Source organism: Epinephelus lanceolatus, chromosome 11, assembly GCF_041903045.1.
Source record: "Epinephelus lanceolatus isolate andai-2023 chromosome 11, ASM4190304v1, whole genome shotgun sequence".
In the NCBI taxonomy this organism is placed as follows: domain Eukaryota; kingdom Metazoa; phylum Chordata; class Actinopteri; order Perciformes; family Serranidae; genus Epinephelus; species Epinephelus lanceolatus.
Genome location: NC_135744.1, coordinates 39,470,363 through 39,614,541, shown reverse-complemented (window position 1 = coordinate 39,614,541; position 144,179 = coordinate 39,470,363). Strand labels below are relative to the sequence as shown.

General features: G+C 40.8%; 1 protein-coding gene across 1 annotated transcript; it reads left to right on the top strand.

Moving 5' to 3' along the window:
* The first annotated feature begins 45,581 nt into the window (after positions 1 to 45,581).
* Positions 45,582 to 135,683, top strand: LOC117262831 (polypeptide N-acetylgalactosaminyltransferase 10-like). The gene is made up of 14 exons (XM_078172629.1): positions 45,582 to 45,867; positions 67,563 to 67,665; positions 73,105 to 73,243; positions 77,971 to 78,137; positions 113,105 to 113,290; positions 116,561 to 116,744; positions 120,030 to 120,147; positions 126,236 to 126,343; positions 130,022 to 130,243; positions 133,315 to 133,431; positions 133,577 to 133,726; positions 134,553 to 134,787; positions 134,987 to 135,145; positions 135,255 to 135,683. The coding sequence occupies exons 1-12, from the start codon at positions 45,709 to 45,711 to the stop codon at positions 134,715 to 134,717; spliced, it is 1,818 nt and encodes a 605-aa protein (XP_078028755.1). The 5' UTR covers positions 45,582 to 45,708; the 3' UTR covers positions 134,718 to 134,787; positions 134,987 to 135,145; positions 135,255 to 135,683.
* The last annotated feature ends 8,496 nt before the right edge of the window (positions 135,684 to 144,179 follow it).

The window sequence follows — 144,179 nt, the reverse complement described above, 5'->3', positions numbered from 1 at the left end:
AAAGGGTCTGGTGAGCGAGACTACTTACTCATTGGCTTCACTTTTCAGCCTTGGAGGTTGCCACTTGGCAGGGACATGCAGAGGTCATCACCACCTCTCCTACATAGGAGCAAGACACACAAATTTTATAGTTGTTTAGCCTCTTTTTGTTGTTGTTTTGTGTCTCCATAGTTGCAACACACCTCTCTGTGGTTTTGTGTGTACTTGTAGTCATTTTGCATCTCTTTGTAGTCATGTTAAGTCTCTCTATAGTTGCTTTGCCCTTTTATGTATTGTTTGTGAGTCTCTTTGTGTCTCTTCGCAGCATGGACATATTTCTTTGTGGCCATTCTTAGGCTCAATCCCAATTCTCATTTTTACCCCTTCCCCTTCGTCTAGCCCTTGCCCCTCAAAACGGAGTGCCAAGGGCTAGGGGTGAAGATATTCTCCTAAGAAATGGGACAGCACTCGATTACCACTACATCATCAAATGTTGTTGCCAGCTGGCTGCTACGTCAACAGAGGCGACAAGTGTTTATCACAAACATTCAAAATGCCGTCTGCAAATGTTGTAATGCCCATTGCTTGGGTTTTAGTGTTATTTCTGCGGCTGTCCACAAGTCGCAGAAATCAAAGGAGGAGAAGATATCTTTGATGCATACAAGTGCTGATGGACCAGTTTTTGGTATGTATGGATTGGCTGTAAATAGACATTTTGTTGTATTTAACATTACCCGAGCTAATCAACGCTAACATTAGCTAACGAGCTTACCTAAACGTGTAAACATTCGTGTATACATTTATAGCTCGCTTTGGCTGCTCGTTGCGCCATTTTGCCGGTGTTCGCACTTAATTGTGGGAAAATTCCATGTACCCCTTGGTTACTAGTGTGGTCTGGGAAAATCTTCGTTTTAAGGGCTATTTGGCCCTAGCCCTTGGCACTCGCCCTCGATCCACAGGAGAATTGGGATACCCCTTCCCCTCACGTGAACGCCCCAAACAAAAAAACTGCCTATAGAAAGGTATGTAAATAGGGACATCATGTGGTGTGGACAAATATGCACTGCTGCTGGTAGATGCGTTGAGTTTTGAAGTAAGTTTATGGCTAAGATAGTGATAGCTAGCGATATTAAAATGGGTATGTGCTTCATGTTCAATTAAAAAGAATTCTGAGATATGTCCCGTACATAGGCAGCATCAGTTTAACTTTCAGTGTGTTCCCATAATGTTTCTCTGCTGCTTTAGAAAAACTTCCGCTCACCTACAAAAATCACGTATGAAGTCTCATTTCTCGCACCTGCACTCAGACATACAGTCAGTCACACTCCACTACAATCACCGCTCACATCTCTGCCAATTTTCACTTCTGCTCTTTTCACTTTCCTCCCCCTCAAGAACTGTCTGTCCGTCTTTCTGTCTCACTGAAAGCAGCTCCATCACAAGCTCTGGCTTCCCCCAAATCCGTTGTGATGGTGCACTTTATCATCCCACACACACTAATGAGGGGAGAGAGAAAGAGATAGACAGGGGCCAATTAGCATCTCTGTGCCAGACTTAAACCCCAGAGAGTCTCAGGTCGTCTCTGGGTTTTCATTATGCAGAGGAACTTGTTCTTTTCATGGAACTTGATTTAGCCCAATTCATGAAAACCCAAAACTTCCTCAAAGAAAAGAAAAATACTGGAAAACTGTAAATTCATACTTTTTTTTAGGAGTGAAAAAGCTTCACCTGTCAATCAATGCCAATAGAATATTTAACTAGCTAACTAATTATACTGACTTACGTGACACTATTGCTGAATTCAACTGTGGTGGCAGCTGCCTTTTAATTGTTTTTTTGCCTGTGATGACATTAAAATCTTTTAAATAAATAGCTAACTTATATATATAAATATTCCAAACAACATGAATTTTCTTAATTTATTTTCAACTCATGTTCTCTACATAGGTCTCCCATTGAAAGATATGTGATGCATAATTAGAACACATAAGCTATACTGTTAAAATATCTACAGTAACAACAGTAAAAGTGTGCCCACTTGATTGTTTCCACATGATGAGAATAATTTCATTAAACATACAAAGCAAGGCACGTTAACCAGCTGAGACACAGCTGCTCACACTGCTGTTGAAAAAGATTATAGGGTTGTTTATCAGACCCCCACTGACTAAAAAATAATCCAGCGTACAGTGCAGTGAGAGAGGAGACTGAAACTCCCATGGTGGTATCCATTCCAGGGACACACAGAATCTAAAGGTGAGCAGTGAACAAAGCTACATGGAGTGGTGAGCACCTGCTGTAAGATTAGAGGGGTGTCCCATTTCAGTCTGTCTGCACTGTGCTACAAACACCTGGTGAAAAAAGCTAACTTCATCTTGGCCAGCCTATCCTACTACTTGCACTAGGAGTCCTACCTTCTCCCATGTGGGTGGGGGTTTAAGGTTACATGGCTCAGGAGCTCCAGAGCTCAAGGCTCCTTGATTGCAGCCATTAACCATAATCTGTAGTCCACCTCTTGTTGTTGCACTTTGCACAGTCTGCTACTCGCACTCTTTTACTCATTGCACTCTACAGACCTGGTATTTTTACTATTGATTGTTGTTCATCAAGTCTTTGGTTGTTACCATGTTGCTGCTGATAGTGTTATTATTGTAGTTGTACGGTATGTTTCTTCGATGTTTGTTGTTTTCTTTTTTGCTGCACCAGAATTGCCCTTCAGGGACAGTAAAGATATATGGAACTAAACTGAACTAAAATATTGTCAGTGCATGTGTATTTAACATCACCCAATTAAATGCATCCATTTAAGGTCTCAGGGCCCTATTTAGATGGTCTAAAGCGGACGGCGGAGGGCACATAATCCATGTTGCAAGTGTCATTGCTATTTAGATGCAGGCGCAGTTGTCATTTTCACGCCCTGCGCCCTCGTCGTCTAACTAGCAAATGAACTTGAGCTTCTCTGGGTGTGTTGGTCTAAAAATGAGTGGTCAGGCGCAGTCATGGCACGTTGCTAGTTAGATGACGTAAAAAGCAAATGCGCCACTGACCAACAAAAACCTGGTCTAAAGTCAACGGCGCAGTATTTCGCTGTTAAACAAGTTAGTAATATGCGTCTCTAGGCGGGTGCACAACGCGCGTGCACTCTGCTCAGACACACACGGAGCAGCCACACATATGCAAAAGATAACAAATAAAAATATGATTACAATGTGAAAGGTTATTATTGTGCACATTAAAATATTTATCAGAAACACGTCTTAATGGTCAGTCATTAATCAGAATGATCTAATCGCAGTAATAATGATCATCATAATTTGTAATAATGACAAATGAAGTTGTGAAATTATCTGACCAATCAATCATTTTTTTGATTGAAAACCAAAGCCCACACATTGCATTTATTTTAACATGTTATACTAGGCTACATTATATTATATTATTATATTGTAATCTGAGTGTAGAGAGGACACACATGCAAATAAGAGGCAGAACACAGCTCTAGGAAACATGTGAAAACAATTAACAAACGTGGGTGGGGGAGAAAACGCTGAGCAGGTCCTAGCTGCAGGATCAGCACCTTGGGGAGCTCCGTGGCAGTCCTGACAGCTGTGCTCTGTTATATGATGTAAACAGAATAATATTCCACAGATATTTAGTAAGGTCTTTCTTGTATTAGTGATCCCATGCCTGCTTTACCTCGGGGAGCTTGGGTGCCTGTCTGCTGTCCCCGTAGATCTGGTTCTGACGGGCCTTCACCTCCCGCACGAGGAGATCCGTCTCCTCAGCTGTAAAACACTCACTCTTTCCAGTTGGTAGGTCCGCCATCTAACTAGCTCTCCGCCATGCGCTCCGATCGCACCCCTTTTAAAGGGAATGAGAGGTGACACTCTGATTGGCTTATTGAATGATATGCCCAAAACACACCCATGACTAATTCACAGAGTAAGTCCAACCCTTTTAGACTCTCCGCCATGGCGCACAGTCTAAAAACGCGCTGTCTAACTAGCAAGTGACTGGGACACGCCCATGTGCCGCATGCCTGGCGCTTCGCGTTTTAGATCATCTAAATAGGGCCCTCAATGTTATAAGACACCCTACTTCATAATGAATTTCTTCTTATTGCTGTACTCTTTACCCATCTTGGATTACTAAAGCAGAGCACCTGAAGGTGTCAAAAAAAAGACATCAGGATTTACAAATGAAAACTTGATATTGTGAAGAATAAGTGGCAACTAATTGTGTAGAAATATTCTGCTATCTTGTTGCAATCTAATTTTCATTTATTTGATGGACTTGCATTGTTTCAGCCTCAAAATGTCAGCGACTTGCTGTGTGTGTGTGTGTGTGTGTGTGTGTGTGTGTGTGTGTGTGTGTGAAGTTAGAACAGAACAGATTACAGTTGCAACAAGATAGAGAATCCTCTCAGAGAACTTCATTTCAGTCCAGGTATCTGAACTGTGAACATTTCAGCCAGAGAGAGAAAAGACTTTCACTTTCAAGTGAAGACAGAACAGTGAATACAAAGAAATACAACGAAAGACATGAAATGCAAAAACGAGAAGAAAAAGCGACTGAAGATGTTTTTGAGAATTTAAGGCCACTTCATACCTCTACTTCTAAATTTCAGAGATAAATGTTGCACTTTTTTTGCAGTAAATTATTTTAGTTACGAGTACTAGTTACTTTTCAGTTTATGCGTTTACATAAAAACATGTGACCAGTTCATAAATATGATGCATTGTTCACTACCCATTAATATGGACAATAATAAGACACACTTCCATACAACATGAAGCAGTTAAAATTAGCTTAACCAGCGACAACAGTTTGCTCACGTTACTCACGTTACTCATTTTGTTGCTAAGACTTTGTTTCTTTTACTTAAATTTTGAATGAAGGATTCTTACTTTCTTTTATAGTGTGAAAATAACTTTGTGCCATATTTGCTGAAAATGTCTCTATATTCTGAAGGAACTATGTGGAACAGATAGCCTGTGAAAAGAAATCATGTACCTCCTCATCCATTTGCTAAAATCAGACTGTAGGGTGGTTAGAAACAACCAATCAGAGCTGAGGAGTCTCTAACACAGCTGTCAGTCTTGTCAATCGCTCTATGAACTGCAGTCAAACTGCCAAACATTGACATGACGGACAGCTGAGGCTCCTCGGCTCTGATTGGTTGTTTTCTTTCACATGTAGTAAGTAGTAGTGGCGCTACAAGGCAATAGAGTAAGCAGAGGAGTATGATTTTTTTCCACAGATTATCTGTCTCATTTAGTGCTGTGTGAATATAGAGATAATTTCTGCTTATATTGAAAAAAAAAAAGTTTTGCTTTGTTTTAAATAAAAGTTACCTGTGGCGTAACGGAATAGAAAGTGACAAAAGTAGGAACGTTTTATTTTGAAGTTGAGAGTTCCTGTAAATGGGGACTTCCTGCAGCACAGCCATTTTGTTGCTGGAGGCACATGGTGGCACGTGCTGGTGAAATCGCTATCCATCCTTCTTCTGTTCCTTTCTGATGGCATTGCCAGTAAGTACATTTTAATTTAAGAACCTGAGAAGTGAATATGTTATTATTAGACAAGATTACATCATTTAATTTTATATTTATTTGATTAATTCATACAGATACTTAACCGTGGCTAGCTTAATTTACCTGTTAGGGAAACTTAGGGAAACATATTTTCATGGTTTGTAGCCAAATGCTTGTGATATTTAGCTGGAGTAAGTTATTACTTGTTTGTTTGTTTATTTGCCTGTGTAATTTTGTATTTCAGTTTTACCTTTTCTTCATTAAAAATCCTGCCAAGTACAACACATGGCCTGTTCATTGGAGGAACTTTTTGGAGGAATGAGTTAAGCTAGCTGTTTCATACATATGAGAACAGTATATTACCAATTGTAGCTTTAAGTAGGTAATTTAAATACTCCTTTAACCACTGGAGAGTCCCATTAGCCAAAACACTTGTTTGATGTTTGGGACTCAGGGAACCACTTATTGTCGTTCCAAAAAACAACATATAATATAATATAACTATATCCAAAAAAAACATTTTAGGAACACAGCATGAAAACACCTTTGTAAGATTTTACTCCACCTCTTAAAACATGTCATGTAACAAGTTTGAGCAGGCGAGGTTTTAACGATTGTGTAGATGAGCATAATTGATAAAAAAAAATGTCTAAAAATATCAAACAGAAGGTGCTAGATTTTCTCTGTCATGTGGATGAACATACACATTTCAGTGGTGATGGGTCGTAATTTCTGTCTTCTCTGGAACCAGGAAGTACACAGAGTAAAACTCCTTCTGTCTGTCGTGAGTGGGGATGACAGACACAGCCTGTTTCTGTAACAGGTCCTGGATCTCTGCTGAGAGGTAATCTATCTCCTCCTGGGTGGATAGATTCACCTCCTTGATGCCTGTGAATGGAGGAGGGTTGCGACAGAACTGGAGAGAATAGCCCAGTCTCAGCGTCTTGTCCATCCATTCTGTTAATGCGCAGTGGCAATGGCACTCCTTGTAAAACAAGGTCAGTTGATAAGTAACCAGCTGCAGGGTGGCAGCTAAAAAGCTGTAAAAGCCTATCTGGGCCCTCTCCACCACCAGACCCTCCATAAACAGAAGGCTAGCCCATGGGGGACTGACAGTTTGTTTTAATAGGCATGTATGGGTGTACATTTTGACACTAGACAATGCCCAGTTCGATTCATTATAATGCTAGTGATAACAACTGATAATGACCATTTAATAAGCTGATAACATAGGAAAGGGGTGAAAACAAAGATCTTTATGGTCAAAATATGTTTTTTTTAATGATGTAAAGACCATATTTTCTTGTTAGTTTGACTGGTTGACATAAAGTATATGTATATGCTGCATGTGCTATATGTATTGTTAAACAAAGTGCAGTATTCACGCAGATCAGCAGGCCTCATCCAGGCCTTCATCAGTACAAATTTTTTGATTGACTGAAGGCAGTGCAGGGCAGAATTAGCTCTGCAGGCAGAAAAATAATAACTGTACAGAGAATTGGTATCAAACCTGTTGAACTCTCTGCTGCTTAACGGCACATGAATAATTGACAGATTGTATCTATAACAGCATCCGACATCCATCAGAAACATAACACCACACTGCCTGCAAACACAGTCCCGAAGCGTTTCATTATTCTCTGATTCTCTCTGTGGTTGTGAAGACAAGAGTTGAATTAATCAAAAACAGCAGCTAAAAATGGAACATGACTGACGCACATGTGCATATAGTAAGACAAGATGTAACCTTAACAACGTAGTAAACAGGAATCAAAAGGATCAAAATGTTCTGTGCTGCAGCTGAGCAGATGTTTCTCACAGGCCCACTATCCCCTTTTACTTTTAGAAATCTTCCTTTCCTCTCACTTTTTTGTTGTTTTTCTAACTTCTCTCCTCTTCCCCGCCCTTCTCTCTCTCCTTCATTCCTCTACATCTTTTTCCCACTGAATTCCCTACCTTTGTGCACATAGCATAAAGTTTTAATACATCATTGTATATACACTAATGTGTGATTAATGTGTTCACACAAATCGTAAAAATGAAAGTGAACAAAATGTATATTGTACACTTGAATCAAAGAAAACAAGAGCACAAGCTATCTCTTGTGCACACAAACCATCTCGTATAATACATCATGGCTTTGAATTATTTATAGCTCGGAAGGAACCATCCATTTAGCACTTCTGAACTATGTTTGTGGCTGGATTTCTGCTCTTGTTGAAGCTTCTCTAGTTGAGTATAAACCAAACAGTAAATGTCCCTTAAAACCAAAACTACAACAGGCTAAAACTAGAATTACTCCCTTGCGGTTTTATGCCTCAGCAAACCAGTCAAGTTGCAGTTACAGTTCACATCGATGTTTGTCCAGACTCATATATAGCTATCAGATGACAATGCTTTCAATATGGACGTGCTGCAAAGAAGCTATGCTAAAATGTGGATGCTTCACACACATCCTCAACTTGGCAGCACAGAAGATCTATACAGTCAACACAGTATCAAGACAGGCAGCCATGATTAATGCCACCAGTACAATATTGAACCAAATGCCTCCCTGTCTGCGTTACAGTGTTGAATAGGGAACTGCCCATTGGTCCGACAGCCCATTGGTTCGACATCCCATTGTTCCGACCATATTAAACTCATTTTTCCGAAGTCCTTTCCGAAATCATCATGATGCCCTGTGGTTAAGGTCTGGTTACATCATGGTGTGGGTTAAAATGAAAAAGAAAGTGACAAACACATAAGCCGTGAGCCTGCTCCGCCTCAAGCCGTTCGTGGCACACCATACGCCCGCCGCGAGCCGTTCAGCACCGCGGACAGTCAGACTAATGGGATGTCGAACCAATGACATGGACCCGTTGAATAATGGCCGGAAAAGTATTTCTGCAGAACACTGAGGTATCACAGTGAGGCTGACCTTTGACCTCCTGGATATTAGGCGACATCAATTCATCACTGTATCCTATCAGACATTTGTGTGGGATTTTGTCGTGATTAGTTTATCAATTCTTGAGTTATAGCCAAAAACATATAATTTTTTCTGTGCCAAAATTGAGGAAATTTCCTCCAGGTCTTCATGAGATTGAGACGTTCATGAGAGTAAGACAGACGCAAGGTCACAGTGACCTTGACCGTTGACTATTGACCACCAAAATCTAAGCAGTCAGTTGTTCAGTCTCTAAATTTGACATTTGTGCCACATTTGAAGTAGTCTGAGTGGGCGGAAGTTTGCTGCATAGATCAGCCTCTCAGTGGGCGAAACGAGCCACCCGCTGAAGTCCCGCCCTACCACCTCCGGTTGTGTAGCAGTTTTCAACACGTCCTTTACTAACTTTTACGGTGTTTGATCTTGCGGGGATGTAGCCATTTTTCTGCCATGGTTCGTGTCCTGTAGGCGATATTTTTGTGGGCGTGTTACACCAAAACCTGTTCCCCCCAGCAATATTTTTGCAAGCGCACCGTTGCTGGCACCGCCAAGAACGATTGTGATTGGTTGAAAGAAGTACAAGCAGCTGGGGCGTTTTTTTCTCCAATCTTAAAGTGAGAGTCGGCCCAGCCAGACCTTTCTTTTCTTGAGAAAGGTCTGGTGAGCGAGACTACATTTGAAGGGATTCCTTCAAGGTGTTCTTGACATATGGACGGACGGACAACCCAAACACATAACACCTCTGGCCACAGTTATGGCTGGTGTGGACGCATAGAAATGTAGAGTTGCAGAAATTAGGATAATTCCCTCTCTGTTTATCACTGAAAAATATTCTGGTGTTTCGTGCTCATTACGAACAGCTACACCCTGAGACATCTACATTCTAAAAAAACAGAGTCAACGCCTCCTGACTTTTCCCAAATGTCTGACTTGAAAAAAGGCAACTGAGTTGTTTCTCAGTTTCTCCACAAAACTCTGTTGCAGACTGTCTCCACATATGATGATGGGGACTTCTAAGAAATCTTTTCTCACTGGGACTCTCTGTCATCCTGACGCCTTCCCTCCCTGAATGCAACTCAATTATTTGTATGCAGACTTGAAGGTGACAGTGAAGGTCACACTGTACTTCCACAGTAGCTTCTCTTGCCTCTCATCCAAACCTTATTCTACCTTTAAAAGAGTCATATATACACATTTGGGAAGAGGACGGAACACACTGAGGATGTTCTATAACTCTTTCCTGTCGGCTCTGTTCATTGTGTTTTCCCATCAGTGGATGCACATCCACACTGTGTTGACACGCTCACGTCAGTGAACCCAAGGCCCCCTTCCCTCCCACTCTGTAACCGACCCTTTGCTGTTGAGTATGATACATGCTGGATGAGCTCCAGTGCCCTCTATTTCTATTCTTTCCACCCCCAATCCTCCTCTTTCTCTTTCCCTCTCTCTGCCCCCACGTCCCCCCTCTCCATCTGTTAGTCAGATGAAAAATTGGAGAAACATTGTTCTCACCATTTCCCATAACCCAAAATAGACCTGGCCTACTAAAATGGCCCCTTCTTCACCTTCCCATCGGAATTGAGACGAGAATATCTCTTTGGAAAAAAAGTGAATCTCCTTTCTTTTATTAAAATCCCATAATTACATGAGTTTTACTAACTGGGAAATGTTTAACATTGTTGGTAGGCACACTTTGAAAATGGCCCATCAGAAATTCTCAAACAGTAGAAAATGTTGCTGTATAAAACCAGCAGGAAAACATCATCGTCAAAGTAACCACTGCATCAGGAAAAACAGTGCGTGATATTTTTTTTTTTTTAAAATCTAAATAAAATCTTTGCACTTATTTTCAAATGCTCAATAAAAAGTTCCATTAAATTATTCAATAAATGCTCCTTAAAGTCAGAACAAGGGGGCAGAATGCCCTTTTAATAAATTAATTCCCGGTTCTGACGGACACAAATTGACACACACACATGCTCACTCTGGCATACACTCATACATATTCACCACCTGCAGTCTTTGTATAGAAGCAGCGGACCTAATCTCTGCCACATACTGTTGAGTGTAACACGGCATGAAAGATGCATGCACGACATTTTGGAAAGAGGTTACACCCCACGAGGGAATGACTTTCATTCTGTTTCGTTTGGACTGGTTTGTCGTTCTTTTTTTAAAGTAGCAGATTTCTCTCTGCAGGGCTGCAGAGTTTGAATGTGAAGTGAAGGTTGCACCGTCGGTCCAGAAGTGAGACTTGTGTCGTTTTAAAAGAACTGAGCTCTATCAGCCGAGCTCTGATGGGTTTTACTGTAGAGGGAAGGTTATTTTGTAGTTTCTAACTAGGTTTTGCTGAGTAATGAAGGTCATTGTGTATCTTCTCTGTGAAAAGGCATGGAGCTTTATCTCTGAATTGCAAATGGGAATGACTGCGGAATTAAGGTAACCCGGTGGGTCCATAATAATGTGCTGTAATGTTAAAATGAATTGAGTGCTTTTCCCCAGGACCTAAATCTACTTGGTGGCTGAATTGAATCCATTGTTTATTTTTTTTAACAGGAAATACCTAAATCAGTCCACTGTATATTTTTCTCTGCTAATGAGAACTATTGCTGACAGGAAGAAAACAGTTTTTAGCTGTATTTTTGCATCACAGCTCAGATAAAATGGTCTCACAACTGTAAAAAATGTATGATGTGAAGCACTTAAGGCACTGGAGCCTGCTTTACAAATGCAAATTGCAAACACTTTTTATACCCAGAGTGCCAATGATAGTGTTACATTTTACAAATAACACATTTGATGCATTTGCTTGTCTTATGACTTCACTGCACTTCACTCGTGCATGGGGTGCAAGCATGGCAGTAGTTTTGATATGAAAAATATTTTAAATGAAAATAATATCCTGCTCCACACTGCAGCTTGCATGTTGCAAATTTAATGCAATGGGTCCTTGGTTCCCAAACTTTTTGGCTTGTGACCCATAAATGAGAAACGATGTCTTCTCATGACACCTTGTCACAGGTTGCAGATCTATAAATTGAGAGCAGTTTGGCCAAAGAGTGTGGTCCTATCTGAGATTGTTTTTCTGAGATCTGAGGCCTGAAAAGGTCAAAGCATCCAATATGCTACAAATAAAAAGTTAATATCGGAGCAGTGCCAGACCTAACACATTCGGCGCCCTTCACAGGCTTCCCCTGGCGCCCCACAGAACCAAAGAACTGTGGCATCACACTGCTCCAATGTGTGATTTAGACACTACCCTGACACCCTGGACGCAATAGAGGTGTGACGGATATGACGTTCAACACAACAGCGTTGGCCTCTAGTGTGACATATAACATATGTGTCAACAGGGCATAACATGCGTTTGGTTTACTGCCTCTGTTACATGGCAGCTGCTGTTAGAGGGTATGGAGCTCTCGGACCTTATTGTTTTTTCCCAATTTAAAGACATTTTCGGCCACTGTTTTTCTTCATTGCCACCAACTGCTGCTAGCTGCTGCTTCAGTCTGCCATAGTGGGTGGCACGTTGTTACCCACGTCGTCAAAACATCACATCCGCCCCAACCATGGTTCCATGCTGCAGGCTGATGACTTAAATGCAAGACAACTTTGTCCCCACACTGTAGCAAGTGCGTCTTTTATACAGAATGGCGAGATGGCATAATGTCGTGATATTACCATCTTGAACAGGCAGTGTAAAAAGTGCTAATGTGTTAGTCTGAATTGGGTTATTAGTCTGCTCCAATATGCGCTGGGAATTTTCTTTCTTTATAAACAAAACAAATTTGCGATTTGAGAATAATCTGAAAATTGTCATAACGTGAACTTTCTACACACAGGGGCTTTAATAAATGAAAACACAACAGTGTTATTGCCCAGCTCTTTAAACCATACAAATAAAATGGAAGATGGAAGACGTTTAAGGTTATTTGTTGTTATTGTAGAGTGACGCAGTGGCCTGTTGGGTGGGGTGCATGCCATTTAAAGGAGCTATATGTAAAAAATCTAAAGCAAATAGTCGTAAAATCCTCCTAATATGTCACAGAGACTAAGGAATAATGTTCATATAACATACTGATCTCACCGACAACAATAGTACAGCCAGAATATTCGCATTTAAAAAATGTTTTTACGGTCTGCAAATCATGTTTATGTTTTGAATTTGTGTTTTGGCCTGTTGCGCCACCCACCGCCGTCTACCAGTCACACACTCAGTAGAGTCTCAGCATCAGTTACAGTTATGACTGAACTACAATGGCTGACGGTGCGACTAAACCCAAATGATCTCGTTATGATTCCCAAAAACGCCAAGACAAAACTCGAGGCAAAGCGGGGGTCTATATAGGAGATGCTTTTGAACGGTGGAGACGGTTGAAAGCGGAGAAGAATTTGAAATCAGATGTCGAAGTGGCTACTCTTCTCCTCGACAGGTAAGCTTTAGCCAAAGTTGGCTAACTAGCATCATAGCTAGACGGGGATGGACATTTCGAATACTTTAAACTGTTATTCATTTTCGATCATACATTGTAGCCCATGTGCAGGTGGGTCATCGACCCGACTGATTTTTTTGAGAAACAAACATTAGCAGCACGGCAAGCAGCGTTAGCAGTGTCCCGGTACATAGCATTAGCAGCTGGCTGGTCCTCAGCTGTATCCCGGCAGCAGCGATAGCAGCAGAGAAGCCAGACTTGCTCGAATGGGGGGCGGACACGACTCGCGGCAGTATTTTGAATTTGAGTGCAGTAACCGTTTTGGCCACATTCTTACATACAGCGCCTTTAACTTTAACTTTTTGCAAATTCCTGTGAGATTGTACATCATAGACACGTGATACCAATTGAACGCATGGGGGCGCTATAATCAAGGCCCAAAAATTCAGTTTTGGAAAAGCCACTCCTCTCAAACCCCAAGTCGGATTGACTTAAAATTTGACACACAAGTCACACTCAATGTTTTGAGTGCCAGCTTCTTGCCCAAATATGGTCACTTCTGGCTCCAAAAAACTGCGTTGGCAATGGTCGAAATGCCGAACTTGAGACTTCAAAAAAGATGTCCACCAACCAATAAGTATCACATTATACTGGCATGTTACTGTGGATCCACCAATCAAAGGCAAAGCTCAGGAGGAAATCTGAGGACACTGAATGCTCAGCAGTACATCGCTTTTGTGTCAATCAGTTAAACAAACCTTTTTACATTGTAGCTAATATGAGCCAGAATATAGCAGCCACTTAAATCCTGCAATCTGTTGACTCTGAAAAGATGTGTTCATTCCATTATAGCAATGACCAAGAGACATACACGCCCACTCATACATCTCTCTATGATGGTCCAATTAAAGTAATGCTTTCTGGCGTAATGTGCTGCCCCCACTATATTGCAAAATGAAACAATAAAACAAGAATAATGTTTCTTTTTTTTTTTGGTCTCAGACAAACAAATCTCTTGTTTGGCTCTAAACCACCAAGCCTCAGCCAAGCACTTGTTGACTGCCATGTGAATCTGTAGCTTGAAGGCCAATGTAAACATAAAACTTGAAAAACAGAACCCACCAGCTTGTAACATTTACAGGCCAGTACCCTGGCTCCAAAAATGTAGTGAATAATAAATCGTTGGACAGATCTAGCCTTTGCCCTGCCACAGTCCCGCATTTTTACTGCGAGTCTGCAGAGCTGCAGCTGAACCCTCAGAGGCGATTGGAAAAGACTGGCCTTCTTTAAGATGCCATAAAGTTGATTTGGTCACTACCGAGCTGGGAAAGATTAGTTTTTCTCTTACAGTGTACTTGTTTAATCATACTGTATGGACTTCATAAAAATGACTTGAAACACTGTTGCTAAGACACAGCTTGGGTCCAGGTTTATTCCCTTTCAGCTGCGTTCAATATTAGCAAACACTTAAGATACATAAGTGTTGTCATAAAGTGTTTACTTTTATCCACAAGTATCCTCATATGAAGAAAAGAGGAACTACTAAAATAATGACAGGCTTTTGGAAATGTTGGAAATAATGACACAGCCAAACACACGTTCAAGAACTCTGCTCTATTTATTTCAACACTATTGAGTCTTTTAGTGGATCATTATTCCCAGGACCTTGTTTTTGTAATTGCAGACTGCAAAAACCATTTAGGATGTTCAAAATCATATAAACACGCTGAAACTTTCAGTGAAGGAGCGACAATTTAAATAAAATGGGTAGAACAGAAACTGCAGATCAGCTTTCTCCTCCTATAATAATCACAGCATAAGTAGAAATAAACACACAGGGACCTCTGTGACTAATGTTTTTTTTGCTATTCAAATATAGCCTGTACACAAATATGACCATAGCCGGCTCCACATAACTTGTACAGTACAACTAATGTCAAGATATACTGTACCACAGAGAGCCGCATGGGGCTAATGATATGTGTTATAGAAGTGAACAGTATCCATAGCAATAAGTGTCACCATGCTCCCATTAATAGGACACTAATGACTCCTGTATAGCTTTATATATGTTACAGGGTGGAAGCATGGAAGAGGATAGGCTGCTAGATTCGCCAGTGCAGCAGAACACAGTTTGGAAAACAGGAGCTAAATAAGAATTAAGATTTAAAGCTGAAACTTTAAAAAAAAATTGATATTCTTCATTTTTGTTGTCCCAGAGACCCATGGTATGGGTGTGAGTACATCCATAGAAATACATTTCATAGAGCAGAAATTGATTTTCACAGCATCTATTTCCATGTCAACTTCAGTTGCTTGAAAAAAAGTTTGAGTTGATTTTGGCGACCCTGTGGACAAAAGCGGTAGTGTTTTGCCGGAATGAAGCCTACATTTCCCATGAGCTCTAGCGTGTACTGTCGTAAAGACGCTTACCTGGCTCGCGCGTGTGTTTGTTTTGGGGATGAATGAAACAACAAGACGGGAAAACTTTGCCCTCGCTCCTATCGGGGATCCCAGCTCACCTCTGCCGCGCCCCAGCTCCACCTCTCTGGCGTAAGTGCCACCGCCGCCGGGGTAAATGCAGCAGTTGGCTGGTAAGGCTGAAGGACTGTTTGGCGAGCACTTCCACGGCTTCTTAGACTGAGTATGGAGCGGTGCCTCGTCTCTTTATTTCTTGGCACTCGCTGGACCCTGTCGACGCCTGGCTGGTACCTGTCGTCGGCCCGGATGAGGTGTTCCAGCCCCGCGGCCCCTGCTCTCCTCATCCCCGCTGGCGCGGGGTGAATCTGCGCAACCTGCGGCCTCTGTGTGTGACTCCCCGGACAGCTAACGCCGTGGACGCGCCGGCTCCTGCCAGGATTGAGCTGGTAAATGCTAGATCGCTAGCGAACAAAACGTTTATCCTGAAGGATTTCCTGACTTCCCGAGGATTGGATTTTCTCTGTGTGACTGAGACGTGGCTGACTGTTGCTGAGTCCAGTGCTTTCACAGAACTTTTACCCGATGATTGCTGCTATTTTAACTCCCCGCAGACGTCGGGTCGAGGAGGAGGAATAGCGACTATTTATAAGAGTCACTATAAATGTAAGCAGCTAGGTAAGATGACGTGTGCCGTCTGAGTGCCGTTAATCGTTTCGTCCTGGAAGCGACCTGGGGCGGACCCGGAGACAGGTTCCTAAAGGTATGGATATACACTATATAGAAATAGCTTATCTTCACACCGATGGTCTCATTTGCTGTTGTAGGTCACGCACAGACATCAGCAGAAACGAGAGACTTTTGCATATCCAGTTAAAAGTTCCTTGTAGTTTAAGTCATGCCACTAAAGCCCTGTTTCCACCGAGCAGTACGGTTCAGTTCAGTTCGGTATGCCCTTTTTCTGTTTCCACTGTGAAAAGTTGTGGATGGTTGTGGATGTTCCGTACCGTTCACATTTTTGGTCCCCCCTCTGTTGGGGTACCTAGCACACAGATCTGGTACTAAAAGGTGGAGCTGTGAACACTGCAGTCTGTTGATTGGTCAGTAGAGGACGGTCACTCTGCTCAGGGCTGAGTTGTGTCTGGTTTTGAGGCTCATGTAACCACTGTTCATACTGTGATGAGTTTTATTAGTAAACTGTAACTATAAAATGAAAGGATGTTTTGCTGCCTCTCACAGCAGCTGGAGTCTGAGAAAAAATAACTTCATTCACTGGGCCGACTGCCGGCAACTTTTAAGGTGGAACGTTAGCTTGTAATGTTACTCATTATGTTGACAACGTGAATCCATCAGCACACCTTAAATTCACTAACAACTTTACCATTACTTTAGTTTTTATATGACAGACACTTTTAGTAATGAGTGGATCTTCAAGCATTTATATATATATCAATTTTGACCGGAAAATATGAACTGCCTAAATCCCAATCCTCACTCAGAGACAAAAAAAAAAAAAAAAAAAAAAGGAAAGGGTCGTGGAGCATCGTTCCTGTGGGCTCCGGCAACACTAAGCCCCTGAGCTTATCTGAGAAGGACTAAATGTGCACAAACCTGCTTATTTTAAATGTCTCATCGAGAGAGACTCTCACTGCAGCCTGTTTTATTTTGTTTAGAAAATGTCGGCATGTAACCCCATCCTGTGGACGCTAAACGAGGTGCAGACTTCCATCTGTGTCACTGGTAATGAGGAAATACAGTGAGTGCTGGACAGAGTAATGAGTGACAACAACCCCACCCACATTTAAGGGTACTGTTTGCGGTAGAAATGCTAGGGTCTAGGTACCATGTCTGAAGGGTACTTTGGTTCCAAATGTTCCATACTGGATGTGTTAGGTGGAAACTGGGCTTAAATCGTGCGGTTTATGGATAATATAAAGATGCTGAATTGGTTAATGCTTCATCAGTAGCATTTGCTAGCATTTCCACTGTAGCTGCGGGTTGAGAAGAAGAATTCCCACATTCATTCTTCACGCACAATCATTTGCACATGTCCTCGACTTGTGTAAAACGTGTCTTTATTGACCTTAACGGTGTCAGTAGCTTTAACAGCCTTGATGACCTACCAGCAAAGTTGGTAGCTGTGCAGGCCATGAAAGGCCATGCAGTTTGTCAGCACATGAACATGTTTGCAAAGCTTTAACATTAGCTTCTGCATCAGTCACACTGTAACATCAAAGGTTTCTTTTGCTTAACTGTAGATGGTTACAGTCACGGGCTGCATTTGTCTCAATAAATCCTTTACCTCAGCCATTTTAAACAGCTTCAAATTCACTGTTTACCTGCAGTCTACATGTGGGGATTCATAAACACTCAAAATGAACCCATTTCCTCTGTGTGTGTTTTTTTTTTTTTTTTACAGCCAGTGTATTATGGTATCAAAATTAATTAGACAACGTTGCTTTGACATGTTACAGTTTTTAATGTATCAAATAAACATTTGCATAAATCCAGGACTCCAGAGAGAAGCTTGTTATTCACAGCCTCCATATCAATGCATAATTATATACTCACAATGCAGTTTTGCTGATGCAACACAGACCCAATCGCTGTCTGTCAATTACCTCTCCACTTTTACTTATTCCTCTCTTTAGTTGCTGTAGGCTGTGATTCGTCTCTCTGCTCTCAGAGCCTCTCTGGCTCCCGGTTATCAGTCATTTATTCTCTAATCTCTCTGTCCAGGAGCAGCCTTGGTCTGGCTCCATATGGCAGAGAGCTGCGGTGGCAGCTGGCCCTTTATCACAGCACAGAACCCGGCCAGGTTACACATAACACACACCAGGAAAACACACACATGCACACAGAGACGGTGCAGACTGCATCAGCACCTGGACTCCTGCAGAGCCCAGCCAGATTACACATTGTGTGACAAACACACACATGCAATATAAAGTGTACATGGAGACTAACATGCAGTGGAACAAAAACACAAGTGTGTACAGAGCAAACACGAGCATTAGTGCACACACATATTTTCAGAAAACTGGCCCAAACAGCTGCGGTATGAGACAAGTGCACAAAACAAATAAGAAAACAACATAGCAGACTGTGGTATCAACACAGTTTGGTGACAAATCTTGCTAAATTCATTATTAAAGAAAAAATGTGTGAAGAGAGCACAAATAAATCCAAGTGTAATCAAGATGTAAGCCTGTATATGAGAGAGCACAAGGGATGGAGTTGTACATTTTGACCACAGAATCCTAATTTCATGCACAGTCAGTGCAGAATCTCACTCAATCGCTCTCCCCTTCCACAAAGGTTTGCATTTTGTTGAAGTGAATAGCTTTTGAAAACCAAGTGCCTCTGTCATTTTGTACAGCTCCACAATGTTCTTCTAAAGTGATGCAGTAGTCTTTTTGTCTCGGATAGGCATTGAATTCTTTGTCAGCGCTGCATAGTTTGCTGGAAACCCTATTTGGCCCATATCATTTTGAGGCTGTCTTTACCATAAGACTGTTGTTTATGAAGCTCAGAATTACCTAATTACAAAACCTGCCTTATATAACCCCAGTCCACACTAATTAACATGACATATCTTGATTCTTTAATCTTTACAATAACTGAATTGGAAAGAAATGAAAACTTGCTGTTTTATTGGGAGTTGTGTGCAGGACTATTTCTCGGCTGGGAGCAGTTGCCAGGCAACCAGCGGAGGCTCCAGAAAACTGAGAAAAAAGTATATAGAATTGAATAGAAAATCCCACCTGCTCTTGAGCAGTTTTTTTTTTTGTTACTTTTATTATAATTAACTTTTTTTATGATCTTGAACGTGACGCTTCATGACAGCAGGTAAAAGGCATCAAAGCAGAACTGTTACTGCCACACCCTCCTTGTTAATACCAGGAGGCTGACATGAATATTTCCTCCAAGGCGTTGGCTTGTATTTATAATCAATCTACTCATGAACCTCGCCTGGTCCGGTCTTGTCACAACAACTGCTTTTGTGTAATGGATGGAGCAGAAGCTGAATCATCCAGCAGTCTAATGTATTATCAATTACTTGATTTCTGCCCGCTCTTGGTCAGATGCATTGATACAGTGTGGGCTGACAGTGGACGGTCCATTGTAGACCGTCAATAGAGCTCAGCTAGAGGCCAAACTGGCATCACTAATCTATGTAATGTATGTGGTGAGTTAGGACCAAAGACACACTGTGTAAGGGCAGCTCATTAATCAGGTCCAATAATCTACTGTATTATCAATAAGTTGACTGCTGACTGGCCTGAGCCAAATCTATTGATACAGCAGTGGGTTTCTTATCTAATGTGTAATGAATGCCGAGAGTGTGTGTGTCTGAGGGAAGTGCGCTGTAACATGAGGAGTCCATACGAGCCTCATCTGTTACTCTCTTCTGGATTTATGCTTAAAGGTGATAATGAGAGCATGTCCAGCTGCAGAGGTACTATATGTTATTGGAAGAAAAAAAATCTTGGGGGGGAAACAGTGGTGTAAGCTTGTTTAAAGATGCATTAATTGATTTTCTTTTTTGCCGACTTGGGGGCAGCGGAACAAGTTGTAAACATAGCATTCAATATAAAGTTGTTGGGCTTTCAAGTAACTCCAATGTAAACCCATCCATGGCATTACTTGATGCTGAGAGCAACTGATGCAGTGTAAAGAACAAGAAAGTCCATGTCGAGTGGGAAGGAGGGGAGGTGGGTGTATCGGACAAGACCAGACTTTCATCCAGTGAAGCACAGTTCATTTCGAGTTTGAAACTACAGTAATAGTCAATTTGTTCTACTGTGTTTCGCAATTTACATAATTATGGTCGTCATGCACTTACGTCAGTCATGTGACATTTTCATGTCATGATACATTAAATAACAAACTGTTGCATGGAAGCTTTAATGTGGAAAAAAAGATGACATTTTCATTGACTGAACCATTTGTGTGTCTTTTTTATTAATGGTATTCATTATCACTGTGTTTTATTAATCAACACGAATACTGAGACAAGAAAAATATTAAAATTTTCTCTTTTTTAAACAGCAACACAAACTTGCTGGTTTCCTCTACGTCACTGCACAGTTGGCAGCACTGATGCTCACTTTAATGTGCAAACACAGATGTACACACAAGGATGCATACACACTTCACCATTACACAAATATATCCATTTATATCAGAGGGAAATACAGAACATTACAAATACAGACGGACGTGTTCACTGATATCTCTGAAAGCTGAAAGGATTCTTGTGTTTGCAGAATGAGATGCATAAACCATAATTTCAGCCTATTCTCTACTCGCACATGAAAGTCACTGGAATAAGAAGTTAAAAGAGCAAACTGTATATCTTTCTCTGACAATCAATATGGAAACGATCGCTTTGCTCAGCTTGCATGAAGGAGAAATCGCAAGGGAGACGGCATAAAGAAAAAGACGGAATGGGTGAAAATCTCTCATTTATGAATTCATTTTGACCGTATCTCCCTGTGCCTGAGTGGCTCATATCTCTCCTTAATGTGGTTTCATGCAGACGAGGATCTGAGGCTGTTAAATGCAAACGAGGCTGCACAACGGCAGATGCCGTGAGAGTCATTCACAGCCTCAATCAGGAGGAGAGAGAGGGAAATCTCAAAACTGGAAATGGTATCAGATTTGACCAAAGTGAATAAATAAATGTGAGGAATTGAATGGCCAACCAATTAAAATTGGCATACTGTAGTCCTGTTATTAGTTATAATGCATTACACCAATGTTACTGAGAAAATCAATTTGTGAGTTTGTTTGATCTAAATGTTTTAATATCTAAGAAATAGCAGCACGGATTCAAACAGCTTGAGCGTAGCTGCAGGAATCACAGCTGAAGCTCATATTTATTTGACTGTCTAAAAATGTCATCTAATCTCCTTCTCTCTGAGACTGTGAGCTCACTGTCAGTTTCATCCGCCCACCGAGGGCTCGCATCATGTGCACAGCTGCCTGTCATTTAAAAGCTCTCGCTGCCCGATGTCCCAGTCGTTTTGTCAAAACTGTTGACAGCCGGAGAGCAAACACAGCCTCACAACAAACACCTCCAATGTAAATCAAAATCACTTTGGGGTTTAAAATGAAGTTGGGAACTTGGAGATCTTGTTTAAAGTGTGACATTAAGTCAAACTTTATGAGCAGCAGTAGAAGTACAGGCACCCTTGTATTATCTTTATTACATTACATAGCAGACTCACTGCTGGAGAAAGAGTCGATTTGACCTTTTTTTTATTAACAGTGGGTTCCCCTGCTCTCCCTCCTCCCAGCAGCCACAGGTGGGAATGATTAAAGGTTTAATGATGTTCTTCCATTCAGCAGCAGCTCTGAACCCTCATGATCTGTCTCTGAAGCAAAGTACAGGCCTATAAGCTGACTAAGCGTAAAGATAATTTTGAGTTTATTAACCAATTCATATTGAAACTGAAGAAGAAGAAGAAGCAGGAGTTATACTTTGTTAATATCCCCAAGGCGAAACTGAATTCTTTTCACTTTGTTGTCATGTACACACAGGCCTGAAATACAAACACATGCACAAACAGGACCTATACATGCATTAATGGAAGAAATGTCAGAGCTACCAGTCCACACTCAACATTTAGTATGGATTGGGACTTAAGCCAGCGACCCCCTGGTTCCCAACCCAAGTCCCTATGAGCTAAGCTACTGCTGCCCATAAGGCCTATATGAAAAAACGGGGCACTCAGTCTATTTTACACTCCATAAATCAGTTTACTCATGACAGTTTCCAACCCATTCCCAGGGTACCACTCCTCTGCATCTGATACTGACGCACAAGGTAGCATCTGTATCTGTATGTGAACCCATCCGCAGCAATATTAGAGGCTCAGAGCAACTGACATGGCATTAAGAGCAAAAAAATCCATATATAGTGGAGGTTGGGGTGAATGGATGCGTCAAACACACACAGGACTTTCAGGACTGCTGCTCGTATATCCAATGTGTAACCAAAAGGTCAGCTTCTTTTCAATCAAAAGCATTATCTTTTTTCTAAACCAAACCAAGTGGGTGCCTAAGCCTAAGGAAGTTTATTTTGAAAAGAAAAGAGGAGTGAGAACATGAGCCTGACCCATAGGGACCAAAAGTAGACCTCTGCTTGACCAGTGTCTCATGCAAGAGTTCATGGAAATGCAATGGTAAACTTTAAATTGGTATCAACACTTTTGCTGTGTCTCAAATGGCGTACATACATTAGTACACTTCTATGTAGTATTCAATGTGCACTATGTACTTACTGGCGTAGTGCGCGAATTTCGACACGGTAGTGTTGTCTCAAACCAAACACAGCCATTGTGCACTTACCAGAAATGACGACCGCAGCTGTTAGCTTGTTAGCAAACTAGCATTAGCATTCGCATTATCGTTTGCGGTACCAAATCATTACAGACTGCTAAATTAACCCAATAAACATACTGCTGGCTTATACCCGACAACAGTATAGTGGTGCTTAGTGCAAAAAACACATGTATATTTGTATAATGCAGCGACGCTCACGGTCGCACAGTCCTCGGCCGCCATTTCCAGTTTGAAAAGAGGTTCCTCCCCTTCCGCTACGTAGCAAGATGGCGACCATTGAGGGCGAGAAGTGTCAATAGTTCCACACTCAACGTCTTGACCGTTTTGTGTGCACCATCCAGGTACTCATAGTGCACTGCATTTTTCCATACTTCTCAGTGTGAACGCACTGATGAAGTACGCCATTTGAGACACAGCATTTGTGACTTGGCAGATTCTTAATTTAGTTACATTTCTTCATTAGAAAGCCATTACCTGTATTAGATTACATTTGTTACTAAAAGTATATGCTGTGGCAATTTAGCAGTATAGAAATATAATGATCAGGAAATAGGGTGTCACAGCTAAGGTTTCTTAGGTTATGTTTTTTATTTCATTCATTCATGTTTCCTGTTTTACTTTGAAACTCATCTTGTTTCAGGTCACTTCCTGCCTCCTGCTTCATCCCTATTGGATTTGTTTGCCTGCACTGATAGTCCTTCTGTGTACCAAACCTAACTTTTGACCAGTAAAGACTGTTATTTTACCCAAACTGCCTCTAGAGTTGTGCGTTTGGGTCCACTCTGACTTGGTTCACCAGTTGTCACGTAGGGTTGAGGGAAAAGCACTACATATGACCATAGACTGTAAAAATAATGGACAAAGCTACCGTGACGTCACCCTTTAGTTTTTGAATACCCATTCTCAAGCCTCAATTCTAGCATTTTAAACATCGTCATCGTGGTTTTTTGGAGCCAGAAGTGACCATATTTGGGTGAGAGGATGGTGCTGTGGAGGAGTGATCGGCCTCAAATGGCCGATAGAGGAAAAGCCTTGGTATAAAAGAAAAGTATGAAGACAAAGCACACTCAAATACACTGACATTGAGATTAATCTCAGAGACATCAAACTGTTGATTCTAAACCAAAATGTGTAATCAGCATCCAAAGCAAAGATAAACACAAACAAAAAGACTCAATCTCAGTCTGATCAGACTGACAACTGGCTTCAATTTACTGCACAGCATTTTAAAAGCAACTTTTGGCATTCTGAAATGTTTTTTCTGTAAGAAGCTGCCAAGTTTTCAAATATAACCACATCTCTGTAATGAGTGAGACAGCCTGTGCGTATCATATGGATGCATTCATTTGTGTTATCTTGATTAATGCCTGAAAGTAAAGCAGCAGCAGCAGCAGCATTCAGATAAGCTCACAGAAACACATTTAATTAACATTCACGTTCAGTTCCTGTTTTACAACTTTTCTAAAGATGGCTAAGAATTTGCTTGATATCTGGATGAAAACGTAGCTGCTGTCCCAGTATTCCACCCCATGGGCATCCTGAGTGTTTGATGAGGTCCTGCATTATTTGACTTTAATGAATAATAGATGGAAGCTCAAGCTGATAACACCCCATTCTCTTTGACTTGAAATATCTAGTATGTCTTTTCAATTACAAAGACAAGGCACTTGTTGGAAGGCTGGAGCATGAAGGCACTGAAGCGTAGCTGTATGATCTTATTCTTCATCTTTTTATTCTCTCAGTCTGCTCCGTCTCTTGCATTTAAACTTTAGAACTGGGCACACTCTTGTTTCCTGGCTTCGCCTCTTGACTAGGGATAAAAATACATCAGGTAATCCTCCTTCTAAAGGTCTGTTGGAGAGGAAAATGTACACTACTGTTTGAAAATATTAACAATAATGCATACTAGTCCATACCCATTAGTAGCTTTGTCACCTTCTACCTATGCCAATCCTCAATGCCTATGTGCAGTTTCACATAGATTGACCACGTCAGTGAGTAGAAAAACGTGGGACAGACAGAATGACTGACTGACAGAATGACACACTGACAGTTTCCGTGATTATGTACAGCATACCATACCATGACTTAGTCATACCAAAAATTAGAAAACAACAACATTGGTCCACAGGGGGAGCCACAGCAATCTGTCGCATTTTAGCCATTTTTAAGCATTTTTCTGTTGTTGCCAATTAGAGTTAAATTTCTCCAGTCACCTTGAGGCGTCCTGTTCTACATATCTACCAAGTTTAGTAAAAATCCATATGGCGGTTAGGCCTAGATAAGAAATGAGCTCTCTAGCGCCCCCATTTTGTTTGATGGGGTCAATAATGGAGGGGTCCCCTCAGATTATGTGTGGTCATATGCCTACAAAGTTGCGTGGTGATGGGTGAAACCCTTGAGATGTTATACACCTTTATGTGATGAGCCACGCCCTCCGCAATATTCATTGCCTTATAGAAGCTCAGTTTTAGTAAGTTTTCCAACTTTTGCCAAGAGGGAACTTTAGATATTGGTCCCTAGATTATGTTCACCCAGTTTCATGCAGATCGCTCAAACTTCCTAGGAAGAGATCCATTTGAAGTGTTTTTCAAAAAATTCAAAATGGTGGAAAATCTATATAACCGGAAGTTATGGGTTCTTGAGGCAAATGTGTTCCTCATGAGGAGAGGCATCTCTGTGCAAAGTTTCATGTCTCTACGACATACGGGGCATGAGATATGCCCATTCAAAGTTTGCAATTTCAATCAGTTGTTATAGCGCCCCCCTTTGGCCAATTGATGTAATATTGCTTCATTGGCATCCTCCCATGACCCTCTACCACTGTGCCAAATTTCACATGGATTGACCAAGTCAGTGAGGAGAAAAATGTGGAACAGACACACACACACACACACACACACACACACACACACACACACACACAGAGTTTTCATCATTATATAGTAAGATATGTAACCGTATATGTAACCTCTGTCTCTCCTGTGTGTAAGTATGTAAGCTAACTAGCTAAATAATTTCTGTTATCATACACTAGGAAAAACCTGCTCCAAACTATAATGTATACTATAAGTAATCAACAGGTGAAGATACAACATCATGTATGTAGCCATGTGCATAACTGACACTTTCTCAGGTTTCTCAATTTAGAACAAGTCAGCTGGAAAGACTTAGAAGTCCGACGGTGACAGTGTTTTCAACAAGCACATGAAGCAATCCTCAGCTTACTAAGCTAGCTAGCTAATTAAATCTGATGGAGACTGTTTTCATGAGAGCTGCCAAAATGAATGGTCACAAGGTAGAAATTAGAAGTCTCTTTTTGTACATCTGTCTGAAATCAACTGTTGCCAGACAGGCATTTTGAATTTCTTCTTCCGAATATTGGTTGGCACCCATTTTTCTTGAAAATGAGAATATGATATGTACCCTACAGTTTAATAAACTTGTTTCGCCTTATAGCAGGAGAGTTCCTGGGGAGGAAGGATCAAATCCCAGGGTGGGGAGTTTACATGTTCTCCCCGTGTCAGCGTAGGTTTTCTCCGTGTGCTCCAGCTTCCTCCCACAGTCCATAGACATGCTAGTGAGGTTAGGTTAATTGGTGACAGTATGTTTCTGTCAGCCCTGTGATAGTCTGGCACCCTGTCCAGTGTGTACCCCGCCTCTCACACAATGTCAGCTGGGATAGGCTCCAGCCCCTCCACAACCCCTAACAAGGTAAGTGGTTGTAGAGAATGAATGAATGAATGTTAGTCTGTGTCGTGCATTGGTGTCACTTTCAGTTAAGTCACTTCCTGTTTAGCTGCACAAAAGTGACACAGATGTGTTGTTAATGTTCACACCTTTTCACCTTGTCACACCCTACTGTGCTGTAATTGGCTAGTACTAACCCTGAATATTTTTTCATTGTTTCAGTTTACAGTTTTTATCTGCATGTTAATGATATGTTCAAATGCTCAAACTTACTGCAACTCACTGGCTATGATTTAACGTGATGTTTACTCAGTGTTTCGACACACTGCATCAGACGTTGCGCTAGACTTTTTCGTTGCCGGTCATTTTGACCGACAGGGTCATAAAAATCCGGTCATAATCTATTTTTATCGGTCATTTTAATTTTCGTTTTTAAATGATAATAAAGATATTCAAAGACATTTAGTTTTCATTCATTCATTTTTAATAAATCCAACAAGCAAGTTATAAAGTGTGCATTAATAAGGACATGAACGAAAAGATGAACAGACATCCACACACCACAGCGCTTCAGTTCAGCGTCTGGTCTATTTTTCATGCGAGCCGCGAGCGCTTCTGTCAAACTGGATCGAGCGGATCGTACCAAACAGGAAGTTGGACACAGAAAAGACGAGAGAATCCGGCCAATTTTCAAAATAAAATAACAACAGCATGCACTGAGGAACGTGAGGAGATAATACCGTGTTTATAATTTAAAATAACACAACAGTGTATAACCAAACACATTTTTCAATACCATAATCACTTCATTACAACTTTAATTTTGTGTCACCGAGCCTACAGGCATAACTACATGAATTAAATGATCAGAACAATATGCCCTATTCATTCAGTGTTTATCCAACATGCTCAGTCAATACATGGACATGCAATGACAAATTGTCATTAACTTATTACGTTATAAAAAATGATTAAAATATGGACTTACCCATGTTTAAAATGACCTGTTGATGTGAAAAAATGAGTACTGACGGGAACAGACGAGTGGAGTCGATGTTTAACCAGCGCGGAGAGCGCAGGAGAAATGCGCTGCCTGTGTGCCGGTTAACGCGACCCCTGGACTGCATGAATACACTGCACTATTGTGCCATGCAGAAATTCAAGCTCGACAGGCATAGCAACAGTTACTAAGGGGAGCACATGGACAATTTATATACAAATGTATGCTCTGGAAAATTGTTGGCAATATAAAAGGGCTGGCACGGTCTCTAGTGATTTGGATAAAATGCGCAAACCACTTATTTGGTCCCATATATTAGGCTTTCATCATATTTGAAAGTCACCTTGCTAAGAACTATTATTCCTATTTTCATCTCTCCATCTCAGGAAATTCACTGTCCTCGAGCAGATACAATGGCAGCGCCATCTGCCAAACTCATTAAGGCCACTGTTTGTAAGAGGCTGATGAAGGTATCAAGGCAGCAGTGGAAAGAAAATAAGTTAGGAAATGAGAGGAAAAGTGGATGGGATGGCTATGTTGATGGTGTTTGGATTGCAGGGGAATGAATATATTTGGCTGCCTGTGAATGATCACTGCTCAGAGTGGTTGATGAAGCATGAGGAGGAGACAAACAGAGGAGACAGGGATGGACAAACAGTGGCAGAGAGAGAGACCGACAAACAGACAAAGTTCAACTGGGTTGCAGGGTAGGAAATGCTGTATTTTTATTTTTATTTTTTCCTGGTTTTAACTTTGATAATGGAGATGGATGGCTGGAGGTAAATTCACCTGGGTGGGAGCTTGGTTGTTTTCTGACCTATTCACTTCCCCCTCCTCCCATTCCTACTATGCCGACTATCTTTTATATTACATCAGCTGCTCTCAGTGTAGTATTGCCATGCATGGGTTTACACTGGCGTTAATTTAAAGTCTGGTCTTATGAAGATGCTTAAGGGGACTCTGGGAATGAGAACCAGCTGGGAATTCAATTAATGACTATTGTATTTAATTAGCTATGCTCATTTTCAAAATTTATATGTGTTATTTTTATGGTCCAAGACAGTCCAAAAATATAAGTAAATGTGAAAAACTCTCTCAAATCCAAAAACTGAAGTGCTAAAACTCATCTTTGTGATGTCATAGGGAATAAAGTGAGCACTTTTCAGTGTTACACTGCACTTCAGTACAGGCAGCTGCCGAGGAGATGCAGCCGCCTCTAGGAGTCAAGGCTAGAGGCAGAGCACCGTAAAGCTATGAGATAATGTAATCTTAGAAGTGTGGAATTAGCGCTCACAGCAACTTCATATAATGCAGTCTTTGGCTTTTGCTTGATATCTAGTGTCGGCAAAAAAAATGCCATAAGCGTAATTACCTTGTTTACTATATTATGTGAATCAAGGGCGACTGCTCTGAGACAACAAGGGAGGCTGAACTTCCCCTAAAATTTCATAGAAGAAATGGTCAAATATGCACTGTTGAATCTACATTACAATAGTAATTTACATTGCGTTAAGCGTGTCATACATTCTCGTGTCAGCACGGTGGACGCGGAGCCTCCAAGCATTCCTATGAGACAGCGCTGAGCAGGATTTTTTCATGCAGCAAAGCGAGACGGTCATTGGATAAATGAGACAAAATCGTCACTTCCAGGGAGGCTCAGCTTCCCTGGGATCTAATGGAGCGGCAGGCGGGAGAGGACGCTCGGTGTCTGCATGATGATTGGAGGAACTGTCTAAAAGGCTGAACCCCTTTGTGATTGACAGCACTTTGCATTTCAAGCTCAGTCCCATGCAGATATTTGCGAGCAGAGTCTTCTGACAGAGTGCCGTCCAGAGCTCCTTATTTCCAGTACAATAGTTTGTACAGTACAGTTCAGGTGTTTAAACCCATCTGAAAATCTTTGAGGTGTGTTTTGCTGTGGCTCTATGGCATGAGTGTGGTTGAAAAACGGCTTCACTTAAATGTTCCTTTTATAAGTTACTGCCTCGCTACAATATGACAGATCTTATGATGTAACCTTAAAGTGAGCTTCCTCTGTTTGAAAGACCAGCAGCCACCACTGACGTGAATGTCACAGTCACCCTGTTCAAACTTCATAACTCTACATAAGTAGACGTAAAGAAATGAAAGGAAACAAAATGAAATGAAACAAGAATAAGTGAATATTAGTATTCCCAAGCCAAATCTGATTTGACTGACACAATTCTGAGTCAGGTACAGCCCTATATTTAAAGATTTTAAGCCCGTCATCCCAAAAAATGAACAAACGTAGTGAGCAAACGTACACATAATATCAATAACAAAGCTACTGTATGGCCACTAGTCATTGTCCTGAGATAAAGAGAAAAATACTGGATATCTTGAGATAATAAGATACATATGAAATAAGAAAATAAATTAATAAATAAATACAGCACCACAAAAATGCTCATTACAAGAGCTGATGAATGTATTAGATCATCTGCAATTTGCATACAGGAACAAAAGAGGGGTGGATGATGTTGCTCTCACCCTAACTAACCTCATTCTTACACACCTCGCAGGCCTCGAAGTGCACAAGCTCGTCTGGTGTTTTCACTGTTCTCTGCCTTTAGCACAATCCAGCCTCACATTTTAGTTGAGAAATTACTGTCAGATTTTAGCATGAGCCCAGGCATTATTGGGTAGCTTTTGAATTTTCTGGTAAATAGATCCCAGAGTGTCGGGGTGAACGACATCGTGTCTGATTTGCAGAAATCTTCCACCACAGGGCTGTGTCCAATCATCTTCTGTACATGGATGACTATAGAAGGTCTCATTCTGACAGACATTTTGAAAAGTTTGCAGATGATTTAGCCGCTGTGAGCCTGCAGGGGAGTGATTCTGGTCACGGTCCAGTGGTTCATGAGTTCGTTCTGTGGCGTGATGACTGTTTTTTTTCTAAACTGTGCAGTTTTATCTTGGAAAAAAAAGACATTCATTAGGCACTCTGAACTATGACGGCTACAGATAAGCCTTTTGTGTCACACAGGATTTATCTGTGAGAAGAACACTGAAGGTGAGCATTTTTCCACTCAAGTTGGTTCCAGTGACAAACTGGAGTCAGGTGAAGACATTGCTAAAGACGACAAGCCTGCAGATGAGCTTCTCTGAGACGATTTCTGATGGCTTGCATAAAAATTCTTCCGTTGTGCAAACCGATAGTTGTATTAGCTGCTCAGGTGTCTGGGCTGCTGGTGTTGTCACAAATGGTCTGTGATTGTGAGGCTGGTTGGATGTACTGCCAAATTCTCAGATGGCATATGGTAGTGAAATGAACGTTTAACCCATGAGCAACAGCTCTGGACATTTTAAATAGTTAATGGACAGCAGGGCTGCTGTGGCTCAGAGGTAGAGCGGGTCGTCCACTAACTGGAAGGTCAGCGTTTCAATCCCTGGCTCATTCAGTCTGCATGTCGTTGTACCCTTGGGTGAGATACTGAACCCCAAATTGCTCCTGATGGCTGCTCCAATCGGTGTGTGAGAGCATGTCACTGGTTACTGAGTAGCAGGTGGCACCATGTATGCTAGCCTCGGGCCACCAGTGGGTGACTGTGTGTGTGAATGGGTGCATGTGACATGTAGTGTAAAAGCGCTTTGCGTGGTTGGAAGACTAGAAGAGCGCTACATAAGTGCAGTCCATTTACCATCTGGACATTTTAGGGTGACCTTTTATTGTGACCAGCCCAAGACACACCTGTGGAGTAATCATGCTGTTCATCAGCATCTTGAGACATCAATTTTCCACATGACACAGACCCCTCTTGCTTTACTATTTTTTTTTTACTGTCCAATATAATTTCTGAATCTCTTGGCCAAAAAAATCACCAAACCTACCAATAACAGAACCACAGTGACGCACATCAAACTTCTATAGGTCTATCCTCAAAAGAAAACTGGCATAATTATGGGATCGGTGTGCATCTTGTGCGTTAGAACATGCATCTGTGAGACTGGCTGAGCCTTCTGTGCACAGAGGAAAGAACAAAATAAAGCAAAAGTTTACTTCTGAAATGCACATTCAAGCAAGCAAACAACAAACCTTCCAAAAAACCTGAGGTCGACAATTTCACATCCCTGCAAGAAAAAGAGGCACATTACAACCTTCTTGGGGGCCAGAACTGATACATCAGAGAGCAACAAAAACCAACAAGAGGCAACAGAGGTCTGAAAATGGGCACAGCAGACAGTAAAGTGTCCCACAACTGGGATTCTGTCTGAGACAGGCTTCTAGGCAATGACAGAAATTACTTTGGGGAAGATGTAACCGCATGGCAGTGGCTGCGATATTTCTAAGAAGGTAGCAAAACTACGACCAAAGCTGTCAGAGTAAATAAACAAATACAGACTTAATGCAATGTAAGGGATGTAGAAAGTACTGAGGGACCAGCGAGAGACAGATTTACAGAGGGCACTGGTCCAGGAACAGCTCTGGGAATGTAACAGCCTAATCATTCTTTCTCTGCCAGATATACCACGAGTCTAAGGGAATACTGATGTCCCATAATTAATTTATACACAAAGAGAGCAGACTGCATTATTGTCAACACAGAAGGACCCTTGCATGGAAAATGTTTGATTTGGCCAGCACACAGCACAAAATGGAGTGATGAGGTTTTTATAATAAAGTAAAGCTGGAAGACTTTTAGTTGGGAACATGGATACATAAATGAATTCAAGTGACAAATGTGATTTTAATCTCTGACATTTGGTGCAATCCAGGAGTCATTACGTGATACTGTGTTGTCATTGGCATTGTTGTGTCTTCCCTCAGTCTGCCTTGTCTAGTAATTTCCTACACTTCCCACAATGCTAACTGACAACCCTCAAAGAAAATGAGTGATCTTTGTGTTCTGGTACCACTTACGTCATATATTATGTTATAATGTCCTATAATTTAAGATGTTAAAGGTCCAGTGTAGGATTTAGAGGCATCTATCGGGAGAAATGGTATGTAATATTCATAGCTATGTTTTTTTTTTCAGTTTATATTCACCTAAAAATAAAAATTGTTTTTGTTACCTCAGAATGAGAGGTTTATATCTACATAGGGAGTGGGTCCCCTTCCACGGTAGTCTCGTTCACCAGACCTTTCTCAAGAAAAGAAAGGTCTGGCTGGGCCGACTCTCACTTTAAGATTGGAGAAAAAAACGCCCCGGCTGCTTGTATTTCTTTCAACCAATCACAATCGTTCTTGGCGGTGCCACAGCAATGGTGCGCTTGCAAAAATATTGCCGGGGGGAAACAGGTTTTGGTGTAACATGCCCACAAAAATATCGCCTACAGGACGCGAACCATGGCAGAAAAATGGCTACATCCCCGCAAGATCAAACACTGCAAAAGTTAGTAAAGGACGTGTTGAAAACTGCTACACAACTGGAGGTGGTAGGGCGGGACTTCAGCAGGTGGCTCATTCCGCCCAATGAGAGGCTGATCTATGCAGCAAACTTCCACCCACTCAGACTACTTCCACGGAGTCTGCCGTGTTGTTCTACCATAACCCAGAATGGACAAACCAAACACTGGTTCCAGATAGGGCCAATTTCGTATTTGTGTCGACCATCATAGTTCTCCTACATGCTTGGCAGATGGGGGAGTTTGATTTGGTTGCAATCTGCAACCCAGAGGTCTTGACTTGACTTGAGTCCGACTCAAGACGCAAATTTGAGGACTTGCTTGACTAACACTAAAGAAAGACTTGCCTTGACTTTGACTTGGTATTCATGACATGAGACTTGACTTTGACCTGAGTCAGATGACCTGAAAGGACTTGACTTTTTTATTAAATATTTGTGTTTTTCAAGATATTGAGATGTTACGTTTTGTTTTTAAAATATGATGACGCATGTGACTTGTGACTTGCTTGCTCTAAGTAATGACTTGACTTGACATGCTTGACAAATAGCTAGGACTTGACTGGAAGATTATGACTTGAGACTTGTTTATGACTTGCTCATGTGTGACTAAAGCACTATTCGGACGGGATTAATTTTACATGGGCACGTGGGGTAATGTCACTTTACCACAGGACGGTGGTAATATTAATGGCCAATTCGATAAGAAATATCAGTAAAACTACAACAAGTGGGAGGGGTAAATCCATTCACACACCGCCGTCCCCTCCTGTCGTCATGTGCGTATGACGTTGCTTCCTGTGCGTACCACACTCGAACACACTTGAATCGTGTTCGTCGTAGGCCCACAGTACCTGAGGTTTCACACAGAGTTGTCCGACTGTGAAGTGCAAAACTGAGTGCTTCTTCAAGAGCCTCCATGCTTGAAAATCCATGACAAACCACTTGTAAACAGGATTTGACGAAATATCTACACACATATTTACTGCTGGTCTATTCGCACGGGATTAGTATTACCTGAGGTAATTTTCCGGGACCCTTTTACAGAAGGTAAAAGTCGCGGTAATCTTTACTGACATGGCACATTTGGACGGGACTAAAATCTCTGGTAATTATTACTTTACCCCACGAACCTATGTAAAATGAATCCCGTCCAAATAGGGCTTTACTCCCACCTCTGCTGCAACCTCTCTGCTATGCCACTAAATCCTACATGCTGGACCTTTAATTTATCCACTGTAAATGCAGAATTTATTAATTTCTTTGCTCTTTTGTAGCGGTAAGAATCGTCACCCAGTATTGTTGTAGTGCAATGACAGTAAATGTCTATCTATCTAAACTGTATGATCCATATTAAAAGCCTGTAGAGTAGTTTGTTCCCTTGTCTAGTTGATTCCAGATATATATGGCACATAATACCCGGGGCTGCTCTTGAAAAGCGTCATTTTTGGCTGACTTTCAACGAACAACTGAAATAGGTATGAAGCCAGTTTCACACTAAGTACTCTGTTTATAGCATGTAAAGGTTTTATAGCTTCCTCTTTGGGATGTGTCTCCTTCCAAAACTCTCCTGTGCCACATGACAGATTGCTCCGTTACAGATTTAGCCAGAAAAGCTGAGCAATTATACAGAAAGCATCAGATGAGAATGGTAAAGTGGAACCATAAAACAATTCTGCTTCAGTTCAACTCTCCAGCATACCAATCACGCCTGATATTATTTCATTCAGTTTTTGCATGTGCAACTGTAATTTCTCTGCTGAATTACCACTTCTTGACCTTTCATGGCATTAAGAAAGGCCACTTTTGCACATAAATTGCGCATGTACTGTTCCTCCAGCCTCTTTATCACCGACAGAAAGAAAGCAACGGCAGCACAGGAGTTTGATTATGGGCTGTTTTTCTCCAGCCATATAGCCTATATTAGTGATGAAAGCACTTTTTTTCCTCCCTTGAATGTGCTTACCACCAACAGTAATACAGCATTCATTAAAACATAACAGTGTGTGCTAGAAGACGTACACAAATCCCAGGCTTCAAGCAAACATTAACCTGTAGCACATCCTGCTGACTCAGCAGGTGTTGTTGCATATTAATTCCTTTCTATATAATTTTTCAGGTGCGTGGTATATATACATTATTAATGTACTGTTCTTGGCTTGACTCTTATACATTTTCTAACTTTGCCATCTTACATAGGATTTGAAAATAAGGTTTAATTAATTGGCCAGAAATCTCAAATGTTGTGTTATAGAGTTATACTTAAATCACTTATTATACAAAGTGTAGCCCTCTTACATTTTCATGGGTGTGGACTGATGGAGCAACTGAAAATCTTGGGATGGCACACCGAAACCACAATTCTATTATGTTGTTATAGTAAAGTATAGGTTACTTGAAAACTACATCAACATGGGCGCTCAGGAAATGCATACTGATATACTTTAGTTTCTTATTTTACTGTTAATCTGACTAATTATCTGATTTGCACTGATAAATACTGGTACAGCACAGATTTTGAGTTTCACAGCAGTCCTGTTTGTTACATATCTATGCAGGTTAGGCGATTCATTGTTTTTTAAATAAGCAGGTTGTCCTTTCCCTTACAAAGACAAATATACAGCTTTAATTTAAAGGAGGATGTCGGGGAAACTCTTAATCACTATAGAACCAATTTTTATTCAGGTATCTTTAGGTGAGAGTTCAAGGGATCCTTTAAAAATCGCCAGGTCAGTTTTTCACTTGAGCACTCTCGACGAAGGTCCAATGGACCAAAACATTATTGTTACTGATAAATTGTGAAGCAGAGCAAGAGCAGCGTGTGGGATTTTCTGTTCAAAGACAAAATTTAGCTTAACTTTGCTGCATCATTTAGCCCTGTTCCAAGCACACGACTGGTACCAATGGATTGATTAGGTTCATTTTGTCTTCTTTTTAGAATTGTTCAATATTTTCTTATCTTCAGACAAAAAAGTGTAGGTGATGTTTCTTTTTACCTGCTTGACAGTTCTGACTGTGACTCCGACATGTTGCTGACATGTCATTTATCAGCTGGCCAACCAAATAGACCTATCAGAATCTGTCGGGCCGGCCACGCCCCCTGCTGTTGGATGGTCTCTGGAGGAGGGAAACCCAGGTGTGATAGAGGGTGTACGCTCCCTCGTCCCGGTTGATGGTGCCACTTTTATCCAACGTTTGGATTTATTGGTCTCTGATGTGATTATTTTGCCCTTGTCCCAGTCCGTAATGTGGTTATTTCTCCTGCAGTGATCTGTGATGGCTGATTTTAAGTTTTCCTGTTCTGCTTTGTCTTGCTGTGTCCTTGTGAATCACCCCGCTGTCTCTTTCTCGCATTCTTTTTGATGTTCTTTTTTCCTTGAATTGAAAGATCTTCCTGTTTCTCCGGTGTATGTTTTCTTGCATGATTCTGCCAACGGCGGGGGGCGTGGCTGGCCTGACAGATTCTGATAGGTCTGTCAGGTCGGCCAGCTGATAAATGACACGTCAGCAACACATCGGATGACGCTTCTGAGGAAGACTGGAGTTCACAGTCGAAACTGCCAAGCAAGTAAAAGAAACATCTACACTTTTATGTCTGAAGATAAGAAAACATGGTACCAATGATGTCTTCGGGTGTGTACTTTCCCTAGATACAACTATCTTCGCTCTAGCTAAAAGATGAGCGTGCCACAGCAGCCTCTAAAAGACAGTTTTGTTGGCGACTCATTATTTTTGCCAGGGTCGGTCAGTGGGGTGGCCAGCAATTGCCATGCCACTGATCATACTGACGTCAGAGAGTCACACTTTACTTACTGTGTTGATTACTGTAGCTGAGGACATCCAGCAAGAATGCCTAATGAATACTATTGCTGCTTTAAGGGCTGCAGTAGTTATTTCCCCTGATTGTTTGACAGATGTTTTTAATTAACTGCTAAAATAGTAAAAAAAAAAATGTCCATCACAATTTCAATCAGTTTACAATCATGTCTTCACAAATCTGGGAAATGTTTGTCACTTTTTCTTGAAAAAAAAAAAAGACTTAATTTATTGATTTTCATACTAGTTAACAATTCATTTTCCATCCTGGATGTGGATCTGCATCCTCCTGTCTCCCTCCCCTCTGTGTGATTGGTGTTTTGCCTTCTGTGTGTATGTGTGGTCCATCCTCTTTCCAAGTCTTTGTGGTCGTCGTTTCATTAGATGCAGCCCTACCTCATAGATTTCTTCTGGACAGCGTGAAATGGGACAGGCTTTGCAGGCTGAACAGTGAGGTAGAGGAGCAGATGACTCATCACCCGCAGAATCAGTTTTTAAGTCCTGGTATTGATCAACACCCTCGTCAAATCCCCACAGATACTTTATATTACATTATTCATTTTATGCTAAGAGGTGGAAAGAATCTCCCTTAATTCTCCACAGGGAGAATTTCAGTTTCTCACTTACATGAAGGTGAGATAGTCTGGCTGAAGCTGCTGGGGCAGAAATAATTGCCCACATTTATCTGTTTTGTCTCCAGGAAAACAGTGCCAGCAGTAATGCTCAGCTAATCACAGTTCAGCTCAATTAAAAACACATTGTCACGTTAAGCGGGAGCAGAAATAGTATGTACGCGGCACAGGTTAAGAACAATATTCTGTTAATAAGGTGTTACAATGATCTCACACACACAGCTACTACAGAAAAAATGTCTTTACATGCTTGTTCTGATGATGTAAACAGTACCTAAAATTATTTTTGTGGTTTATATTTTCGCTGTGACTCTGCCAGTAAACACCTCTCAGTGTTTGTAGTCACGCTAATACAAAAAGGAGCTTCTTCACTCTCTAATTACATGCCAGCTTTCAGTCTCAGACCTTCAATCATGCAGAGCAAACAGAATGAAAGAACACTAAGGTGTATATATAGACATTCCAGTAATTAGCCCCAGTGCAAAACACCTTTGTATTCCTGAGACAAGACCATACACGAGTGCCAAAACCAATGTAATCTTATAAGATTATAAGGGTATTGAAATGTCATGGGATGTATGGACCACAAAAAAATGTAAAATAATGTCTACAATGAGCACAACAAAGATGCCAGACACACATTTTTAAATTTAGAGACAGTTGCAATACTTACTTTTTTGTAATATTTTATATTTCATTTAGTAGTGACAGAAGACTGAAGTTAGGATATGAGGCTGATGAATCCATAAAGACTAGGTGGTGAGGGGAAGGTGGAGGGCACATTTGACTACAGCAGAGAAAGAACCAACACGAGGAGCAGTAAGATGATAGGCTGACAGAGAAGGTGTGTCACTGTGCTGGTTGATTGTGAAGCAGCTGACGACTCAATTGACCTACCCAGACAATAGTGGGGTTTCCATCCACCTATTTTTATTGGCATTTTCAAAAATTGCGGAAAAAAACCTTGGATGGAAACGCCAGAAATTCGAAAAAAGGCCGAAAATTTGTAAAAAAGTTTTTACGCTTGGAGGGGCGGGATTTGTCAGCGTATTGATAAAAGGAAAATGCGACTTTTTGCTATGGAAACAGGTTTTGCGAATAAACGATGACGTACCGGCACACAGATCCTCAAATGTGGCCCCTGACATACGGAAATGTTTCAGCCAGAGTTCGTGAGTGAAATGCTGCTGGACAACTACTTCCCAAAAGTCCTTCACACGCCTACGCTCCCATACACACGGAGAACGACGCGGTGGTCTCCGTCCAGCTATTTCCGACAGTACTCTTAACATGAAACTTCTTCTTTGTCGTCTCTTCTTCAAGATGGTTAGGTACGCTGTGAACGCTGACAAAATGCTAACCAGAGTTCTCCCAAGAGCCGACAGGTTTATCAGGATCTGTCCATGGTCAGTTGTTGAGTGTCAGTTGAGTGTGTTGTTGTTTACAGTGGGCATAAGACGCTCTCTTATGACGTCATCTCATGGCACACTCTTCTTCTACGGGGTGTTTTTATTTTGTTCATTTTTCACAAGAAGCGCCACCTACTGTTCTTCCTGTTGACTCCCAATAATCGCAAAACAATAACGAATGGAAACGGGCATAAATTTGCATTTTCTTTTGCGCATTTTCACAAAATTCGCTCAAAAATTTCGATACGTTTGGATGGAAACCCCACTACTGACACCTAGAGACAGTGAGTGAGCATGTGTGCGAGGAGTGAATGGCAGGGTGAGAAATAAACTTAAAGCCTGAGCATGAAAAGTATGTCTTCCTGACTGAACTTTAGCTAGAGTTTCATTTGTGATAAATCCCTTTAGACCACAACACCCCAAGTCACAAATCCAGACTCTGATTCTGGAAACCTGCCTGTGAGGTTTTGGTGACGTGTGTGCACTGTCCGCCGGTCAGCCAAACTTCCACTACACCAGCTGTGCTCTGCCTGCGCTGACAGTAGACCTGGTTTCAGCTGGCGAGCTTTTAGCGCACCTTTGGCGAAGCCTTTTGGCACAAAACTGTCACTGCGCCAAGCTGGATCTGTCGACACCTCCCCCTGCTGCGCCGCCACACTCAGTGGTGTGCACAGGGGAGGGGCAAGGGGGGTGGTCGCCCCCCCTCGTGGCCCAATTGTTGAAAAACGCTTGCTAAAGTGCCCTCTTGGGAGCCAAAACGTGCGCTAAAGTGCCCTCTTGGGAGCCAAAACGTGCGCTAAAGTGACTCAAAAGTCATCGAATTGCATACTCCGGCTTCCTCCCACAGTCCACAGACATGCAGGTTTGGGTTAATTAATGACTCTTAATTGTCAGTAGGTGTGAATGTGAGTGAATGGTTGTCTGTCTCTATGTGTCAGCCCTGTGATAGTCTGGTGACCTGTCCAGGGTGAACCCCACCTCTCGCCCAGTGTCAGCTGGGATAGGCTCCAGCACACCCATGATCCCTGACAGGATAAGCAGCTATGTAAAATGAACAAAAAAAAGAAAAAGTGTGGAAACACCTTGCGCTGTTATTGATCTAATTTGTTCCAGTATAACAGCAGCGTAAGAAATGGCTGCCCAGTGGGAACAAAGTACTTGAATTACATACTCATCAGAAGCGTGTCTGCAAGCTTCTGTCAAGGATGCACAGATCTTCGCGCTGAGGATAATCACTCTAATATCAACATGTACACCTCAAGTGTTCTTTTACACTCTGTTTGCCCTGCGTGTGTAGTTTGTATTCATATGTGATGGTCCTTCAGCCTCTCAGCCAGGTGAGTGCCGGACACTTAACTGTGTAGTCATCATGACCAAAGCATTACTCAGTTTTGCTTGCTCAGTTCATTATAGCTTTTTCAGTTGACACAAGTGAAACTTTGAAAGTAATTTTCACTCACTTTGCCTCATAGTCTGACTGTCACTGATAGCACAGAGGAAATGCTGACCTCCTCCTCTTGACCTCATACTGCCCTGTGATTCATTATTGTTTCAAGTGGCAGCCGCTTTGCCTCTTTCCTTGTAACCTCTGACACACACGATGAACAAATCCCCATTTCTAAACCAGTCAAGCATCTCCCTAATCTCTTCTAACCCTTGTATTTGACAAGCATGCATATCCAGAGTAGAAAGAATGAGTGCGGGTTAACTGAAGATTAGCCAAAATGTTTAACAGAGTGGACTTGAACCTAGGATGTGTTGGAGTCTCTCCCCCTGCTAATCCTGCTGTTTCTATTCCTGCTCTGGACACTCAGAGAGAGAGAGAGAGAGAGAGAGAGAGAGAGAGCAGCTCATTCCTCTCTCGTTCCCTCCATCTGTACCAGTTGTGACAATTCAATCTGTTCAGCGTCTTCCCGCATGAATTATGGATGAACCCCACAACCTCTGAATGTGGTGGGGATTTACGCTTTATAACTCCTCCTGCTCGTGTCACAGGCTCAGTGTGGATTTGAAAGAGGTTGGAGGGGGGGGGATCCAGGTAATTCGCAGAGCATCAAAGCAGAGGAAATGCCAGTATTAATGTCCTCTGATGGCAGATCACTGATTGACTCCTCTGTGTTGAAAGCCATTAGCAGAGCTCATTCAGAAAGGGCCGTGCCGTGACTTCGCTGATAAGCAATTACTGAAGCATTCTGTGGCAATGAACTGAGCTGTAAAATCGTCTCCTACAGGTCAAATAAACAGAAAGATTTCCTCCAGAGAACATCAGAAATACAGACATGAGAACTCATTTTCTGAGCTACATTGTAATGTACACTATGTGTGTAAGAGAGTTTGATTGTGAGTAAATGTAATGCTCTTCTTAATGGAACACTAAAATGGTGCACTTAATGTAAATACCAGTTTACACAGTAGGTTATCATATACATACATTTGAACTATATAGAGCAATACATTGTGAAACAATTCAATATATTACAAAGCTCATTTGGTGATGTCTTTGAGAAGGAACAAAGCAAACCACTGTTACGTACTGTAGTCCAGTAGGTGATGGTAAGGCACCTGTTACTGGTCAATACATTTTGACATTGTACGTTTCAGACCACAGATATGTTACATTTGTATGTTTCATATGCAGTGAATATGCTGAAACTACATTTCTTCACAATTTAATTTTCAATTTTACAATGTGACAAAGCTGTGGTTAGCTTAACAGTGTGTCATTAAAAATACCCAGTTTTGTTGCCACAAACACAGCTGGAGATGTCCTGACATGTCGTTTAAAATTACCAGATTTTGTGCCACAAATACGCTGGAAATGTCCTGACAGTTCTTTAAAAGATACCTAGTTTTGATGCCACAAACACGACTAAAAATGTCCCAATGTGTGTTTACATAATACCCACTTTTGTCACCACAAACATAGCTGGAGATGTCCCGACAGGTCATTAAAAAATACCTGGTTTTGTTACCACAATAGGCTTAAAATGACCCAATGTGTCATTAAAAAAAAAAAGTAGGGTCCTGATGTATCATTAAAAAATGTTCTATTCAACACAAACACGACTGGAAATGTCCCAACATGTCGTTAAAAAATATCTGGACTTATTGCCACAAATGCAAGCTAGAAATGTCCTGACATGTCATTAAAATATACCCAGGTTTGATGTCACAAACATGGTTGCAAATGTGCCACAAACATAGCTGGAAGTGTCTCAAAAACTATTAAAAAATACCTGTTTTTGTCACTACAAACATGGCTGGAAATGTCCCAACATGTTAAAAAATACCTGGTTTTGTCGCCACAAATAAGCTGGAAATATCCTGACATGTCATTAAAAAATACCTGGTTTTGTTGCCACAAATATGGCTTGAAATGTCCTGACATAATACTAAAAAATACTCGTCTTTGTTGCCACAAGCATGGCTGCAAATGTCCCAACATGTTGTTAGAAAATACCCAGTTTTTGGCTGGAAATGTCCCAGCGTGTCGTTACAAACTACCTGATTTTGTCACCACCAACACTAACTAGAAATGTTCTGACATGTCATTAAAAAATACCCAGTTTTATCATCACAGATAGACTGGAAATGTCCCAGTGTGTCAATGAAAAACATCCTCTGTTTTGTTGCCACAAACAAAGCTGAAAGTGTCTCGAGAACTATTAAAAATACCTGTTTTTGTTACTACAAACATGGCTGGAAATGTCCCAACATGTTAAAAAATACCTGGTTTTGTCATCACAAACAAAAGCTGGAAATGTCCTGACATGTTGTTAAAAATATCCGCTTTTGTTGCCACAAATTGGATGGAGATGTCCCAACATGTCATAAACAATACCTTTTTTTGCAACGAACATGGCTGGAAATGTCCAGACTTTTGTCACCACAAAGAAGCTGGAAATATCCTGACATGTCATTTAAAAAAACTGTTTTGTTGCCACAGATCAGCTAGAGATGTCCCAACGTATCATTAAAAATTGATTTTTTTGCCACAAACATGGCTGGAAATGTCCTGACAAGTCGTTGAAAATATCCAGTTTTGTTGCCACAGATAGACTGGAAATGTTCTAGTGTGTCAATGAAAAACATCCTCTGTTTTGTTGCCACAATCATAGCTGGAAGTGTCTCAAAAACTATTAAAAAATACCTGTTTTGTTGCTACAAACATGGCTGGAAATGTCTTGATATGTTAAAAATACCCGCTTTTGTCGCCACAAATAAGCTGGAAATATCCTGACATGTCATTAAAAATACCCCGTTTTGTTGCCACAAATATGGCTGGAAATGTCCTGACATAATATTGAAAATTACCCGTCTTTGTCGCCACAAACACAACTGCAAATGTCTATGTGTGTCTTTAAAAAAATACCTGTATTTGTCACCACTAACATGGCTGGAGATGTCCCAACATGATGTCGAAATCATCTGCTTTTGTCATTTGATCACAAACAGTGTGTGCTGCTGTCTGCTACTTGGCAGTCATCTCGCCCAGGTGTCATGGATGTACTGAGAGGGGCAGGGGCCCACTGTGACTATGATATGATATCTCCTTCGTGATCAGGAATCAATTTTCCTACTCAGGGGCCCCGCGGGATGCATGTATGAATTTGGTGGAAGAATATTCTCTCTGTTGAGCTGTCACCTGCTCTGCCTGCACAGTTTCCAGCTGGAATAATATCAGACGGAAGCTCTGATTCAGAGTCTAAAGTCAAGCATGGCTGGTGTTAATTAAGAAGTGAGGAGTGCAGTGACAATGCACTTTATAATGCGGTAATTGTATTCACTGTCTCTGTCTGCAAGTGTAGCCTTAAGAAAAATTGCATAAGAGAGGAAAATCGGGAGGCGGTGGAGGAGGATTGAGAGAAATTTAACCGCATGGATGCATCTAGTGTTATCTGAGAAAGTGTTCAGATGCACTTTGGCTTTGCAATGAGTCTGTAGGATTGAGGACAGTGACACATACTGGAAAGCAGCAGCAACACAGTGACACATTACAGCTGCCACCACTGGTTTGTTTTAGTTTCTTTTTAAAGAGTCATTTAACATCATAATTTACATTTAGTTAACTGTCACGAAGAGCTCCAAATCTACACAAGTAAAACTTACAGTACATTCTGGCTTTGAATGCAGTTGTAATTGCTGATTGATTTGAGATGTCTGGATAAAAGTCATGAGTGATAATCCCAAAGGTATTATTGGGCCACACTGAAGGAGTTTTGTTGAGATGATCAGATACACAACTGTCCAAGCAGAAAGTACATCTTGTCATCAGACCCACAATGTCGTTCATATTTTCATTTTTTCCGTCTCCACCTAACAGGTATCTCAGCATGTTTGTAGTTTTGCTGCCACCGCAGGACAAAAGAGAGTTTATATTTTCAGTCTGAGAAAGCATTGCATGTAGAGAACTAAATGTATCAAACGTGTGATCCACTGATTATCCCTCCAAGTCTTCTTTCAGAATGATAAACTGCGTCAAGCTTCACGGAGAGACTCAGAAAACCACAGGAAGTCAGGGTAAGTTACCCTTCAAAACAAAAGCATCAATTCAGTCATTTGCAAGAGAGTGGGGATAGAAAGTGGGTGTGCAGGACAAAATCAAAGTACTTGAAGATATTACAGTGACACAAGTGGTTTAGTAAAGAAATATAAAACCTATATAGATATGTGATGACTAAATAAACAGTAAAATATATTCATAAGAAAATCAGTCTCAGAGCCAAAGTTGCTGAAAACTGGGAGCTGTGCAGAACCTGAACTAACTGTATGGGTGCTTTCAGATTGCACGGTAGAAAGACTTCCCACAGACTAATTACACACAGTGTGCAGGAGTGTGTTCGCACTGTGTAATTTGGTAGATTGTTCTGGCACCAGCTAAGCTCCAATTTTGCAGCACTTTGCCTCAGCTTTGGATATAAATAGACAGTTTTTTTCTTAGACATGATCACAAACTGATGTGCGTTATTTCATTACCATACTGTATGATGTCTGTCTATCTCTGGACCACATGATATGATTTGTTTAAAATTTTATATTAAATTTACATTAGTGATTGGGGATGGTGTGAGTAGATAATGTAAGTTTTAACATACATACGACTAAGTCTATTTATAATTACATTTTGGATTTTGAAAGCTGAATCAGCTTTGATTTTGCAGTGTTGTTTCATAAACTTTAAACATTGTTTCAATATTTTTTTCAACAGTGAAACAGATATTTCTGAGATTTCAGTGTTGATTTAGGAGAATTTTGTTCACTTTTTTTTACAACCATCAGAATTAAAATGTTGTAATGATGTTGTTCTAATGTTGAAACAACAACACATAATTTCAATGTTGAGGTTTGGTCGTGTGCCAGCTGGGAAAGCGTAGCTGTGTACACTGAGTGTACATATACTGCAGGGAGGATGCATTTTCCTGCCTCTTTTGATCTGATATTTAGAGCCAATTAAGTTGTTTTCTTTCTTTGTAATCTCTTCTTTTATGTTTTATTGGACTTGTCTTGCCTGCTTCTTATTACGCTGATACACACTGGGGAACTGTGAAAACACCAGGACTATTTGCTGTGCATGCAGGCAATACCAAACTCAATTACTGAGATTCATTTAATTTCAGAATGTGAAACTTTTATATGACATTGTAATTGCAAGGAAAATAAATAAATTAATGTTTGGGGGAATATTTTTGCATGTATATGCAAGTCATTTTATGGGCATGCCATGTTTTTTTGATTGTGAATCTGGAATCTGCATATCACATTTTCCTGGCATTATAAAGATATCTTGACTAAATATAGCATTGGTTTAACTACAACAGACGCTGTTTATAGAGGGAGAATTAAAGTATTTGTTTTATTTTATTTTATTCTAATTCTTTTTCTATCTTATTTTATTTTAGTCTATTTTATCTTTTTTTTAATTTATTTATTTATCACTGAGGATCGTCAAGGCAACATATTAGGCTGAGGTGTTTTATTGTGAAAGTCACGACGGGACGTGGCGTCCGTCGGGGGTATTTCAAGTAGCTTGAAAGCAGCTCCGTCCCCTCAGTCAGCCAGAGTGAAAGTTGTCTCCAGCTGGCAGAGCAGGCAGCCAGGACTCGCTAGTTTCCACCGCCGCTGCTTCACACGCTTTCTCCCGGAGAGATGAGGCGGAAGGAGAAGAGGCTGCTGCAGTTCGCCGGGCTGCTCATAGCGGCTCTTCTTTTCCTCCCCAACGTCGGGCTGTGGTCTTTGTACAGGGACCGAGTCTTCGACAACTCACCCGGCACAGTGGACGGACCAGGCGGCATCCTCCGGATACAGGTCAGAGAATGTCGGTTATAACACTCCTCGTGTATTGCTTCCTAAACTGTAGTCCTGGCATGTTCAGGGAGTCTTAAAATAAATGGATTTTTTCGTGTCTCCTCGGTTTCTACTCAATTTAAGGAAGTCTGCTCTGCTGAGGACTCGACAATCTGACATCAAGAACACACAGCACGTAGGTGACTTCAGAAGTGTCAGTAATCATAACAGAAATGAGGAGCATGGAGAGAATCAAATAAAGTGTCAGGGTGCAGAGTCAGGACCATGGAGAGCGCTTCACTTCCAGCGCTGCTCCGGTTCAGCACCATGGAGAGCGCAGAGACTTCAGGCATCAGACGAGACGGGCTCTGTGGTTCAAGCATGAGGATGTCCAAACAATGGACACAGACTTTATTGGTTTATTTAGCTCATAGTGTGTTTCTGGACTCAAATAAAGCAGTGATTGTGAGGTTTCCAACAGCCCTCAAAACAGCTGTAGGCGCAGAGGATAGGCACGAGGTTTGGTTTCCATCTCTTGTAGAGTCATAGTTTTGCTGTTCGTTGCTGTTAATCTCAGCTCCAGATCACTGTGTTAGATGTCCTGCATTCAGCAATAACATGTCTGATCTTCGTTTAGAAGCAGCTGCAGATGATTTCATTCAGTGATCACGTTTTAATTGATGTCTCTGCCCTTCAACATGTAGTCTGTAGCCATTGCCATGGGGAACAACCAAGCTTCCCAGAGGTTATTTGCGCGATTGATGAAAGTGAGGATTAACTGATCATTTATGAAAAATCAAGGATTAGAGAAACAGCCACAGAATCGTGATTCATACCTCAGTATTTCATGAAACAAGTTTGTTGCTCTGCCTTTTTTCTCCAGCGAAGGATTTGTGGAAACATCACTGTGAAAATCAGCAATTTCAATTGGATTTAATTCAATTTTCCAGTATGATAGGCCTCAGTCATTTATCCCTAAGAATGCCGCTGTGGTACGGTGTTATATATACAGTTAAGATTTATTGTATTGCTGGTGTAAACTCTCAGACACTCTGCGATGTGGAACAAATTTCATTTGATATCATCCATAGAGGACATTTAGCAGAGATTGCCTCTAATTTCCCTCATGAACTCAACATCATAAAGGCTAATTATATATCTTCATTTCTGAGTGGTATTGGAACAGTGTCTCATGCTACATACCCTGATAGAGTCAGAGCATATTTATATTTATTCTGTTTAAATGGTGCTTCTAGACCGGGTTTATAAAGTTGTAAAAAGAAAGTGAACCTGATTTGCTTCTGTCAGTGGTTTTTAGACATGTAATGGATGAATACGAGGCACACTGTTAAGTGCCACCCTGCCACTGAAGGCATTAGATCTAAAAAATCTATACCATACTGAAGGGAAATTACAAATAACAAATGAAAACAATGTCATTTAGTGCAGAGGGTTGTTCAGTAATTGGTTTACACAGGACTTGTTACAGAGGGCTGGTGAGTATAACACAGTCACACTGGGTGTGGCTCATGTGAGGCATCCAGATATGTTTGCTTTTAAGTTATAAAGTCATATATATTGGAGTGGCTGTTGTTGTGAGGTAGGCAACTGCTTTAACTCCCACATGCCATTTATGTGCCGTTATTTTAGTGTCATGTGGTCACTGAGGGCTCTTCCAGCATGCGTTTGGCACAAAGCAGGGGAACACACGGGCCAGTCTGCCAGACTCACATCAGGCAGTGCTAACATTTGTCTTATTCTAGGCTCTAATAAAACTGCCAGAGACTGGCTGCAAGCATTCCTCCTCTGTCTTTTTTTTCTTGCAAACTTTTAATAGCAAAAGACAAATGAAACCAAGGATAAATGAGGAAGAAGGAAGGAACAATATGTGTGTTTGTGTGGTGTGTTTGAGTGCTCCCTGTGGGCTGTTATGGCTTCACTGAAGTACATAAAAATCAATACCCTTATCCCATCCAGCCTTTTCCCACATAAGTCTTGTTAGAGACATTTGTAGCGGATATTTCCTTCCTCCCCCTTGTTGGTTTTTGTCTGCTTCACTTGTAGACGACACAGCGCTTAAACCATCAGAATAAGATCACAGCCGATTAAACAGAAACAGAATGAGCTGCAGTCTCATTCATACGCAGTCTCCGTCTCATTGATGTCTTAGATAAAATAGAATATAAATGAACAGCATTCACATATTGTTTTTTTTAAGATGTGTTTACACAGAGAGGAGGAGGAGACTTTTTGCACAACTAGTTTTTTTGCTGTTTGCCCCGGGCAAGTTTCACTCAAGGAATTTGCAGTTTACTTTCACAATGTTTTTAGCTCCTTCAAGGAGGACTACAGAGCAGTGGTCAGCTTGGATTCACAGCCTGTAGAGTGGATTCCAACAGTGACACCCAGTCATGCCAAACAAGTGTCAAAAATTATCCAAGCATCCATTGAATCCTCTCAGATCACTCATGCAGCTTTGTCCACTTCTCCACTATTGTCAATATGCTCATTATGTTTCTCCATCATTGTTACGAACATAATTTCCCAATAGCTCTAAAATGCAACCAAAAGTAAAGTATTGGGAAATATATTAAAGGAAGCAACAATTGTTTGCCTGCAGCTCTCCTTTTTAAGTCTACACTGGGTCTTATACTGAAGAGATATATTTTTGGTGTAGGGCATCGTAGCAGCAGCAGCAGAGGTTGGACAGAGCATGACCGCCTGACATGAAGCTGCTCTGTGGAGATTGAAAGTGCAGTTGCAACAGATTTCATTGGAAGTACTGGCTATAGAAATGTGTTCTGTGGATTATCCAGAGTAACACACTTTCTTGAGGTTGCTGATGAAGTTTTACAATGCCATTTCAATACTTTGAGGAAAAATATAACCTACATTTCATTTGGGGACCACATGTTTTTTTTTTTTACCCTCTCACCCATTCAAGAGCACTACCACACTGGCTTACATAGGGAGGTGAACTACTGCTATATTTTCTCTCTATATGTTGAAAATCGGTGTTCTCATAACTTCGCTCCTTCCTCCCTCAGTCACGTCTCTTTCTCAGGTCTTAACTCAGACAGGAATGTAGAGTGCAGAAAATGAAACGACGCGTCCTCACGTTGGAGCCATAATGTATTTCTTGTTTATTTCATCCTTATCTAAACAAGGTAAATATAAATATACACATGTAGTTATGACACTGAACACAGGGTGGCGCATTCATGTGTGAAGTGCGTATAGGCAAGCTCCAGGTAATGGGAATCCAACACATTCACTCACTCCGACCTTGTCACATATGGACGTTTGGATTCCACGTCCACATACGATGTGTAAGGCGTTTGTCTTCTTTCAAGATATACTTCCGTTTTCACAGGAAATTTGACCGCGAATTGACGGGTTTTTTTTCCCTTCAACTACAAACACATGGTTGGATTTAGGCAACAAAAACAAGTCGTTAGGTTAAGGAAAAAAGAACAGGGTTTGGCTTTAGAATCTTACGGGATGCCCGCCCCAGTCAGACTTTTGCCGCCTTAACTTTCATTTTTGTCCTGCCGCGTTTCCCCCTGATGCCGCTGGGCACCGTTAAACTATTTCTATTTCTGACTTTTTCGTTGATTTCTGACGCTGAAAGTCACTGCCTGAGCGCTGGATTTTCGACAACTTCTGAGTGAGACTGGGCTTGGGAATCAGGCACACAGTTTTTGACCATGTTATGTAAGCGTGTCGTGAGTATTGACTTGGAAAACTTAATTTGCTGAATGGAATAATGATTGAATATTGACAATGCTGTTGCCTTCTATGTTATGGTGAGCATCAGTACATTGTATTGAGAATAAATGGATCGCCAAAACCAAAGAGATAACGTGCACTGGACATTAGTTTACTCTTTGTCCAGAACATGCGTCCAGACCAGGATCACCTGTTCGCCCCTCAGTGGCTTGTTTAGACATTTTGTTTTGTTAAACGTCACTATGCTTGTTCAGTCCAGCATCATTTTGAGGAGACTGCAAATAATCCTGAGGCACACCATCTCTATGGTCTTATAATGTGTAGAAAGAATTAAGTACTCACTGCCATTCCAGTACTGATTATAGATCTATTCAGTCTTTTGGAACAGTTGGCTGTATTTCTTTTGCTGTCCCATTAAATCAGACCAATCACTAAACAGATTCACTTTGAAGGGACATTGGCATCTGGTAAAAGAACAAACAAACAATCAAAAAATGTAATGGCTCCCCTGAAGCGTTCTCTCTCTTTGTTCCTCATCCCCTGCAAGAAGCATTCAAGGAGTTGTTGTATCGGACCTCAGTTGATTTGTGAGTCGGGCTGGAGGACAAAGAAACGAGGACGGGAGGAAGAATAATTACCTGAAAGAAAAGCACTCGTTGTAGAGCATGTTGAACACAAACTATCTGTGATTAAGTTGTGGCCAGAAGCGTGAAATCTTTAAATGTTTTAGCCTAAACAAAGCTGAGCAGCAGCAGCACTGTATGTATTCAGTATGTGAGCCAAGTTTCCATTTTATCAAAAGATTTTAAATGTTTGATTTTTCCAGATTTTGCTGCTAAACAACACACAAAAAAGCTGGCTTTGCTCACCCCTATTTAAAAATAAACTGGCCTTGAGGTGACTTGCCTACAGTGTACACACCAGTGTGACTAAATGCTTTCAGCAGCACGCTGGCAGCTCTTTGTGTTGAGCCGATTTATTTGTGCCTCTTAACCATACTAAGCATTGATCAGTGTAGTAGAGCGAAGGAACGACATGTCTCAGGCCCAGCTGAGCAGAGTGCTTTAGATGGGGGAATGTGGAGTGATGCTGGGGGGAGGGTTAGGTGAGTTAGTATTAGTCACATCTGTCCGTTTAGTAGCCTCACGCTGAACAGAGCAAAGCTCAGAAGCAACAAGCAGAGACAAGTCACTCATCTGTGGTCTTGAGTTCTGCTGACTGAGAGACATTCACACAGAGGGGGAGAGAGGACTGCAGGGCTGCCGCTGCTACTGCCTGTCTTGTGTCTTAGACTTTTGTTTGTAGCTCTTCAAACATGACACTGATGGACAGATACAGTTTGTGGTAGCTTTCATCCCTAAAACAAGGCACTGCCTCTAATGACAATCACCACTGCGTATTCTGTTGTGTATCCAGCTGGTGTGCTTGCAATCAATGGCGCTGCTCGCGATTTGTCGGATGGGTGTATGGGGAGGAACTCAATACTGCGGAGATCACTTCTGCACAGACTCTGGCTCCAAATGATGTCACCAGTGCAAGGTGGCAGCATCCGTTTCTGGGATGTTTTGGCTTCATTTTTGTACATTGGGAGGAAGAAGAGATGTGTTGTCCATCCATATATAATATCTTTATTTATTTATAAAACGATTTTCAAAAACAAGTTACAAAGTGCTTTACATATTAAAAGACAATAAGTAGGCAGTTAGTGAAATAAAACAAATAATAAAATAAAACACAAAATGAGAGACAATAAAAGCAAACAGATAATTCAAATTAGTTAAAAGCAAGTCTGAAGTAGTGAGTTTCTAAAAGGGACTTAAAAGAAGACAACGTGTTCGCTTCCCTGATCTCCTCCGGCAGGTCACTCCATAGACGAGGGGCTCGAACAGAAATGGCCTGGTCACCCTTGGTCTTCAAGTTGGACTAAGGGATGGCCAGGAATGACCTACCAGAGGATCTCAGGTTGCGTTCGGGCTCGTATGGGGTCAGGAGGTCAGCTATATATTCAGGGGCTATATGTATGTACTTCTTTTCTTTGTTTAAATGTAAAGCGTCTTTGAGAGCTGTAAAAGTGCTATATAAATAAAATGTATTATTATTTATGATTATAGATAAGCCCCATACGAGCCTTGAAAGTAATAATTAAAATTTTAAAATCCACTCTAAAACGGACTGGGAGCCAGTGAAGGGATTTTAAAATCGGTGTGATGTGTTCTCTCCTGTTGGACCTGGTAATGAGTCTGGCTGCAGCATTCTGAATCTACTGCAATTTGTTTAAAATATATATATAGTTTGTTATATATATGGTCTATAATGCCCACCAAAAGAACCCATATGACTTCTTCTTCTTCTAGCGTATGTCCTTAGACCTTCAGCTCTGTTGAGACAAACCAGTCCAGTGTTTCAGCATCCAGGTCAATTAGACCATGATCGCCAATCAGTGGCCAGTGTTTGGGGCAGCTGGTTATTATGTGTTCTCCGTAGCGATCTTGTGGAGAAGGTGGGATTCACTAGTTTGTGTTTTAAGCGAGGGCCAGTGTGGCTGCTGGGTTGTTGGGGTGACTCATAGACATCCGCAGACAGGGCGGCATTGAGTGCGGTGTCCAGATCCTGAACCTCCATTTTACTTGTAAAGTTGCATGCTTTGTGACTCAACCTCTTTCTTTAGACAGTAAAATGTCATGCTACTATTGTAATTTAATTCCACAACCATGTGAAAAGAAATCACTAGTATAGTGACCTCATTTCAGTGTTCCCTTACCTTTCCCTAAACTGTTACCTCACCTTCGCTTCAAGCTGGGACGGGACAAGCTGGGAGAAGCTGGTATTTCTGTGCTGTTTCCCCAGCCTTCCTCTCCCTCAGACATGATAATAAGGAGCTTATTTGAACAGCTCAGATGGGTTTGGACTGGAGCCAGTAGAGGCGGTGATCCCAGCAGAACCAACACAGCTGTAAATTACCACTGAACCCCCCAGCGGGTCCATCACACCATGCTTAGAGCTCATGATGTGTTTTTGTGTGCTCCTTTGTTGGCAAGTCAAAATCCTGTGCAAGGGTGCTTAAAAGGCTTTTTTTCTCCCTGCCTAAGGGTCCGTTCACCCACATTATAAAAAACCCCACATTTTCTAACTTACCCTGAGCGGTGTCTGGCCACACAGATATTTTCACTTTAATGTGCCAAGGTTTTGAGATATGTATCTATGAAACAGCGACAGTCACCCAAGTACAATGGAGGGGAATGGAATTTCGTGTGTCCTCCTAAAAGTATTGGAAAATGACATTTTAAAAACCCTTCACAGTAATACATAATCCACAGACATCGCTCTCAGCAGTTTCCATAGGGACTGCTCCTTTGGTAGAAAGTAGTTCCAATGAAAACTTTTCACAGAAACTGTTTAAAAAAACTCCTGCAGCATTGAGTTTGATAAGTCAGGTCAGCCTTATTGTGTGCACTTAGAGTTTAAATGTAGTTTAAATTCAGATATATGCATGTTTGCCAGCTGTATCCGCCAACCGTTTTTATTAATATCCTTTAAGCTGTTTGGGAGACTCTCTGCAGTCAGCTGTTGGTAGGTGATAGCAGGATTGCTTTTAGCTGGAGGTGTTTGTGTACAGTTGCACAGTTTACCCGCTTCAGTGTGTTAGTGAGGTCCTTTCTTTTGTTTGTCATCAAATACAACTGGCTGTTTATCTGTTCTCTTAAGGCCCAGACACCAACACCAGCATCAAAGAACTACTGGCGACAAACGCCAACTGTTGTGTTGCCTTGCATCGCCTGTGTCTCGGCCAAATAGTTGCACTAGAACACCGACTACCTGCATGAGAGATAGTACATCTCCATGGCAGCAGATGGAGGTGGTCTGTATTCGTCATTCAAAAAAGGAAACTGGAAGAACAGTAAGACAGATTAAAGTCTCTGGTAGCACATTGCTTAAAGAAAAAACAGTATTTACCGCGTGCTAGCCAACAATAACACAAACTACTATGTACCATGTCTGCAAAGAGCTGAATGGCTAAAAAAATAATCTTCCCTTATATAACAAGTTTGTTTTGATCTCACGGCCTCTAAACTTTAGTTGTTTGTTTGCCCTTCTCACTTCTGTTTCTCTGCTTGTGCACTCAGCTGAACTGCCAATCAGTAAATTTATTCACCAACAGACTCCATCGTCTCTGATGTCGAATCAACATGCTAAAAAGCAAACCAGGGCTGACTAATGCCAATTGGTGTGGGACACACAGCACAAGCTAGGACTCCAGACACTCACCGACAGCCTGACAATGACCAGTGGCCGACCGTCTGCTTGGTGTGTCAGAGACCTCAGTGTGTACGTCCTAGGGTGATCTCTGTTCCCCTTTTTGCCGCTGTTTGTTTACTATGTGTGTGTGTACACTCAGATATGTGCGGCAGAGTGAGAGAAAAAGTCTGTTATGTGGTCAAAAATATGTGGACACAACATTACACCCATATGGGCAGCAATCTGCTGCTATGGTAGCCTCCATTCTTGTGTTTTCAGGCTTTCCATAAGATTTTGGAAACTGGCTGCAAGATTTGTTCCCATTCCCTTTTTTTTTCAGCAACAACAAAAACACTGTGTTAAAACACACCCGCTGGCAGAATCCCACAATGTTCTTGTGTACCTGTCTTTATCGAATACTTGATCTTTACTTTGATATATTAATAGCTAAAATCAAAAAGGAGAGAGTCTTCATCTGGATCTATCTCTTGTGGCCGTGGGAAACAGCAGGTGGTCAACATTTTGTAAGACCAGCGTTCACATCACAATCCATCAATATCTGAGCAGAAAGTCTGAGACTGCAGGAGGCGGAGGACTCCTTGAGTCCTGGCCTCTCTCTGGTCCTCTTCCTGCTCTCTCCCTCTCAGCGGGGCTCTGGATAATGACTCCTTTTGGGAGATAATGGACTGTGCAGTGGCCTTGCTGAGCTTTTCTTTGAGGGGGTTTGGAGTGCCTCACTGCAGGGGCCGCCGCCTGGAGGTCCGTTGCCTCGGGCTCATGTCTGAGTCACACAGTAGAGAGAGTGGACGCCTATAGGCATTTGCATGTGCATCAAAATAGAGCTGAATGTTTTGAAACACCGTATCGAATTTTATAATGGTGTCTCTCACGATTCAAGTGGGATGATATTGTTGCTCTATGTCCGCTGCAGCATTTTTAGCCAGTGTTATGACTTGTGAATGAACAGTCAAAGGACTTACTCATCTCTCTCTGGTCTGGCCTCTCACTGAACTAAAGCAGGAGTGGGTCAGTTAGTGCATGCAGAAGTTTCATGTTCTCAGAAGAGGTAACGGGGGGATTTGTGAGCCTCCAGCACAGATTGACTTGCCTGTGAAGTGGCTGAAGGTGGAGGAGGAGGAGCAGAGGGTGAGGTGAAATAGGAAAGACAGGTAATTGTGTCTCTGGGGGTTGAGACAGATCCGTCTGTGATCTGACAGAACAGGAAGGAGAAGAAAAAAAAATAACAGAAAAAGCTTCCTCTTCTCACTACGAGCTACTGTCGACTCTCAGTAGGGGGAAAGGAAACAGAAAAGGGAAGTATTGACCCAAGGTGGTCTGATTCGTCCTGAGAGAATGAATGGGCAGCTCGGCTCTTATCAGACTTAGTGCTCTGCTGGTAATATCAGCTTTTCCCCCTACGCCAAACAAAGGCAGTCCAATAGTAGTCCTCTATCTCTCCTTGTTCACTGCTTGTCTTTGTTCAGCACAACAGACCTGAAAGCAGCTGAAAACAATTGTCTGTTCAAAAGTGGGTGCTAGATATGAGACATCAGCAGACATCAGCTGCTATCATAAAGGTTAGATAATAAAGTAATAAATAAATAAAGAAATCAAAAATTACTGTTTTTTTTTTTGCCTAATAATTGTTGGTAATGCAACAATTAATTGGCTGTACAAAGTCTATTCGGTGCATCAGGACGATATTTCTGTCCCATCCTAGTCTTTTAGCAAATGAAGATGATGATCAGATTTGTAGTGAAGCTCACACTCTCACTCCGACCTCATCACATATTGACATTTTGGTCATGGAATTTCCACGTCCACATACGATGTGCAGGGTACCCTGAGTTCTGGGACACCAAGATACACTCACAGGAAATTTAAAATTTACATACAGTCTCTCTCAAAATAAATGCAGTGTGTTGGTACAACACCGCAAATTGACGTTTTTTTATTTCCTTCAACAACAAACACACATGGTTGGGTTTAGGCAAAAAAAACACATGGTTAGGTTTGGGGAAAAAGAACAGGGTTTGGCTTTAGAGTCTTATGGGACACAAACACTGGTCTCTCAGGTGAAAGTCGTGTTTGCTGGTGACATCCACCACGCCCCCCGTCTGCCCCAATCTGACTCTCACCACCCTAACTTTTGTCCTTGTCCCGTCACGTTTCCCCTGACGCTGCCAGACGCCATTAAACTATAAAACGTATCATGCCAATGTTAAAGGACGCCTTTTTATGTTGGTTTCTGACCCTGCAAGTCACTGTCCAAGCGCCGAATTTCGTCGACTTCAGAGTAAGATGATGCTTGGTGAAATGTGCTAAAATTTGCTGCGAACTGATGTGTTGATCAAGTGGATGTTTTGACCTGTTGGTGGCGCTACATTAAAAATCACAAGATCACCAAAGTCATTTCAGATTGTAGTCTTGGGATAATGGATGTCGTTACCAAATTTAATATAGATCTATCTGAAACTGTTGATATTTTATACTCTGACCAACTTTGCCATCCCAATAGTATGGATGGAAAATACATACACTACATACATTTTGCATTTTGTCCTACTGGGAATTGAACCCATCACAGGCATTATTTATACAAGACAGTTTTGTGTCAAGTTAAGCAGTTTCGAGGAGGCCAATGCTCACATTTTTTTTAGACAACTCTCTGGAGATAGAGCCAGCAGCTCATATTGTAAACACCAACATCTACTGAGAATCTGCTCTTTCACAAATGTAAATACAAATTTGTACAGTGTTGTGATGTAATGCTAATTTCTGCCATGAAACATTCTCAGCATGAGTTTAAATATTCATAAAACTCTTACTTGGAAGTTTGGTTATACCTTTGGGAACGCTTCCCAATGCAGTAATACAGCACAGCAATCTGAAATACATAGTGGTGTGATAAATAATATACAGAGAGCAAAACAAACCAAACCCCTGTGGGATTTATTCAGAATAGTCCTAAAAACATTTGAATGCTGGACATCAACCACCACATGTGCTAAAAACCAGGCATTCTAACCTATTAGTTTTTTCCTCTGCAAAGTTTTCCAGTATGCTTCAAAATAAAGTTTAGAAGGTACAAGTGAGACCTTAGAGGTCACTGGCATTTTGTTCTGATTTTGCTGTCACTTATTTCTCAGGAGAAAAGGTCCTCCTTTGTGCCATAACACATCCACTGAAGAATAAAAGCCACTGCCACAAAGCATGATGAGGTAACTCTTTGCAGAAAAGGTGATGCCTCAGAGGTTAGCATGGCATTTCCATTCATTGTGGCGCAGCTGTCATTGGTTTTTTGAGGTGTTGAAGACCTTTTCAAGTCTGGTCAGGTGCGACGTGTAAGACATTTTCAGAAACCAGCGGGAGATGGCACAAAATAGTTAGGAGATATGTCAAGAATAAGGAGTAACAGAGAACTATAAAGGTTAAAATAGAATCAAAGAGTGCAGTGCTGCACATAGTAGAGAACAGGGTAGATCTTCGTGTTCCTGAAGTGCAACTGAATGTTTATTTAGCCCTACCCACCTTAGTTACTAATGCTTGTGACGCCTATCAAGCTTTCAGTCTGGAATGGCATATTCATATTGAAACGGTGGCAGATTTATCACTCAAAATCCTTAATAAGTTTTAACACAGTGGGTCTTTGATTGTACACCAAGGCAAACTAAAGCAAGCCTCTCATTTCCACCTAGTAACCGTTATTGCAGTCACTGCACGAGCTGTCTGAAGCTAAAGCGGTGCCATTTCAACATTTTAACCTCCTGAGACCCTGTGTCCTCATATAAGGACATCACATTCTGGGTTTACTTGACCTTATATTTCATTCTACTTAACTTAGACCCGTTGTCCTCGTTCGTGGACACTTTCTTGTGCCATCTAGTGGTAGTAAGAGCACGATACACTAATCAATGTAAATACAAGATGGCAGACATCTCTGCCAAGTCAGTTTGCAGCCAATCCCAACACAAAAGTGGACACAACCTGATCACATTTTATGGTTGAAACTTGTTTATTTATGATTAGTAATGTTTGTACTTTGATATGGTAACAAAATTGACCAATTATAGCAATGGTAACAAGCTAGGACACTGTTAATTAAGAAGTACTCGTTTGAAGACATTAGCCATATTTCCATCAGCCTGTTTAGATGAGCATCTAGAAGTATCGCATTGGAAAATTATGATGGAAACGCCAAAATTCAAATTAAAATCCCCTGATTCGCACAAACTAAAATGTGGGTTTTGGTTGATTCGAAAAAATGTTGATTCGCAAAACGGGGGATGGAAACAGTTGAATTAAGTCTGACGTAGCGCACCTCTCTCTGGTGATATCCACACTCCGGGTCGGGAAGGCGGTAATGCATTTACAAGCTGGTTGCCAACCGCCAGAAAACTTGCGCAAGTTTGTAGTTTTCACCAAAGTCTGTACATTTAATGGAAACACACAGGATTCGTATTTCTTTTAATGCGCATTTCCCAATGATTCGAACCACTTTTGGATGGAAACATAACTATTGGGACTTCCGTGATGTCTCGTTTGAGGACACTGGGGCTTAATTATCTCTGACAGTGTTATGTTTTTTATACTTATCAGGTCCTACTGATCCCAAATAGCTAGTAGAAATTAAAAATGCATACCAAACAAAAGCTTGGGTCTTGGGAGGTTAAATAAGTGTTGGTGGACTATTTTGACAGCTAATCTGTGCTTTTGTGAATCCAGTTTTCTTGTGACCTTACCAACTCATTTTTTAACAATAACTTTGGCCTTACAACAGTTCCACAATTGCTACCAGTATAAGCTTCAAAGGCCAAATGCTGTCGTCAGTATTTTTGGAAGTGTGTTTAGCTGGCTGCATAACTGTGTGACAAAAAAACTAACAAAAAAAAAAAATCGTTAGAAACCAACTATCACTGAGCACATGGTTCAAGCATGGGGTGAAATCCAAAGCTTGACAGGTCCCTTGAGCCTAGTTACAGTTGCTAAGCTTTGATTGGACAGTTGTTAGGGGATGGTTTTAGCCAATAGTCAATTGCTTTGTGAAAAGAGGGCCCTTTAACTCCGACTCTGTTTTTTTGGTGCAGAAAAAGTCAAACTCAGTTTCTTTGTTTGTGTTTGGGCAATATATGTCACTTTTTCTTTTTAACACACACACACACACACACACACACACACACAAATCCATAAAACACTTCAAAGTGGAACTCATAATGTTTATCCCCACCTAGGGACAGATACTTTGTAAGCAGCAAACATTAGGTGAATAGATGAATAGACCACTAAAAGGCTACATGAAAGTTAATTAGTGATCACTCATGCAGGTGAAATTGGCCACACTCTCACTCTCTTCCCCCTCTTTGTGCTGTAAGCTGAATGTTTTGCTCAATAAAGTATGAATTTCCATTCCAGCCTGTCACCCATCTGACACAGCGCTTTGTAATTAATGATTGAATATTTGATGGAGATAAAACATGGGCTGCATGGTTTCTGGTGTAGCTCCTGTCATGCCCTATTAGCCAGTTTATGCTGCACCTTGAATATTGATGAAGTAGAAAAGTGCCCAGAGCAGAAATTTGTTTGTGGCAGCGCAAAGCCTCGTCTCTGTGATGATGGCCATTAGGAAAGTAGCAGCAGAGTGCGCAGCAGGGAGGCACAGGAAGCAACACAAAGTGCAGAATAAAGATTACTGTGTTTTCTCTTGTGTTTCTTTCCTGTTATTACACAATGGGAACAGCACTTACACCAGCTTTTATGAGGTGGGTGTTGGTGATGTGGCTGATACTACACAATACAGACCCAGTGTAAATTCACTCCTTTCTTTGAAAATCCTACGCCACCTGCCTCGCCAGTTGAATTGGATCTTTTTCAAGTGTTGGGGTGGATGAGAAAGGGTCAGGCAACCCTGGGGGTTTGTTTAGTGAGGTAGCAGCGGGTGAGGCACTGTGAGACGGAGGAGAAATGATGGTTAGGTCGGCTGAAAGGTTTGTGTCTATCTTTTGAAAAATGTATTGACTGCCTCATTTATTTTTGTCCAGAATGAAATTCTTGGTTATGATGGTTATGGTGTAATCAGTATCTCATTGAGACCAAAGTAGTGACAGTGTTCACTGACCTGACCTTGCTCTGCAACCTTCCTCCCAGTCTGAGACGAATGCTGCCCAGATATGGTGAAAAGGTGTTTCTGTTAATGTAATAAGGCACAAAAACATTAGCACAAGCTGGCCTGTACATAGTGAAAACCACATTACTGATGTTTACATGGATACAACATTGGCATACAGCAACAGTACTGATGTGTGATGAGTCTCAAATTCATCTTCCTCGTAGCTCTGCTTTGAAAAAGAAGCTGCTTCATCAGGTAATGGTTAACAGCTGGTGCTGGGCAGAAGGCATACAGCTGACAATGGCTGCTGCTGGAAATTATGTTGATGAGACAACCCCATGCTCACTCCCACCTGATCTATGGCTAAGTCCCGCCCTCAAATGCGATGACCCAATCACAGTGTGTATAGCCATTCCCATACACTCGGACATTCTCTGCCTGGACGTCCATTGAAATGCATTACAGAAAGTCAGTTTTTTATCCTTTGGATAAAGTTGTGTGGTAACGTTAGACCACAACATCAACTCAACATGAATAAGATTAACAATGATGTCTACATCTGTTCTAAGGTAAGTCAACATTGTGTTTGAGGCAACATATTGTCACTTTGCTGGAAAGAAATATAAAGTTATCTTTAACATCTCTAGCTAACGTTAGCTAAAGTTAGCCTAACGTTAGCTCCTAGCTGCGTTGTTCATTATGTCACCTTGTTTGCTGGGAGTTCATTAGCCTATTTTGTTCTAGTTTTGTACTTTGGTGATCGTACATCATTGTTAGCTGTTGTCCAAAGGGCTCTAGTTAAGCTAACGTTAACTTCTGGAGCTTAGCTTCATTAACTTATCTGTAATGGCAGAGATAACAAAGGTTGGCAAACGTTATGCTGAATGATTCAGTGTAAATACTGTAGCACCAAACTAACGGAGAGACACTCTTGGTAAAGATGGTAAAAAGGCCGTTATCCTTTTCTCATATTCTGAGCCAAAATCCTTAACTTCAGTGGCACTTTAACTTGTTGTCTTTGATGGTGACGGCAACGAGATGCGGTTCACAAGCGTACACTGTGACCTGTAAATTTTGGCTTGTAATTTAAGCTTTTCATCGAGCTTCTCAACAATAAAATGATGAATATATCCCTCCAATGCGTAGTTTAGGCCCTTTTGGTTACTTCTCAATGACATCTGATCGTTATGTCTCCAAAAATCATCAATTACCTCCTGTGAAATGCCGTGTACTGTGACACCTGCCATAGCGCCGGTCACTGAATGTTGATAGTTTGTCCGAGTGAGTGGAGGGGGGCGTGGCTTAGCCATAGGTCAATTCATCAGATACTAATGCTTGGTCGGTGGCCCTGCGTGTCAGATACAGACACACAGAGGCACCATTTAGCAGCAGCATGAGACACAACAAGGCACGCAACTGCCGTAGTGTAAGGAGCAAGAATGCCTGCATAGGGTGTGTGAAAGGGGAGGTGGATTGGTTAAACTTATGCCAGACTTCACTTGGAGATCGCTGTGTGTGTGAAACCAAAATTCAGTTGAGTTATTTTATTAACATAGTGTGCTAGTATGTGTTGTGACATATGTGACATTTCTCATGTGACATGACATTACATTTTCAGCCAAACCATGATTTTTTTCTATTTTTTTTTTATTATATCAGTTGCTTCTGTTGCCCAAACTTATTGAAGCAAACTTAAAAAAAAACCTTTTTTTTCCCCACTGATGTTCTAACTTTATTTTGAAAAGACACTGTATGCATCCACAACTGATGCTGGGGAATTACCTTAAGTGTCATAGTTTGATGTGTAGAGCCACTGATCAAGCATCGGTATTAGACGAGTTGGGAATGAGAAGGTGTTGTGAAGTGCAGGGCAGAAATGCACAAAATCCACATTAAAATTTTCCACATGGCAACTATGCACAATGTGTCCACTACAAATTATCCACATGTTCCCTGTTCCATTTTTATCAAAAAAAGAGAAAGTTTTCCTTTAAATATTTCTTGTGTCCACTACACACAACCAGAAGAAGGTCTCAGAAGCTAATGTTAACCAATACACTACCAACAAACCAGACCCCAAAGTTGATTCTAATGCTGATGTTAGCCGTTGTAGCTTTCCGTGCACATTTTACGTCAAGAATCCATGCTTGGTGTGAAACAGCTTTAACAGCTCTGTAGAGCAACAGTTCTGTGACAGACGCAGGCTAGTCATTGGGTTCATTTTACACTCTTATCTCCTGCAGTTTTTTATACTTATCCACCAAGTTGCCTTGCTGCACAAAGCATCTTCCTCTATAGTAAACCAATAAAGGAGAACTGATGAGTGACAGCTGAGAAAAAAAAAAAGAAGAAGAAGTATAGTTTGCTTGTCTTTTCTTATGGCTGCATTACATTCCTGTCTGTTGGCCTCGCTGTGGGTATAGACATGAATCTTTGGCTCTTCTGCAGTGGATTTTTCCCTGCATGATTTTTGAACTTCAGTGCAAAAAGGCGGCTCTGGAAAGACCTTGTAGATCTGCGAGTTCTGATGGACCGACACCAAAACTTATTTAAAAGAATATGAAATACCACTGCAGCTGTGCTTTAGACTGTTAAAACTGTGATACACCAGTGCTTATATTGCACTTTTTTTTGCATGGATTTATTGCACTGTACTTGTACTTCATCGACATTAGTTTTGTTTCCACTGTAGCCTGAAGAGAAGTGGTATTTCCTTTAGCTGCGCACCAGTATGTTGCAGAATGACAGTAAATTCAAACTGAACTTAAATGAATTGAATGAAAATGAATGGAGGGGAAGAAATGGATGTTCCACTAGAATGCTGGGTTAATGTGGTGTCCAGTTTCATTTCCTGCATATTAGTGTTGAGTGATTAAGACAGCTTTTCTGGGAGTCACAGTCCCCTTGTTGTTTGTTCTCTGCAAAGTCCCCTACATCTGCTGGCACAGTTGCATCCTTTCAGTAGAACACACACAGATGGACTCTCGCATCATGTCAGGTCTTGGTGTGACACACTGAGAGGAAATATGAAGCAAAAAGAGAAGAGAGGGACGAAACTGTAAGACAATTATACTAGCATTTCACTTAAGGAAAAACCTAACCCGATTTAACAGAAACAGAAAATGATGACACTTCTGTTGCCTCAATCTACTCTGGTGTTTTATCTTGCAGATTCACATTGATCCTAAAGAAATAACTGTGATTCTCTCCATCCTTTGTTTCATAGTGGTATTGGTGCCTACTTCTATTCATTAACCTCCTCATACAAATCATTCAGAATTGACCATAGCTCTAACACCATTAATCAGAATAATTAAACGCTAATTATTCTTAAAAGAGCTACTGAACAATCTAATTATACTTAAATAGCTGTGGCATTATTAAAGCTTTGTGTTTCAAATGCCTGTTCTGGTGCCTTAAACCCAGCCAATCTGTCTGTCAAACCACTCACTGCCTCTCAAACTTTCATCACACATACACATATGAATGACATGTGCTCATTGTATGCTGTAGTTTGTTTTCTCATTGCTGAGTCCAGTTTTATTAAAGTTTCAAAGAGACACTGATATCAGGGGAAGGGCGATTCATTTTAGCCACAGTTACACCACACAAGCTAACCAATATACAGTATGTTAAAATGTATATTTTTTAAAATTTGGCTAATATGCATAAACATTAAAGGGCTAATGCACCCAAAAATGAAAATTCAGCAATTATCTACTCACCCATATGCCGAGGGAGGCTCAGGTGAAGTTTTAGAGTCCTCACATCACTTGCAGAGATCCAAGGGGAGAGGAGGTAGCAACACAACTCCACCTAATGGAGGCTTATGGCGCCCCAGATTCAAACGTCCAAAAACACATAATTGAAACCACAAAATATCTCCATACTGCTCGTCCGTAGTGATCCAAGTGTCCTGAAGCCCCGACATAAAAAGTTGTTTGGAAAAATGTCATTTGAACTCTGTTTTTAGCCTCATTGTAGCCTGCAGCTCTGACTGCTTCTCTGTGCACCGTGCTCATGTGCTTGTCTGCGAGACCAGCGAAAGCACGCGAACACACATGAACGCGGTGCCCATGTCTCATGGTCTTGCGCGCAAGCTACAGGCTACAATGAGGCTAAAAACAGATTTCAAATGACGTTTTTCCAAACAACTTTTTATGTCGGGGCTTCAGGACACTTGGATCACGACGGACGAGCTGTATGGATATATTTTGTGGTTTCAATTATGTGTTTTTGGACGTTTGAATCTGGGGCGCCATAAGCCTCCATTAGGTGGAGTTGTGTTGCTACCTCCTCTCCCCTTGGATCTCCGCAAGTGATGTGAGGACTCTAAAACTTCACCTGAGCCTCCCTCGGCATATGGGTGAGTAGATAATGGCTGAATTTTCATTTTTGGGTGCACTATCCCTTTAAGTTCCAGTACTTTCAAATGGTGCTGTGGTATAGTCATTGCAGCCTCTAGAGCAGTGGTTCCCAACTGGTCCAGCCCCGGGGTCCAGATTTCTCCTTAGTCATTGGTTCAAGGTCCACACAGTTTAATAGATAAAGCATCATACTTGTTTTTGGCCACATCGTTGAGGTAGTTTGCTGTCTCTGTCAAGTAGCTGTCCATTAGTCACTCAATTTACAGCAGGAAATGGCACTTCAAAATAAAAGCTCTGTGCCGGAAATCCACTGTACTTAAAAGTAAAGGGTGTTTTTTACAAACTTGACATATTTGCAAGTCACTTCTGTTTGAACCCACGACCCACTTTTGGACCATGACCCACCAGTTGGGAACCACTGCTCTAGAGGACACAAGCCAAGATTTAGACATTAGCTGCTCCTTAAATTCATACCAGGGCCCGTACACATTCCCCCTTTTTTTGTCCTCATATGTATTGTTGTCAATGTAGATGGGCATGCTCAAGGGGTGCCGTAGCATTGTTCTGACCTCTCATTAGTCCGATGTTGTTCTGATATGTGATTATACTAGACTATACTGTATTTGTGTACCATAGAGGATCAGCAACGCAACAAAAGTAGGCTACTGGTCGAGATACAAGTCTCATAGAGAGGAGAGAGTGAAACACCATAACCTGCTGTTATTAACTCTGGGGTCTAGGTTGTGTGGGGAGCTCTCCGCGGTGCTGAACGGCTCCCGGCGGGCGTATTTCTGCCTTGATGGTGCGCTGCAACCAGCTCTGGGTCAGCTGGGAAAAGCTTGAGGTGAAGCAGGCTCACGGCTTACGTGTTTGTCACTTTCTTTTTCATTTTAACCCACACCATGATCTTTTCCTATCAGTCTATGAAAAACATAAAGGAGAAGTTGACCATTTTAGTGCAGGGCATTTTAGGACTAATAAAATCTTAAAAAACAATGCCCGGGAGAAGATTAGCCTCAGACTTGGGATTTATCGTAGATAAGCTATGAAACAGTGCTGGTCATGGTCGCTTAGCAACGTCAGGCTGGCACAGAGTAGGCACAACCCAACCTTCATTTTCCAGGCGGTAAAAGAAGCGGCATGTGTCCAGGCCGTAAATGTGTTTTGAGTACAGTGCGAAAAAATGTGTTGTCAAAGTGTTTCTAAGTTCTAAGTTTCACCCCAACAATGCAATGTACAAAGTCCAGAATAAATCTAAATAATTCATATTTGAAAATCGTTTTGCCCTCTGTAAAAAGTTTGATTATCTATGATGTTCTAAAGTCACAATTTGACTGAAATCTGACAGCACAAGTGTTGATTTATTGTATATTAACTACAAACAACAGTATACTGTTAAGTATGTGCTGTATACAGTTGAAATACAGTATGGAATATTGATGCAAGGTTTTATCCATGTTTTACACAGTATCTACCACCTTTGCTGACTCTGACACGTCAAGCAGACTGGAGGCAGCTGCTGTGGGCACACTCACATGAGCACACACTCCCATTGCACCCACAGTGATTTGTTCGACCGTACTGTGGTATCAGCTAACAGCCTGGCTAATAGTGTTCCATGCAGTCAGACGTGTCTTTGTATGAAAAACATTTCACTAATTGCATCCTCCCGTGGAGCTAATTGATTTATCATTGTGCTGTGATCCCGTAATATCTTGAGTCACTGAAAGTCATTTCTAAAGCGGAGAGAATTTCATAAATGGCTGCTTTTGCATTTTAATGCTGTAGAGAATAATAGCTTGTGGTGATTAGGGTGTGTGTGTGTGTGTGTGTGTGTGTGTGTAATGGCAATAAAACTGAATTGAAATTGTATACCAATCTGGGTGTCATACAAATAAAAAAAATAAAAAAAACTGAGTTTTTGTTTTCCTTTTTCTATACCCCCAGCTGCCAACAACACTTTAGAATAAAAAAAATAGTAATAAAAAAAAAGACGTGCAAATTTTGGCTGACAGCCAGGAGGAAAGTGAAACTGATAGAAAGTCTGTTACGCTACTGTTTCTTTCTTCTGTGTGTTTGTTAAAAAAAGAAAAGAGCTGTATCTTGTATTCAGGTATTTCATTGCAGCAATTCAAATTATATGGATTCTTATGGATCATATTGATATTACAGTGAACACAAATATAACTACAACATATCCAACTTGCTTTTAAAGTTAAAATAAGAGATCTTAGACTTTTTCTATGCACATAAAATACTTGTTTTTTGATTTCGTCTCCTTTTCCAAGATAATCCATCCACCTGACAGGTGTGGCATACAGTATCAAGATGCTCATTAAATAACATCATTAATACACAGGTGTACTTTAGGATGGTCACAATGAAAGGTGCCTCTAAAACGTGCAGTTTTATGACACAATACAAAGCCACAAGTTTTGAGGGACTGTGCCATTGTCATGTTGACCACAGGAATGTCCAATGTCACCAATGCTGTTTCTGTGAATTTGACAGTACATCCAACCAGCCTTTCTTTAGTGCCAACCACAAACCACATGGTTGGCACAACCAAAGAACTCCTGCACAGATTATCAGAAACTATCTCAGGGAAGCTCATCTGCATGCTCCTCATCCTCAGCAGGGTCTTGACCTGTCTTCAGTTTGTTGTCATACCCGTCTTGAATGGACAAATGCTCACCTTCAGTGATGTCAGGCACTTTGGAGAAGTGTTCTCTTCACAAATGAATCCCATGTGAACAAAAAGATGTGAATCTGTTGCCTTAGTGACGATGCAAAATCATAGTTCAGAGTACCTAAAACATTTCTTTTCTCAAGATAAACCAGCACATTTTAGAGTAACCCTTTATTGTAATTAGCTCAAGGTATAGTTGTGTTTAATCAGCATGTTGATGTGCCACACCAACACACAAAATTTGAGATGAAAAAAATGTCATTTATATTTTTCTGCTTTTTATATTGAAGACAGACATGACTTTTTCCTTTTCCTCTTTTACCACTGCTTGAAATCTGATTGTATTTCACAGAAACACTTTTGTTTTCAAGGACATATCTCAAGAAAAGGGTGAGAACTCTTATGAAAGCAAAATATCCTTTATTGTCATGACAACAGTGATTGAGTTAATCAAGTTTCCATGAACGGATCTAGTTGCTCTTTTGGAGGAAGCTTTTATTTCTCATATAATGAGATGAAGAGCTCCTGAGTGATCCGGCAAAAGACATGACGGAAGTCTTAATGGTTTGTACTTTGTGTGCTCCTGCAGGGTTTGAACCAGATGAGGAAGGTCGCTCAGGTGGGACTGGATGGCGTGCGGCGGGTAGACTGGCATGACTACGAAGCGATGAGGAGAGATGCTGCTCGCTCAGGTAGGTCCAGACTCTGTGCTGATGCTGCTGTTTTGTTTTGGGCATATTAGCTGAGAACATCTGCTCTGTTTCAGCACAAAGCCACGCACACACACACACACACACGCACACACTGTAGCACTCTAGTTCAACTCTTTTTTTTTTTTTTTTTGCTTCTCTTAATTCTTTCCAAGTGGATTTTTCTCTCTCAGCAGCAAAGTGAATCAATGCTGCGAGTACAGTTCTGAGTTCATAATTAAACACAGTTAATCTTCTACAATAAGCATTGATTCGCCCTCGGGCCTCGAGTGGGAAACATACCTTTGTCTTTTTATTACAAATGTAACAGATTTAACTGGCCTTCTAGTATTAGGTGGTACTTAAGTAACAAATGAGCTGGATTTGTGAGAGACTACCAGGTGGATTGAGACTCTAAGAGATAAATTTGAGGAAAAACACAATAGTTTGGGGTTTATTTACTTTAAGTGCCATGAAAAGGAGCACGTTGAGATAAATTCTGTTACACATTAACATGTTATCAGAGCACTAATAACACAGTGTGCAGCTTAAATTAATTTACCCTCATTTCTGGTTCAGTTCAGCAGCTATGATATCAAGTGTTGTTCATAATTCTAGCAGGGATGTGTTTTGAATGCTACAGTTTTGATTTGCTGATCTTTCTTTATATCAATGCTGAGGCTAATGGGGGTTGTATTTAGAGACATTCACCACGCCAAAATTGAGGGAAATAAAACACAATGTCTCAGGAACAAAGCTGCAACAATGCCGACCATAACGTGAAACGACAGTACTGTTGAATTATCCAGGAGACTCCTGTGTTTCTGTGTTGAAAAACATTGAGGCTATCATTAAGTGAAACATTTGAAACGGAAATACAGAGTGGGGGAAAAATGCTTCAGAACCAGCTGCACCTCCCACACGATGCCTGCGCCGTTGGATGTCAATCAAACTGGGACTTTGAAATGCGACTGCCAGCGAAACTTCTCAAAGAGACACCAACATGTCTTTCTAAAGATTTACAGGATAACTTTGGTATTTTTCAACCTGGGCCCTATTTCCCCATGTGTATGTGTGCGTATGATTCATAGGTACAACTCGTTCTAAAATTGGTTCAGTATTGAGGGAGGCGGATGCAGCCGGCAGCCGCGAAACGAGCTAAAACGGTAACAGGGGCAAATGCGTCCCGTATAAGTTTGCGCATTAAAGGTGCTTTTTTTCGCCACTGACCGGTTCAGCTCGCCAGTGCTATCTCTGTAAATAGCATACTAAGTGTTTCGAACATTGTTTATATAACATTACCTCCACTGTGTCTGTAGCTCTCTCTACTCGTGGGGCAGCCATTTTCATGAGGAAGAGGTGTTTTGGGATTGGATGTCTTCTCTTCTTCGGCTGGCAGTAGTCATCTTGGGAGAAGTGAGCACTGCAGACCCGATGGTCTGCAAGGCGCAGTGTCTGGACAGGAGTGTTAGCATCCATTTGTAGCACAACTAGCCACAACTTCAGCATCTCGCCGTCCGACAAAGGCAGCCCATGAAAGCTGTACGGGATGTTGCGCGACATCCTGTTCTTGCAATTCGGATAAGCACAAACACGAACCATTGTTTTCAATCGATGCAGTAAAACTGTCAGCTGTACTCCGGGACAACCAGCGCCACTCTGAGCGGCGCTCTGCATGGCTCCTCTGTTTTCTTCCGGCAACAAGCAAAGCTCTCGCGAGATGACGTCACACAGCCCAGAGGTAAGGGAAAGGTTTAGTATGCTATTTACAGAGATAACACTGGCGATCTGAACCGGTCAGTGGCGAAAAAAAGCACTTTTAATGCGCAAACTTATACGGGACGCATTTGCCCCCGTTACCGTTTTGGCTCGTTTCGCGGCTCCCGGTTGCATCCGCCTCCCTCAATACTGAATCAGTTCTAGAACGAGTTGTACCTATGAATCATACGCACACATACACATGGGGAAATAGGGCCCAGGTGGAAAAATACCGAAGTTATCCTTTAATTAGAATTATTTTCCAAGGTCTTTCTGGAGCCATCTCAATACTACCTACAATTTATCACACCTTCTACCTTTTCCGTTGTGTATTATCTTTGAAGGACAAGTGCCCGTGTACAGGGCGTTCAAAAACAACCATTTATTAGCATGTATACTGACTGTTTTTAGTCACTTTACTAGTGTAAACACGCATGTCATCCTCAAAACCTGCCGAGTAAATATCTAGTATGACTTTAGCACACAGCTTGTGTTTGAATGTTCCAGCATCAAGGAGGGAGTCACGTTGAGAGAGTTTAAATGGCTTAGCTGCCGAGAGAGAGAAGGAGGCACTGAAAGCGAGACCAAGTGTATATGTCTCAATGTTCAAACCTGTCTGGAGCACTTCACATGCCACCAGCTAAGCAAACAAGTGTGTAATGTGCATTGCTCGGTAAAAGCACAAGTGAGACACATGAATATCAATTTTCTGAAGAAAATCACTAATAAACTGCATCTCAAAGAAGAATATTATAAGGTAGTTTTTAAAAGTTTTCTCGGGGTTCAGATTTGCCTGAGAGGACTAGAAAGCATTATTTAGGTGATCTATGTAACAAGTTTATTATGCGGGGGGAAGCACAATGTTAAGTAGAGGAGTTTATCTCTGAAATGAGCCATTAAAGTGAGGAGTTATTTTCCACAGTTATTACCTTCAGGAATGTAGACAGATCATTTCTGCCTAATGGAACAAGCCAGCTCACTTTAATTTGATGCTCTCCTCTGACTATAGATCAGCCTCCATGCATGCGTCTTTGTGTGTTTGTGTGGAGTGCATTGATGAGTGGCTAATGAAACATGCAGCACAGTGTAATTTGATGCACTTCTGAAATGAACTCAGATTTCATAATGTTTGTGTGGGGAGGTTTTTGGAGAGCGATTAGGTGCAATGCTTTGGTGTATGTGTCTTATATATAAGCTAAGTGATATACCGAATAGTGTGTCTAGAATGTATGTACCTTAGATATATATATATTGATTGTCTCTGTCTAGAGTTGAATTGATTAGTTGATTAATGAATCACTCGATAGACTATAAACTTATTGGTATATACTTTGTTTAAGTCTTGAATCTGAATATTTGCTGATTTTCTTGTTCTTTAATGATACTAAACTGAATATCTTTCGGTTTTGGACTAAAAAAAAAAACAAGCAACTTGTTGAACTTCTGATAAGGGAAGCATTTTTTACATTGTTTTGAATTTTTTTTTTTTTGACATTTTATAGACCAGACTAAACAACGCTTAATCAGGAAAAATAATCAGCAGGTTAATCAAGGTTGATTAAGGTTGCCTAAGGTTGTAAGGGCGGAGGTTTGCATATGGACTGTAGGCAAGTTTCCCTGCCAGTATTTTTGGGAAAACAGAAATGTCTCTACCAGTATTTGAGCAAACATGTTCACATAATACTCTCTTAAAGGCGCTGTATGTAAGAATGTGGCCAAAATGGTTACTGCACTCAAATTCAAAATACTGCCGCGGGTCGTGTCCGCCCCCCCTTCCCTACAGATTCGAGGTTGCTGGACAGCGGCACGCTAGAGACTGATTTGTTTGCCCACGGGCAGCTGCTGTGGCAGGGCCGCAATGCCGCGTCCTTGATCTTTGGTTTTCCAGCGGACCGTTTGAGCAAGTCCGGCTTCTCTGCTGCTAATGCTGCTGCCGGGATACAGCTGAGGAGGAGACGGCTGCTAATGCAATATACTGGGACACTGCTAATGCTGCTTGCCGTGCTGCTGTAGCTCTGTCGTAACTGTAACTGATGCTGAGACTACTGACTGTGTGACTGGTAGACGGCGGTGGGTGGCGCAACAGGCCAAAACACAAATTCAAAACATAAACATGATTTGCAGACCGTAAAAATGTTTTTTAAATGCGAATATTCTGGCTGTACTATTGTTGTCGGTGAGATCAGTATGTTATATGAACATTATTCCTTAGTCTCTGTGACATATTAGGAGGATTTTACGACTATTTGCTTTATATTTCTTACGTATAGCTCCTTTAACAGCTCTGTGCATGAAAATATGGGACAAATGGTGTCTTGTATTGATTCAGTCAGGGACAGTGCATTATATTTTCTCAATAGGCTACAGGAAGATCCTGTATTATACCTGATGAGTAGTGATTCCAATTAGGTTTGGTATTCCACCTCTGATGTAGAGCAGCACACAGAGGCTTAAACTTTGTCTCATCCAGATTGACCCAAACCAGATTCTGTGTCTGTCAGATGATATGAAGGGACCTGTCAGCAGAGCAATTATGTAATGCACAGTGGCCTATAGGGCAGGCAGATTTTTTTTCTTAAAATATTTCAACTTTATTCTCATTATTAAATTAGGATTTATTATACTGATACGATACAACAGAATAACTTTTTCCTCGACTTCTCAGAGAACACATGCATGTGGGATGTATTGTGAATGTGCAGAAAGTTGTGACATCAGAACTATTAAAGTCCAGGGGGTTTATAAATGAATAAAACTTTGTTTCTCGCTGATGTGAATAGATACGATATGTACTTTTAAGTGGTTACTTACCCAAACAAGAGACACAAAGGAGGATATAAAAGTAAACTATGCCAACATGTGTACTGATTTAACAGGGATGACATTAAATAAGCACTTGACTTATATGAGAGTAAATAATTAAAAGCAATACAGAATACCTGAGAGCCCTACTGCATTAAATTCCATTATTGCCTGTTTTTATGTTTTAAATTGTCCCATATCACCTTAATTTTGTGTTTTCCTTTACATAAATAAAGACATTTCCACTATATATTGGTGCATTAACATCACCAGAATGCAGGAAATGAAGTGTCCTGGTGAAGGACCCCAGCCCCCCACTTAAAATGTGTCTCTACTAATGTTTAAATGAAACATATACCCTTGCATTGTAGCTAGTTTGTTGAGGTTTCTCTTTTAAAAGCAATATTGTGTCTCAAGAGACTTCCTGTTTATATAAAGGATAAAATAATTAGGACTGAAACAAATAGATTTTAATCTTAGAGTAATGGAATTGAAGACAAACTTTTTTTTGTATTCATACCTCTCAATCTAACCTTCGTTCATACTGTATTTCTCTCTGTTGTCTTTATATGTCACAGGTGAAGTATCATAAATATTATTATAGAATATCATATATAATATAATATAGTATCCTGTTTCATCTGGTTTCTTACAAACAGAAATCTTCAACTCATTTACACAATTAGAGCCTGATATTATAGTCATATTAAAAAGTTGAAATGTTAGCAGACAGTTGCATATTGAAACATCACAGCAGACACAGAGCAATATTAGCTTTCATACAAAGCTGTGTTTGACTTGAAATGCATGTGTGTGGGATGCATACAGATGGGTACTTTAGAGTATGTTTTTTTCACCAACCTGTGTGTGTGTTTGATACAGGTAATGGTGAACAGGGGAAGCCGTTCCCTCTGACAGAATCCGACCGGGTCGACCAGGCCTACAGGGAGAACGGCTTCAATATTTACATAAGTGACCGGATCTCCCTCAACCGCTCCCTGCCTGACATCCGCCATGCAAAGTAAGTCCTGTATGTTTGTGTTGGTGTGTGTGTGTGTGTGTGTGTGTGTGTGTGTGTGTGTGTGTGTGTGTATATGCATTTGTGCCTCCAGGTAAATTAATGAACATGCTGCTTAAACAAAGTCAGAAACTTGGTATGCACAATCAAAAATGCATGCACGTTAAATGCATTGGCTTGTTGGTGAAATGCACAGATGAGGAATATTTAATGAATATAAATAAACGCCAAGTCCAAAAACAGCCCGGCAATTAATGCCATCATAACCACAATCGTGGGTATGATTAAACCTGATTTGGTGTGATATAGATGTGTTGTGTAAGATTGCTTGATATAGTGCGTCAAAAAAAAAAATAAAAAAAATTGGCAGTATTGTGAAAATCCCTGACATCCACCTGTGTATTCATCCTCATGGGAATAGCAGGTCGTGGAGAGCGTGTATAGTGCAGTATTTGTCAAGGATTACTGCTGGAGCTCTGCTGCATCAGGAAATATATATATATATATATATATATATATATATATATATATATATATATATATATATATTTATTTATTTATTTTTTTTTTTTTTTTTTCTTTTTCTTTTTTTTTTTAAAGTTTTAGAATTTAGAAGCCATGACCTCTGCAGACTCCTGTGAACTGTGCGCTCCCTTTCAATCCCAGAATGGCATTGTGGAAGGCCTTTAATAACACTTTTTCTTTTGCCTGACGAGGACTAACATCTGACTTTTGACCCTTGTGTTTCTTTCATGTGGAAAACAGCTTTGAACGCTTCCTGTCTGTCAGTTTCCCCAGGAGGACTGATTCTTGTTTTTTATCAGTGTTTATAATAGCAGACCTCCTCTGACCTTACACGTCTCTTGCAGTGATTCGTCTGTGCTGACAGGTACTTTAGAAAAAGTGCAACACCTAAAATCAACCTCGCATAGCTAGTTTCTGTACAAGCCTGCGCTTTAGTTCTAATGCTGACTGATGTAGGTGCATGAGCAAAATGTGAATCCTGGGTTTAGGACAGACGTGGTAGGCGGCTTAAGCTTCTTATTAAATCCACTCATGCCCATTTTCAACACTCGTGCATGCAGATGTCAGAGTATGTCTGATGTCTTTTGGCCCAGTCATGTCTTTTTAGGCATGTCCAAGACAAATCTTCATAAGAGGATTGCAAGTCAAGATCCAAGTCTTTCAGGTCTATACTTGCTGATCAAAGCAATGACACAGCATTTTGATATTTCCTGATTAAAGCTGCTATTAATGTTATTTTTACGTAACTGAGACCACATCAGTTCTATACAATAAGTAAATATTAAAGGTGTGTAGCCCTGGGTGGATTATGAGACAAAGGGCCCCTGAGCGCAGACATGCAGACGGCCCCACCACCTCTCCTCAACTGATACAGAACACAGATTTTATAGTTGTTTAGCCTCTTTTTATTGTCATTTTATGTATTTTTGTAGTCGTTGCACATCTCTCTGTGGGTTTATGTCTGTTTGTAGTGTTTTTGTGGGTTGTTTTGCCCATTTTCGTAGTTGCTCTGCATCTCTTTGTAGTCATTGTTAGTCTCTGTGTTGTCATTTTGTGCCTCTTTGTGGTTCTTTTGCCCGTTTTCACAGTCATCGTGAGTCTACTTCTTTCTTTCTGCAGCTGTTCTGCATCTCTTTGTAGTTGTTTGTGTGTCTTTGTCGTCATTTAATGCTTATTTGGGTTTATTTTGAGACTTTTCTTGGTCAATATGTGTTAATTTGAGTGAAATGTTGTTGCAGATGAAAGCTAAAGGGGCCCCTGACACTTAAGGCCCCTGGGCCTCTGGCTGGTAGGCTCATTCAGTAATCCATCCATGTGTGCAGCAATACAAGACCTGTCCGGAGAAATGTTCCAGGCCAAAGTTAAAACTTGAATATATTTCTCTATCAAGCCTTCAGGTAGACGAGTCTTAACTAAATCAAGTCATCACCCATTATCTGTACCTTCATCAAGTGTTTACTTGACAACTGCTATAATCTGCTCTTGCTTTAAAGTGGTTGTAATTGAATTATTAGCATGTAAATGGTGTTGATGTAGCCCCCAGTGGCTGCCAGACACTTGTCACCCTCCTGTGACCAATCAAATGAACACACCTGCCCCCCCCTCCCCCACTCTTACACTTCCTTCACCCAGTCTGCCCTGTAGGCAGAGTCTGCCTCTTGGTGATTGGCATGTTGACGGTGCCTCAGAGGCAGACAGTTCCAGACCTGCGACTGACACATTCGATTTCTGCACACTGACAAGATTTTAATTGAAGCACACACACACACAGGCACGCACAGGCACACATGCACACACACACAAATGCACACCTCCATCCCCTGTGTAATTGGACAGGGTTTGTTAAGAGTCACCAGCCGACCGCCTGCCTATCACTCCTCCTGCATGTCTCCTAGCATTAATATTGGAATGAATAACACGCGGGCTGATGTTCAACACGGACATTGATCGACTGACACAGTTCGCTACACACTTTCTCTCTCTCCATCAGCGGGGGGCCGTAACTCTCTTTCCTCCTGAGCAAGGGTTCCCACCGCCTGCTGTGTTGATCATGTACTAGGTGATCGCTGTTACCTGTCATCGGAGCACTTGTTCACAGCTACAGCAACTGAGCTGTATGTGCTGTAAATAATAATACTGAAGCTGTCTCTGATGTAAGAGGGACATGTGAGTGGCTTCACTGCAGATGATGCTGCACTGAGCTCCATTCAGGGTCCAAATAAAACCTGTGGAATTCTTGTTTTATCATGATTAATTTTGTTTTTATGGGTCTTGTCTGTCAGGAGTGAAGATAAAAGTAGTGCAATGACGCTATGGTACCTTAACGTCCATGTAGGAAGGAAAGTGCTAAACTTTAACATGCTCTTCTGTCATCAGGCAACCTAACCAAACCTTATCCATAGTCGTGTCAGATCAGAAAAAACATGTTATGGTTATGGTGTTGAAAGGCTCCACCAATGTTAGTTTAACAATGCTGTCTTGATCACAAAACACGTATATGGGTTGTTTTTAAAGGCAGTGCCAAACAATGCATTTTGACATTTGGTATGGAAGACTTGAAGCAGTTTCTTCTCATATTTTTTCACATAACTGAAGCCTTAGTTTTGTAAATTCTGGAAGGAGAATCATAATCACAGTCCAGCAGGGAGCTTATGAGGTTATATCCATTACTTAGCAATTTTATTTAATTTCTTTTTTTTTTAATTTTGTTTTATTTTATTTTATTTTATTTTAAATTTATTTTATTTTATTTTATTTTAAATTTGTTTTATTTTATTTTGTTTTATTTTATTTTGTTTCATTTTTAATTTATTTTAATTTGTTTTATTTTATTTTAAATTTATTTTATTTTATTTTATTTTATTTTTGTCACTGTCAGGGCACCCAACAACACATGTTGCTCTGAGAGATTTCTTTTTTGACAGATTATTTTACACCTCACCGTTCACTTTTAGCTCCAGCTATATGTCTTCACTGACAAAACAACATTGTTTTCTTAAAGAATGTGATCATCTATATCATCTTAGCATTCTATATTATTTTTCTGCAACACACCAGGAGACAATTTGGTGTCAAAACCAAAAATTGATATGTACGTACTGTATATATGAAAAATAATGGGCTCTTTGAAAATGTTTTCTCCTTGTTTTCTTCTCTTTCTCTCTGAGTGGTGAGCAAATACCATTTTCACAGTGTAGCAAATGATAGAAAATGGATTGAACAGTGGTTTCAGAGAAGATTGCACGTGGATTTCAGTGAGCTGAGTAGAAATGCTGTCTTCAGCCTGCTCAGGCACATACATTTGAGCACTTAATCCATATGTCACCTCAGTGACCCAAGATCTGCTGAGGAGGCAAGTGTGTAACCAGAACAAAGGTTGCTGGATGAGGGATGTGAATGAGATGCTTTGTTCCTTCCCTCAATAAGGTGGATGCAGGCCTGCGGGAACATACTTTCGCTGAAGGGATGCTGCACTGTATAAATACATTACTGAATTACTATGTATGTACAAGAGCTTACACAGAGGCTACAGGAAAAATCCACAGATGTACTTACATTAGTGGTTCCATCAGCTGTTAGTCAGAAGCATGTGCATCCCTTCACTTCACTCACTATTTCTCTATGGACTGCATGTGTCAATATTTCTAATATTGCATTTTGAATAGAGCCAGACATCTTGTTGTCCCGTTGCCACTCACTTCCATGGGGCAAATCATATGTCCACTTGTCATCTGCTCCATCAATAATGTAAGTGACCATAAAACTCCATCCCAGTGGCTATATGCCCTCACACTGTAAGTCCCTTGCATCCAAGGAATTTTATGGATCCAAAAAGCAGCTTCAAAACTGTCTTTTTCTAACTGTTTCTGACTGTTGATTAACTCCAACTATCAAAAATCTCTTTCCCAGTTTAGCCGACCCATAACCTGACCCCGACACTTGCACTGTGACCTAATGTAGTCTATAGTCTTTTTTTCATATATTTTCTTACAGACACCTTATCATATGCACTTCAACGTTTAATGTTCAGCCCAATAATTACGGTTAAATATCCAACTATTTACAGACTGTGTTGTTCAGCCCCTTGTCAATAGGGGGTGCTGCGGCACACCCAGCATCCACCTTCCCACACCTGCAGGTAGAAAAACATGGACAGTTGAAAAATGACCACACGTAGAGTCATATTTATTTTTGCCTGTTTGCAGCTGTAAACAGAAGCTGTATGCAGAGAAGCTGCCCAACACCAGCATCATCATCCCGTTCCATAACGAGGGCTGGTCGTCGCTGCTGAGGACGGTCCACAGCGTGCTCAACCGCTCCCCTCCACAGCTCATTGCAGAGGTCATCCTGGTAGACGACTTCAGCGACAAAGGTACAGAGGACACACACTCACACACTGTGCCAGAAAAACAGTGTCTGATTTGTGACGTTTCCATCAGTGACTTCTGTTCACAACACAGTGCACTTTCTCATTATATTCAATAAGATAAATAAAATTCACCATGCGATGCTAAAACCTTGTAGCATCAAGAGGCAGGTAAACATACTGACTGAAGAATAATAGTATCTTATTGAATGGACCTGAGTCACAGAAGCCTCCATGTGTAGCAGTGGCTTGTTTGTTTAGTGTCTAGTCAGTGTTTTCTGGGAAGGGAGGAACTCATTTGTATTCCTGACGGTGCTGACAGGTGAGCATGTTCTCCATCCATCAGGGGACTGGGAGTTAAAATTTCAAGGGATTGCGAGGAAGAGTTTTCCAGCCAAATAGCAGAAAAGTAAAGTTACTGATCAGACCAAAGACACAATAACTACCCAGCCAGGGGGCGAAGAATTCAGGGTTCCCAACCTCCTTTGAAGCCTCATACACTTCTGAAAGAAAAACTCCTCGTCCAAGAGGGTTTTAAAAAATTTTCAGTCTGTCTCTGACCTCCTCACATTCAGCCTCACAAATCCACCTAAATTATGTAAGCTCTGGTTCTGAGATATTAGCATGGGAACATTCACAAAGAAGAGACTAAACCGGGCCGCTGGAAACTAATCTAATCAGCAGACTATTGGGAATTTCTTAGATGATAACTTGACATGCTGGATCTCTCTTTCTGCCACCAGAGATCAGGTTTAGGAAAGGGTCAGTCACAGTGATAAAACATACTGTCAGCTGTTGATGAAACCTGTCTTAATGAAATGCATAGTGAGCCTTGCAAGACTACAAGCACCATGTGGACTGGTTTTGTGGAGAGACCTCACACTTTCATCTGAGAATGGCACATTATGTGAGACATTTCAGCTCTAAAGCTCAAACCAGAAAACAGAACAAGTAGAATCATTACAGCATTTTCCATCGACTCTAAGCAGCAGAGAAATGTGCCAAAAGTTGGGTGAGCATTCCTGTGAAAGCCCAGAGTTCGTGCTAAATGATGTCTGACCTAAAGTACCTTTAAGCTGCCCATCCTTCTCTCACCCAAGCAAAGAGAAGACACTCTGTGGCTTGGCCTACTCTGATATATATATATATATATATATATATATATATATATATATATATATATATATATATATATATATATATATATATATATATATATACATATATTGTATCTGCTTTATGCTACATTGTGTACTGGCTTGATAGGTTCAGATGAATGCCAGCTATCTGCGCAGTTGTCGAACCACCATCTGTCTTACCAATAGCCACTAATTAGCAAACCGTTTGGTGTGAAATACTCCTCATGAATCATGTTCATTGAATGAGTCTTCAAAAGAAACAAACTTTATCTCAATATTTGGATTTGATTAAGATTCAAGAGCTGTTTATTTGCCATTTACTCAACTACAACTACAAGTGCATGTGTGTGTGTTTCGTACCTGCTCAGTTCCAACTACCCCAACAAACTTTTCGTGCAGTCTCTGACTGGGAGGGTTGGCATGTATTGCTCTAAGAAAGTATATGGATATAATAAAGATATGATTAAAATATTTAGTATATATATATATATATATATATATATATATATAATTATATAGCAGTCTGTAATGATTTGGTACCAATGATTTGGTACCGCGAATGCTAATGCGAATGCTAATGCGAATGCTAATGCTAGTTTGCTAACTAGCTAATGCACAACAGCCGTGTTTGGTTTGAGACATTCTCGGAACCCATCGGCTGTATTTGGCGTCTGACTTCCGGCAGACGACGATACAGCCTCTGGGGGCAGAACCCGATTTTTTGGCGTTCCGGTTTGAGGAGGCGAATTTCCGTTTCCGACTTCTGTTTATATATAAGTAAATATGCTGAACCACTGCGATGGATTCAGAGCTTGCAGTGACGCCAATTATGTTCCGCCTCGTTAGTTCACCGCACGGACCGTTTAACCTGGCAACAACTGCAGCCGGCTCAAATGTAATTGGTCAGTATCACGCGGACTACAAACAGCCTACAACCGGAAACCAGGGCTCTTCCGTTCTTCTTCCGGAGGAAAGATCTCCGGGGTTTGCCTACAGACTCTACATTCACTGAAAGTCGAGTCTGTATAGAGACTAGGTTTGAGACAACACTACCCTGTCAAAATTCGCGCACTACGCCAATGAGTACATAGTGCACATAGTATTCTATATAGAAGTGAACTAACGAAAGTATGTGATTTGAGACCTACCATTGGTTTCACACGATTGCGAACACCAGTCTCCTGGTGGAAAGTCCTATGTTGTATGACCCATCCGCCACCGCCAAGCTGCCTCCTCACGTGGTCTTTATACTACTTCCTTCTTTACTTCTGTCAATGCAATGGTCACATGATCACAGCCTTCCTGATTACATGAATTATACACATATTACTGGCTCATGATTACATGAGTTATATATAGTCAATTCAATCAATTAATTTTATTTATAAGCCCAATATCACACATCCCTCTGTCCTTTGGACCCTCGCAGCAGAATTATACCACAATATATGAATTGTGATGTACTACTTTTCATAGTCATACGTACAAACAGTGTGTAAGAAACACCTGAAATTTGTTACCATTGAGGCAGGTGTGTTTTCGCTACACGGTGTGAAGACACAAGCTCGGAAAGTCTCAAATTCAGATTCAAACCTTTCTGTTACAACCTGGGTTGGAAAAATGAATGTAAAATGCTTATTTCTCTGAGCTTTTTAAGTGGCAGTGCATCTGTGGCAGCAATGTGTACATCTTAATGAATGAAGAGTCGACCTGGATGCTCACAAGCTGCAGAAAATAACAAGCTGGATGGATGTGAGATGTACATCAAGTGTGCAGTCAGATATTTTCTGGTGAATAAATGCTCAGGGAAAAAAGTCTGTGTTTACTTGGAGGGAGTGAAGACATTTGTAGCACATGTTCGGCAGAATGTCTCTTGGTAGCTGAAGACTGCAGTAATTGGTCATTTAATGACAGCTGCATAATTTCTACTGGAATTATGAAAATTTAACCACATCTTACAAAGGAAAAATACTTCACTACTGCAGTGTGTACCGCCCTGGTCCACTCTGTTCAGCATGTGTGGGTTTGCTTTTGTTTGTGTATCTCTGGCTCCTCAGCAGCTCTTTGTAGTAATCATCTCCTCTCCATTGTTGCATAGCGTTGTGTGTGTGTGTGTGTGTGTGTGTGTGTGTGTGTGTGTGTGTGTGTGTGTGTGCGCGTGCGCGCGCACCTGTCTGAGTGTTATTTTCTCTTTCACTCTCCCTTCACTAGCCCTCTTAAGAAAGTGTTTAATTCCTTGTTAATTAGTGCTCTCTGTCACGGTCCCTCGTTGAAGGATGTGTTTACCTCTCGTCTCCACGGTAATGAGATGTTCCACTGCCTCAGACTCATTTAGAGGTTAACACCCATCAGAGCTCAGAGACCGAACCCTCCCACTACTGCTGCAGTGGAGTATAACAAAAAATGGTGAAAGTAGTGCTACAGAAATATGATATTTATTTAGTTATTTATTTATTTTGAGGGAATGGGATCACAGCTCCCTTTTTCCAGGTCCTTCTAAGGCAAATAACCACAGGAAGGAAATCAATAGGTCACATCATGAACACATCAATTTTACCTTACAAGTGATTGTTCAGCACTTTTAATCAAAATGAATGAAGCTTTATATAAAAATTCAGACAGAGAAAATTGCAAACCTTTTCCTACAACATCCCTTTCCCTCTCCCCTCACACGTCCCTGTGGGTGGGAGGCAAAGAACAGCTCAGTTGTGTGAAAATAGCCTGGAACCATGGATGGGTCTGGGCCCTCTGTCTTCAGGATGGATGGGAAAACATTACACAGCTGCGGGGAAGGGATTTAACCTCTGCAGGCCGTCTGCTCTAACACTCCCTCTCACTGCCACTGTCCTTTGATAAGAAATGAGTCGGGCTGTAATTAAGGCTTTGGAGACACGAGGACAAAGTGAACTTCAATCAGTTCTGGTCTCTGGTTGAGCGGCTGGTGTTACAATGTCAGAGAAAATAATCCTGGAGAGTTTCTGTGCAGAATCCCACAAATCAATGTTCAGCATTGAACCCTTGCATAATAAATTAGGGAGCATGTGCATTCCATCGGGGGAGAGGAAAACGTGATTGATTATAAAATGTGGTTTATACTTCCAGTGTGGTGCTTAATTTCTGGTTCACACATTAATTTACCAAGCTGAGGAATAACTTTCTGTAAGATTGTAGGAAAGAAGAGAAAAATGTGTTTCTGTGTGTTTCACTGTGTACTTAGGATTCAGCCCCTAAAGCTTTTTTTTGTTTGTTTTTTTGGCAAAGTTAAATGAGTGTAGGCTTCAGCAAAAAATAAAATAAAATAAAACAATATTAAATTAAATTAAAATGAATTGAAATAATAATCAAAACGGATCTTAGTCAATACACTTCATTTCTTAACAACAGCAAAAAAAAAATCCCTGAAATAAGCAATCTGTTTGTAAGCCGGACTTTTTACAGTAACTACATGCAACAGCATGTTGACTTGTGTGACCTGGAAAGAGGAGTGCATGCACAGACTGAAAAGCCCTGCACAACTATGGTGCACCTACACAGGTGATTTAACTTATCCTGGCTGATTAGCCCTCACCTCAGGTGTTCGGTGCATTCAGACTGTTTGATTGACATCTTCCTGACTTTCTTGTCAGCTTTTTGGCACCACTTCCAATACAAATTGCATCTTTGTCATTCAGAATTAATTCAAGGAATTTGGTGACCTCACATACATCCCAGAATAGTTTCACCCACTTTTAATCAGAGCAGCATAAAAAATAAATTAATAAAAAACACCCGTGGGGTTGTGCAGTGCATTTAAGGCAGCACAGCAGGAACCACTAAAACAATCATTTAAACACAACAACATACCCACAGGGAGAGAGAATTAGATCCACAACACTTAGCCAAGTTTAATGTCAGTAAAACCTTACAGATGTTTTATTTTGTTCCAGTTCTAATTTATACACACACAGTAGCTCTTACAAAATAAAGGCAAGTCATCCATGGTGGACTTTCTTATTCTCTGGAATTCTATTTCTTTTAAACTAAATTAATCAACTATAACAGTGTAGATATTTGGTGGTCTTTTCTTATCTCAATACCTTTTTACAGCAATGTTTGTGAATTTATATATAAAAAAACTGTTGTATTTCTGTTATTGTGTGTTGTTGTTTATAGGCTCTCAGGCCTTTTCTGACCCACACTTGCAAGCCAAATGTTTTAAATCCTCATGAAGTCACCACAAGGGTCCTCACATTCTATCTGACAAACTGTCTAATCAGTCCTTTGACGAAAAAAACAGGCAGGGTGGACACGTTCTAAAAGGAGGAGCCAGTCTGTCTATTGAAATTAGTTTTTTCTCTTCACATGACTGAACCACAGGTCAGCATCGATCCTTAAATTACCAACTGAACATTCATGCTTTGGCAACCTATCGAGCGGGGGATGAAAGATATTGTATGAGGAGTTTCACGATGTGTTCATGGACCTGCAAACACCTCCAAATTTAGAGAGGTGATACAGAATGATACAAAGGGAAGGACACACAAAGGCTACACACTCAAACACTTGATGAGAGCCTTGTCGACCCCTGACCTAAGATATCCATTTGCACCAACTATATTGGCGTAGCTTGGTGTGAAGGTGGTTGAATAACGCTCCAAACTTAGGCTACATTTTGGCGAGGGAACAAATGGCATGGCAATTTTTAAAAGGGGTTCCTTGAACTCTCACCTCAAGATATCTGAATGAAAATGAGTTCTATGGGTGCCCACGAGTCTGTCCTTGAGAGGGCTTGTTCCCACTAAATGTTTTGTTCCTTACAATCAATTTACTCTGTGAAATTGAAGCTGTATACCAGTATAGTCTATTCATATCAGATAATTAGTAACATTAACTGTAAATTAGGTAACCAAAGGATATCAGTATGTGATTCCTCAACTCTCATATTTACATAGTGTTCAACTAGCCTATACACTATACACCAACAGCATAAAAGAATTCAGGTATGGTTTTTGGTTTCTGATGTACCCCATGTTTGAGTAATCAGACAAAATTAAAACCAAAAAAAAAAAGTGTCAGAAATGAAAGGATCTCCAGATCTTGGTCATGATCTAGTATTTCACTACCTAGTAAACTAGCTAACAGCACAGCTAATGTTGTTCTAGCTTGGTCTCTTTAGTGAGAGTTGAAATAAAAGATGATTGTTCTTTAGCAGCTCGTGATCTAATTCTCATTCACAAAACGGAATCGATCTATGCGAGTCATTAACGTCCCGGCCCACCCTGACAAAGGTACTTCTCTTTTCATAATACACACTCACAGATGGGAAGAAACCTTCCCAATCAGTTCTGCTGACGCTGAGTTACCTCGCTCTGCTTAACAGCTCCACAGAGCCCACAGTCATACTAATGCCCTGTTATATTTATAACTTCATTATGCACCAGAACTGCTTGTAGCAGTTATCCTGGAGCAAATTAACTCATGATGAGGCAGTTTTTTTTTAACATTGTGAAGTTTGCCTGTAAGGTGAGTAATCTTACACATGTTGTAATTATAGAAGTGACCTCGAGTTTTATTAATGTGGTTGTTAAAGAATCCCTCCAGTGTTGCTGAGAGTGAGCATGGTTTTCCATATCAACCCTTCTCTGTCCCTTATCAACTTGCTGTGGAGCTTTGATGCTGTTTAAACAAGCTAAAATGAAACAGCTGTTCTCTTCAAACTCGATTATGTCACTCATCCTTCATTCACATCTTTGAAGATTTAAATCTAAACTTCGGAGATATGGTGTGATGGCATCCAGTTAATCAAGTGCTAGTCTCTATTTAGTGAATGTAGAGTCTGTAGGCAAACCCCGGAGATCTTGCCTCCGGAAGAAGAGCGGAAGAGCCCTGGTTTCTGGTTGTAGGCTGTTTGTAGTCCACGTGATATTGACCAATCACATTTGAGCCGGCTGCAGTTGTTGCCAGGTTAAACAGTCCGTGCGGTGAACTAACGAGGCGGAACATAATTGGCGTCACTGCAAACTCTGAATCCATCGCAATGGTTCAGCATATTTACTTATATATAAACGGAAGTCGGAAACGGAAATTCACCTCCTCCGCCCAAATCAAACCGAAATGCCAAAAAAATCGGGGGTCTGCCCCCAGAGGCTGTATCGCCGTCTGCCGGAAGTCAGACGCCGAATACAGCCGATGGGTTCCGAGAATGATCAAGTGCTATGCCCTGTCTACAGGTGGCCAAGACACAACATGAAGAAGGCTCAGCTATCCATCTTCCAAGCAGCCACAAGACAGATCACTGAGAGTTTAACATCATGCGTTTATTTACAGTGTGTTTCAAAATTTATGTAGCTGACATGTGACTTCAGAGTGGGCAAAAATCATACTGGGAAGGTATACGCAACATAACCTAGCAAAATAAACAAACTAATTTCCAATGATTTACCTCACTAACTAAGATAGACAAGAGAAAACAAGATCAATATAAACAGTAGTCCACCCCTACAAACTTCTGGAGCACATCTGCCACCATATTGGCTCTTTATAGTGGGTGCATTAGGAGCACAGTCTGGCACAAACTGGACTGCTTGTGAATTTGGAGCGCTGCTGGAATGTCTGGTTCAGTTATTCAGAACACCACACTCTGAGTGGCAGAGCGCCGCGCAGAGTAAATGTGTGATTTATAGCCATTCATTAACAGTCTGTTTCTTCAAACAACAGTCTCATTTTGGTATAGAGAATCAGATTGGAATTGCAAACACCCATAGTTGATTAGCATAAGGAAGGAGCAAATCATCTGCAGGAACTGGTAGCCAGTCGACCACTCATCCCTGTGGGCTGTTACACATCTATTTACACATTCGTAGCATACATTAATAGATGCATTCAGAGTCAACAGTGGCTTTTCTGACATTATTCAGTTTTCATCTTCTTGTTAATGCTGAAAGGTGTCAGCAATATTGCATAGCCATACTGATGCTGCTGTTGGGAAAGCTTTTCATCTTTTATCTTTGCAGTCTTGCACCAGAGGCCAAAGTTTTCAAGCTTGGCCACCCTCCTCCCATGGCTCAGTAAGTTCCACCAGACAGTTTTTATTATCTACTGAGGATCACAAACCTTTATCAGATCATGGAGAGATGTGGATCATTTCTGCAAAACTGCATCCTCCCCACACTGACTCTCTCACTGCATCTGAACAAATTTGTCAATTTTTTGCCCCAACTGCTTTAACAGTGCGGCAACAAGACCACATTTTTTAGGAAAGCTCACCAACAGCAGGTGAATTCTTTAATGCACATATTTACATTGCTGGCTCAAAACATGAAAAGGGTATGATGTACTAAAACAGTGTTGGTGTAGTCACTCAGCAGTCTGCCAACATTCTCCTACAGATTTCTAAAGACTAAAACCAAACGTCCAAGCGGCTCTTAGGAGACATGTAAAAAACCCCATGTTTAGACGCCACCTGTTTCACAGCGAGCCGCAGATGACAAATGTTTTTTGTCAGGTAGCAGTGATTTTAGAGAGATATCATAGCAATGAGAGCCCCAGAGGTATGGTGGGAAAACTGCCTGTGAGAGTAACCTCTTGTGCTTTCATTCATCAAACCACAATCTGTCTGTTCACACCTGTGGTTTTTTTTAGGGGGGTTAGCCACCAAGGACACAGTTTCTCCAAGTTTCACAGTTTCCCCCAGGCAATAGTGCAGTCTTGTGTGGTGACACTGCTAATTTTCCTTAAAACTCATATATTTCAAGTGCATTTATTTCGCCTGCTGTTTTATTTACTTATTTACAGGGATAACACACTTTAATCAACATTTCCGTGTTAGCCAGCAGGCTAATTTTCAATGCAGTCTTTTGGCAAGATGTTTTGAAACCAGTGAGGTCATGTTAGCAGTGGTGCTCTTCACTTCAGATGGTTGCTAATTGCGTACGACTTTAGTTATGCACTTTATAACTGGATTTACTTCTACTTTTCTAAATTAATAAACCAGCTTACCAAAAGGGAGTGTGAGAGAAACCATCCATCCATCCATCCATCCATTTTCAACTGCTTATCCAAAGCCAGGTCATAGGGTCAGCGGGCTGAGCAAAGTATTCCAGACACCTTTCTCTCCAGCAACACTTTCCAGCTCCTCCAGAGGGATCCTAAGAAGTTCTCAGGCCAGACAAGGTCTATAATCCCTCCAGTGTGTTCTGGGCCTAATCCGGAGTCTCCTCCCGGTGGGAAGTATCCAGAACACCTCTAACAGGAGGCGCCTAGGAGGCATCATGATCAGATGCCCGAACCACCTAAACTGACCCCTTTCAACACGAAGGAGCAGCGGCTCTACTACGAGCTCCCTCCTTATGTCCAGTCTCTAAGGCTGAACCCAGACACCCTTTGGAGGAAACTCATTTCGTCTGCTTGTATCAGCAACCTCATTCTTTCGGTCACTAACCAGATCTCCTGACCATAGGTGAGGGTTGGAAGGTAGTTAGAGCAGTAAATTCAAAGCTTTATCTTCTGGCCTAGCTCTCTCTTCACCACGATGATCCAGTGCAGCGCCCACATTATTGCAGATGCTGCTTCAACCCATTGATCCATCTCAAGTTCCATTCTACCCTCACTCATGAACAAGACGAGATACTTGAACTCCCTCACTTGGGGCAGTAACTCACTCCCAACCCGGAGGGTGCAATCCTCAGTTTGCCGGCAGAGAACCATGGCCTCAAACTTGGAGGTGCTGACTCTCATCCAGACCACTTCACATTCAAAAGAAACCCAATTTTACAATAGTTTGGAATGAAACCTATGCCCTACCAACACGTTCTCACTCCTAACTTGTCAAATACAGCAACTTGGTCAGTGGCCATATGCTTCAAACCATAACACTCTAGGTACCCCTCTACTGTCAGCTTTGACTGTGTCTGTTTGGGGTTTGTTTTTGGCCACCAAAACTACCTGGTTTGGTTAAGGAAAGGATCATGGTTTGGGTTTAAATGACACTGACTTTTGGTTTCATATGGGCTTACATTGGAGTTAGTTGAAAGCCCAGTGTGTCTCATACAGATGCTAAAGGGTGCCTTGTGTGTTCGTTTCAGACACCGAGGGGTAGGGCATTAACGACTTTGATTTTTTTCAGGTCGACTTATCTGTCAATAAAGTCGAGTCGAATCGACAAGTCATTTGATGACGTCATCATATTGACACAGCAGAGGAAAGTGAAGTATCTCCACACATGTGATGTGTGTCTGTCAAGGCCTGAACATACTTGGGTGGAACGTACGCAGAACGAACTCTGCGGAGGTCCGTGCGGACTCAAAGTGGACGTCCGCAAGCCCTGTGCGCGCAAAGCTCAGATTTTACAACGGACATTTTTACAGGAAACTACAACGCGGAAGTGCGCTCAACTATGAAAGCCCGAATGACTGCGGACATTCCTCGCGGAGTCTGCTCCGCTTATAGTACACTGTCAAGGCAGCGATTGCATTCCGTACACAAGCACACAGAGAGAGAGAGGTGGAAAAAACACACGACTTGTCGACTCCTCCCGGGGGGTGTTGACTTGTGCCACTGACGTTGACACATCGACAAATAGACTTTTCTGTTAATGCCCTACCGAGGGGTGTGACAAAGGGTCAGTATTTGACAACCTGGGAATGAGAACAGTTGGCTCTGTTTAAGATCTGCCATAAACCCTTTTGATCGGCACCCTGGAACTGCAAATCAGATATAAGCATCTAACTGTAGTTTAGAATGATGGACTTTTACAGGCTTTTTGCCTTTCGCTCATATACCAACTCCATTTAATTCAGAACATGTAGTGAAATACATTAAGATTCTCAATCAAGGTTTGGTTTGCTCACGTTTCTTCTTTTTTTCACTCTACTAATCAAGCAGAATGCACAGGAAAACAAGTTCCCTAATTATCTTTTTACTATCCTAATCCTTGTATCAATACAATTTCATGACCTTGGCTGTGATTGGATTCTTAGAAGAAAAATGCTCTATTTCTAGTTAGATGAGGACCGGAGATTGTCCCATCATGCTTATTTTGTACTATCATAGTTGGACTAGTGCTTTTCTTGCCTTTTCAAATTACGAAAGGTAACAGTTTTCCACTAAAAAGAAGATATCCATGCAATCCCCCCCCCCACTGCTGTCAAATAACAGTGGAAACTAAGGACGGAGCATTTTCATTTTCTTTTTATTCTCTTAATTTAAACTCTGCTGCAGATTGCAGATTTGGCACTAAAGCATCTGCCCTCTCCCTCCTACATATAATGGCCCTTCAGTCTTGTTAGAGAGTAAATTATAAAATCCACTCACTCCTTCACACTCTCCTTATCCCTATCCTTATTTTTACACCTTCCACATAATATTTCCTTTAATTACAGGTTTCAGTGAAAGCCCTTTCATCATGTCAGGGTAGAGTGACCCCTGTCATTCAGTCTCTGCTTCTCTGTTTATCCCTCGCTCTGCCTTTCTCACCCTCACTGTGTTCCCACATCTGACCTGCAGGCAGATCTGATTTACAGTCAGCAGCTCAAGCGTGACACTGAGCTACAGACAATGAGCAAGTGTTGCTATCAGAGCTGACAGCGGCTCTTTTATATCTCCCCATTTCTTCGTCCCTCCTTAATATAGTGAAATATCTAAATTTAAACCCCATATGTGAAATATATTCTTGAATAAAACGTTCTCAGATTTGATGTGATGGCCACTAATATTGGTTTATTTCAAAATAGTCTAAATGTCATTGTGCTGCCAAACCACAAATAGCAACTTCATCTTTTTCATCCACTTTGCAAACTGGGAAGAAGACCTGACCTCATGCAGATTGCTTTATTCAAAGTCAGAGAAAAATCTTTACCACTGGCTTCAGTCTGTCTGCTGTTACTCTGGATCTGTCCATCTGTCACACAGTAATTCCCTCCAAAAAAAATCCAGCATTAAAGAATAAATCACATTGGACTTGCCAGTATTTTACTCCAATCTCTTTTCAATTAAATTGTCTTTACAGTACACTTGGAGCTTATTACACTGCTAATCTAACAGACTCTAACAAATGAAAGGAACCTTTTGTGAATGCCTTTCCAAGATCTGATCAGGTGACCAATGCCCTTCTTCCACTTATTTTTCTTGATGATCATCAGCCACTCCCAGTTTAGATTAAATATCATATGTAGTGTTAACTGGGTTTGTTAACCCCTGTAAAATGGTTAACATCTACCCCAACCTTAATGTGATTATAATAATAGACTGACACCCAAAGCTTCCCTGCTGCTGTGAAAATACGGTCACACTGGGTAAACGCTTGGGTGTGTGCCTGGCAGCATAGCATTGGTGGATGAGCATGAGCAATGAATTCTGCTGGTGGAGCCCAAGTCATTTCACGGATTTATGGCCAGACGGGGAAAGGGAAAATAGCTGTAACTTGTCACATACAGAAACAGAAAAGACGAGAAAGCTGCCTCTCTGCTCTCAACATCAGGGAACAGAAAATAGCGCATGGAAGGCGGGGAGAGGCAACGCTGTATGTAAGACTGTGTGTGAGTGTGTGCCTGCGTGCTGGAGCCTCACATGTTCCATCATTTTCCAGCTTTTCTCGGGATCAGATCATCAAAGCTCCCTAAATCTGACTTGTGGATCCACCAGAATCAGTTCAGTTACTGCAGTACTCATATTTTCAGACCTCACCTCTGCTCCCAATCCTGACTGCTGCTGACTTAGAATAGCTCATCCAGTGGGAATACTCCACCAAGAATCAATGTCTAAGTATCAAAAGCCTTGACATGGGGCTCTGAAATGTTTGTAGCTTGCTCCTTCATGGTGGACAGCTGCTGTCGTCCAATTGGATTCCAAGTGGTTATAATGGATTCCAACTGGGACCTGTTTTCAAGGGAAGAATGTACCAAAACAGTAATAGTAACATCTCACTCCTTTTGTAAGCTCAGTAAGTTACTCATCACACTCTCAATTAATTGCTAAATACCCTTATTGCTTCTACATTTCTGCCACAGGCCTGAAGCTCTGCCACATAACCATAGCCATTTATTCTATTTAGTTATATAGCCAAATTACAGCTACCATTTGTTCACTTTAATGCAGTTAGGTGTTAAGTTTTCCATGCAAGTGACAAGGTGTGCACAGTATATAGCTATTTTTAGGTGAAAACGTGATTATTTGAAACATATTTAGTATGAAAAATAAATAAATAGAATAAAAAGGAAGTGAATTTTGCAGCAGTAATCTCACAACTTCCTGTCAAAGGTTTTTCACAGTGGGCTGCTGTTGGAGTCCATCGTATCCGTTGTGACTACAGCTTCTGTCCGCCGCAAAGGAAACATAATGCTACCATTATTTGCTTTGTGATCATCAAAATGTTAACTATATGTTGGTTAAACAAAGCCTTCATATTAAGCATGTCTGCAAATGATCTAAGATGTTTTTAATTTGTATTAATTTGGGACTGTGAAGTTTTTTAATGAAATCAAGATCATTAAAACAAAACAAAACATTGTTTACATCCATAGCTGTGGGGGAACGTTGTACATATTCACACCTTGACACCAGGGAATAGGCCAGTACCACCACTGCCTGAGTCTACCAGCAAACAAACAGCACCAGTAGAGCAGTTTGGGGCTGAAAGCTTTGTTCATCAGGCTGACAGGAGTTAATGATGCAGGGAGAGGTGTTGTTCATTCATTCCCCTTGGCCATGTCACAGTGGGGTTTCAAAGGGGTGAAGTGAGTTGCCAAGAAGTTGGTTTGTTTTTGTGTTTAATATAGTCATGACTATTCGTTTAAAACTATGTGGCAATAACTCACAGTCTGAAAAACATATTGCGTTTCTCAATTCAAAGCTGAGACCCACTGAACGGTAACGTTTAACATTTAACAACGGCAAAATCATACAGAATATCTGTTTACAAACTCTCACACAACTTCTGCAGTGTAATCCAAGTCTCATTTATCCAGTCATATGCTCAGTGCTTCGCAAATGCGTGCATTTCTGCTCAAAATGTTATTATACGAACAAGACACTTCCACATAATTAGTCTCAGGCCTGGATGAGTAGTGCACCAGTGCTGTTTATACAGAAGTGTTTTAAACAGTGACATTCTCTTTGAAGATACTTGACTGTAATTCTCTCCCAATGTTTTGTCATTTATCATCCCTTCCCTTTCATAACTACCAAGTAGGGCTAGGCAATATATCAGTATTATATTGATATCATGACATGAGACAAGATATTTTCTTAGATTTTGGATATGGTTATATTGTAAGTGTTGTTTTCGTGGTTTTAATGGCTGCATTACAGTAAATTGGAGCACGGTCTCACTCCATAGTCGTCGAAATCCGGCGCTTGGGCAGTGAGTTGCAGCGTCAGAAGCCAACAAAAAAGCCTTTAACATCAGAATTATACGTGGCCAGTTGCTGTTATAGTTTAACGGAGAGCAGTGTTCGCATCTCATAAGATTCTAAAGCCAAACCCTGTTCTGTTTTCCTAAACCTAACCACGTGTTTTTGTTGCCTAAAGTCAACCATGTGCGTTTGTTGTTGAAGGAAGAAAAAAGCCAATTTGCGGTGTTGTACCAATGTAGTGCATGTAAACGTTAAATATCCTGTGAAAACAGAAGTGTATCTTGAAAGAAGAGAACTTGACATGGTGTCCCAGAACGTCAACAACCAACGCACCCAGGCTTGTATGTTGTAGGTGGACATGGAAAGTCCTACCCTGGAAATCCAGAGTTCTTGTGAGAGCACAATTTGAATTTGCTCAGCGGGTCACTCTGGCAATCAGTAATGATGCTCATTACCCATGCCCATGAAACCAAGCTGCACCAGTCACATCAGTGTATCTGATATAGGCGGGCCAGAGGCGAGCTAAACAGATGACGACAGCGCTGCGACGACGAAGTCCGGAATCAGTCAGTAAACATTGCAAGATGGCTACGGATGAACACCAGTTGTTTGAAACGGCTTTGGCCGCTACAATGAACGAGTTAGACTTGGCTTTTTCTCTAAAAGAGGAACAGAAGACGGCGCTTGAGTCTTTCCTTTGCAAGAAGGACGTTTTTGCTGTTTTGCCGACCGGATACGGCAAGAGTCTAATCTACCAGTTAGCTCCGCTGGTAGCTAAGCTCTGGATACGTCACCCCGTGTATTGTTCTGATTGGTCGTAGTGTTATCCAATTGTGTGCAGTGATATTTACAAGTACATGCTTGGTGCCGCCCCTCGAGTTGGGCCATTTTCATTACTCATGGCCAGACCCTAAATCTTTCTAGATTTGGGTCTGGATTTCCAGGCTAGGAAAGTCCATGACCAAAACCTCAATATGCAATGAATTTGGGGTGGGAATGTGTTGTAAAGTGATGTAATTTTCTGAACTTATCAGACTGTTCCAGCTGTTCTTTTATTTGCCTTTACCCTCTTAGTCATTATATCCATATTACCGATGATTGTTTATCAACCTCATATTGAGGTAGTTAGTCAAAAATATTGTCTCCATATCGCCCAGCACTGCCAAGTGAACACACACTTTGTATGGGGCTCTACTGCTCTTTCTCATATAACATGGCATCCATTTTTTGGTTAACCTTGACTGCAGCAGTGATGTATACATTGATCAAACAGTTGCTTCAGTGGAAAGCACTGCAGAAAAAAATCAATGACTGTGCCAAATGTTGAATCCAGGTTCCTCTTTGACCATGGTGGAGTGTTGGATTTAGATGAAAACTCTTCTTTATGTTTGGCCACTGCAAACCCTGTAAACAGGACACTTTCTTCTATTATTTTGTTACATTTGTTAATAACGTCGATTTTTTTTTATTCAGAATGAAAAAGGCTTGTGTCATGTAATCACAGCCAGGAACAAAGCCTGGATTTACTCAGTGGGACCGTGGTGGCACACTGTGCTATCAGCTACTTTGTGATGGAAACCTGCCATTGGCAGATTGATCGCCCAATTACTTTCCTATTTTCTGCTCCCTGATGGGATCACTTGAGCAAATGGCTGCGATACTTCATTTCAAATAAGAAGTGGCCTATACACCACTCTTATGCAGAGTGACTTTTGATGTATTTCCAGTCGGATATAGAGGCAGTTTGGCAGTCAGACAGCATGGCTCCCAGCAGGCACCAGCACAGCCTCCAACCTGGAGCCACCACAGAGCTGACCACAGGGTCCACTGCTAATTGTGCAGAAATATGTCTCACATTTTGGTGGCAAACAGATTTTCATTGTGTTCAGAAGGAAAATAACTGTAACCTCTGCCAGTGCTGATGCACAGTGCCACCAACCACAGCTACTTGTGAATTAAATCCAGAGACATTTTTGCGACTGCTCTTATTCATTTCTTATGTGGAGGATAAAGTAGTGAAAAAGCAGGAGCCATTTTCAAAATGAAATACTGAAAATGAAAATCAAAGAGCGATACTGTTTCTCTGTCAGAATGGCCATGACAGTAATTTTGCTTTTTACTGCCATGCAGTTACTTTTACAGCACAGTGTGAATACAACATAGAACAAGATTGCACTAATGGAGTCTGAATGCTGGGATGTGTTTGTCAGACAATTTCCTGTGAGTGCCTGCATTTATCTTAGTTTTTAGAGGCTTCATAATGTGGTTCCTTGTGTTGAGACCAGGTGGGTTTAGTTTTAAAAAAAATCCTCCTTTATGAGTGCGTTCTTTTAGGTATTGATTCTCTCCATGTTTTTGTATTTATTGCATTTGTTAAGGCCCTACTTTGTTCTTTTATTTCTCTGTATTCCAAACTACTGAGCACTATACGTAACAACTTTCAAGTCAAACAATATTTGTCAGATCATTTTCTAAAATGTGCTGAATTAATATTTCTGAGGGTGGTAATAGACAGGCCCACTGTCAGGGGGGGTCAAAGGGTACAGATGACCCCAGCCCAAGGCCAAGGCCCATGAAAAGATCTATGGTTGACCTTTACATTGGATCAAGTACAACAACTTACGTGCTGACTTATAACACTGAAAATACAAGTTAATGTGTATTGACATGATTAATAGGGATGTCCCGATACAGTATTTGGATCGGTATTGGCCGCCGATATTAGCAAAAAACGTGCATCGGATCGGACTGCATGGAAAAATGCCGATCCAAGAACTCCGATCCAGTTTTTCATGGAGTCCGATCATGGAGTCCGCAATTCAAGCAGTCCATTCCAGTGATCCGCTCCAGCACTTACTATCAATCCACCACCATCTATTCACTTTTAGCACATTAGAAAAACTCATGGAAATTGTAATATGTGTCATCCTTTGGTGATGACCATTACATTTTGAAAAATGGTATGCACAATTTGAACTTTGGCTCGATGGTGGCCCTGGAGGAAAGCTAATGAAAGCACCAAAACCAAGGATGCATCCTCTGGAGACCAAGAATATCCATGACAGGTTCCATGTACATTTCTCATAATATTTTCTCAAGGAAAAACAGAATTATTTTTATTTTCATTATTATTTTGAGGGAGGAAAAATATCAACCTGAGGCCTTTACTGTGAAGCTGGTTCAAGATATCTTTTTCATTATCTGGCTTCACTAACCCTCACATTGGCTGTCTGAATAACTGCTTTCATGAAGCTGGTTATCAGCTTGTTCAGTCAGCTCTGGGTTTAAACATTCAGCCATGGGCATGTTCATGTGAAGAAGGCAGAGTTCATTACGAGCAACATCCTCAGAACCATGAGAGAAGTAGCTTACTTCATATTATATGAGATGAAATGGTGATAGTGATATCTTGTGTGGATATTCTGTTTGTGCAATAATAATATAATCGATTGCCTTCTATCTTGCAACAGAACAGGCAAATGTAGGAACACTTGAAATGATTCCCAAATATTAAAAATACACCCAGAGTTTATATAAGTGTAGGTATAATTTTATGCTAATTAAAATAAGTAGGAGTGAGTGTTTTTGCTATTTGTCACATAAACCACGAACACCAGACTGTTAATGCTACTGAAGTAAAGAGTGTAGAAGTAATTAGCCTAATGACTGATGAGGTCTATCTGACAGAAATGTTGCATTTATAATAACAGGAGGCAATTAACAGTGAGTGGAATATTTTCCTCATTAAAAATATTCTCGTTTCTATTTCCAGTTCTCATTACACAGGTGTTATTTTGAGCTGCAGTGTTGGAATCAGTGTATAAATATAGCCACACTGTCAGCTATCACTCCAGAGAAAAACTTTGCTTATGTTAAAATGCAGCTAAAATCATTATCAAGTGTTTAGTTTTTTAAAAGATCTCTCTGTTTGTTAGAAGCTCTGTTTTAAAACCAGAGTGGAAATAGAGCCCTGGAACAATATATAGGCTGCTCCTTTATACCTGTCACTCTGGACTTTTGCCCATGTGGGGATACTTTTTTCCAGTAATCTGATTGGTCAGTGGTTGGGGTGTCAACAGGTTAAACATAAGTTACCACGGTGATTCATGCCAGTCACCAGCTTTGTAGTACTGAAAACTCTGGGTAAACCCTGAAGTTAACTCGCTAACTTCAAATCCTGCCTTGTACTGCAGGCCTCTGGAGGTGGTGGTTGATGAAAGTCATCCTCTGTGGACCATGAATATTCACAGAAGATGTAACTGACCGAGAGACCTGTTAAACAATAACCCTTGGCCATGCCCATTAGCAGGCAAACACTGTGGCATCAGCTCGGAGCTAGTGTATAAATAAACATACACACTGTAAACACAGTTTCTGATGGGTGCTTAATGGACTGATTTCATTTCAGGACAGTTTTATTAATGATTAAGTTGCATTGGCTGCCTGAGAAAACTGCTGTCAGCAGTGTAGAGCTACTTTGAACAGTCTTATCAACCCCAGCAGCCTAACCATCTGCATGATGGAGAGGTGGGGAGAGGATGCAGCGGTGATGGGGAGATAGGAGAGACGATTTGTGAGACAGGCAGCGACAGAGGCGAGTGTGGCGGGAGAGAGAGGCAGCAATGCAGAAAGACTGAACAAAGTTCAGCATGTTTATTCATTCATGTCAGTGTGTGGTGTGTGTGTGTGTATCTGTTTGTGTATGTGACTGCGGGTGTAGGGAGATAATGAGGTAATGGTGCTCAGTGAAGTGTGACGGAGAGACGAGGGAGAGAGTGATATGAAGAGGGAGGATGAGAGGGAGAAAGACGACAGAGGACAAAAGGAGCTAATTAAGTGTTCCCATTTAGAGATGTTGAGCCATCAGTAGGAGCTGATCAATTCAAACATCTTTCTGAAGAGTCACGTTAGCTGTGTAAGGACGTTGTCTTCTGTAGCTTTGCCGATGTATTTATTGGCCTCTGCATTAAGCTAAAACCTAGAATATGTTCTCGGGCTTCACTGAAAAGCTACTGAGCAAGTTCACCTCTTTTCATCTGTGATCTGGACTTCGATGTATTTTAACTGCATACACAGTACAGTACGTTAATGGGTACAGTGAAGCCATTTTTCCCTTTAAGTGAACTCTGATTACTTCTACATGTACAGTTCTCAGTGGACAAAGTCATACAAAGGCGTGAAAGTCACTCAGGTTGTGGGTTCAACCCACCCCCCTGGACAGTAGTGAGTCAACTTAAAAAAGTATTTCTTCTGTTACAGCTCATTGTCTTGTTTTTGTTCTTTGTTCAAATTTTTGCTCATGCATATTTACTTGATGTGCAGTTTGAGGAAGAGCTTATATTTAGAAAATCAGCAAACAATGGGGATTTCATTATCTCTACTCATCTGAACTCTGGAGTGCGATGTGTGCTCAAACGTAGCGTAGCTAAAATCTATCAGTAAAACACTGTAATGGAGCTACATTTGGAGATATCTGTGGGGCAGCATTATTTGGTTTTTAGATGTTTGACCTTTTCCAGGAAGGCGGCACACCCCATGTGTTCAGCGCACATCAGAAGAGCTCAGTAGGAACCTTTTTTAGGTTAAGAACACAATCTGACTTCTTGCCACTACAGAGCATCAGGGCCTGGAGCTTTACAGAGCTTAAAACATGCAGGGCTGACCACAACCTTCTTCTGTACAGTAGTTGGTGTAATGGGGAATATGTAGGGGTGTGCTGCAGAGGTTCTTTCAAACAAAGCTCGAATGAATGCTTCAGAAACCATCCACTCAAAGGATAAATTGTTCCATTCTACTTTTTCTGTTTCGCCATCAACACCAGCTGCTTAGACCATCACACATTAATTTGGACATGCATCAAGACATCCTATTATTTTGATTTCCCTTCTTGCCTCTCCTCTAGGCTCCCTGTTTCTCTCCCTTAAAATATCAGAATCATCCTGAGTGAGACCCTTTTTCATCCCACTAAGACTAGCCTTCAGTTCTTTCAACATATTTGGCTTATTTGGAAGAAAGCCGTCTTGGACCAGGTTTTTCTCAATGAACCTCGAGTTTCTCTCTGTCTCCGCCCTCTTTCAGAGCCACACACTCCATTTGATTTTCTCATTCATTCAGTCAGCAGGCGAGATTTGGCGTAGCCTAGTACTGCCGTCTGTCATTTAAAAAAATCATGATGCCCTTTTGATAACGATCCCGTGGATGAAGGTGTAGCATTACTGCACAGAGAATTAAATATTCGTCAGGAGATGGTTATCAGACTAGCATTATCTTTTTGAGCGGTACCATTTCACGTCACAGTCCATCAACTACATACACAATCTAATCCGTCCTTACATTTGCAACATTACCAATCGTAGTCATGCTCTCACATCCCAGCAGATATTGTGTGTTGTGCTGCGTTTCTTTGCAAATGGAAGTTTTTTGTACAATGTCGGAGATGCTGAGCACTTGAGTAAGGCAACTGTGTGCAGGGCGGTCAGAAAAGTGTGCTCGTTTTACGGGCATCTGCCTTCTTTCTGTTGGCTGAGTAGAAGTCTGTGTTAGTTTAAATAGGCTTAATTATTTAACAGAACATGATACAGATGTTCTTTTCTTTTTTCTTCGTTCGTTTCTCTTTTGCAGCTGCAGCGGTGTTGCACTTCTTTTTGAAAACGTGTGCAAACTCGCGGTATGAGCGCATTAAGATTTCTAATTCTAGTGGGGTGAAAAACGCAGCCCTCCTCTTCCACGTTGCCATGGTGACTTGTCGAATCGGGGCTCCATTGATGCTGGCTTTTTATAGTTGTGGTGCACGCGCCTAACTTAAGGTGAAACTACTCTGAGCCTATCTCAGAGTAGATCAACTCATAGTTCAGGATTAGACTCAGGGTTTGTTGAACCTGCTTTGTGAAACGGACCCCAGGTCTCAGAAAAACCTCTGTCAGACTTCAGATGAAACAACCTCAACCTTTGTAATGTCAGACTACAACATATCAACTCGCTCACATTTTTGATGCATTAAGGTTTTATTATTGTGAAGCATTTACTGAAAGTCACAGGTAATCGTGCTCTCCTTACTCTCTTCTTGACTTGATATCTCCGTGGCTCAACGTACTTTGGACAGCATCAGTAGAAATGTTGATTCATTCATAAAATCAATGCCCAGCAAACGGTTCCAATCATCATGTTTCAAACGACAGTGTTAAATGAATGTAATCGAGGTGCGAAGCGATCAAAATGTTTACTTCCTGGTTTGTTGACAATGGGTTCTCAAAGGCCACGCCTACCACACATCTGTCTCTATCACCAGTTGATTCAACCACCAGTTTATCTTGCACACCCAGCGCCTGCCAGGATTGTTGAGGTCGCAACTTGATAACGTAATTATTTTCCCTTCTGGTACTGTTGTTTCTTGATGATGTTTCATGTATTCCCTGCTAATTGATCAATAAATCAATATCAATAATCAATAAATAGATTTCCATTTTCTATGAGTTTTTTGAGACCTTTCCATCTAAGACTGCTTTTTCTGAAGCTGTTTCCTCTGAGACCTTTTTATCTGAGGCCATTTTGTCTGAGGTCGTTTCATCTGAAGTCTAACAGAGGTTTCCCCGAGTTCCCGAGCTTTGTCATCTAAGGGTCTGACACCACACTCTGACACCTGAGGATGTCCTAAAATTGACACCATATGCTTGGCAAACGAAAAAGGTTTCCGTTCTGCAACCTCCCTGCTAGACGCCACTAAATCCTGTAGACCTTTAAGGAGTCTTTTCCAGTCCCATCGTAGGCTCCATTATCATATCAAAGAATATGTCCAAGTTTTTATGTGAGGCACCAAATATGGAAGTCTCAAATTTTCTAAAGAAAATCGTACAGTATAGTGCTTTTTTTTACACAGCTTTTGTCGCCTTTGTTTTCCCTGTGTAACCTTGTCTTACAAAGAGCTGCAAATAATTTGCTGAGGTCTTGAAGGACAGTATTCTTAAATTTACCTGCTTTGTAAGCCTGCTTTTAAAACTCTGTTGTGATTCTGGTTTAAGCTCACTAAATTTAGATGTCCAAGTACCGTCTGGGTATTCTGATTCTTTCTTAAATTAAATCTGTTACTGCCCTGATCATAGTGTGACAGTGATGTTGCTTAGAGAGACCGTATTTCTGAGCTGTCATTTCAGCTGGTTGCTTTTTCTAGTAAATTTTATCAGAAAAAAATGTTGGTTTGACACACTGGACTCTGCCAAGGCTGGTCCTTGTCAGTGGTGTAGTGGAGTTTATAAAGTGATTGTTTATTCATGGATGATGTAAAACCTACACTGTACATTAACCACTTGACATCTTTGCTGCTATCTTTCTGCTTCGATTGTAACAGCATCTTTCATGCTCCTTTGCTCAACCAAACACACACTATGCACGGAGCTCAGCAGGGCAGGGGCAAGGACAGAGCTTCAGTTTACTGTTACATCTCTTTACTCTATATTTATGAAAATAAATATTGAGAAAATTATTTCAGAAAACTTTGTTGTTACTTATCCTTGTACATTTTAGGTAGGTGTACAGTGATCTTAGTGGGTAATATGGCATATGCCTTTGAATCATTCAGACTACACCACTGGTCCTTGTCACAATTGTCAGTTTGTGATTTTAATAACAGAATCTGTTGTACAGTAGCAGGCAAGAATTGAAGGGTGTCAGATTCAGGTGCCTCAGGGTTGCATCTCTGCTTTTGCAGATGATGTGGTTATATGACTTTATAAACCCGTTACCTTCAGCACAAACCTTTGCACATTGCAGCCAAATATAAAGCTGGATTTATATCTGACACAAGGAGCTAAAGGCAGTCCCTTCATATATGCCATAATTGCAATATAGAACTGCCAGAGTACACAATTAATTGTCCACTTCAGGTTGGAAAATGAGTTGCTGCCTCAACTGAGGGAGCTTACATATCTTGGGTTCTTGTTTGTGGTTAAGACAGAGCGTGAGACTGACAGGCTCATTAATGCAACATCAGCTGTATTGCAATGTCACTGGATTGCTGTGGTAAAGGAATGAACAGTATTAAAACTGAGATTTATATGCAAGTATGCTGAAGCTTGACGGTCTGTCACATACCTCCCTCACTTCCTCGTATGTCCTGTCCCAAACAATGCATCAAACACAAACATAAACTTCAGTCAGTCCTTCAAAAACCCTCTTTTGAACGATACAAGTGAAAATTTGAGCTGCTGCAGAGAGAAAATTGACAGAGTGTGATGGAGTTCACAAGGGCATTGGAATATTTTGCAGAGGGAATAAACGAGCAGCTCCAGTGCTTGGTGGTGTGCCAGAGCATCTTGGGATTAAGCCACCACCCTGGAAACAGAGCTCAGCATGCTATGTTGGATTCACTGTGTCTTAGTGCTAATTAAATTAAAAAAAAAAAAAAGCATTAGGGAGGATGTTGCTGGTGGTATCTGTGGTGCGAATGTGTGTGTGGGCATCTATATGATTGTATACGAGTTTGTGAGTCATGCAGGAAGCCCACTTGTAATCCCAAAGAGCTCATACCTCTTCTGACTGTTGATAAGGTGTGAAGCATTTCATATATTGAAATGCCTAATCTGTCATTTTTGGCCATCATTTTTAAATATATTTACATATATACATTATAATACGAAAACACAGGCCTATTTTACACTAGTGGTTCATTTGTGAACTCTTGAAACAGGTTATGTAACAAAATGCAACGGAAATCACATAGTGATCATATCTCTCCTGTTAGTATCAATAACTATAAGCAAATGATTTTTATAGCCCCTTATTTTTTCCATTTTCTTTATTTCTATGCATATTATACTCTTATTGACATTTGCATATTTATTTTATAAATATTAAATAATGAAATGACAACTTCCCCACCATTTGCTATATACAGTGTCAGCCTCAGCAGCCTCCCTGTGCAGTCTCCCAAAGACACATGTTCTCTCTCTTTTTAAATCACTCTGGATTTAAAAAAATTTGTCTCCCAGGCTCACTGCCAATTCTTCTGCATTTTCCCTCACCAAGGGCCCGCTCAAGGGGGCATTACTAGCAGCCTTAAGCTTCGAGGAGACTATGTTTGTCTTTGAGGAAAAATTACTTTCTGTTTTCCGCCATGATGTCAATGTGCACGCAGCACCAGCCTCAGGTAGTCAGCTGGAAATAGACTGGTTACCGCAAGGCAAAGTATCATGGGAATAAAGTTTAAAGAAAAAATAGAATTACTGTAGTTTCACATACTTTTTCTACATGTTAAACTGTATGCAGGCTACTTGATTACTAAGCAAATTATTAAACAGCATTTGAATGATACGGTCCCAAGCTTTTTGATCCATATAAGTGGTTGATCACTGTAATTTAAATTGAAAGATACACTACTTATGAATGTTTAGGATCTCTTGACTGCTTGAACGCTAGGAAGTGACTTTTGTTATCACCTGTTCATCCTTGTTTTCAAAGATATGTCAATTTATGCAGTGGCAGTCCTGGCACATTTGGTACCCTGGGCAATATATAATTTACCCTCACCCAATACTAATTTTTACTGAATAGAGCTTGAACGCATCGAAATGTCTTCACCTCTGTGAGCTGTTTTTTTTTTTTTTTTCCCCACACTCCTCTCAGTGGTGTAGTGATGGTTGAGTAGGCACCAGAAAGCGTGCGCTACAGCGTGTTTCAGAGATCATGTGACTTCGGATAACGTCATGTGAGTAATAGTAATAATAAAATAGTATTAGTAGAAAAAAGAATTAAAAAATTAAAAGATACATTTTTCCCCCTGTATATGGTGCCCCCTGTGGATGACAGCGCCCTTAGCATTCGCCTGTATCTCCTATGCCACGGGCTGACACTGACTTTATATATGCAACACATTAAATAGATTTTTTTAAGAGACTAAAGAAAAAAAAAATAATGCAATGACCTGCGTTTATGTTTCCTCTTGCAGACAAAAGGGGAGCTATTTTTTCCTCTTCCATATAGGAAAGACAAGGGCACTTACCTACTAAAGGAAAACAAGTGCCTTGACATTCCATCACTGCAAAACCATCCAGGAAGGATGTATAGTATATATTAAGGCAGCAGATCAGAAAATACTTGTTAGAGTAATTTAGGTATGAGGACTTATTTCCACACAAGTATAACATGCTAAGAGATAAATTTAGCTATTAAGGTGCTTGTTATGAAGTGAAAGACCTTAATTGACTAACCACTCCTTTAAACACTCCAGTCAGCGGGTGTGATGTCAGTTCACAGGACGTGCATCAAAGTGAGAAAAGCATAAGCTAAAAACACACGTACATTTTATCAGTGACATTTTAAATGCACATAGGCACTTTGACAAGAGCCCGAGGCCAACTGCCATGCTTTTCATCTGCTAACTGCTAATTCGTGTTTGAGTACGGCCCCATGTGAGCACATGAAAGAAGGCCGTGCAGCTCAAACGCCATACACAAGAGAAAAGAGTGAGTGATTGACTACAGGGAGGTACAAAAAAACAGAAAGGGATGGATGGCATACTGGGAGTTCAGGAGGAGTCTAGTACGTGCTGAAAAAATGGTCTGGGTTTTTATCACCAACCTGGTGTGTGGTGAGCGATTCATCCCTCTGCTGCATTCTGTGAATTGACCCCGACATCCACGACGCCTCAGCCCTCCAATCTCCTCCGCTTCACGTTTTAATAAAGACTAATGTGTTTGCCGACATCAGCTCGCTCTCATTAGCGTGATTAATTGCCTCCTTGCTTTCGGTAAACAGTATGAGCAGTATTCCAATTTATTCAGTGAAAATTAACCAATCATAATTAAATGCTCTGATCTTTCTCCCTCACCTCTCCCCATACAAGCTCTCTTCACACACGGGGCGAATGTTCGTTGATTAATTTTGCCTCGCTTCCTGTCATTAGCAGGATGATGTAAGCGTCACTTTGTGTAGGGTGAGCGTTTATAAAGAGCTGAAGTCGGGCTCGTAATGGTCAGTTTTTAATGGGATGATTTATTGCAGGAGCATTCAGGGAGGACAGCTCGCCTTTTCCACACAGTTTGGCGCCGACCTCTTGGAGCCCTTCCGTCCTTGTTGCAATGTCACACTTTACAGCGCGTTGGTCAGCTGCTGTGCAACACAATAAACACAGCAATGGAAAATAAAGTTGGCTGACCTTCGCTGGAGAGAGGAGAGAATCTGGAAAGGAAAGACAAAGACGGCACATAAGTTTGAAAATCAGGGATGGAACTATGGAGGGATTAGATTTGGGATTCGTTTTTTGATGAGGTGATATTGAGGAAGGCGTATGAGATTTAAAAAAAGTGAGTGATGGCTTTAAATAGCATCACAAACACTAAGCTTTAAGGTTGAAGGTGGAGTTAGTTATTTGCAGAACTGATTGCTGTATTGAGGCCGTGTTTCAGCGTTCTACACTAAACCTGCATCCTCATGCAGCACGATGAACAGTTTGATTATAAACTGGATGTAAAGCATTCAAACTGATTGAGAAAGAAATGCAGCAGATATAAAGAATCATGCATTAGATGTTAGCGCCCATGTCTTTGTGGTCGTAATGGGTCTTTTTGTGGTTTTGTATCTCTTCCCAGCCGTTTTGTGTCACTTTGAGGCAACTGTGTGTATTTTTTGGTCGTTTTGTGTTTTCCTTTGGTTAATTTGCCCCTTTATAAACATCCACACATCTCTTTAGATATCACTTAGTCTCGCCACCAGACAATCAGAGATCTCCACCTTCTGATAGTCTGAGGACACTCCTTTCTAAAGTGTGTTTACCACACCAGCGAAAACGGCCGGCAACAAAGCAACGCCTCTTGCATTTTTGAAAAAGACACGCCTACTCGGAAATGTGCGCTCCCCCTTTTCTCGTCCGCAAGGAAACAAACACACAGAGAGCTTGAAAATGGATGCCGAGAGATTAAACTCCGTTTTTCAAACGTGTGCTCATCCGTGAAGAAAATATTTTTTCCAGCGGATGTCTTAGTTACATGATTGAGCTAACTGGAGTAGTTTCATGTCGTATCCGACAACGGGAGGCTTTTAACAGATGACGTCCTGATGTTAGCTTTGCTGCTGCTGTTAGCTGCCCCTGTCAGCTGCAGCCACTGCTGCTTTCTAGACATTGTGATTTCCCAAAACTGAATAAATACCACACATAGCAACACAAAACTGCTTTGCTAGCTCAATCATGCTGTAACTAAGATATCCGCTGGAAACATATTTTTTTCACGGACCGTTTAATGAGTTATTACCTATTACAGACACCGCTAACGGCTAAGAAATAGTAATGTTTGTTAAATCACTGTGTTTATAGACTTTACAAAGTCTAAACGGTGATGTGAAAAATGCATATATATATATATACAGTACAGGCCAAAAGTTTGGACACACCTTCTCATTCAATGTGTTTTCTTTATTTTCATGACTATTTACATTGTAGATTCTCACTGAAGGCATCAAAACTATGAATGAACACATGTGGAGTCATGTACTTAACAAAAAAAGGTGAAATAACTGAAAACATGTTTTATATTCTAGTTTCTTCAAAATAGCCACCCTTTGCTCTGATTACTGCTTTGCACACTCTTGGCATTCTCTCCATGAGCTTCAAGAGGTAGTCACCTGAAATGGTTTCCACTTCACAGGTGTGCCTTATCAGGGTTAATTAGTGGAATTTCTTGCTTTATCAATGGGGTTGGGACCATCAGTTGTGTTGTGCAGAAGTCAGGTTAATACACAGCCGACAGCCCTATTGGACAACTGTTAAAATTCATATTATGGCAAGAACCAATCAGCTAACTAAAGAAAAACCAGTGGCCATCATTACTTTAAGAAATGAAGGTCAGTCAGTCCGGAAAATTGCAAAAACTTTAAATGTGTCCCCAAGTGGAGTCGCAAAAACCATCAAGCGCTACAACGAAACTGGCACACATGAGGACCGACCCAGGAAAGGAAGACCAAGAGTCACCTCTGCTTCTGAGGATAAGTTCATCCGAGTCACCAGCCTCAGAAATCGCAAGTTAACAGCAGCTCAGATCAGAGACCAGATGAGTGCCACACAGAGTTCTAGCAGCAGACCCATCTCTAGAACAACTGTTAAGAGGAGACTGCGCCAATCAGGCCTTCATGGTCAAATAGCTGCTAGGAAACCACTGCTAAGGAGAGGCAACAAGCAGAAGAGATTTGTTTGGGCCAAGAAACACAAGGAATGAACATTAGACCAGTGGAAATCTGTGCTTTGGTCTGATGAGTCCAAATTTGAGATCTTTGGTTCCAACCGCCGTGTCTTTGTGAGACGCAGAAAAGGTGAACGGATGGATTCCACATGCCTGGTTCCCACTGTGAAGCATGGAGGAGGAGGTGTGATGGTGTGGGGGTGTTTTGCTGGTGACACTGTTGGGGATTTATTCAAAATTGAAGGCACACTGAACCAGCATGGCTACCACAGCATCCTGCAGCGACATGCCATCCCATCCGGTTTGTGTTTAGTTGGACGATCATTTATTTTTCAACAGGACAATGACCCCAAACACACCTCCAGGCTGTGTAAGGGCTATTTGACCAAGAAGGAGAGTGATGGAGTGCTGCGGCAGATGACCTGGCCTCCACAGTCACCGGACCTGAACCCAATCGAGATGGTTTGGGGTGAGCTGGACCGCAGAGTGAAGGCAAAGGGGCCAACAAGTGCTAAACACCTCTGGGAACTCCTTCAAGACTGTTGGAAAACCATTTCAGGTGACTACCTCTTGAAGCTCATGGAGAGAATGCCAAGAGTGTGCAAAGCAGTAATCAGAGCAAAGGGTGGCTATTTTGAAGAAACTAGAATATAAAACATGTTTTCAGTTATTTCACCTTTTTTTGTTAAGTACATAACTCCACGTGTTCATTCATAGTTTTGATGCCTTCAGTGAGAATCTACAATGTAAATAGTCATGAAAATAAAGAAAACGCATTGAATGAGAAGGTGTGTCCAAACTTTTGGCCTGTACTGTATATATATATATATATATATACATACATATATATATATATATAAAAGCTCTGCTGGTTTTCTACCCGGAAGTATTTGTAAACAACAAGGCGATTCCCTCTATAGTCCAGCCGGACGGATGAGTCATGGCCTTGTAAAAGATTATGTTTGTTTCTTTTAGTTGGCAAGAATGTGTCGCCACAAACGTGACAAACATTCACTAACTTTGATGGCGTTTTCTGCGAGCACAGGTGAGCCATTTTGTACTGCTACACGTGTTTCTAGTGGGACTATGTTTACCAGCACAAGAGTTCAGCGAGCCACCAAAGGACCGCCCTACGGATTTATTATTGGTTCTGCAACGTAGGGAGTTTTTTTAAACTCTGAAATTGTATCCACCCATCTAAACACAAAATCAGGGAGAAAGTCATCAGTCTTTATTTAAGCAAAGCGTCTAAAGACTGACTTGTGAGTCTAGATATCACTTAATAATGTACTCCTTTAGATATTGCTTCTTAATCAATTAATAGGGTTATTATACGAAAATGTGCCATTTTGTGTCCCTCGAACAAAACTGTGCTATAAATAGACAATAAACAATAAATACACTATAATCATTTTAGAATTAATTTCCCATGATATCTCTTGTAACATTAAAACAATGTAAAAGTTTATGTCTTTTGTTTTCAAAGAGTTTTAAACACCTTTTTATATGAAGCATTCAAAAGCTGTAAAAATGGCCTGTCCCTCAATATGATTGTTCTATTTTTACTAGCTATTAAGGCCCAAAAAGTCAAACTATCATAACAACATAAACTTATATATAAAGCCTCAAGTGTCCTTTCATTACTCATGAATGGGTTTTATTCTTAATATATGTAAAATGTTGTAAAAATCATCAATTTAGTCGGGTCTCCAGGTAGTCGTCAACCCTGTTACTTTTAATGAAAACACCCCTTCTGAGATAATGAACTGCTCCGAAAGTTGCATCATTTCCTGGGAGTGAAATCAGCTTCCTTTTGTGAACATGCTGGTGAAAAGACAAATAAGTGTCCTCTTCTTTTCATGATTTTTCTTAGAGTTATATAATGTTTGACAGAGGGGGACAAGCTCATTGTGTCAGCCCTGTTTCCACAAGACGACACGTTAAAAAGATATTTGTTAGAAATTTTTATGTACATAAATAACATGATTTAAGCCTGAATGCACACCATGTGGTCTCATGACCTTCACCACATGGCTAGTCATGGCTGCCAAGAACATTTTTTGTCAACCCTGTTACCGCCAACTATGTTACCGTCAACCCTGTTACCATTCTAGCGTAACAGGGTTGACGTAACAGGGTTGACAAAAGTATGGTTTTGCGAGTACATGAAAATATACTTTCCTTACCAATAGTATTTACATTACAAGTTTCATTGCTAGCTGAGAGGGAAATTGAAAAAATTGTGCCCTTGGTGACAAGTTTTTGAAATTTGGCATGGTGTTAAACTTGGTGGAGAGGTATAACATGGTCCAACATGGAACCCATTAAAATTTGGAGCAGATCCAAATCTCCGGTGAGGGCCATATTGAAATTTGTGGCTCTCCCAGCTTGGTTTTTACTTTACACTATGCCAAATTTCAAAAACTTGTCACAGAGTGCATAATTCTTTCGATTCCTCCTGAGACCCAAACCTTTGTTTTACATGCATTTTTAAGTTCTCCAGGCTATTTGAAATCAGTAAAACCCAAGAAGCATAAAAAAGAAACATTGTCCCAGTGTCCTTAAATGTGTATGCCCTAATAAACAGTGTCTCAGCTTGTTACTGTTACCAAAATGAGTCACATTTGTATTCCATATCAAACTACAAACATTATTAATCATAGATAAACAAGTTACAACCATTTAATGTGATCAAGTTTTGGACCTTATCGACATCTATATTGGGATCAGCTGCAGACTGACTTGGCAGAGATGGCCGCCATGTTGTTTTTTCATGGATTAGTGTATTGTGCAAATTATCCTTCTACATGTTCACCGACAGAAACCTCGTTACAACTTTTACTTCCTCTAGATAGTCAAGTTTGATCGTCTTCTCTGCACTCTACCAGGGGTACTAGATGGGACAAAAAAGTGTTCAGGAACAAGAACAACAGGTCTAAGTTAAGTAGAATGAAGTATAAGGTTAAGTAAAATGAGATGTCCTCATATGAGGACACAGTGTCTCAAGAGGATAGATTGAAAAAAAAAAAATAAAGGACCCCGGTGTAGCTCACAGGTAATTCACTTTCTCATTTTTACCCCCCAAAGCTTGATGAGAAACCAAACAATTTAAATTGCATGAAATGTTTTTCATCATCATCGTATACATATGTAACACCACTCACATGCGTGATGATACCTAGTAACTGAATTGGACTCATCTGAGGCCACTGTAGCAGTGTCATTTTACTTCCACATCCAAAAATATGGAGGTTAGGTTAACTGAGGACTCAAAATTGTCTTTTGGTGTTGATATGAGTGTGAATGGGAGTCTGTGTCAGCCCTGTGATAATAGGCTCTAACCGCCAGTCATCCTGCACATAATAAGTGGGTATACTGAGGACAGATACAAAGATTGGTGGGAAAGGAAAATAGTGTTGTACATATATCCAGTGCCACATCACAGGTCAAGTACCCCCAAAAGAGTAGAGTCTAATAGAGGGCGCTGGGGCACAGCTCATCCAGAGAGGAGAAGAAGACAAATCAACAACTGAGAGAAAAGCACAGTGTCCATAGATGAGGAAAAAAGCCTTGCATACCAGCACTTCTAAGCAGTACTTAGAACAGAGAAATATTTAGGTCAGACTGAATGATTCCTGTCACATCCTCCCTGTTGCCCTTGTAGAGAGGATCCTTCCTCGTCCCTAAAGGTGCTTCATGTTTCTCTGTGACAAAAATATAGTTTTATTCATAATGGATCAGTATAAAAAGAAGAAACCAAAAAGAAAAGAGAAAGAAAAAAACAGGGGGGAGTGAGGATACTGGGGTGGATGGAAGAATGGAAACAGAAAGGCATGGCTCTGTGAAGTTTGGAGAATATCAATTTTTAAGCCTCCCCCTTTTCATTGCACTTCACCCTGTAAGTTTTTTCCTCCCCTCCCTCCCTTAGAATATCATAAAAGAAAACAATTAACTGTTATTTTTCCTCCCGCTGAAGGTCGTCTGTCTGTATATTCGTAGGATAGCCTTTCCGAGCGCTTTGTGTTTCTGTAACTCTGTCAACTTCAGCTCAGTTAGATCTGCAATTGGCATGAAAGTAAACAAAATTTCCAATGGATGAACTTAAAAGGTCCACTTTTCAACTTCTCATTGTCTCTGCACTCTTGTCAACAGGCAGTATTGTGGCTTTTTGTAAAGAATCTGTCAAAGTAATGTTTCATGTTTTGACAGTTTCAGGGATGATTTCTATTCAAACCACTGAGAGCGCTCAGGGCTCACGCTGTTATACTAAAAATCTGAATTATAGTGTAAAAAAATAAATAAAATCATGTCCTCCGAATGGGCGGCAAAATCCTTTTTAATTGTCAAAGTGTGACTTTGTGCCATTTTCATTAGAATATCAAGTTTATACGCTCAACCCTACAGCTGTCACAACAAACATACCCAATATACTGTTGTGAGAAGACAACAAACAATAACTTCTTATATAACGCTTTTCATTTGCACACAAAGAAATATGTCTCTTCTACCAAGGTCTGCCTAACTCTGGCACAAAAACTACTCTCCAAAAACATGGCCCAAGTTTTTAATGATCATCCATCAAAAGATGGAGATGAAGGACATTTTACTAGGGATTATACCCTTTAAATCATCGAATAAAGAGCAATAAAACATGAATGGATTTTATCTAACTCATGTAACAAAGAGAATCTTTTCTCTTCAGGGAACCCATTAAACTAACCTGGTTCTGTGACTAATGGCTAAACTTTGCAAAGAGACTTGATCCCATTGATTGATGTGATCTGATCACAGTGGTAGTCAAGGCCCCAAGGTTGTCCTATAACATTAAATATCCTTCCAAGTGACATTGCTGATTTTGACAAACCTTTAGGTTATAATGTGCTGCAACTTTTGCTTACTTGTGTGGCTAGAGGGAAGCCTTTGGCATCTTTCTGCAAGGGCAGTTATTGTTGCAAGTACAAGAAAACACAATTCAGGAAGAAAGTTCATTGATGTAGCAACATAATGGATAATCAGCTGGATTTTAGTCTTCAAAAAGGAGATTCAAGTTTGTCTATATCCATTTGTTCCTGATTCTTTTCTCCTTAAAGCAAATTTTGTACAGTTTTGGCTCTTAGTCATTAATCAATACACGGAAGGGCTCCAAGAGGTCAGCAGCACAGAGTTGTGGGCTGTTTAGACTGTTCACTGATGCAATGTAACTATCGTTCATTCTTTTATTTAAAGACATTTGTCCTGCATCAATAAAGCAACACTTCCGTGCAACTTGTCAGTCTGATTCATTGCCTGTGTGGCTTAACGTTCTGTCTGTTATGTCTGTGTTAAAAATGTGACAATCCCACAGTGAGAAAACGGAAGAAAAGTTATGAGTAATGTTTGTTATGTAAAGGCATTGGGGGGCCTGTACGACTTTTGTAGTTTGAAAAGTTACCCATCCTGATTCTGTCCTTCACTGCTTCTGCAGTCAGCATCCATCCATTTTCTAAACCGCTTATCTGGTGCAGGGTTGCAGAGGGCTGGAGCCAATCCCAACTGCCAGCATGCATTGGGCAAGACGCCCTGGACAGGTTGCCAGTCTATCACAGGGTACTGTAGCGTTGCAACCTATATGCTGTAAATACAGTGAAGTTCTTGAACATATCGGTTGTGTCCCTTGGATTCTGGATAGACACTGTTTCCTTTCCTTCATTCCTGATTATATATGTCCACACTGCTATATATAAAATACACTGGTGTAGCACAAAACAAGTTTTATCATTTTAAAATGTATTTAATCAGTTTTGGAGTGCACTGAAAATATAATTTGGCGTTGGTCCTCCGACAGGAAAGTATTTGTATGCTCTTACTCCAAGTGTATTTTTAATGGCATCAGTCAAGGCTCTTGTGAGTTACAATGGTTGCACATGCTGCTCATCTCACAAATTAAAAACTACAAAAAGCTGTGTTTTTTTTTAATGTAAAAATGTCAACAAAAAAAGGACAAAAAAACAACAACACATAAATAACATGGTGACAAACCATTATTCCAGATTTAGTTTTGTTAAATGCCGCTGGTTTTAATGCCTGTTTATGGAATCACACTCTTCTTTCTACAGCCACCACTTTGTACTCTTAAGCAATCATACAAACTGAAGTCCATCATGTAGAGACAGATTTCACCATGAACAGAGTCAAAAAATGCACACCAGATATGTTGTTCATAAATCATGGGAACCAAGGAAATTTCTGAGGAAGATGTGTCTGTGTGTTGGACTGAGAGGGGGAAAAAATTGATAGCACTTGATAGCAATGAACATGAGACTAATGTTCTCACCCTCCTGTGTATCTCTTCCATCCTGCAGAGCACCTAAAGGTAGCGCTGGAGGAGTACATGATGCGGATGCCAAAGGTTCGCATCCTGAGGACCAAGAAGAGGGAGGGGCTGATTAGGACTCGCCTGCTTGGAGCCGCTGCAGCTAAAGGAGAAGTCATCACCTTCCTGGACTCCCACTGTGAGGCCAACGTCAACTGGCTGCCCCCACTGCTGGGTGAGGATCAAACACATGCACAGTGATGTGAATGATCAGTTACATCAAACGTCCTTTTAAGATACAATGTAAAGCTCATCACAGCTGAACAGTGATAAGAAGTTCTCTTCATTCATAGTGGACTGAAAATTATTTGATATGTTTTATTCCTTAAACAGCCTGACTCCTTTCAGCGAGGCTTTTTCAGTTTCAAACCAGCAGATAAAAGAATGACTCGAAGTCTTTACCCACAACCTTACAGTTAGCTGTAGTTACATTAGAGGTAGATCCATTAGCTGTAGCCAACAAATTGATGCTAAAGGCCCAAACATACTCGGGCATAGTATAAGCGGAGCGGACTCCACGAGGAATGTCCGCAGTCATAGTCGAGCGCACTTCCACGTTGTAGTTTCCTGTAAAAATCCCCGCAAAAAATCCCCGCGATGTGAAAAATACATGCCAAACAGTCACTGCTGCGCAAAGTGGAGTCCGCGCGGTCGTAAAATCTGAGCTTTGCGCGCACAGGGCTTGCGGACGTCCGCTTTGCGTCCGCGCAGACCTCCGCGTACGTTCCGCCCGAGTATGTTCGGGCCTTAAGGCTTTAGCCTTTCTTAAACCCAGCTCAAATATAACCTATAACTAAAAGTATACCTAGTTTCAGTCAATAAAAGTTGAACTTTGAAAATCAGTCCACTTTCAGCTGTGAAGAACAGACACAGGATGCACTCATGAACATCAGCAATGTCTTCTTTGTAATCTGCCTCTTACACATACATTGACTAATGCAAACAGTGAGGAAGAACCACTTCCACCTATTGTCACAGCAGAATTTCCTGAATACAGATAAGGTTCAGATCATGGTTGCCATCCGCCATGTTTTCTGCTGCTAGGTCTTTCTTTAAATGTCCCCCTTCTCCAGCAAATTTTCATATTAAAATGTCCTCTTTCATGAAAATATCTCATTTTCAAAAATATCCATGCCTTTCCGAAAAGTTAAAATCTTCCACTATGTCCTCTCTTTAAAATTAATGTCCTCAATGTCAAGGTCCACTGACAGATTGAAGTAAGAGAACACACACAAACAAACATACACTCACACACCACCCCTGCTGTGAGACTAAGCGCTTCCTCTCCTGGCTGATGGAGTTGCTCACCAACAGTCTCACTTTCTCAATTACCCTTTTTCCATTAAGGACCCGTGTTCGGCTCCGTTTCCCAGCACGGCGCCGTCCCATGTGGAACCCTTTTAACAACAAACTTTATGACCCATGTTGCCTCTATGTCAAGCTGTACACACAATTCTTGGGAATGGAGTGTGTGTCTGCCACTGTGTAACACAAACAGGCGGTGATTGTGTTTGTTACATGTTTTGACACTCAAATGGAGAGAGGGTATTGATAATGGAGAGAGGGTAAGGAGGCTGTGACAAAATGATCAGTACAGCTTCATATTACATGCAGGCTCAGATCATGTGTGGCATTCAATTAACAACCATGTAATAAGCTGTAATATTTGTAGGGCTGCCCCTGACTAAGAATTTTCCTAGTCGACCAATAGTCGTCATTTAGGGCCATTAGTCAACTAGTCTCCTGCATGTTTATGATATTTTAATGTAATTATTAAATGATATATTTTGGTGGTTTGAGTTGAAGGTGTGAGAAAGAATAGTATCAGTAACATTGTTAACACTGTGCTACATTACAGAGAAATACAAAACCGTACTAATGAACCTTCATTAATATAGGCCTATATTTTATCTCCAAGTGCACGTCACACACTGAGCGAGCCGCCTGTTAATGACACTGTGGGCTAATGGGCATGTAGCTACTTCCATGTTTCAGATGATACGTCATGTTTGTAGTCGACCAATGAAGATGAGTTTACATATCACCTTGGGTTCGTCCTTCACCTTCTCAAAATGATCCCACACTTTGGATTTCCTGCCCGACATGTTATTAACTAGCCTGTGGAATAACCGCAGGTACCAGCCCTGGAAATTAGAGGTCGTACACATGCCATGTCTGGAGAACATGAGGTTCGGCGCTGGGAGCTATTCTTGTGCCTTTATTGTGCCAGCTTTCAAGTGTGTGGCGGCAGGTTGCGTCTGAGATTGCTAAGCAACCTTAACAAGCACTGTATCATAGCCTGTTTACCTGAAATCCTGAGTGCAGAGCTGATCTTCCTCCAGGAGCTGTTTATAAGCGTGTAGGTCTATCATCCATGGGACAGATGTAAAGCTCTGGGTAGCCCTGCACTAACATGATCAACTTTTCCATGTTTATCAGACTGAATATTTACAGAAGAAGGGAAAGATTTCTGTCGGCTGTGATTGGTTTGTAACGAGACTCCTGTCTGACTGCTGAGCGTGGCCACTTCCTGTGCCTATCCTTTCAAAGTAAATTCCCACATGCTCCAGTCATTTTTCTGCAACTAAGTGACCAATATAATCTTGCCGACTAATGACCTTTCTGGTCGACTAATGTTTGGCCGACTACTATGGGGGCAGCCTTAAATATTTTTATGTCCGATTTAAAGGAGGAAGGGGAAATATCACTTTTAAAAAGGACCACACAGCTACAGAACTGTGCTGAATGTCATCTAATCAAAGGGACTGCAAGTCTGCATCTTCACTCATAAGTTAGCTTGAAAATATTTATACTTTGTGTTCAAGGTGAGCTTGAAAACCAGACTAGACTTGCTGCAAAAAAAAAAAAAAAAAGAAAAAAGAATTCAAATAGACATTAAGCTGTACTCTTCAAAATGAATATCCGGTGAGGGGGCACAGGATGCAGTCTGATCTGGAAAAGCCACTTTGTAAGAGCTGAAGTGAAGGACCACTATGTGGTCAAAACATCAGATTATTTATTAAAAATCAAATTATAAAACCTCAGCAGTGGAAATGGTTTTGGCTGTGAGCAGTAAAGAGGACAGCAGGGGCTGTTTCCGTTCTTCATCCCTCTCCAGACCTTTGGTCACTGAGTCAATACACTGGCAACCCTTTTAAAGGACGGTAGATCTGCGTCCGACATGCGTTTAGAGCTCAGTGAACAAACAAACACACACACACACACACACACACACACGCACACACACGTAATAGCTGTCTTTCTTCCTGGGCACCCACTTACTTCTTCCTTCACCACTGTAGATGAAGGACATATTTTACACAAACAAACACAACTCCAAGTCCTGTAACATTAAAGCCTTGTTTGTTTGCTGTGGTTCTTCATTAAAAAGCTTTTCATAAACTGAACCAAACATCTACCATCTGCCTCCCTCTGTGTCTCTCAGACCGAATCGCCCAGAACAGGAAGACCATCGTGTGTCCAATGATTGACGTCATCGACCATGACAACTTTGGCTATGACACGCAGGCGGGGGACGCCATGCGAGGAGCGTTCGACTGGGAAATGTACTACAAACGGATACCCATCCCTCCAGAGCTGCAGGGGGATGACCCCAGTGAACCCTTTGAGTGAGTGGCAACACACTTTACTTAGATTAAATTGTATTTTATCATTGATGGTAACTTTGTTTCATACTCCTCCAACAGGTTTCACTCATCATCTCTCCTTCTAACGTGTTGATGTGTTAAAAGAGTCTGTCTGGTATCTCCTTGCTGTTTCCCTTAATCACACTAAGAGAAAAATACACCCCTCCATGTGGCCAGGATGACTTTTAGTGGAGGTGATGTCATTGCATCATTTACCACATGTCGGCTGACATCCTGAGCACTCACTGGATGTGCTGTAGAGACAGAAAAAGTGTGTAGGAGGTGGGGACAGGCTAAAAGTCAGTGTTTCATTACTGAACTATAACTGCGAGCCCAGCATGGAGGCAGCCCATGTGCTTGTACACCAGTCAGTACAGTGGAAGCCAAAAAGCCACTTCACTGGTGCACTCTTCTAACTATAGCTAGACACTGTGTCAACACATGAATTAAACATTGTGCTCAGTGGTTCTCAGACTTACAGCCACACAGTTGTACCACAGCACTCTACATGTGAGACACCTATGAACAGGTGCCAAATGCCTATTTGTGATTCTTTTCCCCCTTATTAATATGTATAACCTATATACTGTGGACTGGAGTCACTTTATCAGCTACAGCAGACCTTTTCTGTGTTGCAGACAGCTAATTAAATGCCGCAAATGGCCTTCGCCTGTTCCTCCTTGCCTCCTGTCCCGTGTGGCAGTGGGGGAAGGGAGGAAGGAAGGAGTGCATGTTTATGTATGCCATACCCAGAAAAACAAAGTCTCACTAGTTTGAGTGTGAAATTTGATTTCCTCCATGCACAATATCATCTCTGAGGATAATTAGGGCTGCACAATGTGTTGTTTTTTAATGCAATATTAGCTTTCTTGATTAATTAATACAACACACGAAGGCTGAAGTTTCTACAGCTGGTAGCTCCATCTACTCCTTTGTTTCACTTTGTCTCAGTGGTAATTAAGTCCATTCCCTTGTAATGTTTCAAACTAATGCCTTGTGCTCAAAATTATACTAATATAGATTTAGACCTTATTTTTTTTAGTAGAGGGTCATTATTCCAAGCAAAGTCAAACACTTGTGTGTGCAGCTGCTTTACAGTAAAACCATTTCAGCAAATGGGAATTTAGAACACCGTCCACACCAGACGTGCCTGTCAGATCAGACTCATCCACCTAATTCTTTATTTATACAGCTGTCTGCACCATGAAAGGCAAAAACCATGCAAAAAAGCCTCGTCTGGAATGCTGCTTTGTTGCACGATAAAAGTTGGTATAGTGGTTATACACTATACTGACCAAAAGTATGTGGACATGCGGTCAGCCATCAGTGTGCTTTCAAGACCTTTTTCTCAACATGACAAAGCCCCTGTGCACAGAGCCAAACAGAGCCACTCACACATGCACATCGTTTAGCTGTAGCAGTAATTTAGAGACCCATCAGGATAGCACAACCACAGCAGGTACAGCAAACAATGTTTTACTTACATTACAGAAAAAGAACAAGTACTGTGAACAAGCTGCTTGAGTGTTAAAGACAACACTGTTTGTCAGATGCATTAAGATATATAAATATATAAGTAAGAATGTAGAGAGTAGTACAGTACATATGTTTCTGTAATCACAGCTACATTCATTTCATCCTTTTCACCCTTGGAGAAAGAAAACTTAAGAAACCTGGCTGTTATCACCACGGGACTCGTATCTGTGCTCACTGCTCATGAGGCGTGGGAAGCCCCAGAGTGTTTCTCACTGCTGACAGTACAGTAGCTGCCCTGTTTGCCTTTAATTGATCCTCCTCAGGGACGACTTTGGCGAGAGCAGACTACCTGCTGGCTGCTTGCCTCCAACGTCTACCTGATGAAAAGCTTGTAACTATGACAACCTGGTGCACCTGCAAGCATGTATGGCGATATTTCTGCACTGAGGAGGACGGCATTTATTTTGGGGGAAGAGGAAAAATAAAAAAGAAGAGAAAAATTCAATTGTGTTTTGAGTGATTGTTAAGATCAGTGTCACAGTAATCGGGTTACAGACACACACATGTAGGGAGAGTCTGGTTTCTCACAAGAGTATAAGTATACATTTGTGTGTCTGCACCTCTTGCCCCAGTTTTTCTGCCTCAGGTGTGCTGCAGCTACAATCACGTACAGCAGCAACACAACGGCTAACAAGCCCTGCACTCAGCAGCACAGAGCTTGTCACAGCAGACAGAAGCCACAGTGCTCTATAGTAGGTTAATTGGTTCTGCACTGCTAAGTGCATCTTCATTATCTGGTGAGAAATAGTGCCGCCATAAATACATGAACTCTGGCTCGCTGTCTGCATCTCTGTGTTGTTTTCTTGCTCCTATTCAGACCTTTTTTTGTTCTTATTTTTGTTATATGAGTTTTCAATCCTGTAGGCTTACAAAGATGGCTCAGAAAAGTTTGATTCTCCCTCACGGTGGACAGCAGCCGCAGTCAGCTTGGATTTAGAGCAGTTGCAGTGGATTCCAACCGAGACCCAGAAGCACAGCAAAGAACATAAATAACTTTCAAACCACTCCTGCAGCACAATCCACTATTCAGCCTATGATTCATAAGTTTAGTTTGTTTCAAGCAAACTAAACAGTTGTATGGCTGATGTTGCTTCAATGGTTTTGTTTGATGTATGCTTTCAGGTTGAATTAGGGATGTGGCATACAGACCCTGGTTTGGTACGTTTAATTGGATAGATACGATTAGTTCCGAACCAAATTTCTTGGTTACTGGTGAACATTTATATCTCCATCATTTTATAGACACAACAACACAAGGGACTTTTCTGTACAGCAGCTTTGGTTTACTTCAAACCTCATTTGAATGTCATATAACCTTGTGAAACACCGATACACCTTGCACCACCCATAAGAAGTTACAAGGATGAAGTTTTCAAAGTGCCTTATGATTCAGTGTCTGTCATCTGCTTATTTCTACCTCTATTTCTCTCCTGAGAAGTCCCTGCTGTAGACATTTTTTGACATTTCAGATGTTCGAAGTGATGATTTCTGATTGTCTCCTCGCTGTCTCTCTCTCCATCTTTGTTCATTTGACTCTGTTGAAGTGATGAGTTCAGGGATCTTGTTAGTACTTGCAGCAGTTTGTGAGTAAATCTTGCATCTATTCAGATGTTTTCTTTAGTAGGTGAGAAGTGGAAAGTGATGCTGCCGCTCTGCACAAATGGAACGGCTTCTGTTGTACAAAATGCACTGCAAATAGTGAGTGTGTGTTGTATTTTGTGTGTCCTGCAGGTCACCAGTGATGGCAGGTGGGCTGTTTGCTGTGGACAGGAAGTGGTTCTGGGAGTTGGGAGGATATGACACAGGTCTGGAGATCTGGGGAGGAGAACAGTATGAGATCTCCTTCAAGGTACAAATGATCAAAGTCAACAGTTAAATTGCAATTAAACACACTTTTCTATATTTTGTGCACAAAAAGTACAATAATTTTTCTCTTTGTTCATTAACCACTGGCTAATTTAATGCTCTTTTATTGTTATTTAAATTTCAATTTATGCTGCAGATAGGATGTCTTGAATTTACTGTTTTTACTCAACACTCTATAACCAACCATTCTGACACTGTTTTACTCTGTCATTGCATTAGGGTCAATCACATAATAATAATGATAATATATATCCTCTTAGATATTAATTTAGTTCCCAAATAATCCTATTATTGTCTTTTCTTCTCTTTCAAGGACACCCTCTTTGTTTTGAGTCCTGCTCTATTTTTAATGTTCCCCTTCAAATCCATTAGAATTTCCCTCTGGTTACTCTTCATCCACATTTTCAGTAGCTCAGCAGCATTAAAAACCCAGGCAATGGTTATTCACGTCTCAAGAAGTATTTTCACTTTTAAAAAAACTAGGATGTCTATGCAGTGGAATGACGCAAACACTTTTGAAAGTGGTGCTACATAACCGTAACACAAAAAAAGGCGGTTTTGCAAAAGAGGGAGAAAACCCAAAACTACCAGAATGCACAGCGGTGCGCCAGACCTATAAATGCTCCTGCTGGTGGGTGACGAAATGCAGGCACGTCTGTTTGACACAATGGCAGCAGATCGGCAAAAAACGATCTCGTATTACAGTTAAATAGTAAGCTAAAACATGTTTCTGGAAACATTTGTATATTTGTTTATATTTGATCAGCACTGTCTAGTTTTACCATTTGATCTCAGTTTTTTCAGCCTCCATTTTCACTGCGCAGGAAACACCATGGTGCCCGCTTAACACAACACTAAAATATGTTTCTAAAAACATTGTAGGCGAGAAATAGGCAATACAGTAACATAATCATGATACATATTCAATTAGCATTGCTTGGTATGAACATTTAATTTGATTCCGTCCGAGTTTGAGAAAGAGAAAGTGAGGGGGAGGTCCGTCTCTTCTGCTTCTATACTGTTTGTTTCCGTAATGGCGACATGGGTGAGGTAATACGAAAATGTGGAAGTACAGCTTTTTGTTCGAGCAACAGTCCTAGAGCTTGCAGCACTCGGATGACGGGGGCGAGGAGGGATAGCTGGGTACTGGTTAGATGGAAGGACGTTTACCACAGTTGATTTACATATACTACCCAAAATGTTTTAATACAAAGTTGGTTACAAAATCAGCAGGTGTACCCTTTAAAGACCAGATTCAGCATCAGGGAAAGTTTAAGAAAATGGAGGAAGAATGTTCATGGGACCGTTCTTCTTTTCTCCTCACTTCTAATTAAGCAAACCTTTTTGTGATCATGTTCTCTCCATCAGCCAAAATCAGTGACAGAGCTTACAGAAGAAGACAGTCTGAATATCCCCTTTTGGTTTTCCTGATGAGGATTTAAAGAAAAAAAAAAACTCAGACAGCTTTAGAAACAGTTATGGAATTGGTAGTGGTCCCATCCCATCCCACAACAACTTGAAACCATCTCCTTGGAGCTTGTTGTGTAGCTGACGTCTGACCTTCATGTTTTGGGTTTTACCAGAGAAGAATATTCCCTAATGTCCATCAAAAAGACTTGCTTTTCTACTTGTTTTAAAATTATTATTTTTTTATTTCAATATATAAAGTTTTTACAAGAGGGTGCTGCTTTCTGTTTTGTTTCCTCTTTCCTACTGGTTCTTTTAATCGTGACTATAATCTTTCCCTGATTTCAACCAAGTCGTTTTTGTGACTAAACATATCCAAACCTTAGCCAATGCAGTGGTGGATCAGAGGAAATTCATGTGAGGTTTCTTTGAACAGTCATTTGTAACAGCTGTTGGAAGTCAGTGACATCCTTGTGAAAGCAGTGTTGCATTAGAAAATGCTCATATGGGTTGTTTTGGAAGGCAACAACGTATTTTGTCGATGCACTTTAACAACTGTTCCAATGGCGGTGTTAATCCTGCAGATATCAAGAGTTAAAGGGGGCTCAGTAATCTCAAACCCATTTCCAACACAATTTCCTGCGGGTATATAATCAAAGAAAATCGATTCCGAAACCTGAGGCACTTAGAACTGTTCCTCTACACTGTGATGCAAAAGTATAATTCCACCTTAAACCAAAAATGTAAAGCTAACCCTGCAATTGATCTCTTTATTTTGAAACCGTGAGCAAAAGATGAGGAATTTGGAAAAGCTGTGACTATAAAACAGTAGGCCTTCGCCAACATAGGCCATGACCCAGAGATGAGCCTGACGCAAAAACTCTTCTGTTTTAGTGCTGTTTTGAAGTGTTTCATCTTGTTTAAGTAATTACTGAGATAATATCCGATACCAAGGTTATTAGTTTGGCCAAGCTTATCATACTATTAAACTTTGCTATCAGCACATGCCTAGCTGTGCGTCTTAAGTCTACTTTATGCCCTCAGATATTCAATTTGGTATCCTTTTTATTAAGATCCCCATTAGCTGATACGGAGCAGACAGCCAGTCTCCTAAGGTGAAAAGATTAACAGGCTCTCATACTAATCCTTACATCCAAACTGCTGCTCCCACAGACAGCCTGGCCCTGCTCGCATGTGAAACACAATCACTTCATTCACGGGTACAGCTAATCTAAAGCTCCGTCCTGGTCACACTGCTATGTGGGAACGTCGAGCATTTTCAACTCACACAGTGAAATAATGTCAGCACATGCAGGCATACAGAGCACAGTGATAATATGACCTCACATGCTGAGCCAGAGGATAGTGCGCGGCATAAAACTGATGGATTTTTTTTTTTTTTTAAATCGCCCCGGCAGATTGTAGCTTCAGTTGTGCAAACATTTCTCAGAGACAGAGCTGCTCTCGAGGAGGAAATAATTAAACCTCTGTGGATGGAGCCAAAAAAAGGAAAAAGTTATTCAGAGTAAAAATTAAGTGGCATAAAGATGGCAGAAAAACTTTCTAAAAGCATATATTAAAAAAAAAATACATAACGTTTTTTTTTTTGCTGTTGCTGTTTTGTTTATTCATGTAACTTCAGTCCTATTACTCATATGAACCATATTCCATTTAGAAACCTATTAGAAAATAAATAATAATAATAATAATTGCTTGACATTTTTACAAGATGCAAATGGCATTGATTTGACGTCATGGCGCATTTATTGTCATAATAATAAATATGCTTTGCGAACATCTAAATCTGAGTTTCTAGTTTTCTTAATGGCTGTCTGCTTCCTAAAATTATTTGAGATTAAAGCCTTGGGTCAGGCTCATTACTAGCTTGGTCTAATCAGCACTGCTGTGTTGGACAGAGCTGGAAGTGATAACGGGGCGAGGGGTATATTCTGTGTAGTGGGTAAAGTAGTCCAATGCCTCATGGCCCATATCCTGATTTTACATTTATTGCTGCCAGCCTTGGTTATTCATGTAGTGGAAGCTTTCAAACCACCCAGACATAACCAACAAGTTTTCACTGCCCTTTGTTGACATCATTGCCACTGCAGCACAGCCACTCTCAATATGGTTTGTTGCAGATGAAGTTCCACCACCAGTGAACCAACTCAGATCACAAGAGTGTAAACAGGCTCAGCTGATAGAAACAGAACAACACACTTCACTCCGACTGTATGAATAAAACATAATGCTGTAAGACAAAATCCAGCACTGACTAAAAATGTAACTTAAACTTGAATTGTCTGTATTGGTGTCTTTAAATCAATAAAACATTAACACATAGTTCAGTATATGCTAAACGAGGAATTTTGAACATAGGCTGAATTAAAAGGCCACAGTAGCCTTAAACAGCGGATCTAGTTTTAGCTGAAGAGCAAATGTGCATTTTTCAGTAGAAAGGTCCCAAGGTTCATTCTCTGGGGACCATGAATATTAACTAATTTTTGCAGTTGTCTCCAATGAGAGTTAGGGCTTTTAGCTGGCTGCTTTTGTGTTTCTGAAGGCATTGCATTTTACTGCTTTATATGCCTCCCATTGTGTCCTGAATGAAAACTTCAACTCAACACAGAAAATTGCCCAACGTCATATGGTTTTACCCACTGTCCGGTCAATTGTGATATGCCCAGAAACAAAGGGGGGGAAAATGCAACAAGTTGTTGTTTTTAAGTCTTTAATATTATAGGCTTTAATCATGAACAGATTAATGACTGGGCCTAACGGGCACAGACCCAAGGGCACAAAGTATCCATTGCCCCCTTGGCCTTCATCTGCTGTAAAATTTCACTCAAATTACTGTATGCGTACAGACCAGGAAGAGACTTGAATTGACCAGAAAGAGATGCAAAGGGGCTGCAAAGAGACAGAGAATAACCAACAAAGACACAAAACCACAAAAAGATGCATAATGAGTGTAGCTCTCTTGAAAATGAAAGTAAACACAAAATGATGCTCAACGCCGACATGAAACAAAAGGATATTTTACAAGTTCAATAAATACCAAAGTGAAAAGAGGTTTAAAGTCCTTGAAAAGTCCTTAGAAAGTTTCTTGGAGCTTGGAGTCCCTTAACTATCTGCTAGAGCTTCAGACATGAACATAACTTGAATGAATACAATAGCAGAGGCTGATGAGACAACGCACACCTTGCATTGTATATAGTTCCACGTTGAACTTGACCACAACGGAACTGCAAACAAGGAACATTAGTTCCGGGCAAAACTGTACAATATAAGCAATGAACTAATGCATTATGTTGTTACAACATTTGTAGTAATTCACATCAACTTTTACCTGTTTCACATCAGATTTTAAGACATCAGTTTTAACCTGACATCAAATTAATTATGTATTTATTTGGGTATTCATTGCACGAAATTATGACGTCACTTATCACTGTATCATGAACTCAGAATCTATGAAACAGCACTAACAATGACCACAAAGAGATGCAAAACAATACCAAAAAAGAGCCAAAACCATTTTTTTTCCTGGATGGGTCAAAACCTTTGGGCCCATTTGAAACACATGGCCCAGCCATTGCAGTCACGTCTGCCTTATGTCACCAATGATGTTATGTCTGTAAAGTTCCAAGGCTGCTGTCCTATTAGGCCAGAGGATGCCGTTATATCATTTTCTGCCCATGTTCTCAGCAGCTTCAGCCTGCCTCTAACCTTCGAATAGCCTATTAAAGGAACGCTGTGCAGAAACAATTTGGAAGTGTTACCCCTCTGTCTTCCCAAATTTAACTTGTTTGTTTTCATGTTTAAATCCAGCTTTTCATTTCCCCACTTTTCATATTGCTATTGTCTTTAAAACAAAACCCTTTTCCCATCTCGCCGGCTGTCTCTAAGTCCTTCTTTCATCGTCATCCTCCATGCCTCCCTTTCTTTCTCAAGGTTTATTTTCAACGTCGCAAGCCAAGAAAAAGAATCCTCACTGTTGTCTCTATTATATTTGAAGGATTAAAATGAGGAGCCACTGCTGGATGTCTCTGGTCTGTGCGATAGACAAGGGAAATGAAAATAAACGAGATAAAATTGCTGGAAATAAAGGTTTGTTTTTTACTTGCGACAAGCACATTAGAGTTCTTAAAACTTAAATCTAATTGTATAATTTTAATGTTTCAAACCGGCAGCATGCACTGATTTTCCCGAGGAGCCAGTTTGCAGTTTCTATTGTTTCTTCATAGTCAGCTAAATTTAAGCACTGTCATAAGATACTGTACCAAAGACTTATACCCCAGCCTTTCTCTTATCTGACCCTGCTGCTCAGGTGAAGTCAGGTCACTATCATATCATAATTTGCTTTTGGTGTCTTCTCTTCTTCCTCCACTATCCTGCCATTTCATCTTTATTGCCTCTTCTTCCAAATTCACTCCTCTCTCCTCCTATTCTCCCAGGATTTATAAGCCTGTTAAATCCACTGTACTATATGCATCTTTCTTCATAGCCATCAGTCTCCTGCTCATCTCCTAGATTGTCTCCTTCCTTCACCTTCCTTTACCTTTCCACAACATTCTGTCTTTGTATGCTGAGCTGGACAAAGGTTCTATATACAACAGAGATCAGTCTGATGAAAGAGCTGTCTCGCTCTCTGTGTGTCTCTGTAGGTGTGGATGTGTGGTGGTCGGATGGAGGACATCCCTTGCTCCAGGGTAGGACACATCTATAGAAAATACGTCCCCTACAAGGTCCCTGGTGGGATCAGCTTGGCGAAGGTAATTCTTCACGCTGTACTGTATGCCTCCGTGGTTCATACAAATACAATACAGCAGATCAGTCACAGATTTTCCATGTACTATAACAGTCTGATACGGGGGCGCAGTGTTAGTACAATGCTGTCACATCACCTTTGTTACAGCTATTTCACAACAATGGATGTGTTTTTTTTTTTTTTGTTTTTTTTTAAATTTTTTTATAGTAGTATTCATCTGTAAGACAGCAGGGCAATCGAAGCACAATGGATCTGTATTGGCTGTTCCTCTTAGAAATCCAAAAGCTTGTCTATGGGTCCCCATAAGGTTTTATTTGATGATTATTATATGCATGCAACTGCTGTATTTACTGTGTTGAAGTGGTTTACTCATTCAACTTATAGTTCCTTGCAGTTCCATTGATGCTGATGATTTACAACCACGACAAATGGTTTAATAATCGCTTCTGTCAGACAAATAAACAACAACAAATTAACAGTCATAAACTCATTTCTAAGCGTTATGTTAATCCATAGATCAATATTATCCCAACAGAAATGGTCCTTGTGCAGTTCTCATACACTCCCAAAGGTCCAAACAATATAAATCCAGTGAACTATTAAGTCCAAAAATATTATTACATTCATAGACATCCATGAACTGCCATTGCATCATTTCAGATGTTCATATTTCTCTATATATTATCCATAATTTCTTCCATTCACATGGAAATGTGCCTGTTACTTGATGTTAACATGGAGGTGAACTCCTGACCTTTTCATTGACACCTCACTTAAGCCAATAGGAGCTTTCAGTGCTGTTGCTATGGCTAGATAGCCAAAGAGGATCTGTGTTGAAGGCAGAATGCATCCCTCACACTTCCTGGTCTCATAGCCAATCAAAAGCCATAAACTTATGCAGGAGGTTTGAACTCCTTGCATCTGATTGTTGAAAATGCACAGAAATGCTAAATAAATGGCTACTCTGTTATCTTAAGGGGAAAAGGTTTTTTAAATATTCAATTAAGTTGAATTAAAACCTTTTATTGAAACTTATTCGACTCGATAACAGAAACACATACAGTGATTCTTGACTATGGGGGAGAAAACATTCAAATGTGAACTTTCAGATGAGGCCATGCACATGCCTATTCTAAAAATGGAACAAGAAGAGCCTTCAATTTACTTAAGGTATGCCATTGATTGGTATTTTCGCTGTATTTAGGTACATTTTAGAGGACTTGTAAGAGGTTTAAAGGTTAAACATTTGAGATCCTATGTTTGTATAATCATGTTAGCACTGGTGGCATAAAACAAAGGGTACATCTGATGTCTGACACTCCTTTGAGCTCCACTAAGAGAAGTGGAACCTATAGTATGTGTAATGTTTGTGCCTCTGATTTAGCAACATTTCTGAGGTGCCCCACACTACAAAACTCCATATTTGAACTGAATTATGTGGATCATCAGGGGATGAATATAGGTCAAACCTAACTAATCAAAGGTCCTTACACTGAGAGTATAGGACAAAATACAAAATATAACAGGAAACCATATAAAACAGCTGTAATGCAGGCTATATTGTGATACATAAATTCCATGTCTTTAGTTTTACTAATTTCAGACAATTCCTGCAGTTTTATATTGCACTTTCATAAAGGTGCAGGTCTTAAAAGTATAAAAATATTGGTCCAAATTAATGTTGAGGTTGAGAAACTTTTAGTGCCGTGTATTGGCCAAGCTCCCAAAACCCTGGATCTTACACTCTAATAAAGCAATTCAGTCTTTTTGTTAGACAGTACCTGCCTTACAAAAATGAACAATATTCAGTCTAAATGCCCCAGGTTTGTAGAGCAGGTTTGTCAAGAAATTATAGTCTCTAAGCCCAAGCTTGACCCTGAAGACATCATGAAGACTTTCTCAGGGGTTATTTTTCATCATAGTTGATAAAGCTCCTTTTAGAGCCACTGAAGACATTGCGCAGCCGTTTTACAGGCTGAGTGGTTTGAAGTAGTAATAATAGCATTTTTTTTTTCCTGAGATGGAGGACTGGTTCATTTTAATACCGCCCATTCATCAGCTCTGAATGTTACAATTCCATTGTAAGGTAATCTTTGCCTTTGAAAGGCGCAGACTGCAAAGCTCATTCACAGCAACAATACATTATCTCACATGTTTATAACAGTCCCATTATAGTCGCAGTTCCTCTTTATTTCATGGCTCTTTATTTGTTCATGTGTCTCTTTAAAAAGCTGTTATCAGTAAGGTTTATTGATTAAACAAACAATAAATGAGGCAAAATCCAATTATCCTCGTGCTATATTAAAAGTGCCATCTTATCAGCAAAACTGATTTGAACTTTATTAGTATTCTGCTGCATCACACACGGGGCTCTTCAGCATTTAAATTACAGTTAAATTAAGTTCACACAACAGCAAAAACAGCATATTTGGATTTGTGCTGAAATATGACTTGGTGTTAAACCAAATTTATCTCAGGAAATACTTTGGTATTGGAGTAAAAGAGATTTGGGGAAGTCATTTTTTATGCAAACACAAACAAACAAAAACTGTAAAAGCAACTTATGTATCCTTAAACAGTGAAACTGAACCAAAATTAGATGTCGCTGGATATATGACTTAACAAGAATGAGTGAGTGAACCTTTGTCTAATCAAGCTTAAGCACACAAATAAACAGACAGTTACATACAGTTACAAACATCATCCCAGCGAGTCTTTAAGTGGTGCGCTTTAACAAATGACAGCGTTTTTCCTTCGTACGTCCTCTACTAAGTACTCTCCTCTTTCTCCTCCATGCTCGAGAGCACTTTACAGTCGGCTCAGCAACTACTAACAAAAGACCACCAGACGAGAGACAGTGGTATGCAGTGTATCCACTATCTACAACTTATGGCCCTTGCAGGTGTTGCTGTGAAGAATGAGCTTAAGTTTCTTTGTTCCTTGTACACTTCAAAGTACTTACACAGAATGAGAAATTGTCTAAAAGCGGTAAATCATCTGGGGTGTAGCCGAGCACCATTCGTTATGTATGCCTCTGTCACAGCCTGGAGCATGGCTCAGTATGCAACGGAAAGGCGCTGGCCTTTGTTTTGACTTTCTATTCTGACCAACAGTCTTTAAACTGGACCTCAGTGGAATGCTGATGGTCCTGAATCAGCCTCAGATGAAGGAGAACATTTATAGAAAGGTACTAAAAATAAATTCTCTGCAAAAAGTGAAATAGCCGTTTCATTATCAGGGATGCACTTTTTTTTTTTTACTTTATTCTTCAAACTTTTCCATTTGATTGAAGTGCTGCAGTACTCCAGCTAAACAGATAAGGTCAGCTTGAATTCAGTTGGATCAACATGAATTTCAGTGGTAAAGAGTTTTAACAGCTGCAGCAAAGTAGAAAAATGTTGCTGTTAAGTTGGGTTATTCTGAGGCACAGTCAATAAATGGATTCCATTGTCGGAGTAGACTCCCTGAGGCCAATCTACAATACTAACAGCAGACTATGTAAACATTTATGTTCACAAAACAGTCCAATGTGGTTCCACAAGATCAACCTCACTGCCAAGGATGGTGGGATTTTGTGTTTATTTGTGGGAGACTCAAAGACATTCTGTCAGACTTCAGATCCCTGCTGGGCTGTTTAGTGAATGCATATATGCGGCTGACTCGCTCTTTGATTTGATTTCAGAACCTAAAGCGTGTGGCAGAGGTATGGATGGATGAATACGCCGAATACGTCTACCAGCGTCGGCCCGAGTACAGACACCTGTCAGCGGGTGATATGACGGCCCAGAAGGAGCTGAGGAACCGCCTCAACTGCAAGAGCTTCAAGTGGTTCATGAGCGAGGTGGCCTGGGATCTGCCCAAACACTACCCAATGGTGGAACCTCCTGCTGCTGCATGGGGAGAAGTAAGGAAAAGTTTAGGAAACTAGTGTGGGGAAACAATGTCCAAGCGAGATGTTAGATTCAACGACTGCATGGAGAGGAAAATGTACAGAGGAATATACACAAATTTGGATTCATCAATCCCAGCTGGCCACCAACACCATTCAGTGCTATAATTTGGTTGAATATAGATTGTGATGTTAAGTGACCAAAATCCAATGTCAGGACAATGCCTGATGCTATCGTCAATTTTACGTAGAATACTCACAACAGATGACGTTGAGTTTGTTGGTTTTATTGTTGTGTTGGTAATTAATCTGACACCTTCCAAACAACATTTCGTCGCAGGGTATGGACAACAAAACCCAATTTCCGCAAATCATCATGATGTTAAAGTCCACATCACAAAAAATTCCAATGTTGATATTTTAAAAATTCTCAACTTGATTTTCCCTTCAACCAAAATTTAATGTGTCTGACGTAAGAGTCCAGTGTCTTTCTGAAGTGATACTGACATCTGGTGAGAGCTGGGTTTTACCTTAATTAACTTAACTTACACTGTGTCTCAAATCATGTACTTCTGTACTTGCACTTAATATTTTGAGTGCATAAGTGCGTTCACACTGAGAAGTATGGAAAAATGCAGTGCACTATGAGTACCCGGATGGTGCACTCAAAACGGTCAAGAAGTTGAGTGTGGAACTATGGACACTTCTCGCCCTCAATGGTCGCCATCTTGGCTACGTAGCGGAAGGGGAGGGACCACTTTTAAAACTGGAAATGGCGGCCGAGGACTGTGTGACCGTGAGCGTCGCTGCATTGTACAAATACATGTGTTTTTTGCACTAAGCACCACTATACTGTTGTTGGGTATAAGCCAGCAGTATGTTTATTGGGTTAATTTAGCAGTCTGTAATGATTTGGTACCGCAAACGATAACACGAATGCTAATGCTAGTTTGCTAACAAGCTAATTTGCGGTAGTCATTTCCGGTGAGTGCACAACGGCTGTGTTTGGTTTGAGACAACACTACCCTGTCGAAATTTGCGCACTACGCCAATAAGTACATAGTGCACACAGTATACTACATGGAAGTGTACTAACTGAAGTATGTGATTTGAGACACAGCATTATTCTTAATTCAGATTCAGATTCAGATTCAGAATACTTTATTAATCCCGGGGGGAAATTGTTTTTGTTCCAATGCTCCGTGCAAAGTAGAAATAGAAATACAGCATGAATGGAAACAAGAGATAAAGATGAAGATATAAATAAGATGCTAAAATAGACAATGAAATAAATAAAATAAAATATTAAAGTAGACATTAAAATAAAATAAAATAAAATAAAATAAAATAAAATATTAAAGTAGACATTAAAATAAAATAAAATAAAATATTAAAGTAGACAATAAAATAAAATAAATAATAAAATAGTAAAGTAGACAATCTGAAATATAACAAGTATCAATGAAAAGCTGCTGGGATGGATAAGACCTTAGAAAGTAGCACATCTTTAGTTCTTGAACACATCATTACATCAAACTTTATAGCCTTTTATTTGCACATTTCATCATTTCAGAGATGTACTGTATATGCTCAAACATACACCTGACTGACAGGTGATTGGGAGAATGAAGTCCTCGGACAATAAGGCATGAACTCCCACCCATTATCAGCACTAACAAATCTGTTTTTCAAGTTTCTCTACCTCCCTATGATTTTCAGAAATTTTAAGAAAATCTGCAGGGACAAAAGTAAGAATAACAATAACAGAGGTCGGAGGAAATGAGCATAAAGTGCTCCTTTGCTAAAAGCAAAGTTAAAGCAGTGATTTTTGAAAATGTCAGTGGTTTCTACCTCCCCTTAAATCATCTGGAGAACCTTTGAATACCTAAAGGCTTCTTTTCCATCTCTGGAACTCAGAACACCCTAACAGATTAAAATGAGTGCATTCACCATGACCATAGTTGGTGAGCTTATCATTATTATTCAGAGTCAAGTCGTGGTAGCACAGTATTGACAAATCTATGAACTGCTTCCTTCAGTCTACCTTTGTCGGTGAATTCAGAGATGGACTTTATGCATGTACTGTAGGTTGTTAAAAGTATTGTGTGTACATACAAGAAATGGACTGCAAATCTCATCCAACTAAGGTCGGTGGAGACATGTATCTAAAGCTGGACATGGGAAGGAAAACAATTTCTCTACTAGTGATGCTGTAGCAGAGTTACATTTATTGGTGTGAGGATTTGATCGGGTTGCGAAGCAGTCTGTATGTAGCACAAACACTACATGATGCAAGTGTGCTGCATACAAAGGTGAACATTGCAAGGCACATATCATGTTCAATTCAACACAGGATTTTGACTTAACAAAAATGGAGGACTAGAGGGAGTTTTCCACGTTGCAAAAGGGGTGAATCAAGCTGGAGATAGCGATAGCAAAATTCTCAGTGGAAACAACAGACAAGAAACAGTGATGAAACATGTTTGCAATAACACAGCATTTTTCTGCCTTCTCCTCCTGCATGTTGCAACTATCATCAGAGAATTTTGGGTGCACACCCAGGGGCCAAACATGCCTTTGGGCCCTTCCAAGAATGTGAAAAAAAACAAAAACATTAAATTTCTGTGGGTGCAAACGGCAAACTGACATCACAGAGTCCTCTAGAATGCAGGTACATTTTCAGTTGGGATTTTCAAAAAAGAGGTGAAATCAAATAATTGTTACAGAAGGGCACAAGTAAAAGTGGATATACTGAAATAGGGTCATTTTAAGCAGATCTAAAGCCAGTTTTTACCCAGATGTCATTTTATAGATACTAAAAGTGAGAAGAAATGTTGGTGAAATACAGTGGGGAATGTTCTCCAAGCAGGGCCTCAAACTAACACACATACACACACACACACGATCTTTAATAAATCAGTGTTTCACGTTGGTACAGTTTCAATTAAAAACACGGGGGCTCATGAAGGCTTCATTCCGATTTGGCTGGATTACAAACAGCATCTGATGGGACCTGTTCCATGACTGTCCATGACTAAAGAGCACTCCCTGTTGTTGTGACTCGTGTTCATGTGTGTGTTTTTTAGATCCGGAATGTGGGTAGTGGGATGTGTATGGAGATCAAACACTTTGTGTCAGGGAGTCCCATCCGCCTGGAGAGCTGTGTGAAAGGACGGGGCGAGGTGGCCTGGAGTCATGGACAGGTGAGGGTCATTCTTAACACTTCCTTTTATAAAACAGCACATGAGGTTTCAATTTTCTAACCTATAGGGAAACAATGATTCAAACCTCACAGGAAGATCAACAGAGGAGAGACACAGTCTGATGTTTGTCACGTGTTCTCTGCAGGTGTTAACATTTGGTTGGAGGGAGGATATCCGGGTGGGTGACCCCATGCACACAAGGAAAGTCTGCTTTGATGCCGTCTCCCACAACAGTCTCGTCACCCTGTACGACTGTCACGGCATGAAGGGGAACCAGCTGTGGCGCTACAGAGAGGTACAGCAGAGGAAAGTGGAGACTTTGGAGTCCATTTCTTGTATAAAATGGAGGTACTCCATGAGTGCTAATATACAGTATAACAGCACTGGGACTTTTGAATCTCCATGTTTCACTCTGCTTTACAGGTGTTCTGAGCTATTAATCACATTTACCGTTATTTAGCCTACATTAAGGGTCGTCATAACAAACTTAATACAACAAAGAGAAACATATTCCAGAGATAACATTTGAGTTAAATGATTAATAGTCGTCAGAAAAGGACGACGAGACAGAAAGAAGCCTGATACTTCACTGCAAACCTCCAGGTATGCTCATATGACTTCAGGAGACAACGCAACGTGCTGATTGGCATTACACATATGCCACAAAAGTGACTGTTGACAGACTTATTTCACTGGTTGCAAAATAAATGGAAACACACAGATGGAGCCTACATGATGCAAAGTAGCTGGTCTGTGGTAAGTGTCGACCTACACAGAGCAGCAAGCTAGTGTGCACTAATGTTTATGTGTTGTTTGGCAACAGTCCAGTCTGAGTCAAGATGCGGAACCATTTGGGCCAAATAAATCATGAAATAAACAAACAAATCATAACCTGTTGCTGCTTTTTATTGTTACGAATAAATAAATGGCGCTTGTAGAAATGTTGTATAAAAGCATTATCACAACTCGAGGTCATGCTGTTACCTATGACTGAATCACAGCTGTGCTGATATACAGCACAACCGCACTCCCTCCCATGTGATACTGCTTCATTAATTAATCAAGAAGGAAATAAATGCCGTGTTCTACCTGTGTGTTCTTTTCACTACTCTCTCCTCCAGGATAAAAGTCTGTATCACCCCGTCAGTAACAGCTGTATCGACAGCAGCCCAAGCGAGCGGCGAGTCTTCATGAACACGTGCGACCCCTCCTCTCTTAGCCAGCAGTGGCTGTTTGAGAGAACCAACGCCACCGTCCTGGAGCACTTCAACCGGGGCGCTAATTGAGGCCACTGGACAATGAGATAAGGCGTCTTCCAAAGAAAAAGGCCATGAAACAATGATCACCTTTGATCAGGTGAGTAATACAACAGTAACTTGTATTTTACTGTTTTGTCAGAAGCAAAATGATGCTTTCAGTTGACTTTCATCAACTTTTCATGGGAATTGTTAATAAGAAAAGCAGCAGTTTGATTCTTTGAACTGTTAAATATCAGCCTGTCTAATTAAACAACACATTGTCTGAGGAGCTGTAAGCTGTCTGTCAATGTTCCCAGATAAGACTGGAAGCTACAAGTGAATGACGTGCCGCTTCAGAAACATTCCCAGTGGTACAGCAGCAAGGCAGCGTGCTGGCTGAGAGCAGAAGAGCTGGTCGGACCACACCCAACAACCAGAATACAGTCATACATCATGAGCTTGTGATGAGGAAGAAGGTAAACAAGAGACATGCTTACCTGAGCACCAGTGCCACCACATTTGTGATGAAAAACTGATTTAAAACAAAAAAGTTTAATTCACTGTCTGCATTCTGTCCTTCCACAGGGTGGGAGAACCACATCAAAACCTGATTGTCTTGTGGAAATCCAATAAAACAACAGAGCTCTTACAGACCTCAAGAATTTCCAAGAGTCGGAAACACAAACACGAACTCTGCTGTATTTAATGGATTGTCTTGTCACCTTGTCTTTTTCAGTTGTTGCCTTAACAATTCCAACAATGGGAAATACTTGCTCCAGATGTTTTCATCCAAGGTACCAAAAAGCAAATGTGGGACTTTTTGCAAGATATGAAAAAAAAAGCAAAACATAAAACAATCACTCGTGCACAGTGTGCAGATGCATCGCAAGACTATATATATCTATAAAGACTCATCTTGAAAGTGCAATTTTTTCCTACTGAGCAATAAAGCAACACAGTTATTTTATGTCAGTTTCTATTGTGAGATGATTTTTTATTAAAATACGTACAATATTTTGCTGTCTGATGATTTACAGGTAACTTGACTTCTCCTTCTCCTCCTTCAAGCAGTAATGGCAAACACACATTCTCCGACCTTCTAATGATTGTTTGGTTAGCAAAATGTGTGGGGCACTACCCCCCATAGCCTTTGCAAGTAAAGAAAAACACATACTATTACAGTTCATTTTATACAGCAACCTAATCCCATATCTTATCAAATACCGTCCAAGAGATGCAGGCAACCTACACTGTAAACACCATGCAGTAGCTGATGTTGTTATTTCCACATGACTCAGTCATAGTATGCAAAATATTAAACTCAACTCAACTCAACTCAAACTTTATTTATAAAGCACATTTAAAACAACCAAGACTGACCAAAGTGCTGAACAGGTCAATAGAAATAAACAAGCAAATAAGGTGAGGTACCTAATAGTACACCACAATAATAACCATAAGATACATAAAATACAATACAATAAAATAAAATACAAGAGTTATAAAATAAGATAAAAATAAGATAAAATGTTTGGGTGTCCAGCTCAACCTGAGTTAAAAGCCTGAGAGAAGAAGTGGGTTCTAAGAAAAGACTTAAAACCTCTAGGGTCTGGGCAGACCTTATGTGCAGGGGCAGGCTATTCCAGAGCCAAGGGGCAGCCGCCCCAAAGGCTCTGTCACCTCTGGTCTTCAGCCTAGTCCTAGGAGCAGCCAGTAATAGCTGACTGGCTGATCTCAAGGCTCTGGAGGGAGCATGAAAGTGCAGGAGTTCAGTTAAATGAGGGGGCGCCAGCCCATTTAAGGCTTTAAAAACAATCAATAAAATCTTAAAATCAATTCTAAAACTCACCGGAAGCCAGTGGAGTGAAGCCAAGATTGGTGTGATGTGTTCACGTTTAAGCTTTCCAGTGAGGAGGCGGGCTGCTGCGTTCTGGACAAGCTGTAGATGGTGTAGCAGTGACTGGTCAATACGGACATAAAGCGAGTTACAGTAGTCCAGACGTGAGGTTATAAAAGCATGGATTACCCTCTCTAGATTTTGGGGGGAGAGATATCCCTTTACTTTAGCTAAAAGCCTGAGTTGATAAAAATTGGTTTGTATTACTGATCTAACTTGTTTATTAAATTTAAAAGCACTGTCAAAGGTCACACCGAGATTTTTAACAGAGGAACGGATGTTAGGAGTGAAGGGGCCCAGAAAATCAGTGGGGTAATCGGAGGGGTCACATCCAAACATATTGATCTCTGTTTTATCCTCATTGAGATTTAAAAAGTTAGTGTCCATCCAGGATTTGACATGTTTTAAACAATGACTTCCCAGAATTAGGCATACTAAACATGTGCTTTATAGCTAAGACGATACACATAAGATAACCTGCAGTGAGTAAGATGGGTCCTCTTCAATCCCATCTACAGTACAAGAGAATGAGACATTCAAACCAAATGGTGCGGCACCTTTTCAGCACATGAGGCAGTAAGCTTCACCGCTTTCCAGCTGTTTTACTTCTGCTTGCAATGCTAAAGAAGTCCAGGGTCATTTTTATAAATGCTTGCAAAACAATCAGAGCTGAAGGCAAATGTCATCCCCAGCGGAAATATTTACATGATAATGACAAAAAAAGATTTTATTTTCTAAATTACCATACACACTACACCCACAGCCAACTCAAGCACCATGTATTTGACCACTCAGGTCCTTGACTCAGCACCTGTAAAACCGAGGTCACACAAGCTCCTCATCTCTGCTCAGTTTGTTGAGGAAACCTGCACAGCAAGCTAATGTTTCCCTACAAGGGACAGCAGCTGCAGAGGCTCAAAGATCATTTACCAGTTTCACTTTCTTACGGGCAGACTAAAGGCTATTTTACATTACATGATTTTCATCCCAATTTTGCATCGCGGAGACTATTGTAATCTTTTGAGTGTTCATACCTGGTTATGTGTGTTTCTGTCATCGGGAGTCCCGCCAATTGCGTTAAGACCTGTGTGTGCACACCACAATATTTCTCCACCGAGCCCTCGCCAACAGAGCCCCAGATAACGCAGTGATGTCACCAAACTATGTTTTTTAACTTGGAGACGACACATCGTAAAGGCATGGATATTCTTCCCAGTGTTGAATCAGATCTGCCTCCAGGGCCTGGGTCCAAACACAACGCGCTCCCCGTGATCCTGTTGACGCCGCCATTGTTGTTGCTTGCCCCGGCTTGTCAGTGTTGCCAGATCTTGGGAGAGAAACAAGCAACCAGGGCTATGGAAACAAGCCCAAAAGAAGCGATGGATATTTGGACCCAGAAGAAAAAAGTTTTGATATCAAGATTTGTTTTATGTAATTTAAGTATTAGACTTGAGAGAAACATTTTGCATCAAAAAAAAATTCAAAAATATTATTTATTTATTTTTTATCACATGTCCTCTGTAGAGGACATCGGGACTTAGTCGGGTCTTAAATTTCCAGAGTTAGTCAATGAGTTTCAATCGAGTTACAATGGGACTATGGAGTATTTTATGCTTTATCTCTAAATAAATGAGCTACAAAGGACTTTTACTCCCCTGGAATTATTATGTGGCTGTCTTCAATGCTTAACACTATGATGGATAGCTGTAGCAAGGGAGAGTGTATTCTTAATAGCTATACCAATGGGCCTGACGTTCCAGTCAGGGTGCAGGATTGATACCCTGTACCACTGGGTTTAAGGGCCTAGTGGTCCAACTGCACTCACCTCTCACTATCTATGATGTGATGAGGTGTAATGCTCGCTATGTAGACATTTAACACTCGCCCAGGCAATAAGAAGTGATGGGGAGCCCCATAGTTTGACCCATGACCCCTATGTGACAGACCCCAAAGACCAGGTAAACTTTATTGTGTGTGGTGGCCTAGGAAGGGTAAAGAACAGTGGAGTGAAGCTTTATAGATACTATTGTATGTGTGAATACACTCTCAGCAAGAATTGTCATTGTTTAAGGGAAATAGAGCAAGAAGTTTCTCGAAATCCTCCTTTTAGGTAGTATCCTACCACAGATGCATGGGAATGTACGTTCACCTAAGGTGTTCTTTTTTTCCAATAAACCTCCAAATTCTTGCATACACATTACTTCAGAGTCTCACTCCAAGCCAAATTTCTGCTTTCACACTGACTAACCTTTAAAATGTATTAGAAATTACGAGAAAAAAACGTCATTCTCCTTAATGGCCTTCTGCCTGCTAAATCATGGAAATTGGTTAAAAGACAGGGGGTACTAAGTGATATCCTCTACAGAGGACATTGAATAAAAGGTGTATTTTGAAAAGGTTAAAATTACTCTGGATTTCTGAAATCTCTCTAAATTAAAGTTAAGACCCTTATATTCAGGAAACTAATTAAATATTAACAAAATAATCATAACTTTTGCCAGAAAATGATCAATTACCACTCTGGCAGCAAAAAACGAGAAAAACGTAATGGCAGCCATTTTGAAAAGGGTGTGTGTTTGCCCTGTTAACCCCACCCAAATAATGTCTACATCATTAGAAAGCCCTGGATGTCCTCTTCAGAACACAATTTGACCCAAATGGATAGCATAAAGAATACTTGAGTTACACTAGTTAGACTAATGTCCTCCACAGAGGACAAAAATGAATTGTCAGGACCCAGGAGGATATAGAGAAAGACGACGTTTAGAGAGCAAGCCCAAATAAGCAACTCCACTTTAGAAACAAGCCCAAAAAAACGTAACCCACGACTACCAATATTTGTAAGCGACTTTACAAAAAAACAAGCTCAAATTTGTGGCTAATAAGCGGACCTGGCAACCCTGTGGCTTGTCCTTCTCACATTTCTTCCATCCTCCTGCATGCTGACATGGGACGTATCCCGCCTCTCGTTGGCTGATGCTCTTTGTCAGTAGTGTCAGCCTTCTCCAGTTTTCAAGCATGCCAGATATCCAGTCCCAGTCACAGATGAGGAGGCGACTTGCTCGTAGGCTTGTTCACACACGAGGACTCGTCGTGGCAGACTATCTGCCGCATGTCCGACCCAAGGTGGCTCTCAAGATCCTCTGCGATGTCAAAATCGTGGTGAAAATCATGTAATGTGAGCTAGGCTTTAGTCATCAAGCTGAGGGGCAATGCCAATATACTGTGAGCATGAATCTGATATTAATGCCTATCGAATGCCACTGTGGTCAAACAAGTGGAATCAACTGCAAAATATGCTCTAAACATGATCTTTTTGCACGCTATTGCTCTCTAAATACCAGGCTTTTAATATTAGTCCTTGGCAGTCAGAAATCTATTTCACCAAATGTCTTATCCTAACATGGATGTTAAAAAACAACCTTTGAGCTTTCATACATCCATTTATGGATACACATGTATGCAGCTTCAGACTCAATACACAGCACAAATGCTAACAATCCAATAGAAAAGCTTTTCCATAGCCCACACTGGACAGCTTACATTAGTCATAGTGGTACAAAATGACATCCCAGCATTAGGCGTAATGGAAATCCACTTCAGAGCCCCTATATGGTACATACAGTACAGATAAAAGAGGCTGTCATGACATATATGAGTCCTTTAAGCTATAACATACACCTGTAAGACGTTATTTCGAGGCCTAAGAGACACCTGAGGGAGAAAGAAATGAGGAAAAAGAACAGTGCTGTTTCGTTCATTGCAGAGAAACCTTCTACAGGAAACCACCAGAGTTTAATGCAGGAGGGAATGTAACATGACCCACGCTTCTCCGTCACACAGTTCTCTCTCTGCAGCTTTTTTTTTTCAACTTGTTAGTCATAATTTGTGAGACATACACTCACTGCTATTCACCCAATGCTGACTTGATAATAATGATAATATGAAGACTCTTTTTTTCCTTGAAAAATTATATTTTAAGTTTGTGATATGCGTGTGTGTGTGTGTGTGTGTTTAGAGTATCCAACTCAATTAACGACTAGAGACTTTGGTCATAGGTGAGAGTCGAGCAACGTTGATATAGCATGGGTGGAGTTAGGTAAGACGTCTATTACGCATAAAGACAAGGTGCAATACGTTTACATTTTCTTCACACTTTTACTTTTTGGTTCGTTTGTTTTTCAAAACTCTATCTGCTACGTATTTTTGGTATTTATATTTTGTTATTTGCATACTGACAGTTGTATCTTAACAGTGTCCCTCTGTATTTCAATAACTTTCTTCTTTTTTTTACATTTAATAATTTATAACTGGTACATATATTGTACTTCTATTGATTCTCATATCTTGATCAGAGATGCAACTGCAGTTTGCTCGTCTGCAGCAATGACAATAAAGCTCTCTTGAATATTAAAAGTATGTTTTCCCACACACTACTTCTGTAAACTTGAACATGAATGAACATGGCTGCTGAGGTCAAGAGTAAACATTCATTACTGTAAGACCTTTCAAAAACACTTCACTTTGTGTAGGACGTATTCTCATTTCATAGCGTGCTGTTTTGGCAATTATGCTAGAAATACATATTTTTTCAAAAAATGTAATACTTTACTGTCCAAGAGCTGCAGCTGTGGTTTGCTCCTCCATTTCCTTTGTGTATAGCATTATGGGGCAATATTCATTAACATTACAACACTCTGAACAGACTCTAAACAAAAGTGTGTGATGTGAATTAATCAACATGCCCTCTGCCTGCCTTGGAACTGAATCCCATCAGAGCCTCTTCTGCTTTCAGAATTTGCAGCTCTACAAGTAAAATAAATATCAAAAACTGAGATGACTTCTCACTTCTCACACAATCAATTCATGCTTAAAGAAACATTGGTAGACAAGCTCATTGGCTGTGCCGCTCTGAAGTAGAATGAGTTTGAAGTGACAGACCGGCTCGTGTTCTGATTAAACAGAATATTTTCACTTTCTGCTCGTCGCTGGGAGTGCTGTTTGAGGAGATGTGTGATTGAAACTTTGACATCTTGAGCTCCAAACAAATGCAGAGACAATCAGAAGTGAATGGCGGGTAATCTTCGCAATTACTGACTCTGGTGCTTTATGTGTAATGCGCTGTGTCGAGTCAATTTCACAAAGGGGGAGAGACCCACTGTCACTTGAATTCCATTTCCAGTTCCACATTTGCCTCCATCATATTATGACCCTGCAAATTGCATCCACTCCTTCTGATAATGTGCAATATGAATATTAGCATTAAACAGAAAGACAGATGCAAGCCAAATACAAAAACTGAATCAAACAAATACAATAAATACGCTCATATATTGCCTCAGAACAAGAGGGTTGAGGGTTTGAACCTGCTGGCTGGCAGCCCTTCTCTGAGGTTAGCTTGGGGTTTCTCCAGATGCTTGGGCAGTCCAAAGACATGGAGATTAGGTGAACTCTAAATTTCCTGCAGGTTTGAATGTGAGTGTGAATAGTTCTCTGTCACAATGTGTCAGCCCTGTGATTGCCTGATGACCTGTCCAGGATGTACCCAAGAGTGCATTTTCTCCTTCTGGTGAGACGCCTGCTGCTAGTCTAACTAATAACCAAATGCTCCTGGCTTCTGATTCCTTCAGTCCAGGGAGCCATGAGAGGTGTGACAGGCTGTTCATAACCTATCAGCTGAATAATTACAGCTAACCTGCTTCTCCACAGGGCTTCACTGCTATAAACGGCCCCGCTGTCACACACTAATGGAAAATCACGGCCGTGGCAGTGTTGCAGTGGCAGGCTCAAGTCACCCGGGACATGGGTGGACATATTCGGGTCATATCCTTTAACACGCCTCGCTGTTTAAAGAGGCAGTTTGGAGCTGTTCTACAAGGACATTTTCATGACGTTGCCGCTTGTTTGTGCATATTCCAGTCTGGATACCATTGATTTTCTGTCCACACTCCACATTTACAATGTGGGGACTTGCAAGCTCTAAACTAGCTATCAGAAATAATTAATTAAGTATAAAAATGAATATTAATTATGTTAAATAATATGATTTAATTAACATTAAATCGTAAAGGGCCACGACCCTACGATAAAGGGATATTAATTAGCTTCTAAGTCAAATAAAATAAACTACCAATTTGGAGTGAGGAGAAAAACGTGCAACACACACACCCACAGACAGAGTTTTTGTCATTATATAGTCAGATTAAACATTAAATCACACAGTCATGTTCATAGAGACATGGTGCTAAAACTTACTTTTTAAACTTTATATCACATTTATTCGGCAGACACACACAGAGTTTTCATCATTATATAGTAAGATAATGATCTAACCAAAATTTTCATTACAGTAGTAATGGTTAAAGGATTTGGAGCCTTAAATAGAAGCGGATGGCAAGATTCACTTTTATACACTGAATGGACACCAAAAGAGTGTGTATGTGTGTGTGTGTGTGTGTGTGTGTGTGTGTGTGTTTGTGTATGACCATGAACAGACAAAGACAAATTGACCGTCTGTGTTCAGAATGGAGGCTGCATGGCCTAAAAACATATGCTGGACAAAAGAAAACCACAAAGATGGCCAAATCAAGAATGGTGACTGAGAGAGGTCTTTGCTTTTTATAAACACATGTTTTTGGTTAGAGGAACAATAGAGCACGTGGAGCGGGAGCTTTGAGTTTCCTTTTGGTGTGTCAGACTATCTTTAAAAGCCAAATTCGAGTGCATGTGTGCGATCTGTGTGGGATAAAGGTATTGGGTTAGTAAAGAGGGTGGTTATGCATCCCAAACCCTGTCTCTATAGCTCCTTTTACACTGCCAGATTTTCAGCGAATGTTGGGCCATTTTACTGGCAAGCTGCGAGTGTTTAGACACACGGAGCCGGATTGGCGAGTTGATCCGAGGTGCCCAATTTTCCGATGCATATGGGGTAGACATATTAGCAGAACCTTTTTGGTTTAAAGTGAACGAGGCGGCCTTCTGCAACGGGAGGGGCTGTTGAAGATTTGTGGGAGGAGCTGTTGATGACGCCGCACGTGCGACCCACTGGCGGTGGATAAACAGGAAACAGCTGATAGCAGGAATTAGCAAGCAGCTAGTAGCAAGAGGGAAACACAAACCTGACAGACACTGTAAAGATGAACAACTGGGGAGACAAGGAATTGCGCGCCCTCCTTGTCCTCGCAAACGAAGAGGCCATTAACCGTCAGATGACGGGGACGGTGAAGAACGGGACGACTTATGAGAGAATCACCGAAGGACTAACCAGCCGCGGCTTCCCTCCCACGTCACTGTTACCATCACACACTGAGATACACCTTTTGTTACTTGCTCACGCCCCCCATTGCCCCGAAAAAGGCGCATTCTGTATAAACAAAACTAGGCAGGCGGCATTTTGCTGCACTCTCCGATTTTGTTTTTATACTGCCAATGCTGAAAAAAGACTGATTGGGCTTTCCTGCAAATTTGCAACTAACTTACTTTGTTTGCTTTGTTGCTAAGTTAGCTGACAGACTTTGTGTCCACTAACCAGGAATCTGAGGCAGGGTCCCATGCCATCTGCCATTAAGAGTTCTGTGTCTGATTGGAGCAGGCCACATGAGGTTAAGAGCTGA

Excerpts from the sequence above, each read along its gene's own strand:
- LOC117262831 (XM_078172629.1), top strand. The coding sequence starts at position 45,709 with ATGAGGCGGAAGGAGAAGAGGCTGCTGCAGTTCGCCGGGCTGCTCATA. Across the intron at positions 116,745-120,029 it reads GACCCCAGTGAACCCTTTGA|GTCACCAGTGATGGCAGGTG; the intron begins GTGAGTGGCAAC and ends TGTGTCCTGCAG. Across the intron at positions 133,432-133,576 it reads TGGCCTGGAGTCATGGACAG|GTGTTAACATTTGGTTGGAG; the intron begins GTGAGGGTCATT and ends TGTTCTCTGCAG.